This window comes from Hippoglossus stenolepis, chromosome 24 (assembly GCF_022539355.2).
Source record: "Hippoglossus stenolepis isolate QCI-W04-F060 chromosome 24, HSTE1.2, whole genome shotgun sequence".
Lineage (NCBI taxonomy): Eukaryota > Metazoa > Chordata > Actinopteri > Pleuronectiformes > Pleuronectidae > Hippoglossus > Hippoglossus stenolepis.
This window is the reverse complement of record NC_061506.1, coordinates 2,625,417-2,760,981: the sequence shown is the minus strand read 5'-3', so window position 1 is coordinate 2,760,981 and position 135,565 is coordinate 2,625,417. Positions and strand designations below refer to the sequence as shown.

The 135,565-nt window shown below is 43.7% G+C and overlaps 5 protein-coding genes and 2 long non-coding RNA genes across 7 annotated transcripts; 3 read left to right on the top strand and 4 right to left on the bottom strand.

Moving 5' to 3' along the window:
* The first annotated feature begins 16,011 nt into the window (after positions 1 to 16,011).
* On the top strand, positions 16,012 to 65,604 carry LOC118103266 (beta-1,3-galactosyltransferase 1). Its single transcript, XM_035150012.2, has 3 exons — positions 16,012 to 16,070; positions 29,752 to 29,807; positions 62,819 to 65,604. Exon 3 carries the CDS (start codon positions 63,078 to 63,080, stop codon positions 64,062 to 64,064), a length of 987 nt encoding a protein of 328 aa, XP_035005903.1. The 5' UTR covers positions 16,012 to 16,070; positions 29,752 to 29,807; positions 62,819 to 63,077; the 3' UTR covers positions 64,065 to 65,604.
* Positions 65,605 to 75,644: 10,040 nt separating this feature from the next.
* On the bottom strand, positions 75,645 to 88,308 carry LOC118103200 (bile salt export pump). The gene is made up of 29 exons (XM_035149873.2): positions 88,162 to 88,308; positions 87,994 to 88,082; positions 87,824 to 87,842; positions 86,726 to 86,755; positions 86,594 to 86,645; positions 86,225 to 86,508; positions 85,945 to 86,032; positions 84,769 to 84,902; positions 84,513 to 84,684; positions 84,298 to 84,422; positions 84,040 to 84,214; positions 83,820 to 83,933; positions 83,623 to 83,733; positions 83,427 to 83,552; positions 82,854 to 83,057; positions 82,599 to 82,769; positions 82,199 to 82,400; positions 82,045 to 82,114; positions 81,716 to 81,836; positions 81,464 to 81,634; positions 81,275 to 81,379; positions 81,029 to 81,190; positions 80,727 to 80,930; positions 80,003 to 80,244; positions 79,400 to 79,556; positions 78,814 to 79,011; positions 77,840 to 78,046; positions 77,418 to 77,564; positions 75,645 to 76,957 (listed from the first exon to the last, which is right to left on the bottom strand). Exons 2-29 carry the CDS (start codon positions 88,070 to 88,072, stop codon positions 76,757 to 76,759), a joined length of 4,071 nt encoding a protein of 1,356 aa, XP_035005764.1. The 5' UTR covers positions 88,073 to 88,082; positions 88,162 to 88,308; the 3' UTR covers positions 75,645 to 76,756.
* Positions 88,309 to 91,377: 3,069 nt separating this feature from the next.
* Positions 91,378 to 91,862, top strand: LOC118103286. The gene is made up of 2 exons (XR_004694849.2): positions 91,378 to 91,412; positions 91,550 to 91,862. It is a non-coding gene; the product is annotated as an uncharacterized LOC118103286 (long non-coding RNA).
* A 6,197-nt stretch (positions 91,863 to 98,059) lies between these two features.
* On the bottom strand, positions 98,060 to 99,886 carry LOC118103282. The gene is made up of 3 exons (XR_004694845.2): positions 99,825 to 99,886; positions 98,258 to 98,328; positions 98,060 to 98,120 (listed from the first exon to the last, which is right to left on the bottom strand). It is a non-coding gene; the product is annotated as an uncharacterized LOC118103282 (long non-coding RNA).
* Positions 99,887 to 102,897: 3,011 nt separating this feature from the next.
* On the top strand, positions 102,898 to 106,168 carry dhrs9 (dehydrogenase/reductase (SDR family) member 9). Its single transcript, XM_035150014.1, has 5 exons — positions 102,898 to 103,042; positions 104,152 to 104,466; positions 105,078 to 105,336; positions 105,421 to 105,584; positions 105,880 to 106,168. The coding sequence occupies exons 2-5, from the start codon at positions 104,154 to 104,156 to the stop codon at positions 106,098 to 106,100; spliced, it is 957 nt and encodes a 318-aa protein (XP_035005905.1). The 5' UTR covers positions 102,898 to 103,042; positions 104,152 to 104,153; the 3' UTR covers positions 106,101 to 106,168.
* A 1,843-nt stretch (positions 106,169 to 108,011) lies between these two features.
* Positions 108,012 to 127,729, bottom strand: nalf1a (NALCN channel auxiliary factor 1a). The gene is made up of 3 exons (XM_035149993.2): positions 126,578 to 127,729; positions 113,330 to 113,501; positions 108,012 to 111,474 (listed from the first exon to the last, which is right to left on the bottom strand). Exons 1-3 carry the CDS (start codon positions 127,271 to 127,273, stop codon positions 111,176 to 111,178), a joined length of 1,167 nt encoding a protein of 388 aa, XP_035005884.1. The 5' UTR covers positions 127,274 to 127,729; the 3' UTR covers positions 108,012 to 111,175.
* Positions 127,730 to 130,069: 2,340 nt separating this feature from the next.
* On the bottom strand, positions 130,070 to 134,254 carry lig4 (ligase IV, DNA, ATP-dependent). The gene is made up of 3 exons (XM_035149923.2): positions 134,163 to 134,254; positions 131,635 to 133,705; positions 130,070 to 131,441 (listed from the first exon to the last, which is right to left on the bottom strand). The coding sequence occupies exons 2-3, from the start codon at positions 133,695 to 133,697 to the stop codon at positions 130,772 to 130,774; spliced, it is 2,733 nt and encodes a 910-aa protein (XP_035005814.1). The 5' UTR covers positions 133,698 to 133,705; positions 134,163 to 134,254; the 3' UTR covers positions 130,070 to 130,771.
* Between the last annotated feature and the right edge of the window lie 1,311 nt (positions 134,255 to 135,565).

Below are 135,565 nucleotides of genomic sequence, written 5' to 3'. Positions count from 1 at the left end.
AGGGTTCGGGATGAGGATGAGGAGTCAAGCTGTTCATACTTCTTCGGCTCAATGAATTAAATAGAGAAAATGCCACAGACGAGGATATTTCATTTTTTTGGGAGGCTCTATATGTAACATTTTGTTCAGCTTTTGGCAGAACTCTGATGATACTAATATCTCGCCATATGCACGCTTGATTTCAGTCAGCATCTGCTCTGAGTGAGTACACATTCCTCAGTGGACCCAACTAACCCATTTGAATCGTCGTGTGTGTGACTCCTAGGCCTAATTATAGCGTATGCACTATTATCTGAACACAAACACCATACAGAACATCATTAATCTTAACTAACTAGATGCGGCACTAATTATTTCAGGTACTTTTCATACACTTGATGCATTTTTAAGCGTCTTCATCCTCGGAGGCCTGTATGTAAATGTGACATTTTGACAGATAAAATGCAGAGTGATGTTCCCCCCATCTCATCCCAGTTGGTCTTGTTAACGGTCTCCACTCTGTGAAGAGAAATGTATTTATAAGACTTTGACGGAGCAGATGTTCTCTTTCAAGCAGGTGAGGGGGCGATCTCCATCTCTTCCCCCTTGCTCTCCTGGATGAAACGAAGCTGCAGCCGGTTACGACGTGCACCACAGCTGCTTTTATCCCATTTCAGGCCGTAAAGCTCGAATTCCCAAGTTTATATCCCATGTCAGACTCGTAGAGGTGAAGCAGGGCTTTGCCTCGGTGAAACATTTCCTCCATGTTTAAGTGCAGTCAATATCCATTTCTGGCTGCGTCAGGGATTCACGGCCTCGACCCACATTAAGGATTTTATCTCCAGCTCTCAACATTGATGTTTGCAGAAAGGATGAAGTATTCCCTGAAAAGTTGGAAGGGATTGTAAAGTAGATATGGGTCCAACTTTCTTTCTAACCACAGCCAAGAGAGTTCCATGTTCACTAGGTCTGTAATTGCATCAATTAATCTGCCAGTTCTTGTTTGGTCGGGAAGGTCTGTTTGAAAATAGTTTGTTTGATAGTCAGAACTGAAGATATTCAGCGTCCTGTCAAAGAAATGCAACAAATCTTTACATGTGAGCGACGGGAAGATAAAGAAATTAATTAGTGGGTGATGAATGGATTATTATTAACCTTCTGAAAACTGACTGGCTGTGGAAGATGGCGTTGGCGTCTTAAATCAGATCTAAAATAAAAACTATAATATCTAGAACATTCGTTCTTTTTCTACCAGAAAGCTAAGACCTTTAAAAACACGTCAGAAATTTGTATTTTTTTAATTTATGTCACAATTTCAGTCCTTTCATCATTTATTATGGTTTGTTGACTGCAGAACCTTTTAGCTTAGGTTGAACAGAGTTCAGTGCTTCAGAAGCTTCACACCTCAGAAACAACGACTTAAAGAAATGCATTGAACTGTCATGTTGCAGTATAGAGTGTACATAGTGTATTTTTCCATGCACGTTGGTGTAATGACCATCCTTGGTGAAGGTCGGTGCTTTTAGTAGAAGCTTCTGCGTCACACATGTTCACAGTGGTCTTTGCAGTGAGCTGCCAGGTTAAAGCATAAGGGCCATTCTTTCTTATCGAGTGGATCTGAAAGCTTTGCACTGTGTGTTCTCACACTTTTCTCTCACTTTCTTGCCTGAGAACAGCTGTGAGGAAACTGCCAAAGGTCAAATGCCACCAAGTGAAGCTGCTGGAATGAAAACAGGACCAGACTTTTATGCAGAACATATTCTTGCTCTTTGTCTGGGCTCTGTATTATTCAGATTTTATTTTAGGGCTTTAAGAAATGTAGAGTTGCTTGTTCGCTTATATAACCTTTTGTTTGTGTACGTAGGTGTTACATTTCACAACTTCCAGCTTTTTAAAAGTGAATATTTTATTTTTCTTCTGATTGTAAATGTACTATCTTATCAGGGTTTGAATTGGTTTGGATATTTTTCAGTGTTTTTCTAAAATAATAAATAAAATACAGCGTCAATGTCATAAAAATACAGTAAAGTATTTAATTTAAAATAATTGTAAGTTGTAGTCCTTAAATTAATATAATTTGCAATGATAGTTTTTTTAATTGCTTCATGGTCCAAGTTAAATTAAATCCTATTGCTTAATGTAATGTGTTTTTATCTGAATTTTAAATGAATCCCTGTAGAATCACTTTTCTGAGAAATCTGTAATTTGTGTTTAGGAACTTTTGCTGCTCAATATTTTTCTAGTTGTTTCACAGTGTAGCCACAAAGGCCCATGTGGCAGCAGTATTGACAAATGAAAAGCAATATTAGGAGAATATCTGAGTTCCCACTCTCTCTTAGTTTTTCTCTCTTATTTACTGCAGCAGACGTAGTTTATTTAATGTTTGTCTGAGCTCTCATAGCAACTCAGAGGTAAATAAATAGAAAAAACTCCCCTCGAGCTCCCAGGAATTCATGGGGATAGAAGCAAAACACATTTGAGGTGTTTGGTGTAATCACTTCTCGGAGCCCGTGTTTATTCTCAGCCGTGTTTTTATTTCTTTGTTCTCCAGGCGAGCTGCACGCACCCTGTCTTCAGCAAGAGTCTGTAAATATGTTGTGTATTGATTTGAATATCACATTAGCTTTGTACCACGACGAGTCCTTCATCTGTCTGGACCACCTCAGGAACGCCATTCTCATGTCGTTGCCTCAACAGAGAAGCTAACGCAGCCGGACCAGTCTAACATGTGCTCTGGTGCGATGAACACTCTGTCCTCTCTAATATGTGAACTCCATGCATTTTTCACAATGTGGTTGATTACACTCGCTGGGTAATTTTTCATATTTAATCAGCTCCAGGCGTTTCTGGGTTTTACTCACACAAGAGTGGCCATTAATATTCAGTGTATCCACGTTACAGACATTTACTCACGAGTGTGTGTGTGTGTGTGTGTGTGTGTGTGTGTGTGTGTGTGTGTGTGTGTGTGTGTGTGTGTGTGTGTGTGTGTGTGTGTGTGTGTGTGTGTGTGGAGCACTTGTGGTTTGATATGTTTCTCAGTTTTCAGGTCACGGTTCAGTATGTTTTCTGTGCAGCGAAAAGAAAACATACAAAAAACAACATAAAACACTAGTTTACTTAACTTCCTCTTAAATTCGCTAAAACTGCTGCAACTTGCTGCCACCTACGTTTTCTCCCAGGCGCCGCTGCGTTCGGACAGAAACTTGCAGCTGGATTTTATCACCTTGGCCTGATCTGAATTGTTTGGATTTGCACTTGCAGGAAAGACCGAGTTTCAAATTGAGTTCTGCATACAACAAAAGTTCTGCATGTGCAGCTGCTGCATTCGTTCGGTTCCGTCAGACTTTTAAAATCATAGATCTGTTACTTAGCATTTTGTGATATTATCCCCTTCCTCTATTTTTATCATCAACTGTCGGATCTTGGTTTTCTCTGAGTTTAAGTGACGAATGAGTTTGTGATTCATCTTGAAATAACACAGTTTTATATTAAAACTTGTGAAAGCTGAGATGATGATTAGTCCATCAGACAGAAGGAGACCGCGTTCTGTTAATTCTCCTGATTAATGCGGAAACACAAAATACAGTCATTCTTCTTCATGTGGATTTGCAGTGATTGGATATCTGCCTGCTCTCTGGCTCAATAGGTAATCTTGATAATCAGATCATTTTCCATTGATTCATCACTGCCATCATCCATCCTGCTGGAGGGAAACGCAGCGTCGGCTCAATCACGGATACCTGCTGACCTTTCCGCCATGAATCCGCTTTGGGGGGAATTTGCCGCGGAGTCGTTTAATTGAGCCGACTCATGGGCCCTGTGCCGCGTCCCCCTTCCTCTGTCATGTCATCCAGAGCCAAACTCATAACAAAGGATGGCCTCACCTGTTTTCTGCTGCCACAACACTCCCCGTAGCCACACTGACACATAAACAGATCATGTGTAATGAACCGGAGGCTGATGGGCTCGTGCTTTGCAGGATGCAGCTTCGAGTCCCCACAGCCTCTGAGAAGTGTTTGATGTGCTGCGATGCCTGAAGACGCCACAGTCGTCCTGCAGGTTCAAGGCCGAGCACGCAGCCGTCCACGTGCAGGACAAACAGGACTCAGTTTAACGGCTGCACCCTGGACCGGTCGTTTTGTTCAGCAGCACCGTCCAAAAGCTCGGCTGTGAATCTATCATGTTAAATAAAGTTGTGCCGACTACAGCTGCCCTCTAAATGTCAATGATTAAAATCATCAGTCAAGGGGCCGCTGAGCCACACTTCATGCTGCCAGTTGAATCATTTGGCTTTTTCCTGCAGCAGAGCAGGTTGTAAACTGGAGTGTAACTGGACAGAATAGTAATTCTAGGTGAGGTGGATGGTTGAAACTTCATTTTTTTTATCCTCTGTGCGTCTTAATCAATATTTCTATCTTTCTATTATTACCTCAGCAAATATTACAACCCACACACACAGTTGAGACATTGTCAGAATCTCAGAATGGGAGTGACGAGCGGGTGGAACATCCATCATCTGTTGACACCTTCGCACAATTAGAGGATCGGCTTTTCCACATGTTTTCACAAGAATTTCAAGAAATGCATTTACATTTTTCCGCTTTAGGGCCAAATTATGTTTTTACTCAAATGCTGCAGGTCAGATTTGAGCCTCAGTGAAGACACGTCTGACATTAGACTGGAAAGATGATGTGAAGGCGGCGGTTATGCTGATTCCCGATGATGGGCAGGTGTGAAGAGGGAGGGAGAGAGAGCGAGTGAGGGGGAGGGGGGGGATGAGCAGACCCACCAGACACACCTCACCCATACTGAGAAGACTAGCTGTTTTATTTATATCATTGTTATTCCACTCGCTGTCGTGGCCCGTGTTTACCATCCAACCCAGAAAACTGCATCAGCCTCTCAATCGCCACCTGCATGAAATCCCCTCTCTTCCATGTTAGTGGATGGGACATTGACCAAAGGTTAAAAGATGGTCGTTCTTATCACACAGCTGTCAACATCTGGCAGTAACAGAACCTTTGAGGATTGGATTTTGACTTTGAAAACAATATGAATACAAACTAAGCGACAGCCGTGTTTCTGTTTGCACCCCCCCTGTCTCATCAGGTAAATCTGTGAGTTATTCCTTCCTTTAGTGTTTCCATGACAGTGCGCTCAGTGTTTTCTGTCATGGCTGCACGCCGCGGAGGGGGCGTCATGATGTGGAGTTATTGCTCCCTACATCACGGCGTCTGTGGCAACTGGCTCGCCACTTCCTGTGAATTCATCACCATTAAGGGAGCAATCAGCGGGGCTGGAGCTTAGGAGGCACACGGGGGTAGATGGCGGGTTCACATTTACCCCCACCCCCTTCAATCACCCCTCCTCCATCCCTTTATCGAACGCTATGATCTATTGAGGGAGAAAGCTGAGGCGCTCTTCAAATAAAAGCAATACCCCGTGGCTCTGGAAAAGGAAATCAGGACGCAGGCGTGTCCCAGCCAGACAGGCAGACATGTGGACATGGGTTTCTCATCTCACCCAGCACACCTCCACCCTGCTCCTGTTGCAGCCTCCTCGCCCGAGTTTATCATCAGCTGCTCCCCGTAGATGGCTTATTGCCTTTTGCAGCCTTATCTGTCCGCCTGGATGAAAAGGCCTCCCAGGAAGAGATTAGCAATCCAATAACTTGTGGAGCATCCACCCCAGCAGCAGGTGCTCCCTAGAGTGCATGCTGATGAGAGCAGCCAGGACACTGTAATAACAGGCCGAGCGGTATTTGCAAACAGCGAGCAGCCTCCCAGAAGCCTCAGCCTCCCAGAAGCCTCGGACTGCTGCTGTTACGAACTTGCTGTAAAGTCTGTGCCCTTCTTTTTATTTTTCGGAGAGAGTTCCAGACAGAGACAATTTAAAATAGCGTTAAGATTCTGAGCAATATATACTAAAGTATTACATGTATAAGTATCTGTGTGTAGTTAAAGTATAATGCAATAATATTTAACTATATTTACTACATGTTGAAATGGAGGGATTATGAATAAACACAAATACATAAGAGAAGCTTTTTTTCAATGTGCATTTTAAAATATGTGCTTAATCTTAGAGAATTGAATTGTAAATTAAGTTTCCCTTTCTCTTGTTAATTCATTTTCACTCAATCAATTGATAACAATTAGCTTTTCTTGCTTTTCTCTGACTGGAAACATCATGTTCTGCTTAACTTAACCTGAAATAAGATCGTACTCAGAATAACAAATAATCGTAAAGACCAGAAAAGCTGAGCCGGTGAAAATAAAAACGCTCGGAGGGATTAATCTGTTAAAGTCTATTTTTAGTTTATATTTGTCCATGGTCCAATCTTTCAAAAGCACATCATGCTATGAATGTGATTGGGTGATAATTACCAAGCAACTACCACTGCTATAATAATGAACTAGTGCCAGGCTACACTTTAATGAAACTCCCTGAAAAGATTTAGACTGATTTCTAAATTAGAAGTTTTAGAAAAGTGCTGTGACTTCACTAATAATCTTTAAATGAAACCACTGACTGAGCTTTAGATTGAATCGTTTTCTCAGTTGTACTTGCTGGTGTCCCTCAGGGTTTATCTCTGGGCTCAGTCTGTTAGTCACGACCTTATTATTTGCTGTTATGCAAATGTACCCAGCGGTAGATAGATCTCAAACCCAATGAAACCAGTGGCCTCATCCTCACACTGCACCTCTGATTACTATCTGCACTTCCTATCTGTCAGATCACTACTGAGGGACCTTTGTGTTCAAGGACCCTCAGCTATGAAACTCTCTGCCTGAACCCGGATGGGTTTAAATCCTCTTCTTTAATCTTTATATGCAAAATTTAGTTTTATGACCTTTCTCCTTACTTGACTTTTAAAAAAGAAAATTATTAACTCCTGCTTTATTGCTTGTTTTACATAATTTTATGCTGCGTATTTTATAGATTCAGTCCATTGTGTGACTTGTTTATCCTCACTCTGTGGCTCAGTAGTTAACTGTCACCTGTGGTTTTATGGAGCTTTACGACACTTTTAACTGTGTTGTTTCGTGGCTCGTTATTATGGCCCCTGGGTATATGATGGAGGAAAAAAGAAGAAAACTTGGGGACGTGTACTTACTTGTCTTTTAAATATGGATGAGAAGCTTATAGGTGATGTGGACTCAATCATGCATTAGACAGAGAAATATATGGATCGTGTAGAGGTTTTATCTTTTTAAAGCAAGAGTATTTTATTGCAGGTGGTCGACAGTCAGAGATTCAATCCCCTAAACACAAAGAAGCAAAAGTCAAATGGCAGTGATGCTCTTGAACACAACACAAGTTATCTAAGATAAACTATGGGCTTTACTACTCGATGCATAAAGTAAAACAGGATGCAACCACATAATAAACAAGACTTCTCTGCAAAATATTGGCTGTTACTTAATGTGTGGATAATTAATTTAATTTCAGATCAATAGTTTTTTATTTTACTTCTGCTAACTGATATTTATCTAACAAAAAATCCAGATGTAGTGAGTTTAAATGTGGTTTCATAAGGCGACTGTTGGGCCTTGACGGAGGTCTGGACTCTACTAAGTGCCAACAAGTATGTTCCCCCACTTTCCAATGAATTTTTAATAAAAAGTGACGTCACTAACACAAGTGTGGAACATATAAAAAAAGCCAATCAGTGAGTTTTGGTTATCTACCATGTGCTGATGCATTTCAATGAGCAGGCGTCCACATATCCACAGTGCTGTGTCTATCTGCAGCTCCACAGGCTCACCCAGCGTTTGTCCCTCTTTTAATGCGTCTGATATCAAGCTCTCCAACAAAAGAGTGCACAAACACAAACTCAGCACAAAACAAAGCGGGAGGTGTGGGCAGGCGTATTTTCTTTTTTCATGGGGGAACACAAAAGGACTCGAAAACCCTATAGCATCACTGCAAGTCATCTCCCTTGTCCATAAATCCCCTCTGGCTTCCTCGCCGCCGGCTGTGCAGTGAATTTATGCGCTCTGCCCGTGTTATCTGTAGTCTGTGTTTTCTTCAATTTCACGGAGACTTGTGTTTCATGATAAAGAGTCAGTCGGAGTCAGTTCCTCAAGGCCAACTAAACGTGATAAGCCACTGTAGTGTTGTTATAATGCACTCTATGAATCACAGCTGCTTTGTCAGCTCTCGGCAGCCGGTGATGTATCATGTGAAATGCAAAGAGGCTGCTGTTCATGCAGTGATTGGCGAGGGTCAACAGGGATTATTTTTAGGATGGGAATAATTTTTTTTAGAAACGAGATTGGCAAAGAGCCCGAAGAAGACTTTCTTATCTCCGTCACGGCTTCTGGCGGTCGCCTGTCCTGGCGAGCTGAGATCTGGAGCTGCAGGAATCATTCAAAGCATCTATTTTTGTTAGCTATCGCGTTTTGCAGTCTAAATATCTGCGAGGCGGTGATAAAAGGATTGTCTGTGCAATGCTGCTGGATGTTTGCCATCCTCAGCGAGGGCAGGGGCAGGCTGGTGAATGGGAGGCGCAGGTGCAGTGAAGGATTTGCACTAATTGAGTGAAGCACAGGAGCCCAGGAGGGACAGATCAGGTGCAGAGATACTAGCCAGGGTTTGCCCAGGTCTGCAACAAACAAAGAGGATCCTCCCCTTCACTGTTCTCCTGTAATTGCAGTTACCCTAATCTGTCCCCCCGGCTTCCTGTCTGTGAAAAAACAAAACCAGTCGAGTGCTGAGCCTCTGCCGAGATCACTCCGTCGCCTTGGCATTCACCGGGCTGCGAGACGAGGAACAAATGAAAACCGAATCGCTCGGCCGGGAGATTAATGTAGAAAAATGAAAAAGGATGGATTGGGCCGTGCCGAGACGCCGGCGTTACAGGTGTCTGGAGAGCGAAGACGGATTGCCAGCTCTTTTAGACTTGGCTCACTGCTGTTCCAGCAAATGATGGGCCTATGTCATAATAAAACGGGTGGTGGGAAAGTAGCGTGATATTAATTGCGGCGGGCTTCCCCTCCTCCTCCGTTTGCAGCCAGTGACGACACGTCTACCTCACAAGGACAAGGAGACTTTTCAATATACCTTCTAAAGGCTGAAGAGAGAAATAATACATTTCTGTTTCAACCTCCTCAGGACGAGGGTCTCCAGCTCAATATTAATCAGCGATGACTTCCCGGCGTTTTGATTTTCCTCTGCGGGAAGCAACACTTTTATTTTTCATGGGATTAGAATTGAATTTTCATGTCCCAGGGACGACGTGTGGCTCAGTTTTATTGACCACACGCAGGTGGCTCATCTCGTCCAAATCAATAGAGATTGTGAAAGCTGAAATTCAATTCCATTCAATTCCATAACATGTTTTTAAACGTCACTAATACCGACTCTATTCAGGGATAATACATCACTGAGCTGTGTTTAACATATAACTATTTAAAACACTCAAATAAACCAACTTGTTATCGAGCGTCCCAGCTTGTCGTCTTTTGTTTTCCAGATTCCTGACAGCGGATGGATGCTCGCTTCCAGAATCCTCTCTGCAGCGTGGCGCGGCGTCTGTGTGCTTTTGGATTATAGATCGGGCCTTTAATAATCAATGACTGTGTGGTTGTCGGAACAGATTAGTGGCATAATCTCCAGTGTATGTCCTCATAATACGCTTTACACTGTAACTCTCAGCAGCAATACAAAGCCCCAGCTTAGTGCAGCCGCAGCTAATGTTTGTCACCATATTGGTTTCTATCGAACGCCGGTCCTGAGTTCATTTCTCAAGCCCCCCCGTGTCACCATCACTCGCTCTGAGGATTTTGCGTTTGAAGAGACATTTTTTTGAAGGAACTTGACATTTTGATCAAATTGATAAACAGATAATTTGACAGGCGAACATCAGGCTCCAGCCAAGTAGATGCAAACATCCTTTTTCCGCTCGCTCCCTCCATCCCTCCACAAGTTCTCTGAGGCACGAGGTCACCATCTGTTGCAATCACGCCAGAGCGATGCCCTGCCCATTTACATTTCCCCGTGTTTATTGAGGTGTGAGATGCTGGCATGCGAACGCCATTATTCTCCCTCTCGCTGGCTGATTTCCCAGCAGCGTCGGCTGATAGAGGTGAGGCGGCGACGGCCCCCGTCGGAAGACGAGCCGCACTCTGCGGGCAACAAGTGTAACACAGTAATTATGAGAAACGGACAGCAATCGGGCCCGCACATAAATCTCCAGCGTGCGACATCACAGTTTATATTTAGTGAAGTGCTGTGTGTGTGATCGTAGCTGGAGTGGCAGCCAGGATTTAAAGGCTGAGGTTCACGCAAAGAATCTTTTCTGGCAGAGAGATGGAGCCAGTTTGGAAACACTCAGCATTTTAGGGTTCAAGATAAGGCCGAACACTTTTTCCTCTGCCAGTTGTTTGGTCCTTATCGAACACCGGTATTCTGTTATTGCTATTGACACTATGGGTGCTGTTCTTAAATTGGATGTTCAGTGATCTTTATATATGTAGTGTTGCAGAGTGATCGGGGTTTCCTGTTGGATAATTGTTGCTCTCTGGCTGTGTGAGAGCGTGACCTGTTCTCCAGCTCGGCTCCACAGGGAAAACGACCAGCTGGAAGCTCATATGTTGAGATGCACTGACTCAGTATGTACAGCAGTTAATTCATTAGAGGCCTCAGAAACAGACAGTGCATCAGATGTAAGGACGCAAGTGAGAATGTGCAGAAAAACATTGAAGATCCAGATATAAAAACTGATCTGGTGCTTGTGGCCCCGTGTTACATGTTGTTATGTTGTATCATACAACGTGTGCACATCAGAGTTTGGCCTTTTATATATATACTGTGTATATATATATATATATATATACACACACAGTATATATATATATATACACAGTATATACATGTATTTTTTTAACAATAAATGAATGTGTAATACAGCCAGATTTCCTACTACTACTACTACTACTACTACTTCTACTACTTCTACTTCTTATAATAATAATAATAATATTTTTTGTGAATATATGTTTATATATAGCTCTTTTCTTAGCAGTTACAAAATGTAAAAGAGCATAAAAAAACAGTTAAGATGAATGGACTTTATCAAACACAGCAACAATCCAATCAGTGTGAGGCTGAATGGTAAACGTGTGTGTGTGTGTGTGTGTGTGTGTGTGTGTGTGTGTGTGTGTGTGTGTGTGTGTGTGTGTGTGTGTGTGTGTGTGTGTGTGTGTGTGTGTGTGTGTGTGTGTGTGTGTGTGTGTGTGTGAGAGCGCTGCATCAGTGTGCACATGAAGTTTCATTTTAAGCCTGTCTGAACATTGTGTTTTCAGGTTACCTGACCACGCAGGCAGGGACACACACTTTCTCTCTGTTGTGTAAGAGCAGCGGAGCCGAACTCTGAAATCCTGTTGTGTCACCGCCGGCTCTTTGCATAACTCACAGTCGCCCTCTTTACCGCAGTGAAAACAAGCTCGGAAATTATTGATTTGAACTAATCTGCGTCTCCTGAAGATTCACACACACAATCAGAGTTCATTCGTCATCTTTTATTTGGCAATTTAATGGAATTCAAGTGTCTGGTCGTCACGACTCTCTTCCCAATTATAAATGAAAAACCCTGAACACAGGGGGAGGAAATTATTAAAAGATCAGTTGGGCATAAGTGGAAATTACAGCGACCACCCTCCTCGCTCCTCTTTGGAAAGTGAATGTCAGTGGAACTTTGTTAGCAAAGGTTAACACGGTCATTAGAATTCTACCCGCAGACCCTTTAATTTATTCCAAAAGTGGTGTCGCTCATTTATGGATCTCCAAGTTTAGGGTGACGGCGGCGGGGAGATCGCCATCGCAGAATGTCACTCTGAACAACGGCGAACACGAGACGGCGGGCTCGCTGTCTTTAAGTCTTTGGCTCACAGGTCGGGGTTTAACAGTAGCCGGGCGTCACCTGCTGTCACTCCGAGGCTGAGAGTAAATCTTTGTGAGGCCTCTGCTGCACCGCTTCTTCATTTTCTCTCTCTCCCCCTCGGAAAAACAACAGCACTTGACAGCCCGCTGCTCGTCTCAGCTCGGGAAAAAATGCAATGGAATTCTGTGGCGCCCACGTCTCTCCCACTGATTAATGGCTAGAGGTAGAGGACCCGTGTTGTGGCTTTGATGAGGCAATTTGTACAGTTCTGCAGGAAAACAATGGCAGTTCATTTTATTGCGATGCGTCTCCAGGGATACATCAGCACGGCTGCGACTGCGTACAGTGAGGAGCTTAGCACAATAATAAATCAAAAGATGCTGCTCTGCCAGGGAGGGGCGGCATTACAGCTCACTCTTTAATGGCCCATGTGCTGTTTGTGGCTCCATTTGGATGCCGAGTTTGAAGCCAGCGTCTTATTGTATTCAGTTATGAATACAAAGCCGGGGACTGTTAACGCTGTTGCTTTTGATTCATCCCTATGGGTGTGCAGGGAGCCAACAGTTGATCATTTACCTATTGTGTTCTAAACATCGCATTTTCCAGATGAGCAGAGCCGCAGCAGATCTGCCGGCCCCAGAGCCCCGGAGCTCCGGAGCTGCAGCAGGGGACGGCTCGATGCTCGTCACAAAAAGAAACTCATCAAGAGACGGAAATGTTGATTCCAGCGACCGTTGCACCACATGAGACTTTTGTTCCGTTGGCGTCTTTGTCTCATAAATATGAAAAGTATTCATTGCAAAGTGGGTTTTTCAAGATAAAAGGAATTTGCTTTGGTGTTTGGTGCATGACAAACACATGAAGTAGTTTTGGTCGCCTATTAAAATGCATCATATCCTTTATTCCCCGCCTCTGCTGTGACTTACAGAGCGAATGTGTTTGTATTGGTCACTTGTAACGAATCCGGATTTCCATTGCCAATGGTGGGGAAGACAACAACTCCCATGATCCCACGCTGCTTCACGACATCATCATTAAACTAGTCTTTACTTATTGTTTTGATTGAGAGACCCCTGGTGGCCAAAGTTAGATGTTGTATGTTTAAGACGCAGGTACTGTAGCGCAAATCTATAAATATACACAATGAAATTAAGGTAAGAATATGCACAATATATAAGTATTTGCAACACGTTATGATTGTGTCAATTCTCTAAACAACAAACATTGCAAAACCTCAATGTTCCAGCAAATCAAATGTGAACGTATTCTAGTTTTCAACATTTTTGAGTTCAGGTCAAACAAAACATGAACATTTCTAACCCTTTTCTGATTGATGGTTGGACTGCACAGCTCAGCCCCCCCTCGAACCTTTATATAACCAGGAACACGCAGAGAGCTGCGGACACAAGGAGTCGATGTGTCCTTGAGCAAGACGCTTTGTCAGCACTGTGTCAATGTGTGTGTGAATCGGTGAATGAGCCGTACGTGGTAAAGTGCTTTGAGTGGTGGACGGACGAGAAAAAGCATTTACCGAACAAAAGGACAAACACAAAGAGCGGACAGATCCAGATAATCACTGACATTATTAAATCTTCAAAAGTTAGAAAGTGGAATGAGACTTTGCTGTAAATCATTTAATTTATAGGCTGGAAATGAGTTCTTCAAAGTTCACTGTTTACCTGAGGGCTGAATCGAGTTAAACACCTGATCTGCTCTGTTGAGCAGTGGTTTTACATTTAAGACGTGAAGCAGCTTTTGAGGGAGACCATGAAAGTTATAGAATGTGTTTCTCTGTGAATGTGGTGACGAGCAGTGTTGTGAACACGATATCTCTTAGAACACCTTGAGGGAATTTCTTAAAAATTTCGTGCATACGTTCAGTTGGACTCACAGATGAACTAATTACATTTTTGTGGTCGGAGGTCAAAGGTCAAGGTTGCTGTGCCTTGTGAACGTGTTCTCTTAAGAACTCCCTGAGAGTATCTGTTTAAATTTGGCACAAATGTTCACTTAGACTCATGGATTAGATTATTTTGGCCAAAGGTCACAGGTCAAGGTCATGGTGGCCTCACAAAGCCTCTTGAACATGATATCTCTAATCGGCCTTGAGGGGATTTCCTGAAATGTTGACCAGATGTTACTGGGACTCAAAGAACTGATTAGATTTCAGTTCTTCTGTTGAAGCTGGACGGACTGAAACTCACAACGGCAGAGCGGTACTTCTAATTTTATATCGTACAGTGATGAGTATGATGATGAGCATGATATTTATCCCTTTAATAAAACCTAAGCTGTTTTAAGGCACAGTGAGCGTCACATGAATAAAGGATGTGTCCATAGTGAAAGTCAGACATGATGATGGACAGAAACTTGCTTTATTCCCACAGTGAAATCACATTTCTACCTGCAGGTCGATCCACATGCCGACTCAAAGTGAGGCTCCTAATTACCAGGCAGTTATAAGATTGGACAATTACAACTAAAGTACCATTAAGTGCTCGGGCGGCAGGAGCAGGCTCCCGTCATCATTCAGAGACACAAAGACGCACTGTAATCTTGAAATGGCTTCAGTTGAAGAGGAGCCAAACGCTCGGGACAGTGTCATCCACATAAAAATATGTGACGTATGAAATGTAATGTTGACCATCAATCAATATTAGTAGCTTTCTGCTGTTCTTGTAACAGGATCATGTTTTTCTGTGACTCGGAGCAAAAAGCCTCCAGTGCAGCTTCCATGCTCCTTGATGTAAATCCTTTAAGTCTGTAGAACCGTGCTGCGGGGAGCTGGTGCACGGAGGAAACGCCATTACTCCTTCATGTGGCGTTTTGATGATGGTGGTACAGAGCTCTGTCTAACACAGAGAGGGAGGCTGCAACATGACAAGAGTTTCACATTATAATATCTGAAAATAACACGGTTTCACAGTAAAGAGTTTCTTTGGTTGAATGTGTTAGGAGCGATAATGGAGGAAGCATTCTGCACATAAAAGTGAAAGTCCAATATATATATATATATATATATAGTTTGGTCCATGTCCCATCCACGAACATGGAGGAGGCAGGATTTATGGCTCAACCTGCAGCCAGTGATCAGGAAGCTTCACTTTTTGTGGAGCTGTCATGACGTCCGTCTTTATATAGAGTTTACGCTGTGTGCACATTCAGTTCAGTTTCACAGTAACTGTCATTACTGTCATCAGCACTTATTTAGTCAATGAGAACAATGGGAGACTTGGCTTATGTCTCTGAACCAGAGACACTTAACCAAGCTGCTGCTGCTGCTGCTGCCTGAGGCCGGAGAGTGAATTAACTACAGCTGCCACGGAGCAGCCAGGAGTTTACTGTGGATTTGGACGTTTGTCAGTCAGTGTGGAGTCGAACCAACACAAGCTTCCTTTTATTTAAGACCCTTATTGTCAGGATCACTTGGCAGAATCAGCCCCAGATAACTCACACAGACACTCACACTCAATGCAGCTTGAATCGGCTCCATCACCGTAGTTAAAAGTCTGAATTTAACTTGTTGAAACCCTGAGCAGTGATATTTCAACGTGCATTCTCACCTCTGGACACTTGATTCATGTTTGATTTTTAAATGACATGTTGATGGGGCTGTTAATATCTTTGCAATGTATTTGAGTGTGTGGATATTTGGGAGATTGTAAAGCTGCTGTAGCCGCTGCTGCAGTTGTGCTGAGTTTGCATAGCGCTGTGTGTTAATTTCTCAAATGCATATTGGGCAACGGATTCAGCAAATGTTTCCATGTTGAGAAATGTGGCAGTGAGCAAGCATTAGGGTGTTTGCCAAGGCCATGATTACTGTTAGTGCAGGATATATGAGCGGCAGAGCAGCAGCTCTACAGCGGAGCAGGTCCATTGGATCGACTTCACGGGTTTTACACTTGTGAGCTGTGCAAGAGCGACAGCAGCTGAACCTGCACGTCTCCTGTTTCCTATTTGGTTTGAGGTGTCAAAGCTGCAGAAAATGTTCCTAATGATAAACAACAGGTCTAAAGTAAAATTAGAAATCACAAATATATTTTCTGACTTTTTTAACAATGTGTCTCCACTTCCTCCCACTATCCAGACATGAAGCCAAGATATCCGGGATACAAACGCTGCCATCTTGCCCATTTGGAGCCGGAGTCTGTGCAGTAGCGATCGGGGGATGGAGCCACGGTAGTGAGGTCCTGCTCGACCAATCGTGAGTCATTCCCAGCTGTCAGTCACCTTGTTTCTATCAAATCAGCATCAAACCACTTCAACAAACAGCAGTGTGATAAGAAATATCTGATATTTATTTAACGTGACTTTTTAGTCTGGTTCATGTCCCAGAATACCAAACCAGGCTGGCACGGTCATATAAAAAATCATATAACACGACTTTACGTGACACATTAACACATCTCGAGTCAAGTAGGCAAGTATTTTCCTTTTCCAAACAGGCCACAGCAAGGAACAGTATCCTACTTTGAGTCATTTGATTATTATTTCCAGTCCTTAAATCCAGAATCGTACATGAAGCAATGACAAGACCAGAATGTTGTAGTGCGATTCCTTACGATATCGAAGTGGAACAGCAAAGGGAATTGAGATGTAGGGGAGGGGCGAGAGAGCGATGGCGGCCGCGGGGGTGAATGCTGAAAGAGAAACAGAGACCCCATGAAGAAAAATATTCTGTTTTGCACACCACTCATCCTCCACGCTCGCTCCATGCATAAATGAATACAGATCGCTGTGTGGAAATCAGCAGAGCTAAGAAGCTGCCTGGCACAAGATGTTGCCGCTAATCATTCCCCTCAGCCACTGTCCGACCCTGCATACAAAACACACACACACACACACACACACACACACACACACACACACACACACACACACACACACACACACACACACACCACAGTGTCACGCCTAAACAATCGTTTCCCTTCACAATTGCTTTTCTCCATCACCCACACATTTCTGGAGGAAATATGTGCAGCAGCTTATTACAGGACACAGATATTGGATGCCGTTTGCATATTGAGAACTTTGGCGGGGTCGTATTCCGCTCGAGCGTATGTCGCCGTTAAAACACACGTTTCCCCGAAATTAACGCGCTTAATTTCCAAAGAGATTATGGCGGGTTTTACAACCTGCCGGAATCCAAACAGCGTCGCTTGTCTGTCATTTAATGTCGTTTCATCAAAATGAAAATCCTGCCGTGACTCCTGAGGGAATACATTAGGGAGGGATAATAAAGTGTCGGGGAGCACCCAGGGTGATTTTCTGCTCCATAAATTAAAACGCTGCGTGAGTGACGCAGGTTCAGGAACGTGTGTGTGTCCATTAAAAGCCCATCGAAATAAATAACACCTTAAATGCAGGGATAAAAGTTTTTATGTGAGGGTTCGGAGAAACTTCCTATTGAAACTTATATCAGGCTCAAACAACAATATTCAAACCCCACAGGCTCTTCCTGTCTGTTATTGATATTTGTATTTATCACAGACTGGAGACTGTTGAGAAAGTTGTGTGGTGTGAAAGGAAAAGTGATTAAAGTATTTAAGAAATTGTTCCTTAAATACTACACCACTGGATTGGAGTCAGATTTTCTAAATATTAATCTATACATGTTTGATATATATTATTTGAAATGGCAGCGATCTCGTAGTGTTGTATTAAAGGAACAGTTATTTGGTGTGTGATCGTGAATATAAAAACATTTTCTGTAGTTTTGCGAGTTTGTTTAAACGGCTGTTCTCACAATTAAAACATACAAAATCAGTTTCATCTGCTGTTATGTCTGTGGTGAAAGTTCTCCAGTGTGCAGCAGGAATAAGTCGTCTCCATCTTGTCAGCTGTCTTGTCGCGTTTCCTCTTTAATTGGAAATCCAAAGTGCTGACGCATGGCAGATCTGAAACCTGGTCCAGGGGGAAACACCTCATTCTCACTTCTACCCGAATCCGTCTTGTCACTTCCTGCGTCCCGTCAGCGGTCGGCTTGAGCTCGGCAAGCCGTCAAGTGCGATGACCCGTGAAAAAAACCTGCTGCAGAGAGAAGTCGTCTCCAGGTGTCATGAGACATGTCTCCGTCTCTTCCTGGAGAAATAATGTACAGAGAAAACTGCAGAGCTTCGCTGCTGGAAGTAAAAGTCATTTAGATACACAATAAATACAAAAATTTCTTCGGTGTCAAAGGCTAAAATAAATCCTAAATCATCAATCCGTGGAAACCGATCTACTCTTAAAGTTTACAACAATAAACAGAATACTAAATTCAATGCTAATCTGAAGCCAATAGAATATGTGATCACAGGCACAGGGAAGTATGTTAATTTGAAAAGCTTCAAGCTATAAAAAGCCTCACAAAGATAAGATCCTGCTTTTATTTTGGCTCGTTGAGCTCATTAGAGAATTAAACGTCACGGTTGATTGTCGTGTGGCAGAAGCATCACATCCTGCCTCTACCTTCCATGTACTCCATGTTGTATTTGCATTGGATGAACCTCAGCAGTGAGATATTCATACGTTTAGCTTTCTGCATTTTTGGAATGCTGTCTGCAATTTTTATATCTTTTCAAAACACCAGACTGCAGATGTTTATTACCTTGGATTTAAAGGTCGACCAATTAATTGGCGCCGACAGGACATTTCATAAACTCTGAATCTGAGGAATTTAGGCTGATGGCTGCGCTGGTCCCACTGGTCCCAGGGGACCTTTTTTAATGAAGGCTCCATTCACACAGTCAAGGTAATTTCATCCTGTGCCTGAGATAATTCATATTTAAATGTAATTTACGTTATATAAGACAGCTTCGGTGTTTATTGTGGTCGTGATGAGGTTGTTGGTTTTAGCATCAGTGTTTCCTGTTAATTATCGAGGCCTGCCACAGCTTCTGAATGGTCTTTGGTTGGCACCCGGTATGTGGGCCGGATTATAGTGTGGGAGCAGTGTGGGCCAAATCTGGGACAAAACTATTTTTGCCATGTGGGAGGACAATGGCAGCAATGGATGGAGCTAACTCTGTGGGAGTTGAGTATGATATTATATTGGGGGGATAGTTTAAAACTTGAATCAAACATTGAACACCTGGAATATTGTAAAAGTTCCTCGTTATAGAATAAGATCAATGTGACTAAAAACCAAAAAGAAAAGAAAGGATCATTTTGTCCATGTGTTTTGGATCCAACATTCTCGTGCTGTCTTCCTCTCTAGTAACGTTTATATCCGATCCCACCCACCTCCTCTTGCCTCGTGGTGACGAATCAATCTGACAGGTGACCACGATGTGACCGCGCCGCCTGATCCACGTCACGTGAAGCACTGCGAGTCCACACAAACAAACCTGCTGCGTCGGATTAAAATGCATTAGACGTGATTTGTGTTGATGGAAGCGTTCAGAGTGACGGTGTGACGGCGGGGGGGACGCAGGTTGATTCATTCACACCTTTTATGAGCTGCAGTTTACAGACAGTGAGATGTGAGGAGGAAGAACAGGACTCACTCACACTCAGGTGCTGAAATAGTTGATGTTTGATGTGTGTTTGTGTGTTACTAACACCCCCCCCTCCCTGCACAGCAGCCACGCATGGACCACCTGGGGGGGGAAGTGCCTGGGTGGCTTTCTGACATGCTGTTTGCAGCTGACAGCTTCAGGATAATCACTTCACAACTCCCATGAAATTTCCTAATGAGGCTTTTCGCTGCATGTCAGTCTGCCTTTACCTGCGCGTGGTGCAGCTGCATGACTTTGTCGTCTTTTCTTCTTTTCTCTCGTTCCTCGCTCACTTCGCTGGCTGATTTGACAGCTGTTGTTCTTAATTTCATCCCCGGCTATTTGCAGAGGATCCATCTGGTGCCGCGGTGAACGGAGAGATGACGGGGAGCAGCGCTCAGCCGCTCACACACACACACACACACACACATAAATCAAATACATCTGGGCAGGAGTAGTCTTCTGTTTCTGCGTGAGAGCTCTGAAGGCTTACACATACTGTACATGAGGATATATTTATACAAGTAGTTCACATCCAAGGCAGAAGTACACATTTACTTAAGGAAGCATCAAATATTGAAGGGAAATATTCAAGTTTTGGCTGTAGAACGCCGTGCATGCCCACGTACGACATAACAAGTAGCCTGTTAAAGTTAAGTTATCCTGGTTGTCGAGCTTTGTGGACAACTCCAGCAGTAGCACACACACTTAGGGGACAGAAATAGTGTCCACCTGATTAGAGGGTGTTGACTCTACGTAAGCATTGACCCTGCAAGGTCCAAGACAGTTTGAAACACTTTTTAATAATAAATGTGATGTTAAAACCAGCTCAAACAACATTTAATTGTGCTGTATTTCTTAAATAGATGCTATAATAACTGCACATTGACAAAGTACCTCTTTGCTCTACTGTTTCTAATCCACTGAGTTTGTGTGTAAGCAGAGAACAAGATCGCCGCACACTGCACAGTTCTGTGTGTGATGCATCTGCAAGCTGTTTAAACTGCTGCACCTTCAGCGGACGTGATGGGCTGAAAGCAGCACAGAGTGGATTTGATGGGAGGTATCGACTTGAGTGTGCACCCACGAAAAGTAGCCAATTATTGTGCAGGTGGAGAAGACGTCTTCCAGCACGTCTCCCTCTCCAGTGGCAGAGAGAGGAGAAAGGCAGGGCCAATTACACCGAGAGATCTTTCTATTTGGGCTCCTGCGAAGAATAAGAGCTTTCTTTGCGTTTTTTGTTAATTTTGTGCCAGGGGCAGTTTAGTTTTAGTCCAAGTACAGATTATTCCTGCTTGAAATAACTGTTTGTTTTCGGTTTGCAAAGAAGTTGTCCTCCTCTCACCCTGCAACACATTCTTCCATTCGCACATCCCCTTGTTTTCTCCGTAGGTTGCGATGCTTTCATCTCCGAGGGGTTAACGACAGCTATAATCCTATTGATCCAGAAAACTGATCCCTCCTAATCCTGTAACATGAAAGTTGTGCATTGTGCTACAGCAGCGCCCGGCAGCAACAGCTTTATAAATTCTTATCCAGCGCCGCGAGCCCCGGCGTCAGTGTTCATCTCAAAGCTGCTTCGGAGACAGAGACCGTCCGGGACTGTACCTCCACTGAAAACACTCTTTATGAATCTATTATTTTGTTTCTCCTGTGGAGGACGGCGTGGCTCTGTTTCTTTGAACGTGCTGTTATTGTGGACTCGGCAGACGGAGAACAGAGGACGAAAGAGAATTTTCAGATGAGCCTCTGGGAAAGAGTCGGGCTGACTTTGCTGGCTCGCCTCTCTTCCTGCTTCTCGCTGTCTCACCTTCTTGTTCTGTCTCTCTGGAGTTTTGATCCTGGTATGCCCTCACACTTATCCTCCTTTAAAGTCATCCCTCCATCCCCTCCCTTTGTCTCTCCGTCTTTGTTTCTCACCTTCCTGCTTTCGGCTTCTGTTTCTCCACTGAGGCCCGTGCCAGGTACATTTTTTGCCCGTGTGATGGCGACTGCATGTGACAGTACCCCGCCGCGACCAAACACTCACCCGCGCCAGTTAATGACACTTAGAGGGATCCCATGATGCACATTACCACGGTTGCCAGGATGAATGTTGGCTGAGTCAGCGGTAAAACGTCGCACTCTGGCAGCACTCCTGGTGCAGGGTACAGCGGAGGTGACATCAGCGACTCTGGATGACACCACTGGCAGCCCGAGCCTCCCCCGCTCTGTCACTGTCATCGACTTTCACAGCGTTGGGGGAGAGAGAGGGCGGGGGGGAAATTTGGAGATAAGCCGGTTGTTCTTGCTCTTTAGTCAGAAGAATGGGAGGCTGAGAAGAAATATTCTGTCTCCAAGTGTCAATTCATGCTGTTTCAGTCGTCACCCGACCAATCTGTTTGTTTACGGAACGATTTGTTCTAGAACTCTTTTCACTCTGGAAGTGATTCACTCCAGCTCCCACAGTCTGTCACGTCTCTAGAAGGTCGAGCACATTCATTTTTTATCACCGTATGAATTGACCTTTTGTAGAAGTCAAATTAGTAGTTAGTTTTGTTTTCATAATTTGAGTGCACTAAAGACTTGTTGTATGACCCACGTACGTCCTGTGTGAGCTGCATCTATCGATTGCGTTGCAGGATGTATTTTATCGCCACTACCAGCATCAGCAAGTTCATGTTCAGTACTTGACAGTTGTTTGAATGAGTCAAATGAACGTCTCCGCAGCTCAAACACATCCTCGGAGGTGACGACTGCAGCGATCCTGCGATAGGCTTCTTCTTCACCGGGAACAAAAGACATTTTCAAATGTCTGGATGACGGCACTTTGCACGAGTGTTAATTCAGCATCAGCTGAGGACGTTTGCCATCTCATCCTTCTCACTACTTCACTAATGCTGCAACATTTATAGCAGACTCTCAGTTATTACGAGGTCAGAGCTCGATCCGCAGCTCGTCTGGAGAAAAGCAATTTACGCTCGACGGAGTTTGTTCTCACGACTCTAGTTTTTACACATATCCGAGGCCATCTTTTCCTCGAAGCTCGTAATGGCTTCCGCTGGAATAGAAGTGATGACTTTTGAATTGGAGTGAACAAATCTCCGTCGTGCTCTCGCCTCTGAAGGTTCCTAAGGCCCCTGACGGCTTCCTCCAGTTTTTAGAGACCAACAGCCGTGGAAAACACAATAAGGTAAAGAGGGGAGGGCGCTGCCTAACCATGCATAGTGTGCCTGTTACACTGCAGCTCAAAAACGTCTCATTCCGAACACTTCGTCCTTGCTCGCAACATTAACCTCCACCAGTTTGCCCTGCGGCGGCGAGGGAGCCAATCAATTTACACGCTTTGTCAACCTCCAGTGCCTCCTCCCCTCTGAGACGATGGCACAAAGACACCAACACCGAGCATATTCATCTCTACTGTGCAGGAATTTCCTTTCATTTCCTTCTCTCTCTTTCATCAGCTCCGTGTTCTCTGAGTCAGAATGTCTGCTCACAGCACATGAACAATAATTCACCTTCTCTGTTGAGAGGAGATGTGAGGAGGCCGATTGGGTCGATAACAAACTGTCTCCGTGTCTCGTGGGTCGTTTTCAGACGTGAGCTTTCACATATGAAGAACGCAGCAGGAGATTGTGTCAGTTCGTTCACAACAACAGGAGAATGTCTGGAACATTCGAGCGAGGGGTGGAGCCTTGGTAGAGCAGCAGGATGCAGGACGTGACGAACAGATTCTGCTGCGGACATCATGTGGTGTAACCCTAACCTGGAAAATGTCCAGACATCGGTGCTCGTCTGAAAGCAGCTTCTTCTTCGGCCTCTCTTAGCTGTGCAGAGGTAACTGGGATCCATCTTGTGGGTCTATTGTCGTACGTGGGATTTAACACGCCCCAAGTCTTTAATGGGGTCTTAATATCCCTTCAGAATTGGTTTCCATTACACAGAGTTAATGTATATCACTCATCTCTCCTCCTCCTGCAACGAGCATCAATACGCTGCGTCTATTCAGATTTCTGTGTCTCCTGCACCTTCCTCCTGCAGCTCACATGATTTTCCATCAGAACTATCACTGAGGAGACTGTGAATTTAATTGAATATGTAATAGCACAAGGGATTGAAGTGGGGGCTCGGCTCATTGCATTGTTGAAGCCTGGTCCAGTCGCTGCGTCTCTGCAGAAATGACACTTGCAAATCCCCAAGTCCAACTGTTCCAGTGAAATATTGCATTGAGATCCGCGGGGTGATGATAAACAAGCAGCTCTGAGTACATAGTGTAAATAACAAGATTAAATCAAGGGTTGCATTGTGATTGAAGCTGCTCCCTCCGGGCTTGGATTGATTGGCCATTTCAGCGCTGTCAGTCTAATAAATATACAGAGAAGGAGACAAATGATGTGCTGAACTATTTGTTATGCACGTTTAACGTGAGAACCGGATCAATTCTGCGGGAGCAAGCGCTGCACTGTGGAGTAACTGCAGCAACTGGCTGCTCACAGAGAGAAACGGGCCTTCGATGCTAACGGCGAATCATCGGGCGTGAGGACCAGCGAGCCCAGAGACGAGGTCTGGTGGGATGAGGAGGAGAGGCTGAGAGAAGCCTCAGAACTCTGACAGCTCCCCAGCAGAGCGGAGAGAGGGGGGGATGATGGGAGAAAGAAAAGAGGAGGAGCAGAGGCGCCGGAGAGAGATCAAAAGGTGCGCTCATCAAGGGCTCGTCTCTGCTCCACTCTGACGGGGCCAAAGAGATGGCGAGGGCGGAGGCTTCAATGGAAAGTCAGGGATGACGAGGACGGAGCTGCAACAAGGAACCAAAGAGGACGGTGGGATTCTACCTGTAGCGCCGTCTGTGTCGCCATCATATTTATTCTCAGTGCACTCTCCTTGAAAGCAGTTTGCATTTGCAACATGCATATGTACAGTTCACTCTCACACTCGGCTGAAAGCATCGCATGAATTATCTTTTCATGAGGTCGTTGTGGACGATGATGTAACGAGGATGTTTGTCGGACACACGGAGAAACTGCCAGATGTAAAAGAGATCCTACAACTCAGATCTGCACTTGCATTATTAATATAACCTATTAACAATGAATACATGGAGTTAAGAATCTGGATTTTTAAGTGCAATCGGACTTTATATGTAAAAGCCACAGCATGTGATGTGGAGAAGTAAATAAATAATGTTTTTCACATGTGTGATTGTTCCACATCGTTCTAATTACTGGTGTCTGACTCTATCAATCGTTGTGATTCTTCGATATTTGTCATTTTCCCCGTTTTCCCAAGAGAATAATTCATGGATGTTGATGTGTATTCAGGGTGAAAGTGAAATTTGGTGCAGCCTGATTGATGTTAAGGGCCTGTTGGGCCTTGGCGGAGGTTTGTGATTGGCCATTCAAGTTGGCCAACGAGTTTGCAGTTGATGACAAACCTGTTTTGTGCTCAGGCCTGTTTGGGACAGTCACATTTGGTTTTTGGTCCAAAGGGGCTTTTAGTCGCCCCGGGCAACGCCAAACTACCGACACACTTAATTCTTCCACCCCTGGAAAAAACACTAATTGGATCGAACTCTGTTTTCTGTGTCTCCCCACATTATGACAGGGCTGTGTTTCCTGATCAGCCCAGGACTGAAGGGGCTTCACCATTTGTTTGCTCATTCATGTGTCACATGCAATATATCAAACTCCAATTACCTCATTTTGAAGCCATCAAAATTACAATAAGTTGCCTCAGGTAGAACTCGTGTGTTATCTTTCACCGTGTTCTGTTGCATGGTGGGTACGAGGGAGAAGAGAGGAAAGTATTTAGCAGAATGACGATGACACACTCCGATGCTGAAGAAAGCCTGGAGAGCGTATCACTCACCATCATTATGAACCGAAAGGTTACAAAGGCAAACCGGGGAGATATGACCTCATTCTCTGCTCCTCCTGAGTGCAGCTGCTCTCTTGGCACCGACGGCAGGAGAGAAAGGAGCAGCGCTCGCTGTAGCATGACACACAGGAAGCCTCGATTTCTACATTTACTATGCATCAACAGCTCGATAATAGGCAACGACTAAAGAGGGCTTTCTTTACCAGCCAGTGGATGAATGTAAATGCAAAGTGGATATTATGTGAAGACTGTACTTCGAGTACGTTTTCATCTGGGCTGCCTCTTGTGTAAATGTCTGTTCCATAATTGTATTCAGACAGGAATAAAAAGAAGAAGAGGATGTTTCTCCGACCTTTTTACTTCCCTGCCAAGGTCTCCAGTGCAGGACTGAGTGCAGCATCGGAACACGAGTCACTAATTGACACCTCTTGGCGAGACTTTGGGAAAGAATGTACAGTGTCAGTCAAAAGTTTTTAAAACCCTGTAACTTAACATTTGACTTAAACTTCAAGTAATGTAACGTTTGGGTTTTTAAGGCTTTTTTCAGGTTGTCACGAGTTTTGAGTGTTCTCCACATAAATCTTTGTGTTTAAGAACTTAATTGGCAGGATATCAGATCCTAATTTGACTCTTAATGAATCTGTTGCATTGAAAAGGTCGACCATTTAACTCCATAGTGAGTGGAGATGAGTATCCTGGGGGTTGTCTGCTCCAGGTGTTTTATTATAGGAGACAACATTTAATCTGCTGCGTTCCTCAATTCCAGACATTTTCCAGAGTTCATGTCTGGAAACGGTTTTGGTCGTTTAAATGTCGAATGACCTTTGTCTTACTTTGTCACTGTCAGGAAGAAAGCAGGTACTTGTGGTTTGACAGAGACCCGTGGGATTTGGATTTGTTGTCGAATTTTAATTCCGACTGGATCCAGTGAGCAGAGAAGTGAAACCATGACTTTCACATCCCACGGCACGAGGAAAACACTGAACCGCAGTGTGGGTTGATGTTTGAGCTCAGAGCGCCTGTGGAGCGTGAAGCACCTGCAGAGTCATTGAAATAAACCCCCAAAATACCCAGAATCCCTGTACATGCTGCTGGCAGTCAGGATTGTTGGGATGTCGACACGACGTGGAAACACTAGAAACGTGACATTCAGCCACTGGATCGTGGAATCTGATCAATGCACCCCTCGATGAATGAAAGTATTTTTTTCTCTTCTAAGCCGTGTTCACTCTGTTTTATAATTTAATTTCCTGTTGAAGGGCGGCAGTTAGCAGCTCTGAATCATGTCAGCTGTAATCACCACGTCTCCATTAAGACGGAGAGCGATGTGATTGGCAGCTCGTTGTGAAAGGTCAGAGGAACCCTGCAGTACCACGGATTTGTGGATTCAGCTGAAGCCTTTATCTCTCAAGGAAAGTCGACTATAATGAGTTCGACCTCACCGACCTGCAATTATGATACCTGCTAATGTTATTCATGACATAAAATGTGTAAAACATATCATACACATATTTTTCAGCCCTTTTGAAATGAGAGAAATCAACTGAAGCTGAGTCACAGGATTGATTGTCCTTCACTATTTATCTCTGGATCAAAAGCAGTGAGAGTAATTAAATCTGCTCGTTAACAAACTCCAGTCAGTCACTGTTAATTGTTTCTAAGTTTCTCTCTTGTTCAGTTTTAATCCAGAAGCTGAATTCTTTGGTTTATGATCAATACCTTTGAAGTGAATCAAGTGCACATCAGCTCCACTTTGTGTTAATTGTTAATTGTTGGGTTGTGTTCTGACCCAACTCTGTCTGAAGTAGTATCTTCTGTCTTATCTCTCTGAATTGAACGTGTTGAGCAGTCAAGTCAAGGTAAAGAGAGAAGTTCTCACCTCCACACAGCTCGCTGCTCGTGGTGCGAAGTGGGTGTGAATGTTGAATTGTCAGTTTTTCAGAAAAGTTACACAAGTGGTCGCACACGGACACACACACCCATCCATCCCATTTGATCTGGAAAGCTGTGAGGTCAGTTCTGCAGCTGTTTGACCCTCCTCTCTGCAGTTCAGACAGAATATGAAATCACCTCAGAGCCACTAGGACGGTGATCGTCCTCTGTAAGATGCTATTTGATGTTTTCTGTACATTTGAACGCTTTATTGTCAATTCTCCCATTGAAATACCATTTCTGTCTGATCCCTGGTGTAAACATACAGTGTAAGTACTCAACATACAAGTAAAACACTCAATATGTAAGTACAGAACATAGTACACAGTCAAAAGGCATAGGGTTGATAGGATATGAGTATTGCAACCCGGTCTTGACGTAGAAGAACATGTAGATATAGACGTAGAAATATTAAAACAGCGCGGTGGAACAGCGAGGGGCCACTGCGTCCATATGCACCGCCATCTTGGTATTCTGGTATTCTACCTCTGTTGGTCAGACTCAAACTTATGAGCTTTGTAATAAATTCATTATGATTAAATCTCCAAATTAAAGAAAAGGTTTTCAATGATCCGCCCTGAATTATTTTCAAACCTGTGTACAAACCACACATTGAAAAGGACCTTCAGCAAAACTCCCCCCAATACTCACTTTAACGGCAAATAGAAACAATAACAATTACACACCAGGAATTTTACTTTGAAGGACTATTTGCAGAGCACAGTTTTATGGGCTCGCAGACAAACAACAGCAGGAGTACATTCGCAGGGAGAACACAAGCTCATCGCTCATCGCGGCTTTAGAAATGATTTCCACCGGCAAGAGAAACGGAGCCTAATTCCGTTCCCGGAGGAGAGAGAGATACCGGGTCTAATCATTGTTGGCAGCACAAACCAAAGGTGCATTTGCTTTTCCTTTTATAATTCCTCGTTGGTGAATAATTAAGACCTATTGATATTTCTCGGCCACCCACTGTAACGACAGCAATAATTCATAATATGCTGATTAGCGCGGTGATGGGGGGCGTAATGGATTCCAAATGGCAAAATTCTCTCAGCATCAGAGATATTATGTAAATGGTAAACAGGGGCATGGTTGCTCTGTGAGGAAAAGGCAGCTGCTACAGAGTTGTACCACCAGACTGGGTTTGCATCGCACTAATAAGTATTTATCTGCGTCTGTCCACTAAGGTCATTACTCGAGTGTTTGTGTGTGGGCTCACAAACGTGTGCGTTGTCACATGTGTGTTTTCACGTTTGTCTCTATATTCGTCCTCCTCCTCCTCTTCCTCCTCCTCTTCCTCCTGTGAGAGCTAGAGCAGGCTTGTTAATGGAGGCCTGTGATTACTCCGGAGCTGAGCTGACAGCTCGGTGCATCTCGCCGCCGATCAGTGACTGACTTCATGCCGCGGCCGAGACATGCCACTCAAAGTCCGGGGGCAGGACGGCCTTCCCAATTACCCAGCTCGCACTGCTCTCTGCCTGTTAGCGGCAGCGGTGACAGGGCGATACCCTGAATCTGACGTGCCGCTGCCTTTCTCTTCAACTCGATGGCAGAGTGATAGACGCGCCATTGTGGGCTGTTCTTTTATTTTGCCGTTTTCTCTCCATCTGTGTTTTCAAGCCTTCGAGCTGTGGATGGAAAAGTTCAGTTCTGTGGCCAAAATGTAACAACAACTCTCGTGGACCTGAAGAGCTGAATACCCTCATTATTGAACAGACTTCCATTCATGGTCCCCAGAGGTTGAATCCTCATGACTGGCAAACGTACAACAACAACAACAGAATGACAACCATGGTCTTTGTAAACGTTGGTCGATTTTTGGAGTATTACGACTTAATTCTTGTAATATTACGACTTAATTCCTGTGATGATACAACTTACTTCACGTGATCTAAGAACTGTTTACCTCCTTCAATGTGGCCCCAATCCTCCGTCCTGTGATTGCTCCGGGTCCATTTAATTGAAATATTTCCTTATGGGGTGTTTTAATTAAAGCTGTATTATCTGAGCTGTGTTCCCTCCTAAAGGTGAATGGAAACCTGAAACAGTTTTGACATTCGGCATGCGCCACAGAGGCTTATTAATCAAGAGAAAAACTCAATTTGATATGAGAGAATTTCATTTGACCTTTTCGGAGCTTAAGTGGGTCTTGAATGATAAGTTCTCATAAAAGAGCACACATCAATAGATCCCTCTACCTTCCCCGCCTGTTTGCTGCCACGGCGGCGGCTGCAGCATACTGATTAGTTATTGGCTGATTCCAGTTAAAACTTCCCCTAATGGTCCGTGTCAAGACACGTTGGAGTGGAGCTGAGCCTTTATGCACCAAGGAGACGAGATGTAAATACAACAGGATTCATTGTTTGCTTTTCTGACAGAATGGGTTCAAGTGAAGTAAATTACAATTCATTTATTCACGAGATGCTTTTTACCGAAACCCAGTGACGCCTCTGTAAAACATGTTTATTTGAAAAGTTTTATTTCAAGTCTTAAAGCCCCACATTCGTGCTGCGTCTTCTCCTCTAATCTCCTCGGCCCCCTGTTTTCCAATATCTTTTATTTCTCAAATATCAGCTTTCCTGACCTTTCCCCTCCTGTCTTTTCTTTTCTTCACAGAGATGGTGTGAAGAGACGGAGCTCATATTGCATCGGACAAGATCCAGCCGTGTCAGGTACGGTGTGCTACACTGACCGCAGCTTCCTGTCTATTTGTCAAACCGCTGCTCAGTCAGGGATGCAGCCTATTCCTGCTTCTAAAAGGCCTTTGGTAAAAGGTGTAGACGCTGTGGTCGTGTACTTCAAAACCAGAGGAGGTGGAGAACTGAGACAGAGGAGAAGTTATTGTTGCCTCTGAGGTTCACTGCTGTTTAATGAAGCCGGGGCTTCATGCGTTAGCGTCTCCTGCGTTCCCTTTGTCATCAAAGGGGATCACAACATTATTTATTGAGGAGAGAATATGGTGCATCCCAGTTTTTCGTGCCAGTTCTTCTCTGGAGTCTTTGCTGTCGAGCGACACAGTCGTCATGTGCAGGATACACTTGTTTCTACAAAGGACTGATGTGGTGCTGCATCAATCTACGATCAATTATCCATAATTACAGAGGGATTCTTTTCAGAATTCAAATTTATTAAAAAGTAAAACCTCTCTTTTTGTCTGAAGTACTCAGACTCTGTCCTGTGGAGCCTCCTGCTTTGCTTTAATTATCCATGATTTGTGTCTGGAACTCGACAGGAGTCCACCTGTGGACACACACACACACACACACACACACACACACACACACACACACACACACACACACACACACACACACACACACACACACACCTCACAGCACGTCAGGACAAAAAACAACAAACTCCCTGTTGAGGTCCATGATAAAATTGAGCTGCGGCCTCTGAGGAAGATGATTCTCTGGTCTGATGAGATGAAAACTGAACACTAACTCTGACTGGAAAACACCAGCTGTGCAAAGCTTGTAGAGACTCAACCGGGAAAATGTTGTTCTACAAAGTTCTGAATGAATTAAGGATTTTTATACTTTTCCAAATGAGAGTTTTTTATTTAACAACTGCAGTAGAAGTTAGAGTGTGTCTTGGGCTTCATTCCTGTGTTGTGGATGGAAGTGGAGACGCGTCGTCCATCTTTAATTACAGTCTGAATTCTGTCTGCTGTTCTTCATCAGAGGTGAGAACTTTTCTGTGGGCTGCGCTGAGCCTGTTTCCACATTCAAACGCACACACTGGGAACGTCACATCTGAGAGAACACCCACACAGAGTCGGTTAAATTTGGAAATGCACCTTCATCTCTGTGTTTCAGCCCCCCCCCCCACCATCACCACCACCACCAAAACAATATTCTTTCTGGCCTCGGAACAGAGATTTTTCCAAAACAGCCTCCAGAGCGTGTGAATCTTAAAAACGCCTGCATGGTGTTTCTACGTGCTCGGCTTTCATAAGAGGAATGTGAGCACCCAGGGAGGGTTGAGCTGCTGTGTGCCGGCGCCAGTGGAGCTCAGACGGCTGTCAGTCGCCGCCAACTTGTTCTGATTGTTTTAAAAATCATGTTGAAAGACGACAACGAAGAATAATTTTATCTCCACGCCACAGCTGCTTAGGAGCGAAGACCGGTCAATATTTAATGTTCTTGAGCTGCGGTGAAATTCAGTTGGAAAAGCAGAAAAATTAAGAAATAACAAGAACTATATGTTGAATTTGGCATTTTTAAACATGATAAGAAGAACTTTACTCTTGTGTTGTTCTTCAATCAGACTTATCGTTATTTGATTGTTTTGCAGTGTATTGATTAGCGTATAATTACTGGGTCGTGATGTCATATGTTGTGATTCCTGCTCCTCCACAGTTCTGGGCTTTATTCTCCTGTCGTGAGCAGCTCAGGTAAAACTGTTAATTCGTTGCTAATTTAATGGGCTCGTTCCATTTGTTACGTTTTAAACAGGCTCATCTTTGTCACAGTTAATAGCAGCGTAGTCGTTACACTGCATCTAACAAACTGGTCGGATTGAATTAAGTCGAGATGTTTACTACCGACTTGCGCAGTAAACTTAATAAGCAAATGATCAAATGGTGCAGAGGGAGACTGCAGAGCCGCTTGTTGGAGAAGTTTTCTGTGTCGTCTGGTGAACACAAGACAAGGTCAGGAGGAAACATGGAGGCGTGTGGTATTGGGACGCCGACACTGGGGCGGTCTGACCACTTCCTCTGTGTGTGTACATACTCGCCATTGAAATTCCCCGGTCATTTGGTCAGGGGCGTGTGCATCGTGGGGATTGTGGGCATTTCACAGTCCATACATCCCCATAAAAAAAACTGGATGGGAGTAAAGGCTTTATTATGTAATAAATCGTAAATTGTCCAGTCTGATATCGACAGGGCGGTGGGTGGGTAGAATGGGTGGAGGACAGAAGAGAGAAATAACAGTTGTGACTGACACTAGAATATCCTGTCTTACGTCTCTATTAGAGGCCTGAAAACGCTGAATCCTGCATTTCCCACAATGCAACTCAATCGCATCATTTGTCTGCTGCCAAGGAAAATGACCTTGATCCCCAGTTTGTGACACCGGCTTTATTTAAAAAATGTGTGGCCTCCCAGTCGAAGCTGAGATTAAACTCATGGTTTAGATTTAAAGTTTGTTTGTTTCTTGAAACAAAAATCTAGATAATGCATCTTTAAACAAGTGCAGCTTCCTGCCTGCTCTTTCTTCCCCGTGTCTCTGTTTCCTCCTCAGCGAGGCGCCACTGTCTGCAGTAGCCCACAGAGACAGGCGGTTAGCGTACATATGTCAGACGCTCCATGCATGCACACGTGCACTTCCTTAGTGCCACAGGCAGGGAGTCTGTGCAAAGGTCAGCACTCACTACGAGTAAATGAAGGAAATCGCTGCCTTTCGCTGTCCCCTCACTTCGCTGTGTGTGGCCCTCGCCGAGCTTCGGTGGCTGCTGCTAACCCCCCGCTCACCTATCAGCACTTAGCGTGACACATTAATGAATCATGCAACATTTGCATATCATTTACATGTTGTGGCCATGAAGAGTATTTTAGCATGATGTCATTTGTTCAGCTGCAGCAGCTCTTTGTGTTTTCAGCTGTGATGTGCAACAAACAACTATTTTAATAAATAATTAATTTGTTGATTATGATCTAAGATTTATTATATTAAAGCCAGATTCTATCGTTTCCAGCAGTTTATCACAAAAACAACCTACTATTCTTCTGTATGTATGTATTGTATCCGATGACTTGCATACAAATGTGTCTTTGTGGCGTTTGTCTCACAGCGAATCGATGAAGAAAGTTCTTACAAACCGCACACGTTGCACTGGGTATAATCTGAATGCATGGCTGATTCATGCACAACCTCATGGTGAAATATTTAGTGGGAAAGGACTGAATGCGTGGACGGTTTTCGGGGCGTCTTTGAACTCCTTCCCCTCCGTCCCACATCAGAACCCAGCAGATGAATTTGTCCCAACTGTTGAAGGGAAAACCCGTCGCGTGGCTCTTTATCCAGTGCTTTCATTTATAAAATGCACTTTCTGGAGATATTCACTCAACCCTGGAGATAATTTTTCTGACAAGTCGGAGGATTAGATTTTTTCCCCCTCTTATCTGGTTAGTGAAGAAGAAACTACAGAGAGAGACGCTGTGATGAATTAGAACCAGTACACTTGAGTGGTTTTAGTGGAGTTGCTCTGTGACACAGATCCAGATGTAAGAGTCTTGCTTTATGACCGGATGAGGATCTTTGTCTGGCTGTTAATTAGTGTGTTTACAAGGGTCCCTTGTAAAAAGTGTTGATTTTAGATTAGCCTCAGAATTTATTCTTGTCTATATCCAACCTCAGAATATTGCGTTTGATTTCATCATAAAAATGCATATTAGATTAGCCAGCATTTCAGACGGACTCATTGCTCACCCAGTTCAAGTGTTAGCCTAATTGAAAGGTACAAGCTAGAGACCCAGCTGCAGGCGCTATTTGCATAGCTTCATCATAATTTATCAAAGACACCTCAGCAGGAGCTTTATCATGTTTCAAGAGCCATTTCTCCATCTTTTCCCCTTTGAATACATTATGCCAAGTGCCTCATACATCTTACACGCCTGTCCTCGCCAACCTCCCTCAGATGAAGTGCGAGTTTGCAGTTTGTCACGTGTGCGTTCAGCATAAACCTCAGCAAACAACAGACAGGATATCGGCCTTAGCCTCGGCCAATGGCGGTGAGTTATAGGCCTTGTGTTGTGACATACCGGGAGGCACGAAGCTGCGAACCGTCGTGAAGGAGCCGCAAAGACGAAGGCCTCTGTCTCGGTGCATTGGTTGAGGCTCATTAGTCGATTTCGCTGATCAATCCCGGCTGAATTATTGCGGGTCATTAGGAACGTAAACCCTGAATACTGGTCTCAGGGGGAAATCCATTTGGCTGCAGCGAAAGGTGAAGAGCTGGTGTGTGTGTGTGTGTGTGTGTGTGTGTGTGTAGGGTGTGGTAGCCATATTGGCTGTCAATGAAAACAGTATTTCTCCTCGGAGGTAGAGGAGTTGATTGTATTTTCTTTATAAAACAAATCTTATTTGGATCTATAGCCCCTCAGCGATGGCAGCTGCTGCTGTGGTTACATGAAGGCAGACAGCAACACACACACACAGACACACACAAAGACACAGACACACACACAGATGGACTACACAGTTTCGCCTCAATGATAAAACTATTAGACTTTTATTACATGCTTGACTCGCTCACTGACTGGCATTGTTTGATATTATTCTATTGCAGAGGCTCTATTTGTGATTATGGCACGGGAACAACAACAAGGCCTCTTAAAGTGTCTCCGGATCAATGAAGTGAGTCTTTCATACGCTTTCCAAACATCACAGCGGGAAAGGCCAATCTCAGAAGATTATGTTTGTCAGATTAAATGAAACTGCGCTGGGGTTTCAATTGGCGAGCAGCAGCGAGGGGATTCAAACAATAACGTCTCTGGCCAGAGGACAGTGGATGCATCTTTCTTTGGGCCGTGCGCGGGGTGATTTATAATAAGAGCCCTGTGGGATGAAGGGGTGATTTATTCAAGCCTGCGTTATTTATCTTGCTTGACGCGTCCCCGAGGGACCTCACCTGCAGCGCTCCCCCGCTCTCTGCTGATGTACAAGATTTCAAATCATATCTCGCATCGACCCGGCGGCGGATCAGTCCTGGGTCAAGAAGCAGATGTAAATACAGACCTTTCTTTAACTTGTTGATGGGCAGCGGCTGCAGCGTTTGGACAGTTGTGAGTGCGTCAGCTGAACTGTCAGTCAACCTGTGTAGCCTCCCTGTCCGTCCCCTGCATTAATGTATTTCCATCAATAGCACAATGTCACTGAGGATAGAAGGCAAACAGGTCAGGACCCTGTAAAGTTTTATTGCTTAGCCTGATGTTTTGCAGTTATGCCCTCGATGTAAACATGAACACCTGGAAAATTTCCTTAAAATTGAGAGATGTGCTGGAAAAAAGAAAACTAGGCGACTTCCCCTTATCTTGAAATACAGGGACGTATAAGTAATTCTAGGACTCTGATATTCCTTCATGTCTGTTGTACTTCTTCAGATAGACAACACTTATATTCCTCTGCCAGTGTTGTCAGTGGGGAATAAACCTAACAGAATATAGATCAAAATTAAAATCTTCTGTTCAGTAATTACAATTTGGACCAAAGGAAACAAATCAAAGCAAACACAGAGGCTCTAATAGACTTTAATGGATCCGTGAAAATGTCCTTTCCTCTTGATCTGTGAACAAACTGCACATTTGTCCAGCTCACTGTGATCTGTGTAGGGGGAGGACGAGCTTTTATTTTGACTTTCATGTCGGGAACATTTTTGGCTTTTCAAACACGTTGAAGGAAAAGAGAGAACAACGAGTCTCAAAGTCAAATTATGGATTGATTATCAAAACAGCATTAATGAAGTGGTCTCTCGTGTAAAGAGGAAATATCATGATTATAATTTTTCAACCTATAAAGATATATAAATATAGTTCTCTCTCTCTCTCACAGGGACTTGTCTGTCACTCTTTAATCTGTCCATTTATTCATATCGGCACAAGTGGCACTAGTTGTGCCGACATGTCCCGTCTCCGTTTCCTGCAGGTTTGCTTTGTCCTCTGTTAAAGTCGTCGTCTCCCTCCGAGCGGGTTCAACAAATCAACAGCTCACAAACACCATCAATCGGTGAGACTGCTCCTAACCGAGCTGCGTGGAGGTTTTTACAGCGGCAGCGTTTAACCTGGACTGTGAAGTGCGCCGGCTTCCGAGTCTTCTGATTCCCCCGCAGAAATCAAAGCGTGGTCACTTCCTGTTTGCTGGGTTAATCTGCGAGAGGAGCAGCAAAGAGTGTTTCCACCGCCGTTTGAACCGGGCTCAGCTCAGTGCAGTTTACACTCGAGTGCAGTGTTTGTGCTCTGACTTGTTTTTTCTCCTCGTGGTAATTCATATCCACTCCGCCGCTCTTTGCCAGCCGGAGCATCTTTTGACAAATGTAGGTTTCATTCAAAGTGAAGGTCGCAAGCTGCTTTTGTTTTGAGATCGCTGGAGTGAATCTGCCCTTCTCTCCGAGATGCATTTCACTCCGCTAATTTAAAGTTTTCTGGCTGACACATCCTCCATAAGCAGCACAGGCTTCCTGCAGCTTTAACCACCTCTGCTGTGTTGGTGCACGGTAATAATAGTTTGAATAGACATCGAGCAGCGTGTGACACCCCCTCACATCAACGCATCCACGTGCACTCTAAGCCCAGGAAGGTCAAAACAGTCAGGTAGAAGCAGAGCCATGTAAAATGGACCTGTACATTGGGGATAGACTGAGAGTTAGTGTTTGTCTTGAAAAGTCTCTAGTTGTAGCTAGTTTTGTATCTGCACATAGAAAGAAAGAAATAAATCTGCAATGGTCATTGTTCATTTTCCTTAGGTGTCATTGATAAATGTTCTGCTCTGTATCTGGGTCCCTGTGATGCTCATTCTTTTACTGTTGTGACTGAGAAACATCTGCAAACAGCTGTAAGGATCGTAACCCAACGATGTGAGTCCGACCCCTCTCCAGCTACTTGTCAGATTGACCTTAAATTGATTATTGATCGTCTCGGTCCCTATAGGGCCGTTCCTAACGATTCTGTAGATCACATGACTGTTTAATCCAGTGCTGCAGTCCGCTCAGGTTCAACCACAAACCCCAGGAAATCAGCTGTTGTGGTTTTGGGTGAATTTATCTCGACTTTAAATCCTCAGCTTCTCTCACGAGATAAATCCTCTCTTCCCACTTCTGCTTTGACCGTTTACCCTCCGTCTCTGTCTCACACTTTCTGTTTCCTGGAGGTGTGTGTGTGTGTGTGTGTGTACCCCACTGACAGTACACTTCATGAAGGGGCTTTTATCCACTACAATGCCTTAACTCCAATGTGGGAGCCTGGACTTTGGCACAATAGTGTTTTGATGCCATATAAAATTAGAACTAGGTTCAAAAAGCTGAATTTTCCAGGGCCATTCATCATGTACGCCTTTATCAGCGAGGTCATTTTTCATTTCTTTCCCCTGTTTTCTGAAAGCCAGGGGAAGAGAGAGAGTAAACGGAGGCAGGAGAATAGAGGCGCAGTGGAAATGAGGTAACAGATGAAGAGAGTGACAAAGAAAGAGAAAGTGCAGGGTGTGCAGGAGATGTTTGTCCGGACGCTTCCACCACAATGTTCATCTGTGAGTTTCAGTTCCACCGCTGCGTCTCGGCAAACATCTCCAACACGTTGGCTTTTACATTTCGGGAACCTTTCAGTTTCGCCTGGAAAAGCAACTTTGAAAAACAATTTCTCTGGACGTAAGCACTCTGCCGCACATGCCCGCTCTCCTCTCCGATCCGTGGGAGTGCCGGCTTTGTTTCCATCTCTGGTGGCTCCAAGTGGGCTGCAGCGCATACAAAGTACTTTGTGTCGGTGGTATGTTATGTAAAAGTAATTGTTGGGCTAATTTCAGCGTAAAGGGGCCGTGCTGTGGCACAGCTGTGGTGAGCATGTGCACGCACACTTTCCGTCGAAGCTGCAGTAATTCCACTGCAGACTGGAAATAGACTGACGATAAAAAGTTAATGAGACGTGTAGAAAATATCAAGCAGACACTGATCACTTGAAAAATAGATTTTAATCTCAATGAGACTGTCTGATTAAATATAAATTACATAAATACGATATAAAATGAAAAATTATCCAAACCATGGATTCGTATCAGTGTTTATTTCTATCAATGTCACTCATTATTTTCATTATCAGTCGTATAGTTTGTTTTTAATGTCAAAAAATAGGAAAGACAAGTTTTATATATTATTTCAACCAAAATTCCAATAAAATTAAAAACCTGTTTAAATGTTGAAATACTGCACAATCATTTTTAGTCCTGATTTCTAGTAAACAAGAAATGCATGTATCCAGCGTCTGTGGTATTTAGTGTGTTTGATTGGGGCTCATCCTTCACGAGTCCAGGAACCAGGCTGGATCCAGGCGGCTGCTGGGCTGAGTTATCGTGGCTGCCTGAGATAGCATAAGCAGCACTTGATATATGGATGGGTGCTTAATTCAGCTGAGAATGAAATTCACTTGTCACAGAATACTTCACAATAGCTCAACCTGTTACAGCGTGAGAGCACACACCATATAATTTGCCTCTGGAGCAGGAGAGGCGGATATTTATTCAGTTTTTTTGAGAGCAGCCAGAAAAACGAGGAGTTCAAGGACTGACCCAGGTTTCGGATTCTCCCTCATCGCTCCTCACCCCCCCACACACCCGCCTACCTGCCTCCCCGCGTCCTCCATTTTGACACAGAGGTCCTCTATGACCTTGCCGCGACTTGCAAATGGGCGCCCAGCTGTTCGTCGCTCGGTTACAGGAGGGGCGTGCACAAACACACGCTGACACATGCACATCCATTCCAGCTAAAAGACCTGCAGCGAGACACGGTTTCCAGCCCCCCACTGGAGCTCTCTATCATCACAAGGTCCAGCAGGCAACATAACCCCGAGATAGCTCCGCCATTCAGCCCTCTCTCTGCTCCTCCTCTTCCCTCGCCGCCTGTCACACCTTCGGCATAATAAGTGTCTGCGGCAGTCACACCACGGCACAGTGTGACCCCCTCAGTCATCAGTGGCGTGACCCCGCCCCGGCTCCCGGGCGAGACCAATTTACAATCCTCCCGTCGCGACACTGCCTCCCGCCCATCTGTGCCGCCGCGCTGCCGCTCACCCTGGTGTTTATTTACGACCTCTGGCCCTTCAATGAAGGCCATTATGAGAGGGATTACTCAGCCAAACCTCTTGGCTCGGACCTCGCTCTCATTCAGCCTGTCCAGGACGACAGGGGATGGACTCAGACGGCGGAGTGTTTGATAACCGCATGTACGTGCCCTTGCCGAGGAGAAATGCTTTGTCTTTCAAGGGACACCTGAAAATGCGCAGTGCGGAGGGGGCCCCGTCTCGAAGGTGGCTGTAATTGAAGTGGAAATGACAAAAGGGACCGGAGAGCCCCAGCTGCCAGGAAGGACCAGAGGGGAGCGAGGGGAGCGAGGAGAGCCGGTGTGTCGGGGGGAGGAGGGATGGTGACGCTGAGTTTCTCTGGCTTATTGGGTCACCCGGGGGAGAGTCAGTCTCACCTTGTGATGCTCATTCAGCTCAGAATAATATCACAAAAAGCTGGAGGTGCAGCAAAGAGAGAGTGAGTTGGTCTAAGCTTTAAATCAGTAAATACTGTATCTGCAAAACACAGGGACAGAAAGTTGCAGATTTTAGATTCGTTCTTGATCGATGACTATTCTCGTTTGAGGAATGAATCCAACTTTCATCATTTCAAACCCATTTCAGCACCTGCCGGCTGAGTCAAGAGTACACGCTGCTCAAGGCCGGGAACGAGGCTGAAAAGTCCACAATGTAGGAACTCAATGTTTCCACCTGCACAAAAGAGAGAGAGGCCTTGTTCATGCTGGCAAATCTTCCTTCAGGAGGTTTTTCAGCGAAGCAGCTCAATCAAGATGTAAGAAAAATATGCAACGCTCATCAGCAAAGTAATAAATGGTCTCTATCGGGAATTCAGGGGAAGGAAACTAAATGTGGAAATGAATTTTGAGCTCATTATATCCCACAGCGCATCGGGAAAAGTTGTGAGCAACTGATGGTCACGAACTGAGCGATATATACCATCATGCATTGCGCTCGCAGCGTCGTCTGGAACAAAAATGGCGGCGACACGAGAGGAGAGAGGGCAACACGTGGAAAATCTGTGAGTTGTGGCAGTAGAATCTTTAATCAACGAGTTTATTTCTACATTTGAATATGTCCAGTCAACATGTTTTTTACCTAAAAGTATTAATACTTAGTATAAATTAAACATTTATTGTTAATTATGAGATTTTCCACATTGTAATTACCAACGCAAAGAAAATACACCAGGAAAGCAAAACTATTCATTTTAAAATCAGCCTGCAGATATAAACCTGTCTGTCTTCATCCTCACGATGATTCAGATATTTTTGTTTGTGTGTGTGTGTGTGTGTGTGTGTGTGTGTGTGTGTGTGTGTGTGTGTGTGTGTGTGTGTGTGTGTGTGTGTGTGTGTGTGTGTGTGTGTGTGTGTGTGTGTGTGTGTGTGTGGCTGTGATGTGATGTGCGCTGGCAGCATGACGTGTGTGTGCAGTACAGTATCAGTACTTTAAATACATGGCTGCAGCTCGCTCTACTTGCTGAAGTGCAGGGTTGATCTCCTTCCCTGTGGCGGCCACGTGCTCCAGTGATCCAGCCTTCCTGTTTCCGACAGTAGCTCTGTCATGGGACCCTCCGCTGGCGGCACGCTCAAGGACAGAGCTCAGTAACAAAGCATTTCTCATCACTTCTGGCTTCTTTTCACTTTTAACTCACACCTTTGTTCCGTCTCCTCTCGTTCGAGTCAGAGAGACGAGTCGCTCCGTCTCACTTCTTCCTGGGTGTGGTTGATGCACATGTGACCTTCAGCTCCAAGGTCGACAAGCTGATGTATGTGCACAAATTTCACAGTTTCTTTATTTGCAAAATCCGCTTTAAATCCTCTTGACTAAAATGGAAACAGAGACTTTTTTAATTGTACATTTAAATGCGTATAGTGTCTCTTCCTCTTTCCCTGTGTACACATATATATTTCCTCGCTCACCCTGCGTCCATCCTTCCTTTAATTGGACGAAGGGAGTGTAATCACAAAATGTTCCCTGAGAAAATAAATGGGCTCCAAACAAATGGCCGCTTCATTCCAGGCCGACTTAATGCTGCCAAACACGATAACACTTATGAAATGTAAGGGGACAGGGAAGATGAATGGACTCCGAGGGAAACTGTGTGTGTGTGTGTGTGTGTGTGTGTGTGTGTGTGTGTGTGTGTGTGTGTGTGTGTGTGTGTGTGTGTGTGTGTGTGTGTGTGTGTGTGTGTGTGTGTGTGTGTGTGTGTGTGTGTGTGTGATAGAAAGTAATATATTCACTAATATTCACTTTTCACATTTAAATGTTAATGTTTCATCTCTTGAAAGTCCAATTAGTCCAAAATGTATTTGATAAGAGGAGAAATCTGCTTATTTTAGAGCCATTAAACTCTGTGCAAGAAAAGGCATTCAGCATAATTAACACGCTTTTATTTATTATTTCTCCTCCTAAAATCCAACATGTCTTTGAACTACACAAAAGCAAAGTAAACATGTGTTTAAATCTCGATGTTTGCAGGAAGAATAACCCGAGTAAAACCCACTTGTCTTATTAGAACCTTCTGATGTAAGCGGTTAACACGAATCTCTAAATATCAGCCCATTTAAAATGTAATTAAAAATTGAATGTGGAACTTATATAAAATATTCAGTGATAGTTCATGCGTTGTATCTCTGCAGCGATGAGCCCTTCATCTGTGGAGGTTATTGTGCATGAAATGAGAGGTGGGAGTAAAACAAGCCGGGGTGAATAGAAGTGAAAATGATCTGCCACACGGCGTAATGACCTGCCGTCCCACGCCCGCGCAATTTAACGCTGGCTCTGCAGGACACACTTTGTGCTCGTGTAACGTGCACGGCTTTACATCCAGGGTCATGTAAGCCTTTAATGAGTCAGGCTCCGACGAGGATTGGAGGAGTAATTAATTTGTAGTCGGAGGGAAAGTTCGCCATCAAAGCGACGCCCGTCATCTTTGACATGAGCGCACGACTTTTCTTCCACCGCGTTGTGTTCGATGATGAACTCCCACTTGTTGTGGAGTTTTGAAACTGCTTCACTTCCTGTTTTTAAGTCGTCTGCACGGTGTGGACATGTTTAAACTACATGCAGAAACACTGTTTCTGACCTTGAATAAAAACACACCAGCGTGTGGGAGTTACTCGTAACTGTGGTGGATAAAGACGCTCTCTGAATGCACGTGGTTAGCGTGAGAGGGATTAGCGCGTCCTGCCCGAGTTTCGCCCGGCACCAAAGATAATTAAGACTCATTAAGACGTTTTTCGCTGGAGCTTTGTTCATTTTCTGTTTCATTTCACCCAAAAGCACGAGGTCGGAATTGTCATTCAAGTGCTCTGACAAGACACTGCAGGTCGCGCTCGCTCGCTTGAAATATTCAACTCATTTATAACAATGTCGAATCCATCAGGGCAAATTGTTCTCGGCTTAAAGAAGTACGACGCAGTTCAATCTCTATTATGACACCTCACGTTAAATCTTGTTTGTTTGAATTCACACTCTGGTGCAAAAAAACACAAATATAAAGATGCGGTAGATGGAGAAGAGGCACAGAGCAGTGAAGTTCAAGAGTGCAGCCGTCACTCCAACCCCGACGCCACGTCTCAACAGGAAGCTCGCTCGCTTTCTCTCTCGCTCGCTTTTGTTTTCTTTCTTGCCGCACGTGTAAACAGACGAGGTGACATCAACGCGGGGAACACAGGTGTCACCGGGGGACTGTTAGGTTTACAAAATACATTTTTTATTGGCAGACTATTTGTGTTTTCTCTTATAAGGAGAATTCTGCCATTTTTATTCTCATAGTATTCGAAACATGTTATATATTTTATTGACTTGTGTTCTTACATTATCCAATATCCACAATTTCATTCAAGGTAACATTTCATTTTGTCATTTTTTTTATTGCGCGTCAGGTTGATTTTCATTGGCAACGTTATTGAAAACAACAACTCCCATGATGCCGCGCTGCTTAAGTAATAACAGTCAACACTTTCAAGGCAAAGAAACATCTTCAAACACATCATTCTTTTACGAATTCTCTTTCTTTCCTCGAGCACATGCACACTTTGACAGCAGCAGCAGTGTGTGTGTGTGTGTGTGTGTGTCAGTGTCATCCCTACATGGCGCCCCCTTCAGCCTCCTGTATGATCACTTTGATGTGGATGCTGATGTCGACGTTAACGCAGCCACGTGTTCAAAGAGCAGTCAAACATCCTGTGCGACACCTTCAGCAGCTAATGAGACAAACGCTCGGCAAACGTCACTGTGATCTGTTGCATAACGTTTGTGGGAGAAAAGGAACTGAATATTTTTCTTCTTTTACTTTGATTCTGTGAATGAAGATTATTAGAATTATGCCTCATTTTCAGGGCTCAGCATTTATTTTGGATTTGAACTCAGTTCTAATTTTCCAGAGAAACACTTTGGTCATTTCTGCTCCATCGCTCTGTTTCTGCTCTGTTCAGACACACTGCTGCTGCTGCTGTTGTCTGCAGAGACAAAGGGAGCCACATCTGCTGACCTGCACTCAACCTGAAACAATTTCACTCTTATTGGTTTTAGTGGAGTTTCGACACCACGGCCTCTCGCTGCATTTTCTTCCAGCGCCGTAATAAATGTTCTGTGGGGAAACAGAAAAAGCCAGCGAGTAGGAACCAGGGTGAAAGCCAACTTCTCTTTAAAGGGAGTGATGAATATAGCTTTGCACTTTATTAGCTCCTACAAATGTGAGTCCTGCAGTGAAGCCAGGTCTGTTTTGGTTGAAGCCCGTCTCCCTGCGGCTGTGGGAGTCTTCCTCCTGCAGAACACAAACCCAGTCGCACAGTTCACAGGAGAGAGGTCTGCTGGGCTCTCGCAGTTAAAACTCGTTTTACTGCTGCAAAAAACATCCCAAATAATTGGCCATTAGTGGATCAGGGGTAAAGGAGCATAATGAATCACTTTCTTAAAACAACACAGTTGTTTGTCTGCACATGTGTGTACATCTTTCCATATCTGCTTGTGTGCAGCATTAGAGAGCGACGTGCAGCGTCATTACTACCCAGCAGGTGACTGACGGGGCATTAGGCTCTCCTGCAGCGGCGCCTGCCAAATTGGGCTCATTACGGCGCCGCGGTTCAGATCCAGCCCTGATTTGCTCGCCTTTGCATGGAGCCCGGTTCTCATCAAGCGCGACAGATGAAGAGTCGGCCGAACAAATCTCATTTGTGAAATAATACGACCAGGGATCAGACTATAAACAGTAATTATTGATAAAGTCAGGCAAAGTAAAGTATAACTGCAGTTTTCTATGTTTTCATGCATTTTAATGTAGTTCACTGCATCTGTGCTGGTTCAGGAATGTCAGACTGTATAAAGATAACATGTTTAAACACACTGGCTGGAAGTAACTCCATGATGCTGACTGGCACAGGTTTTATTTCCCATGACATCACTGCTGCCGTAGCAACAATAAAGCCGAGCTGACAGCTCTCACTAACTGGCCAGTCAGACCCGAAGTGAGCTCTGACCTCCGGCTGCGTCTCCTGTGGATCAGCTGCTTGTGACCTTCGTGGAAACATGTTCCCCAGAGGGTTGGGACTATTTTCATTCTACTGTCGCCAGAGAAAAGGCGCACAGACGTACAGGGTGTTTTTCTACTCAGCAATAAGTGAAAGAAAATGTGTGCGGGGTTGAGTTTATGTTGCGTTTGTGTTTCTGCAAGCTTTGATTTGTTCTGCCATCGCAAATTTATATAATCACCATAAACGCAGAGGCCGAGAAAACATCAGGTGTGAATCAGCGCCGCCCCAAAAACACAGACATCAATAACAGGCACACTGATGTTTCTGAAGGTCAGTCAGTGCAGTAAAATCCTGATTCTCAAAATCCTGCAGCCTTGATCTATATATAATTTCTGTCAGTGAGAAAAAAACAATAATTATATTTGACTTTTCATCAAAGACGGGAGAACGGCTGTGGTTTTATGAAACGATTTCCTCGTGTGTCGATGCAGTGGAAGGAGAGAAGCTTCAACAACCTCTGTGCAGAAGCCAAATGTGGCTAAATTTAACCTGCACCTTCTTCTGCGTGGGCTGCAACACTTTGCTGATCGATTTGGAGCGTTCAAAAACCCAGAGAACTTATTTGAGACACCCGCAAGTCTTGTTCTCTCTCGTTTTCAGAAATACTATCATCACATCATTACATCTAATTGCACGTTTGTAGCTGTACAGCTTGATGGCTCCTGCTAATTGGTCCCACATTAGAAACCATAATTACCTCTGCGGCTGCAGGATGATGTGTCTGCGTCGTCATTGTCTCTCAGTGTTTAGCAGCAAACGTGTTCAACATCGACACGTGTGCATCCATGTGTGGACTCATGTGCTTACATATGTGTGCGACTCATGCAAATCAGAGCAACACAATATGTGCAGCGTCTCCATCAAAGAGGCATTAACCTAACATTATGGAACGCTGTTGAATGAGATGAGCAGAGAGTAAACATGATATACGACTTTAAAAGGGTTGCACTCTCATCACAGGTGATATCTTTCATTAAGGAATCCTTCACTTCACATGACGACACGTTATCTCGGACGTTTGCTCCTTGCAGACGTAAATAACATCCAGATGATGGCAGAGATGGTGAGAACGAGCAGAGTCAAGACTCCTGCACCTGCAGGTTGTGATAAGGTGAATCCACGTCTGTGCAGCTGGGCTCCTTATCTGCAGCAGGAGGGGATAAAGGGTTTAGACATGTTCTTACATTACAGCACATGTGGACCCACGAGTACGAGAGAAACTCATAGGAAGGAAACACCTGAGATTTTGAGAATGAAGTTGTGATAGTACGAGAAAAACAGCAGTAAATTTACAGGAATAAAGTTTGAATATCACAGGAAAAGAAAGTCTTACATTTATGACAATAAAGTTTAAATTTTACAAGAAAAAAAAGTTGTAAATTTAACAGAATACATTTTTTATATTACGATAAAAATTAAGCAGTAAATTAACAGGAATAAAGTTGTAATATTAGGGGGTGGAGTAAATTGTAAATCCAAGGTCAAAGGTCAAGGTCCCGATGGCCTCACATGTCTTTAGCCTCTTGAACTCGATATCTCAAGTCTGACTTTAGGGAATTTCTTCAAAGGTCAAAGGTCAGGAACATCTGGACTGAACCTGCACTGAACCTGCACAAACCCAGGTGCTAATTCAAGTTTCCACTTCATTATTTTCATTATCTTATCGTGATTAATTAGTTATTGTGACTGAAAGACTTTTTTCCTCGTACTTTACTTCAGTGACATATTTTTATCTCACAGTGTTTATTTGAGTAGGTGTTGTTATAATAAATTAATAACTTGTGCAGATGGAGAAAAAGATCAAATCGTTCTCTGTCGACGAGCCATCAAACTGTGATCCTGACACAAATATCACTGTCACTCAGCAGCGTTTCTGTTTTGTCTCTGGTTTTTCAGTTTTTGCACGTTCTTGCTTTTCCATCTCGTCCAAGGTCAATCACAGAAATTGTCGCTGTTATTCTCCAAACAATATCTCTTCATAACCTGAGTGTGCTCAGTGAGCTGAACGTCCGCCCGACCTTCGGCGCTCTCGTCTGGAGCTCTCCTAAATATCATCGTCACTTTCTCTCAGTGTTGTCGTTCTTCTGTTTATTGCAGCGCAGAGTCCAGGACTAATTTCCCCACTGGGACATTTCTATCTCTTCTATTGTAAACGGCTCCAAAGTGCTTTTCCTCTGGTGTCACTCTGAGTCTTTATGTTCCTGGAGGGACTGATTCCCGACTCTGAGACTCTGAGACACACAATAAACACGGACCTTGACCATCTTTTAAAAGAAGACCTCCTTGGTTTTTCAATTTTCTCACAGCTGCTTCCAAATCAGTTTCTCACACCATCAGGTTGGGTGAATACTTCACTCTGAGCAGGATTATATTTTATAACATGACTGAAAAATATATATATAACTTCGATTACCATGCTGTTGCACAACAATGTGTTACCAGACAATTGTTTTCTTCACTTTAGTATATCAAAGGTTCAAAGTCATTCGTACTTTACTTCTTAAAAGTTCTAGTGCGAGTTCAGACAGAATTTAATGCATATTTTTAATAAATTGAATACTGAGGACCAGATATGAATTCGCCCACATGCTGCAAAGTGTTGGGAGGTCAGTTTAAAAAACATTTGCGAGAGTCCTGGGGCTTTATTCACATTTGAAGCAAGAGGAAAGAGACGGCAAGAAAATATATTTCCTGCTGAGCTCTGACATCGGTGCTGGTCTATTTCCTGTTGTGGCTGTTTTGGTGAATCAACACACAATTGTCAAATTTAGGGATAATGATGCAAAGAAGAAATAAAGATTAAGAAATAAAGACCAACGATCAAATAACTTTTATCAGTTAAATCACACAGTCGACATAGTGTAGGTTCTGCATCCTGGGCCCAAATAGCAGAAGGATTAATAGGTGTCAAAACCATGTTTCCTTTGCATGTTCATATGGATTCATAGACATAGAATAATGCAGTGTTCCCTGACATACACTTTTCCCCCCTCCTAAATCCAATATTAACTTCTTCTTCTCCATATGTTTACAGTTCCTGCTTTTCTCTTGCACTCTCCATCGTCTTTGCTTTGTCTTGAGACTGTTTGCGGCTCCGTCGACCCATTTTCCATGTGGGCATCATTAAAATTTCATCTTATCTTGAATCTGAAAGCCCAGAAGGAGAGAGGGAGAAGAAAGCGAGACAGTGGAAGTGAGAACTGCTGGTTGGATATCACAAGTGTTAATCGCAGCTTACATCTCGTCCTGTTTTCCCTGCGCGCCATCTGACACTCGTCACTTTGAAGAAAGAGACTCTTTGCTTTGTTGTAGAGCTGAATGAGGCCAGAATGACAGAAATACAGACCTGTCAGTGGGAAATGTGAAATCATTTAGATCTGATGACAGCCACTGGCCGGGAGCATTATGTTTTCATGTGTATGTACATTTCTTGTGAACACAATATCATTTGGACTGGAGGAGCTCTGCTTCCCCATCTGTAAAAGTCACCACGCTCCACTGCAGCATCTGTAGCACTGATCCAAAAACAATAAGTCACCGCGGCTGTGCAGAATTATCACCACTTTGATTCGCGGAAGTGTTTTTATCCCATTAATTGTTGATTTCTGTGTCTTTACTCCTGTGTGTGTGTGTGTGTGTGTGTGTGTGTGTGTGTGTGTGTGTGTGTGTGTGTGTGTGTGTGTGTGTGTGTGTGTGTGTGTGTGTGTGTGTGTGTGGCTGCCTCCCTTGTGAGAGCTGATACAAGACGTTATTTGATTACACGTGCAGAAGGATATTGAGCGTCTGCTGTTCCTCTCATCCGATTTAAAGGGACGACTTACGTGATTTCTCTTTTTTATGCTGTAACAAACTGAAATAACACGATTCGCGCATTCACAAAGTTTCTTTAGATGGTTTCGGAATAATTCATGTTATAGTACATTCCTGCATAAGGTTGAGTATTGTAGCTTTTTCAGATTCTTGTGCTTAATTGCTACTTTCTTTTTTGAAAAAGCACAAAATGACTGTTGACTGATGATAAGAGCAGTTAAGAGTACCATTGACTTAAATATATGAATATAAATAAGTGCAAATCACGCCATCACTCAGACCTGCGTTCCCTGTATCCCGTGCGTTTCATTAGGTCTGTTGTGTTCCTCCCTTCCTTCTTCTTCTTCTTCTCTCGGTTTACTGGCAGATCGCCACAAACGAGGTGCACACCACCACCACCACCAGCAGCTCTACAAGCTGTTGCTCTCGGATATTGAAATACAGCCGCACTTTTGACCTTTTAATCATTTTGTTGTTGTGTTGACAACAAAAGGTGGCTCCTGTTGATGTAGCTATAACTGTTACACGCCATGTAGAGTATGCGTTGCCCCCAGAGTTAAGTGTAATGTGAACGAGACATGTGTTTAGTGTCCGGGCGCCGAAACCTGCGGAGGGATCCGGTCCGACAGGTGCCGGCTGTGTAGGAACCAACCCGTTCCTTGTATCAGTTAATAGAGTCTCTGTGTGTGTGTGTCTGTGTGTGTGTGTTCTCTCGTAGTGATACACAGATTTAGGGATAACCTTTCTGCCCGACTCCCAGTGGCTCTGTCAGATGTGTCACCTGATACAGCTGATGAACGGCCCCTAAACTCTCTGCAGCCACTGAAAACAAGTCGGGGGGGGCGTGACACAAATGTGCGTTGTAGCGCTGTCGTCTTTAAACAGACAGCGGGTCCTTAACTCCCAGCTGTAAAACCTGACAGTCAACACTTATGCAGTCCACCGTGAATCATGGGAGTAATACAATAAAGTGCTCAGAGCCGCCTGCAGCCGAGGGAAGATATCACTTCGCCAGCAGTCACATTTACACTTTCATGATTTACACCAGGTATTATGTTCAGTTAAGTCGCGTGTCAAATTTATTGTTCTTCATCTACGACTCGTGTTCAGTCGGAGCGAGAGCGGCGTCGTTTGCATCAATCACAAAACAGAATGAGATCGAACCGAGGTCCCCGAGACCTGACACCCGCCACAAGCACAAGTATAACTCACAGGGGTTAGTGCAACTTTATTCATTCAGCAGGTCCCAGTGAGCATTACACGTTACTTTCTATAAAATATCACAACAGGATGCTTCACACACACACAAATCCACATATTGGGAAATTGTAAAATGAGCTTTTTGAAGAAGTGCGTATCTTGGAAATGAAAAGCTGCATTCTACTTGAAACACGTACTTTAAAAAATAAGTATGATGCCTTTCTGAAAATGTCAGATCTGAAAATGTCACTTTGGTCTTCAGAGTAAATCAGGATTGTACCTTTTCATCTACTCCTTTATTTTTACTCTAACGACTACCTGTGGGGTCAGGGAGGGAATCTGGTGCCAGGTTTTTCTTTGGGAAGTTCATGTTTGTGTTTTTTGTTCGTCTTGTTGAACCAAAGTATTCCAGGAACATTTGATAGAGCTTGTTAATGAGATATAATAATATTATAGGTTTTTCTCAAGCAACAGATCCTCATCGCTTGATAATGATTCCATCTCTCTTGATGCACAACTGCTGTGTAGTTGCGTCGCCATTGATGTGCGAACTCAAGGAAATGGCAAAAAGGTATTTCCCAACAGGTTCAACCATTTCTTCACGCCTCTTATTCCGTCCTTTAATTTCAGTCTGATCAAAGAACGCAGTCTGTGTATAGAAATGAAATAAAGTGACTTTTCTTCTATAATCTGCATACGCCTCCCCGTTCACAACCTTTTTCTCTTGTAATTTTTCCTCTAATGAAATGAAATCACAAAGAGCACTGTAGCAAACAGCAATCAGCCTAATTAAACTAATGGAAATATAATCTGCAACTCTTAACGTTGACGACGTGTGTTTTAATTAGTGATTTAATGAAAGCTACAATTCCGGCCTGGTTATTGAATGCTAACTAATAAAGCACCGCTTAGTGTCAGCCTCTGTTGTCATTACGTTCAAATAGATTCAGATTAAAAGACCAATCAGACAGTAGAAGATTGTTAAACGTGACATTACACTTTCGTATGATCTAATATTCTGTGTCTTCATTATCTGAGTTGCAGCGACTCGTTTATCCACCAGGTCTCATCTCATTTTCAGCATGGGCTCCAAAAAAAATGTATTTTTACAGCATCTGCTTTGATTTCGAGCCGGGAAAGAAAAATAAATCGAACTGTTTTCATTATGGAGTCAGTGAGAGTCCACCTCTGTACTTGTTGATTTCACTTCAGTGTTTGTGAGAGCTGGACCTTTTTTCTTTTTCTTTTTAGCATTATATTTTTTTGTAAGAGATCTCAAACGAAGCCGAGGCTCGTCTCGTGGTCTTTGCCCTTTTTCAGCTGGAAACAAATCCTAACTGAACACGGAGCAGAAATATGAATCAGATCAAGTGGCTTGTTCACACTGGACCCACTGGGCTCAAAGTTTCTAAATCTCTGTGTGAGGGTGTTAGTGTGGCTAATGTTGTGCGACGAGACAGAGCGGATGAATTTGTGTCCGTTTGCAGAGAGAGTTTGTGTTGCAGCCATTTCTGCAGCCGCCCGCACTGCCTCCCCCGGCTCCCACCTCCTGACCCGGGCAGAGGGTTCACTGGTGGAGACGCGTTCGTTTAAAACTTAATTGACACTTTTTACAAGGTGCTCACTAATCTTTTTTCTTACAGTGTGGAGTGAGTGGAGAGTTTGTTGTCAGGGTAACAGTTTTACTGAGACACTCAGGGCGAAGAATGAGGAAGAGGCTTTATCTGAGTAGACGTGTTATTGTCACCGCAGTGAAAAAAGGAAAAGCAGACGCCGTCCTCTTGTCTTCCTCGTCTACGCCGGGTTTATCAGAGCGAGATGCTGCAGAGGAAAGTACACTGACCTGACTATGACACCGATTCAGGACTGGGGGATGCTGGGAAACGAGAGGATTTTAAAGAGAGCACAAAGAAACTGAAGATTTTAGAGGTTCAGCCAGTGCATCATGTTGTAAATATATTTAATTGTGAATGCATTATCTCATCAACGCCTGCAGGGAATCATCTCACATTTGGCACAAACATTCACATGGACTCAAGGATTAACCGATTTGATTGTGGTAACCAAAGGTCAAAGGTCACGGTAGGAATTTCTTCAAACGTGCTACAGACATTCATGTGGACTCAAGATGAACGAAGGTCAAAGGTCAAGGTCACTGAATGAATCTCGCACAGGTTGGCAGAGGCATCCAATCACAGTGCGGTATTTCTAGCATTTGGTGAATCTGATGTGATTTGGCACCGTGATGGAAGCGGCTGCAGGTTTCTCAAAAGAGCCTCAGAGTTCCTGCAGAGAGCCGGCTGGCGAGAGGAAGGAGGAATCGGACTGCGGATTGCGTCATTCTGAGGTTTCTGGTCAAATCACAGCAAGTTATCTTTCCAATAGTGCAGCCCGCGCTCCCGTATTGATCGCAGATGATTGGACATTAACTGTACCGTGCAGCCCACAAAAAGAAAGAGATGGTCTTATTAGAGACGTTGTGAGGAGCAGCTTCATCGTGCCCCTACCTCCTTCTCTCCTTCTCTCTTTTTTTTGAAAATGGGCGAACCCAAGTGACTTCTAAGAAGAGCTGAATGATCCCGCCTGATGGAGGCCATTTTGCTGCTGGTCAAGGACAGACTGGGAGATGAGAGGAAGGTGCCGGAGGAAGAAAGGAGAGAGAAAAACATGCAACCAGGCTGCGTAGGAGCAGCAAATGAAAAGATAGAAGAGGTTGAAGGCTTGTGGGTTATTCTCAGATTCTTTATACACTAAGGGCCCTGTGATCCATTTTATTTGTACTTTACCATGACCAAATTACATCATATTATGTGTAATTAAGTGCAATCAGTTCTTTTTATAGCTGTATTTGTATGCAGCTGCATTGTGGCTTTTATGCCTGTTGATATTAGAAAACAAAATGAACAGAATACACACACACACACACACACACACACACACACACACACACACACACACACACACACACACACACCTCATCTTTGGCATCTCAGCAGCCGGTACAGATCGATCCGTCCCAGAGGAAAGTCAGGCCGTCCAGCAGCTAATCACACAGATGGTTCTCTCATCTGACAGCCGTCATAAGCAGTGAGACTGCTACTGGATCACTTGCTGACACACACACACACACACACACACACACACACACACACACACACACACACACACACACACACACACACACATATATTTCTGTTAGGGACTGTTTTGTATTTCTTACCTATCAGAGACATTTTCCATTTTCTCAAACCTTAACAAACACAACACTACACCAGAGCTAGGGTGGTTATGTCACAAGTCTATGCAGCGCCACTCAAGCCCCCTCAGGCATGTGAGTAGGTTATAATTTTATAATTTTATTCTTAACATATAAATAATAAAGAATACTTGGTCTTGTTGTGCATATGGAATAAATCCACTTCTTTTCATTGAGCTTTTACATGTGTTTGTGTTTGTGGCTGCACGGGAGCTGTCCGGTGCTGAAAGTTGTTTTTATCATTTCCTTGTGGTCACTTTAATTCAATTAAAAACAATATCTATATCAAATGTTTTCTGTGGCATATGTGTTTTTATAGGGAAATCGAGAACTTCCTTTTAAAGTAACTCTGAAAATGACGATATTATATATGTCGCGTCTTTATTAATTATTTTATTAATATTGAATGTATCGCGTGTCCTAATCGCACCATAGCTTTGAAATCCTCTCCACTTCCTGTCTCTTTTATCCTAATGGGAGGAATTCTTTCCAGGCGTGATACTTCATCTAATGGGTGTTTTATTTACAAGGTTTGAAACTTGAGGACTCAGCATTTGGCAGAATAATTGTTGAGTCACTTGTATTGATCAACGGGCCCAACAGCAGATAGATTACTGCCATTTTCTGCTATGAGACAGTCAAAATTGTACTAATATGGTTTAGAATCGTCCCATTAATCTTTCCGCCATCTTTCATTCATCTGTGTAGTTTTTCTTTCTTCCTCTTCTGACTCTCTTTTGCGTTTAGGGATTTCTTCTTGACTCTCCTCCCTCCTTTTATCTCTTTAACTTTTGGGTTCTCTGTCAAAGCTTTGCCTGGAGGTGAAAATGTGTGAGGAGCTCTCATTAAAGTGGCATTCAGAGATGCAGACGCCCAGCTGGAGTTACAGTCGGCCTGTATCCACAGCAGTTATCCTCGTCTTATTCTGCACAGAAGACTTTAAATATTCATCAGGCCGAAAATAAAAAGCTTCTGCTGCTTCGACACAAACAAACGCACAGTTTAAGGTTAATATGACTTCTGTGGCAACTCCTGTCGCCAATAGGGACGTTATTTAAGATTCAGACTGATGTGTGTGTGTGTGTGTGACCTAACAATGAAAACTGGTCAGGGTTGAGGTGGAAGCCAAACTCTGTTAACAAATATCCACTTTTTGCTCTGCCCTCTGAAGCTTCACACACACACACACACACACACACACACACACACACACACACACACACACACACACACAGACACACACACACCTATATATATGTCCTACAAACCGAAAAAGACATGTTTCCTCCCACATCTCACCTCTGGGAAGCCGAAGCTTGGTGCGTCTGACAGGTGGAATCATTTATTTACCGGGGGCATACTGAGCAGCGTGGCCTCTGACCAGAGCTCACGCTGGCCCCCGATAGCAGCCTCACCTCCGAGGGCCCGAGGCAGCAGTGGGCAGTCAGCCTGTGGGTTATCACGCCATCAACACACACACACACACACATCGGTGTAGCTGAAGGGCCTGCTGGGATTTCTGCAGGATCGTGTGTGTGTGTGTCTGTTTGGTGGTGGTGGGGGGGGGGTGCATCCACTGGGCAGCTTTTGTCTGGATTTATATTTATTATTTATTTTTCCATCTCACCATCTCACCTTGCTACAGTGAGATCATTTATTTCCTCGTATCTAAAACCAGAGTGTGAAAAGTACGTCATGGATTTCAAGAAGGAAAATGAAAATGTACAGTTTACACTTGGTGGTATTTAGAGTCATTTAATTAAAGTATTAAAAGTATTAAATTATCTTTGAACACACCATATATGTAACTTCTCCTGAGAATACATGTACACATTAGAAACACGGTTGTATCGTCATAGTCATGTAGGGCAGAAAACATATTTTCTGGCTTCTTTACTTACACGTATTTATATTTTTGTGTTTTTGACCGTTGCAGTTGACCTTAGATCAAGTGTTAGAGAAGAGGAAGAAGAAATTCCCTCAAGGCAGATGGTGCTCAAGAGGTCAAAAGCTTTGACCTTTGACCTTCGACCAGACAAATCAGTTCATTTGTGAACATTTGTACCAAATATGAAGAAATTCCTGCGAGGTGTTTCTGAGATGTTGTGTTCACAAGACAAGCCAACTAACGGACGCAGAGCCCATGAACATAACCCCTCCGGCCATCACCATGGTTACTGTAGCCTGTTGTGCAGAATAATGTGTCAGTACTGGACAGAGTGTGTTTTGTAGGTTTGAGTTTTGACCGGCAATGCAGTGAGCATCATACTTATAATTCTTACCTGTTTGTACACTTTCTATAGTTATTGTGTACCTGCATACTGCACTCCAGCAGTGTGTGTTTGTGTGTGTGTGTGTGTGTGTGTGTGTGTGTGTGTGTGTGTGTGTGTGTGTGTGTGTGTGTGTGTGTGTGTGTGTTTCCAGTGCCCCTCAGTAGGAGTATTATTTACCAGAAGGAGTGCTGAAGCTGCATGTCCTCAGCCTGTGCTGCCATCAGCAACGGCAGTGGTGTGTGTATATGTGTGTGTGTGTGTGTGTGTGTGTGTGTGTATGTGTATGTGTATGTGTGTGTGTGTGCTCCTGCGTTTGCCTAAAAAACGAACCCCACTATGTTGATTTTGCAGATAAAAAACAGTTTGAGTGTGTGTGTGTGTGTGTGCCTCTGCGTCGTGTGGGTTCTCCCCCCCAGCATCACTGCTGCCTGGAGTTGTGTGCGTTATCTCGACAGGTGCAGTTGTCTGCGCGCTGCTATATAATGGGATGTGTTGAGCCTGCTCCGCGCTGTACCTGTCTGCCAGCGCTGAGATGGCGTTTGCGATAACTCCTCGCCCCCCCGATAGCGGCTGCAGCTCCGCAGCACGGTGGAGAGATAGTGCCACTGGGCAGCAGCTCTGCACATATGTTGGACTTGTACTAATCCTCTGTCTCCATCAGCTCCTTCCAGATGTTTTCTCAGCTAAATTAGCGCATGTGAATAATTTGTGTGCTTGTGTGTGTAAAAGTTGAGAAGTTAATGAGCTCGTATCGGAGCTCGACTTGGGAGGTTTTCCACCGAACATCGTCTCGACTTTGCTTTGTGTGCGTCTGTGAGCAGATGTGTGTCGGTGCTAATTGATGCCTGTAGCACAGTGGTTCCTCTGGTGAGCATAAGGCCTTTTAATATCACATGTGTGTGTTGTCTGCTGAGACGCAGAGCAGAGGGGTCGAGGGCCAGAGGAGGTTGTGCTGCATGTATGTGCACACACATGAATGAACTCTCTTTTTTTTAATTTTTGCATCCATCCTTGAATTTCTTCCCTGCAGAAAAATGTCTGCAGCATCTGACTCTGACTTTCCCGTCTCTGTAAATTTCAGAATACCGTCTGGATTTCAGCTTTATGTCTGAAAACAGCTTTACTCACAAGCCGTGTCTTAATTCAGGGGTTGAATCCTTTGGAGGCTGCATTTAAAGACCGAGACCATCCCTGAGAAACAAGGGCTCTGATAGGTGGATTCTTCTCAGGCCAACATATCCCAGAATTCATTGCGCTAATGTGACGAACCGTTTTCGAATGATGTTATGGCGCCCAGCATTTAGTGTGTAATTCTGTGTTTGCACGTGTGTGTGTTAGATTTTGTGCATGCGATGGCGGTCTCTGTCTCCGGAACATTACCCCCCACACACAATGTTGTGAAAGTCTGATTCATTGCTTTTCGGATGGACGTAACCAAAGGCAAATAGAATTACCCAGAAACACCCTGAGAGAGCCTCCAGAGGCCGGATCAATGGCGGAGAATTTACAAGCTCATCACAGACTCTGGGCCGCTGCAGTTTATAGTGTTGAAGGTGTGTGTGCAGACGCTGTCACAGGGTTAAGGTCAGTGCTCGATTGAAAGAGAGAGAGAGAGGAGAATGGAGGAGAGGTGCAGCGAGAGGCTGGTGCTACATTATGTGTAAACACTGTTTGCCCTCTCAGTTTGTTTTTCAGGTTCCTCTGCATCTGTGCAGCCTCCCAGAGACACATGATTTGCAGGTTATCCGATTTGAGCGGATGTAAAATCTTTGCAGTGCACCACAGTGGACGTACGGCCTCACGTCCATGGATTGAGATGCAGAGCAGATGCTGCCGATTGATTTTCCTTGTTCGTACAAATCTAATTCTGCTGGCAGGTATAGAGACATTGAGACCGGACTGGATTGGTGAGCGTGACGGTCGGCTAACATTCAAATTCAATAGGTTTCATAAATAGTTGCACTTCTCCACCACCTGAAGCAGTGAAATGACAAATGTGCGTCTTCAGCTTCAAAGCTTGATCCTTTTAATCCTTTTTCTCTATGTTGGTGATTTGTGTTGGAGTCACGGACGTATACATAAAACATAAAAACAGAAGCAACCTCCAAGTCTGTGCTTTGCTTTGTTGCTTTGTTGTATTTCTGACTTTCTTTAAGTTTGAGGCTTGTGACCAGATGAGCCGTTTAAAGATGAAGACGCTTGGATCCTCGTCCTTTTTACTTCAGCTGTGTTTTGAGGTGATAAGAGGCCGATGTTCATTTGTTCAAAGCACAGGCAAAGTAATACAATAATAATATTAACTGTATTTTAATACCTTACCATTCTAAATGCTTTAGAAAATATGTCCCCTTATGAAACCACATTTAAACTAACCGTGCTCATGAGCCAGGCACTTCCCACTGAACCATCCCACTGCAGATGTGTTGCACTGAGCAAACCACACAGGGGAAGCGTGTGCTGAGCCCTGGATCGTGTAGACGTTTTAAAAAGTGAACAGTGCTGAGCTCCAGGCGCCTGCATGGGCTCTTATCACCGTCTTATTCCACCATATCAATCCTAAACTGCTTTTACCTTCAGCGGCGTCTCTGCAGAAACACGACTTCATCCCGAATTCGTCCGGCTGGTGACACATAATGTCTTGTTTTGGTTGCCTCTATAATTCCACTTTCCCCGATGCAGCACCGAGCTGAAATATTGTATAACAGCAGTGTTACCCAGTCGGACAGTGAAATGTATTACCTGCATGAATCAAGCTGTCATTTCCAATTTATGAGGGATTTAAACATGAGTCTGGCCTGTGTGGGGAGCCGGGGAAACTGTTTACTGGAGGCATTGTGTTCTGTCCGTCCTCAGGAAGTCTTCGAGGAAATTCTTTCAAATGTGGTGCAACTGTTCACTTGGACTCACAGAAGAACTTATTAGAATCTGGTAATGAAAGGTCAAAGGTGAAGGTCACAGTGGCCTCAAACCCGTTCTTGACCCTGATATCTCACGTCTCAAGGGAATTTCTTAATAGCTTCTTCTTAAAAAGTCTCAAATTGAATTGTCTGAATTTTAGGCCTGTGGGAAAGACTATTATCCTCAATTATAGGGAAGTTTAAGTATTTTTAGGATTCTGGTATTACTTCATATCTGTTGTACATGACGTAGATCGTAAATTTCCTTCTGAACAAGTCTTGAATTTGCAGAAACCCTGGCAACTGAAGGATGGTGGGATACATCCTGTGTCTTTATACACCCACACACATCCACCTTTGCACATAATTCACAGTTGGTCACAGCTCACCACAAACCCAGTGTCGTCTTTGACCAAGTTTTAACTCAGCAGTCGTGACATCCTGAGTTTTGGCTGCAGACTGATATGCTCCAGCGCAGTTTGGGCTCAAACCGCCACTGAAGTGGGGAGCGGCGCATCAGGCTTCTGTACGGCAGCCAAATCTGTTGGCTGCTATTGATATCCCATTTCCTCTGTCTCTCCTAAGCTGCTTTGCATTCAGATGTTCTCGCACTAAGCCCAGAGTGTCCAGCCTGTGGCCTGCAAATCTCACGATACGCCCGTGCAGCCACACAACCATCGCCGAGCCGCTTATTATCCAGGAAACAAAAGCGTAGCGAGCGCCACACTGGGAGTCGTCCAACCCTGACATGTCAATTGTGCCTCTTTTTTATTAGGTGGGATGCAAACCAATTTGGCCATTGGCGTTAAATTCCTCATTAATTCCCCTTTTGAACGTCCCGAAGCCGACATAATGGGTTTTAGAGTTGGCAGCAGATTGCAGGAAAAGAGGATCAAACGCGGGAACAGAAGACGATACCGGACAATTCAAAACCTCCTGTTGAGCTTATCGCACATTGGACAGCAGGAGCTCGAGATAAGGTGTTGAGTTATGGACCACGGACGCCGCGTGTCAGCATTTCAGACGCTGAAATGGAAAAGAAGTACAAATGCAACAGCAGTTTTCAGCATTGGAGATTCACAGCACATTCAGATTTGGCTCTCATCGGCCCAGAAGTCCGTTCCTCCAGGGGGAAGCTGCTGTTTGCTCAGTAATCACAAAGCATGCGCAGGCTCTCTAAGACAATATCGCAGAGGCCAGGGTGTATGATAAATATAATGTAGTGCTGGGGAACATAAAAGCAATTATTTCTTGTTTTCATTATCCACTTGAACGATACTCGCAGGTCGTGCCTTCACTTTCAGACGCTATTACCGCGTCCTAATGCTGCGATGTAGAGGATTTCTCACTGACAGATTTGCTTAAACCAGCTGCCACCAAAAAGCCACAAGTGACGGAGGCGGCCTCTTGTTTTCCCCTGTCAATCATTACCTCTGTAATATCAAAGCAGGCAGCGTGAATGTGAGATGTCACAAAAGCCCGAGCTGGGAATATGATTTATTTACCTCCTCTCTCACATACATACTTCCAAAGGAGACAATACACGTGTGTTCCTGCAGCAGCGTGCGGCATCCAGCCTTTAGTTTCTCTTATTCCCTCCCTCGCTGACTCACACACACACACACACACACACACACACACACACACACACACACACACACACACACACACACACACACACTCCCCGAGCAAGGTCACTCCACGCTGCACTAAAGACTGCAATCAATTATCTGGTGCAACATTAAACGAGACTGAAACTCCCACATCCCTGTAGCCTGTGATGTTCCTGCTCCGTCTTCCAGAGGTCGTTCTACTATAAAGACAACAGAGTGAATGATTCACGTCTAAATCTAAACATGATTTCACTGTGATGTGGAATAACAAGCTGCAGCTGTACTTGTTAGAATTAGTGACTCATAGCAGCAAATGTTATTTTCTTTATTATTTTTTGATTAAAAGGACAAACAACTGTTTCTGTGGCCTCACAGAAATAGTTTTTTCCTCCAGGGAATCCTTTCAAATTTGGTACAACGTTCACTTGGACTCCGAAGATGAACTGATTAGATTCTGGTGGTGAAAGAATCAATGTACAAGACACAAATGATTTAGCAAATAGAGCTTTGTCTGCTGCTTCAGGCTTGATCTTTAAATGTGTCTCTCGCCAGTAGGGCGGCATGGTGGTGCAGTGATTAGCACTGGAGCCTCACAGCAGGACAGTTTGAATCCTGGTCTCTCCTCGTGTCTACGTTGGATTTAGATACTCCTCCATTTAGAAGCAGCAGATCCTCACACTTGAAAAGCTACGACCAGTGAATTTTCATTTGCGTTTACTTGACAAGTGACTTAAATGATAAATCACTCATCTATTGTTGTCAGGTGGATTTTCCGTCGATCGATTGATGAGCTGTCGGAGCCCTCGACAGGATCAAAGTGTCTCATCTTGAAAAGCTCAGTGTCTACCTCGCTCTCTGTGGCCTGTCAGCGGCTGGGAAACGTTTGATCACTGTATCCTCAGTATTTTACGAGCCGTCCACACACAGGCGATCACCATGTGGACTCTCGGAATCAGTGCGCGGCGTAATGAGGCAGCAGCCAGCTCAGTATGAGGTCACTAAATTGACTTCCTGGGGAGTTACATCCAAAACACTGGAGCCGTTAATGCCGGCGTACTGCAGACTGCGTTTCTCCCCCCCGCTGCTTCCTGTCCGTCTTTCTCTGTCAATGCGCTGCCATGACAACCGGTTCAGATTAGCATGTCATTAACATTAAGCCCAGTGAACGGGAGTTAATGATAATTTTAATTATTACGCTGTCATGTTTTTTTCCTCCCTTTTCAAGAGTTAATACCTGGTTTTACTGCAGAATTTACAAACGCTGCCGTCTTGTGCATTTGGAGCCACGACTTCACCTCCTTCATGTGGCCGTGCAGTTGAATCTCTCCAGACAGATGAATCTGTGTAGCCACGCCCAACTAACCACCAACCACAAGTTAACAGTGATATTACCAAATCTTTCCTGCTGCAAAAACGTTATCACCTCCATCTAAGAATGTGATCTCACGCCCTGATGTTCCGTCGGAGGTGTAATACATTCAGGAGAGGACCTCTGCACAGCGCTAATGTAATTCAAAGTGACACGGCGGCGTGAAATGACACGGCCGTCTTTCATTTTGCTCTTGGGGGGAAGTTGGTCTCAGGACTTTGTGAGGTGCATCACCCAAAGAGGATATCAGTTAATCTGGGCTCCGAGGGAGACAGGAAGAGGAATTAACCGATAGATCCTCCTCCGGAAACAACGGAGGTGGGAAAAAAGGCTGATGTGCAAACAGGAAGAAGGGAAAGAAAGGGAGTGAGGTCAATGAGAGGGGGTGAATGTGATGATTTAGTGATTTTGTGTTGGAGAGAGGGAGGAAGAGGAGTGGAGGAAGAGGAGATTGAGCGGCTTTAGGAAGACTGATGGTGGTGGAAGCTGTCAGTAAGTTAGAGGTGAGCTCCGAGGAGAGGAGAGGAATACTCCCCCCCGCCGGGAGACAAAATGACAGAGGAGAGAAAAGGTAGAGGTTGTTTAGGATGATGTGAGGAAAGAGCAAGCGCGTGTGGGGGGGACCTGAAATGAGAGAAAAACAACAGAAAGCCAGAGGGATGGAGAGCGAGACAAAGGAAGACGCGCGGGGAGGTAGTGAGACATATAAAGATGGATCAAGCAGCCACTGGAGTGGAGAAGCGGAGAGTGATTGAGGGGATGGAGCGGGAGGGAGGTGTGGAAAAGCAGCCATGATGAGATGGATTCTACTGGACCGTGAGATTGATGACTCTGCTCCACAAAGAGAGGGAAGAGATAGTGGAAAACGAGGGGAGGAAGGAGAGAAAAGTCCTGATGAAAAGAAGCGCAGTGCCCCCGCAAGACAAGAAAAGCAACTGATAAAAGAACGAGGGAGTTTTTATCTCAGCTCTTCCATCTGAAAACACAAGCAGCATCTCTGCACATTTCAGTATCTCTAATAGGATCTGTAGCACTTTTTTGTTCGTCGTCAGTTATGCATGGAGAGTAAAACTTATTTCTGCAGAATAGGAGCCGAGCCGCCGCCGCTGCATCACAAGAGATTATGTGCAAAGAAAAGTCGGTTTAAAAAGAAGGATTAGATGTAGTTTGGCTTTTTTGACGCCGAAAGAACCAGCGTATTAGTTTTCCGTCACTGCCTCTGAATGCAAACCGACATTTAAATACTTTGGATACAATAAACGCCAAGTTTTTTAAATCCTATTCCATATTTAGAGCTTAAATTCAGCCCCTTATGGTCCGTGAGTGTGACCAATTAGAGCCGTAATTCTTAACGTCGCCGGACTTCTGCGGCGGCGCCTGTCCGGCTAACGAAGGAGCAGCTCGTTACAGGGTAAAATATGTAAAATCCACATTCCGGCACCGACTGAGGTAGAGAGAGAGAGGATGGGTGAGGAGGGGAGTAAATGTTGGGGGGGTGAGACCAGGAGAATGAGAGGTTGTGGATATTAATCTTCTCCCATGATAACGTTTTACTTTCACCTCCTCTTCCTCTCAGGCTGTCAGATGGGTTATGATTTGCCAGCCTGTGTCTGGTGGAGGAGGGATAAGACGGAGACGAGCAGTGTTTGCAAACAGAAAGTGGTCAGAGGAGAGGGAGTAGAGATATTCACTTCTTATCAGAGTCGCTGATGGAGTGATCTGGTAACTGTGGTCCACCAGTGGATGGATGTTCCACGCTGTGACGAATGCAGAATAGTAAATATTGTTAAATATGTCACGTGTATTACTGTCTCTCTATGAAAACTAGATAAAAGGGTGTTGGCTGCATCCACCATGTTTATCTCCCTGCTGCAGTCTACATTCACAGTTATGAGTAATGCTGCCTCTCTCTGTGTTTTCTCGTCTTCTTCCAGATGCCGTCGCCGAGCGCTGAGACCTCCGTGCCGGCTGCGATGGGACACAGTAAGGCCGTGGACACGATAACAATCCTCTGCAGTGTTACCTTTCAATCCCAGCGCCATGTCTAGACGGTAGATTGGTCCCTTATCTGACCTTAATGTCAGCCGTGTTGCCGTGGCAGCCTCAAGCTGCACTGCCGGATCAACCCATGGAGGCGTGGCCTGAACACCCCCCACACCGCTGCCCCTGGTAACACCAGCCAAATGAACAGCGATGCCTTCTAAGGTCTCCTGCTTGTACCTGCTGACAGTGGTTTGTTGGGCCAGCGCTCTGTGGTACCTGAGCCTGTCCCGCCCCTCCACCTCCTATGTGGGACAGGTGAATATCCCTGTACGCAACGTGCCCAAGTTGGGCAAGAACGACACCTTCGGCAACATCCGCACGCGCTCGCTCAACCCGCACGACTTTGACTACCTCATAAATGAGGCGAAGAAATGCGAGGCGGAGCCGCCCTTCCTCGTCATCCTCATCAGCACCACTCACAAGGAGTTTGACGCCCGCCAGTCCATCAGAGAGACATGGGGCGACGAGAGCACGTTTCCGGAGGTGCGCGTGGTCACGCTCTTCCTGTTGGGCCGCAGCACCGACGCCGTTCTCAACGAGATGGTGGAGCAGGAGAGTCAGATCTTTCACGACGTGGTAGTGGAGGATTTTATTGACTCGTACCACAATCTGACGCTGAAGACGCTGATGGGCATGCGTTGGGTGGCCACCTTTTGTTCCCAGGCTCAATATGTCCTGAAGACAGACAGTGACATTTTTGTCAACATGGAGAACCTCATCTACAACCTCCTGAAGCCCACCACCAAGCCCAGGCGGCGGTACTTCACCGGCTATGTCATCAACGGTGGGCCAATCAGAGACATGCGCAGCAAGTGGTACATGCCCAGGGATCTTTACCCTGAGAGCAAGTACCCGCCCTTCTGCTCCGGCACCGGGTACATCTTCTCCGCGGACGTGGCCGAGCTCATCTACAAGACTTCGTTACACACCAGGCTGCTGCACCTGGAGGACGTGTACGTTGGCGTGTGCCTCCGTAAGCTCGGCATCCATCCCTTCCAGAACAGCGGCTTCAACCACTGGAAGATGGCCTACAGCCTTTGCCGCTACCGCCGCGTGGTCACCGTCCACCAGATCTCGCCCGAGGAGATGCACCGCATCTGGAACGACATGACCAGCAAGAAACACCTGAAATGTTAGCAGGACTGTTTGCACTCGCACCAGCGGAGGAGTCGGGGAGGATTGAATTTCATTACCCGCTCCTCCGCTGGTCAGCACCGAGCTGAAGGAACGATATTGATGAAGAGTCCGGGGCTTTTGTTTCCGCCGCAGACTGCTTTGTCAGGAGTGTCTGCAGCTGCAAGGCCACAATAAAAACTCTGCATTACTCCGAGTTCCCCTCTTTTCAAGGTGCTGCTCAGCTCAGACTTTCAAATCGGGCACGAGGTTGGATTAATTTTCGAAATGTGTGAAACCATCACTTTTATAGGAAATTACACCACAGCAGCAACATTCGATTAAAAATAAACAGCAGCACTTGAAGTTGTCACGTCTCAGCTCGAACTATGAATGTTCCTGATGTGTTTTCAGTCGTTGTACTTACTGAACGAGGTGTCGATGTTGGATGTACCGTCTGGTAGCGCATCACGAGGACCACGCTGAGTTCCCGGTGTGAAGACTCGGCTGAAACATGGCTGGTTCTTACTCTGTGGATTGGTTTCAAGGAGCCGACCTGTTTGCCTCTGTAATATTTCAGAATTAGACATATTTTCTTACAGCAGAACCACCGCGGAACATTTCTTCAACACTGTGAAGATGTCGGCTGCTCGCATTCCCAAGTGAATGTTACTTCTGTGACCGTGTATAATGTGGTTATTTGTCTCAGGCGCTGCAGTGTGCTGTTCTATTTTCTATTACTTGAACATGAAGAACAGATTCACCAGTGGGAGAGTGTGCCGAAGACAAATATCACACTTTGGAGTGCTTTCTTCTTTTCAATTACTTGAGATTAAATAAACTGCTTTTGTAAGACTTGATATTTTATTTATTACAGAAAACCACATAAAAGTTTTTATTCCAGTCGGTTTAATATGAATTCCCTGTAAGTTAATACGCCCACGTGCATATTGGGAAACTCGATTATACCCTGAATTGTTTCTGCAGAAATCAAAGTGTCTCATCAGAAGCGCAGCTGCTCGGTTTGAAGCGAGTCGCAGCTCCCGACACGTCACAGGCGAAGCTGCTGGAACTTGAAGTCTCAACAAGAGGAAGCACTGAGGGGATTTTAATGTCAAAATAAAGTGCAGACAGTTTTCAGCACCACGTTTTGGTTTTTGCATCAACGGTTCATTTAATTGTTTGATTCATTATAGACAATGTTTTTTTCAAATGGCTTCAGAATGGAAAATGTATGGTAAAAATTATTTACTTTTTTAAAGTATGGAAATAGTGTAAATACGTCAGTGGCAGGTACATCAGTGAGTTTTTATCAGCCATGTGGTCAAGGATTATTATTATTTCACTGTCAGAACAGAGTTACTGACGGACCTCTTGATTTGAAGGCCTGTCCGGAGCAGAGCAAACTCATCTATAAAACACGTCAGTCCTGCTTTATTGTTCCACCACTTCCTTCATCATAGTGATGATGGGCTCAAGGACACGTACCAGTGGACAGTTGTCTGATCCCACACTGTGTCACACACTCTGCTGCACTTAAAGTTTACATTTAAAATTCACTTTTCCTCCCAAATAATTGATTTTATGTAGTAATTTCAAAAGAAAGAAACTATTATCGTATATATAACTTTAACAATTCATGTGTGTGTGTTTGCAAATCAACAAATCATCACCATGCAACATTACTATAATTAGGTTGCTCAGCCTCTGATGCCTACAGGTGTGTGTGTGTTTGTGTGTGTGTGTGTGTGTGTCTGTGAACTCTTTGTTCCAGCATCAGCATCATCCTCTGACGGAGCAGCAGCACGGCTCCTGTGGGACTCGGTGCCAGAGAAATGAAAAGTGTCTTCTGTTCTGTTCTTGCAAAGATAAACATAAAAATGTGGGAAGCACTTGTGGCGCCGCTCCGTCCTCCAACTGTTTCACTCGGAAATCTGGTGGGAGCTTGTCGGCAGGAAACACACCAGCGCCGTTATGATTTCTTCATAATAAAACGACTCCCAGATGGCGTCTTTACTTCAAATGCGTCTTTTTTATGTGTTTTTGCAGCTGAAATATAATTGAAAACGTTTTATGGGAAAGAACTGCCACAGTGTGTCGTCAGTTAATGGATTTATTTAGCACCCTAGCACATATGTGAAGTAATAGTTATTCACAGCCTCTCATCTTCACTGCTGTGTTTTGCATTCCCCTGATCGCGCCCTATGGCACATGCAATTTGAGACGATGTGCTGAGTAATAGAACGTCTACGCTGTAAGTGGCCAAACAACCCAGTGGTGGAGCGTTTAAATGGCCAAAGCTCGGGGAAAATGAAAAGCGAGTGATTATTCCGAGGATTGTGCTAAATGAAGCTCATAACGAGCGAGGCGGCGTGCTCGACAATAAGGAATCCGATTTCTAAACAAACCTTTGCAAGAGTGGAAACACGACACTATTAGGACCTTGAGGTGTATAGACTGGAGGCAAGTTTCCTAATGCTGCATAATCTCCTGCAGAGAAGCATTTCTATCATGTCCTCCATTCACCTGTTCAGTGACCTCCTCCTGACCTGTCCTGTGAGCCGCAGGGTGCATGTGTACAGGAAAATAGCCGTGGAATAAAGTGGTGGTGTGCAATCTGTGCAGGCGTAGTTGAGTCAAGGTGAGAGAAAGGGGCTGAGTGAGAGCAGCTGGAGAGAAATCCTCCAGGAGAAGTGGTGTCAGCGTGATGCTGCGATGCATCAGGATGCTGCAGCTGGAAGTGGCATTTTGATTCTGGATCTGTCGGATGTTCAAAGACGGTCAAAGTGTCATGATTGGCAGCTGAGACTGATTTGTAATCGGTGGAGTGCGTTTATCGGCAGGAATCTGCTTCCGCGGCTCTGTACCCTGATCGCAGCTGCACAGACTCTGGCTCCAAATGATAAAAAAACTCCAAATGATAAAAAAACTATCCCAGGATTCTTTGCAGCTGCAGTTAGTGCTTTGTCTCAAAGTACAAACTGGTGACACAAACAGGAAATCCTCCGTAGACCATCTCGATTCAGCCTTTTTCAACCTCATCAGTACACAGCTATTGAGTCCTTCATTAAATTAAAATAATATTGAATTCTTTAGATACATAGATATATAAGTAGATACCTCTAAACAAATTCATTATTTACCACTTTGTTTTCTGTCGTGTCACCTAGAGCACGACCACCAGCTCAGATCAACACATTGTGTTCAACAATCAAATCCCAATTCTAATAATTAGAATAAAGCAGATAACACTGAGATAATTTACAATTTCTGCTCAGCATTGCAATTTCTCAATCCGTCATTCATCTGAGGCAGAAGATGGCTGCAGATGTGGGTCAGTTGTTGGTGGACGCTGCAGCCAGAGATGCTCATTACTGCTAATAAACCTCCAGACAGCTGAGGAGGCGCGCACGAGGCAGGTGGAGCCACAGGAAGTGGAGTCAGACAACGTTATAGTGATGAATTAGTCATGGACAACGTGAAAGTGATATTTACTTCCTGCTCCCTGAGACTGAAAAGGTCAAAATCACAGAATCACTTAAGACTCAAATTTCAATGTGTTTTTAAGTGACTCCTCTGCAAAACAAATCAATGGCGGCGCGTGGTCACTTGGGGTTTCACAGGCTCACATCGTTCCACGTGTCCTGCAGCGGGACCCCTAACAACTCCGACATGTAAAGCAAAACTTAAATATTGAAATCAGGTTATCCCGTCCTTGCCGGTGACAGCACTTCAGCAGCATGAATTATTTTCTGTCATTGGTAACAGATAGATGGGATTTAAATAGGAAGCATACATCAGGGCGTGAGGCAGGGGCGCCACGAGCACTTGACAGAGATAAGTGTGACAGCCGGGCAGAATTTGAATTGCACGAGCGATAAATTAACTCTTAATGGCGTTGGACAGAAGCCGATCTCTTGGAACCGGTGGAGGCGCAGAGCTGAACCTCACCTTATTCCAAAAGCAGCAGGTACATATTTATGACCTGCTGCACGCTGGGGGAGGAACATTTGCATGTGTGCGTGAGAGCGGAGTCTCATAAATACCTGATGGGCTGGTGAGCGTCAAGATCATTTGATTCAGAGGCAGGTAGAGGTACAAGCTTTTTCATAACAGCCTGGCTCTGTACTTGATGTCAGTCCTTTTTATATTTTAGCATATACCTGGGGAAAGTATGCAGCTCATGTTTATCGGTCCTGAAGGCAGCGTGCAGAGGGTCTGGGAGTGAGTCTGTTTGATGTGATCCTTGTATTCCTTTCATTCCACATCCAGTCAGTCAGCGCAGCTCGAGCAGCCGCTCCAGAGCCACTGAGGCACTGAGGCAGTTTACAGCGTGAGACAGAGTCGAGCGGTGACCCTTCTTTATGTCTCTGAGCCGGAGACAGCCAGCGGCCGGAGGGATGATGTTTCCTGGGCGTCCATCCGGATGTCTGTCCCATTCTTGTCCACACGATATGTCAAGAACGCCATGAAAGTTGGTGCAAACGTTCAATTAGACTCAAAGATGAACTGATTAGAGTTTAGTGGTTGAAAGGTCAAGATTCCTGTGACCTTACTAAACGTGTTTTTGGTCTTGTGAACGCTCAGGAATTCCTCGAGGCCATTTCTCCAAATTTGGTACAAATGTTCAATTGGATGTGAAAATGAACTGATTCGATTTTTGTGGTTGCAGACGTCGCCCTATTGGAGAGATTGATGTCACTCTTGTGTCTTTCTATTAAATAATAGGCTGATAGATATTGAGCGGGAGCAGGAGAGGATTAGAAACAACTTGTCCAAGCAGCCGTAATTTAACTTCTCTTCTTCCAAACTTTCTTTTTTCTCTGTTCGATACAAAAGCTTTTCTCTCTTTATCACCGGGTCATTGACTTTGATTAAGTTCCTTCAGTCCACTGCACAAAGACTTTTACCATTGATTTGTCAGGTTTGCTTACTTTAACATCTCCCGCATCATCTGCAACAGAGACCTGAGCTGCTTTGACTCTAAGATGCTGTCGTAGCTCGTGGACTCAACACGGGGCTTTTTCCAGTCATTAGCTGCGGCCCACACCACTCTGCGAGGGCCCGTGGGGAGTAATTGCCTCATTTGGGAGGTAATTAATCTCTATTAAAACCACATCCATCTTAGGCCGTTACCTCACACACATCTCACACACAATTTTGCGCTTCACAACACAAACCGCCGGAGAACACGCTGGGAGATCCGGGAGGAGGTTGAAAAGACGACTGCTTTCCAGGAGGGGGAAATAAAGAGGTGGAGAAAAGTGTCCGAAAAAGATGTAGAATCTCACTTGTGCAATTCTGTTTTCCCTTCAACTGCATATTTGACAGATTTGTCCCCTTTTTCGTTTGATTTCTGTTTCTCCCACCACCTTTCCTCATCTCTCTCTGCCTGTGATAGTCTAAGCCGGGCTTAAGCTTCCATCTACTCTCTCTGCCTCCTTCCATCTCTCTCCCTCTCTCTCAGTTCCTCCGTCTGCTGCTCTTCTTACCGCCAGGCCCCAGAAATCCTCTGCAGATGCCTGAGAGACCGACTGTTGACAGACAACACGGCTTTAAACGTGAAAACAAGGCTATTTCGAGCAGGGATTGCATGAATTCATAGGCAGATGTTTTTCTTTGCACTTGTTTGACATTTTTCTGCAAACTTGTCAACACAAAACGCTTTGTGAGGGAAGCGCGGAGGAAAATGCAAACATTTTGTGCCTGTCACAGTGACGGCTTTCATCCGAACATGTTGCATAAACTGCACACTGACAAATATAACACAAAACTTCTCATGTTTCCTAATTGCGTGCAGCTCCCAGCGTTTGGAGCGTGGATAAATGCAGCAACACAGACAGAACAATGACGTTAATATTCAGGCCACCGCTCAGTTCGGTTATTCTCCAAATAAAAAGACACTTTTGGGTGAAATTACCTTCAGCTTCAATAAGATAACACAATTTCAGAGATAACTTCATCAGACAGAACAGCACCGTGAATCCCAATCACATTCCAGCTGGACCCTTTCAGAGAAATCAATCTATTCTCCCACTTATCTGACAAAAAGCGAATAATCGTACCTGAGGCCATCGGCTGCATCGCTTGTAATTGTTCTCTTGGAATGCAGCAGCAGTCGGATGACGTAAACAGGTCCCACGGCCATATCATCCATGTTGGGTCATATTGCCAAAGCAGGAAGTAAGATGCTTGTGTTGCCGGGGGGGGGGGGTTTAAGTGTTTACAGACCTGCAATTCAGATTTGCCTCTTTTATTCACCTGAAGTGTATTTTTATCTCGTGTGAACCAGGCGCCTTCAGAAGCCGAACCCTTTTATTTCCTTTCTTCTCTTCCCTTTTCTCCACTGAGACGATGTAAAGCCACATTTCTGTATAATCTGCTCCGTGCTCCGTTCCTGTGCCAGCGCTTGATTTGCTCTAATTAAATGCGACTGACAGTGTTTACGCATTAGAGAAGAACAAAGATGCAGCTGATTGAACAACAAAAGACAAATTATTCCAACCACTTTACTCTCAGTTAGTGTTTTTGACATAATCCTCGTCTCTGGACCACACCGCAGGGGAAATATCATGTTTTGCATCATTTAGGAGAATTAAAACCAGTATCATTCTCCTCAGTGTTTTCAAAACTTTATTTGTAGGAGAAAAATATCAAGACCAGAGAGTTGGGTCACACATTTAATTCAGAGTTGGAGTGAAAGTTCCCTGAATCTCTTTGTACGTGATTCTTTTCCTCAACCGTTCTCAGCCTGATGTTTGTGCCACTCCTTCAATCATTTCATCTCCCTTTCATTCCTAGTCCTTTCCATCAGTCTCACAAACGCAGGGACACCTAAAAAAGAAAAAATACAAAAAGGTGACTGACAATGTGAAATCCTGAAATAAATTCAATCAGGCCTCAAGTGTCCAGCTGACTGATGGCTGCTGTTACTGAGCTCAAGGTGCTCTGGTTGTGACGTTTAGAAGAAACTGACTCTTCTGCCTCGCTGGCTTCTTCATCTCTCCAATCGGTTCCAGTTTACTTAAACAGGACGACTGTTCTGGGTCCCAGTGCTCTGGAAGATGGTCGTCAATGAAATGAAGTGGTGGTGGTCCCGTGTCAGTGGGGGATGCGACAGCTCGGGGCTGATGGGAGATAATCCCAGGACAGGATGACCCCGGCAGAGAGAACTTCTCCAGGCTTCGTGATTATTGTAACCTTGTCTGGCGCCACGTGACAGATCCACGAAAACACAAACACGTGTGAACGATGTCATTGTCTCTTCCCACCACCCCCACCACCCCGAGCAGTATCGACTCCAACAGCCACACCGGGAAGGAGAGAGCAGCTTTCCAAATCATGACAAATCACCCTTTACCAGCGGCTGAAGCTCCTCAGGGGGCTGGAACAACAGTGTCGCCTCAGATGAGGAAGGAGGCAGCTCACCGACAGAGAATCGTTGAACCTGGCGACAGCTTTTACTTTCATGTGATCACGTCTCTTTATTCATGGCGCTCTCTGAGGTTCGTCAGGGAGACGGAGGCCGAACGAAGTTTCCCACTTTAATCGGGCTTGTTTTCATCTTGGGTTTTCGGTTTCATGTTTTGACATTTGTGTTTTCAACCTGTTTTATGTTGCATTTAGCTTTCGAATGTTTTTAATTCAATGGAAAATCAGGAAAACAGACCGCACTCACTTTCATGTATTTCCTCTCACTTGTGCAAAGAGACAGAGCACGTGTGTGACATGTTGTAGACACATCTGTTATTATAACTCATTGTTGTGCAGAAGCAAAGGGTTATTTTCCACAGATAATAACAGTATTTAGTCTTGTACAAATGATTGTGGCTCAGTTGTTTCTCCTGCAGCTGCCTCACTCCCCATCCGGAATTTACAAGTGAAGAAACAAGTTTTTCTTCAACCTTAAGTTAGTTCAATTAATTAAAATTCACAACCACATTAGGCTCATGTGGTTTGATGAAGTTATTTATACGTTCATTAACACAAGTAGAGCGGCCGTCAGCCTGCAGGAAAGTGCTGCAGTTTCTGCACAGAAATGGTATTTCTGCAAATTGCACATTTCATTATCAAAGGTACAGCAACAGGCGCCCTCTTGGTTTGGTCGTACTTTGAAGTCAGTCGTTCGCGGCTCACGCAGCGGGACGTCAAAGCCACGTCGCTCGACGAGCATCAGGCGAACTCACAGGTTTTCTGCCGAGTGTCACTCCCAAGGCCTGGTCATGGCCTGGTTTACTGAGGAGCTATGTGCTAATCCTGCTAATGGGTCTGTTCAGGGACTGTATCTGATGGAGAGTTTGCTCGCAGACAGCACAGTATTTAGGCTGCGACACGTGTTATCGCAGGTTATTTCAAGGGGATTGAACGAGGGGATGTGTGAGGAAGTGGAGCTGAAATGAGAAATATCAGCTGCGCAGGGGGTGCAACAAATCACGCAAGGTTAAAGATGGTCGCCCTGCACTCCCAGGAGCAGGAGCAGCAGCTGCATCGACAGAGAACACGGAGCCACGGTGAAGCTTAGTGCGGCTTTCCACTCGGTTTTTATTCCTCCCTGAGGCTTGTTGTTCCATCACCGGGGTCAGCAAAGACCCGAAGAGCCCATAACATCCTCCGGTTTGCAGACGACACATTACGCCTCAGCATCACCCAGTTAATTAGGAGACGTGCTCTTCCACTGAGCAGCAGCCAAGGTCAAAGAGCTGCATGTGGCTCCGCGTGAGATCAGATCCTGATTGGCCGGCGTGCTCAGAGAATCCCCGGCTTTCATCCTCAAACCCACGTGGAGGAAGGCTGTGCACGCAAACTTTATTCCTAAATGCCAAATGGCACATTAGGGAGGTTTGCTTCAAATCCATTAGAGAAAATAAACACACTGAACTTGTTATTTAGAAACTTAAAGGTGATACAGGTCTAATAAAGAGGAGCTGCTTGATATAAAGTCTCCAACAAGCACAACCTCAAATTACCGCTTCATTGTGATAAACTCAGCCAAGGCCAGTGCAGCCTTTTATAATTCAAATCTTGCTTTTATAATTGTGATTTTTTACCAGGTTAGAAATAAGTTAAAATATATTTTGTTTATATTTGAAATTGAAGTGATTTCAAAAGGTCTTGATGGTGAATGTTGGGAGAACTGCTGTCGGTCTGACTTTCTCTTACCAAATATGATAAATAAGTATATTATTACTACTTTAAACAAGTAATTGCATTGCTAGAATATCTGATTACTTTGTTTAAAGTCAATCAAAGGTCCTTTTAAAATAACATCAAAGCCTCCAAACATCGGTAGTTTGACATTCTGACGTTTATTGGTTGCCCAGCAGAGTTCGGCTACATCCATGCTGCCTTACTCACTTTCTGTGGACCTTATTCTCGGGGGCTGGTTGGAGAAATGCTGCAGAAAGTCCGGAGGCTCTCACTCGGACATTTGCGTTGTCACGTGCCTCCGTAGAATATGAGGAGCTTCTCTGGAGGTCAGTGTCTGGAAGCAGCTTCAGCCGCCTCATGAATAATTCAATTCTAACAGGATCCTCCTCCTCTCCCTGTGGTCACAGTTAATGTTATTGCTGCTGTAATAACGATTATGATAATGAAAAACTTTAATGCTAATGGCCGTCATCAGTAATGATAAAATTAGGCTGGTGTTATATTGTCGCTGCTTCTCACTTCCCCTCGGGTTAATGATACATCTTCCAGTCTGGATTTATTTCAACATGACGACTGTAATTTGGGTTTTATGGGACGTGCGTGTTTGAGCCAGAAGGAAAACGAGACATCAGCAGTTTTTAATATTGGCCCTGAAGATTTAATCAATACAGACGCGTGTTACATCACCTAATTTCCCGTTCATGACAGAATTAAACAGAAAACAAATACGAGACGGAACAATCTATTGGTTTAATGTTCCAACACAATTATAGGGTGAGTGTGTGGACTCTGTTTATGCTCTGTGTCCTGAAGCCACGTTCAAACTCTGACTCGACGCCACCACCAGGCAACAAAAACAAGGGTCTCCTCCGTCGTATTTACTGCTCCTGCGAGCCGACCAATTTGCCGGCGTCCACTCAGTGAGCTGTAATGGCTTCTGGCCTGTCAGCACTTTAAATCCTTCAGAGACCCTCCTGTCCGGTTCACAGTGGGTGAGACCTGGGCGGACAAACAGTGAAACAAACGATCCCTGTGGGAAATTAAGAGGGGATGTAATTATGAGAGGTGGACATCATAACCTGCACTAAATAAAGATGAATGTGTGTAATCTGAGTTTACTGGGATCCCCGTTCTTGTTCAGCTTAATGAAGGATTATCTTTATTTTTTTTAAACAACAAGATTACCAAGCGATAATGGAGATTTAAAAGGCATATTGAGCCTTATATATTGTGAATATTACAATATTATGAGAGTAATTTCTTAATATTACAAGAAGAAAGTCGTAATATTACGATTAGAAAGTACGATCTTTTAACCAGAGAGAAGTTTTACTTTATCGAGAAAAAAATCATAATTAAATTAGATTAAAACGTGTAATTTAATAAGAAAAAAACTTGTGAATCATAATTAAGCGAGAATAAATGTTGTAATTTTGTAATTTGTGGGAAATTTGAACTTTATTCTTGAGATGTTATGGTTTTATTCTTGGAAAATTACGACTTTACTCTCTGAAAATTATGACTACATTCCTTATACTTTATTTTAATACTTTGTTCTTGAAGAATTATGACTTTATTCTTGAACTCTCCCCCCAAGAAATCCCTAAAGTTTCAAATCAGAAGAAAACCTCAGAGTCCACTAACATCCACTAAGATTCGAGACCATAAAAGAAAAACACTCATTATTCATTGTGTTGTGTTTATGTGAATATATACGAAGACTCACCAACACAGACACATCACACAGCCTCCGACGCCTGTTCCCATCAATCAGACCTGCATTGACACGCGGCGGCACAAAGTCAAACACTGTCCTCTCTCTGAATGGATTGGCAGGAGAAGCTGCGAGATTAGATTGCATCTGAGGAATGCTAATTCTCCAGGAGTCTGGGTCTGGAGATGTCGTGATTAAAGACTCAATTTCCCTGAGGTCAGTGTGGCGTGATGGCATATTACTACTAACTGATGGAGTGTCTCTGACATCTGCACCCGTCACAAGCGGCGGCGGCGGCCCTTAGTTAACATGGAATGGAGACGCCAGCTTGTGCATCGGATTAAATATTCCTGTCAGTGTCGAGAATTAATTCAGTGGCGGAGTTCATGAGTAGCTGTGTTGTGTTATCAAACTGGTGAAGAAGAGGAGGCAGAGGCCGGCAGTCGTCATCTCCACGTAACAGGAAGACCCCGATCCTGTTTATTCTAGTTTTATAGTTCTATCTAGTTTGGTGTTGAAAGGCCAAGTAAGATATGGGAAGGATGATGCGGTTTGAATCTGATTTGAAAAGTAAAAGTTTGCAAGATAGGATGGTGCAGGCGTTGCATTTATTTCAATGTCTATCGTCAGTTTTTGGTGTATTGAGAAACGCTGATTCTGCTCTACAGGCTGAATATAGGGGGTGACTATGAAAACGTTAATCATCACTTTCCTGCACCGACGAGGAAAAACCATCACACACATAGACGTTTATCTTTATTTATGGTATGTTGGACAAAATGTGATTTACTTAAACTCTACTGTGCAATTACATTTATTCACAGTTTAAATTAAGGCCAATTATAAAGAAACTAATTGTAACAGTTTGTTTTTCATCAGCAACAACTTCATTACAAGGAAATACAAAGAATCAGTTGGATTAATAAACTGTGTTTCAGTCCCAAAACACACATCTGCACTTTATGACATATTTACAGTCCCATAATACTTTTCATTTCATTTCCAAAAAATAAAGAAATAGGAAAATCCATTCAGAATAACATTTAAAAACGTCTTTATATTTGTTGGTTGCTGTTGTCGAAGTTTTGTAAAAATGTTCCATCACAAGTCATAATTTAAAAGTTTGAATTAATACAGATAAAAGTACTGATTAGTTTGTATATTATATGACTGGATTATTAATATAGAGTACTAGCATTTTACTTATTGAAGTCAATGTCTAATTTATAATAATACATATATACAACAGAGTATTAAAGCCACTAATAGGGAAAAATAATAATGTTGTAATTTTATGTGAATAAAGTTCAAAAGAAGTGGAACTCTAGAGAGAACTGGTTCTCCTTGCTGCTTATATAAAAAATGTCTGTTTTTTCTCGTTAAAATACAACCTTATTCTGGTAATATTATGACTTTCTTCTCAATTACGGCTTAATTCTCAGAACATTACGACATTATTCTCTTCATTATGGCCTTCAAACTTGGTCGAGGCTGTGAGACGAATGTAGTGGAGTAAAAAGTACAATATTTCCAGTGTGAAGTAACATAAAAGGGGGAATACTGAATTAAGTACTTAGGTAACTAGAGTAAATGTACTAAATAACATTTTACTACTCGCTTCAAGGCACAGTCATTCATATGACCTGTGGGATTCAGACCTGTGACACACTTGGCACATGAACGTGCACAAACAAAGATCTGAGTTAGAATACCTCAAAATAAATACTGAGTGACCAGGAGTAACTTCCTCTTGAACACAGTTTCCATACTTAGAGTGAAGCATGGCTCCATGTTGTGTCCTCTCTTGATCAAACGTACATTCGCCTCGGCTGATTGGACACTGGTCCCCGAGCGGTTAGCTGATTGGTGCTCCCGTGGTAACCAGCTTGTAGTACGCTCCCTTCAGGACCATGAGCTGGTTGTGCGTCCCTTTCTCGATCACGTAGCCCCGGGACATGACGGCGATGATGTCAGAGTTCTGGATGGTGGACAGGCGGTGGGCGATGACGATGCACGTCCGGCCCTCTCTGGCTTTGTCCAGCGCTTCCTGCACGATCTGCAACAGACGTGAGAGAGCACACGTGAGGCAGCGTGCACACACTCTGCACACACACACTCTGCACACACACACAGCAGCTACCATCAGTTCCCCCTGACAGCACACAAACACACAGGCCGCACAATTATAGCAATTTCACAATCATGCGTTGATTACTATCATTAGAATGTTCCAGTGCATCAGCGCCGCAGAGGCCTCTTTGCTCCTCAGTGTTTTTGAGCTGGAGCAGCTACTGCACAGCCCACAGACCATATTCATCTTAAAGGGGCTCGACTGGAGGGCTGGCATGAACTGTGAGCTGCTGCTGTTAATAATAGAGATGATGAATGATAATGACGGTAATGATAATAATAATTAACTGGCTGCTCTCTTTGCCCCGAGAATATCAAGCAGCTGCACCGTGCAGCGATGTGAAGCGTGTGGAGCCAAAGATGTGGTTCGGTTTATCCAAGCGCACCTTCTCGCTTTCCGTGTCCAGCGCGGAGGTGGCCTCGTCCAGGAGCAGGATCTTGGGGTCGCGTATAATCGCCCTGGCGATGGCGATGCGTTGCTTCTGACCACGGGACAACTGGGAACCCTGGGCACCCACGTTGGTGTCGTATTTCTGAGGCAGGGAACAAGATATATGATGAAATGTGTATTACGATGAGACACATCCACAATTGTACATAGCATCATTTGTCTTGAGGCTTTTGTCACAAACTCCAAGGAATCGTTCTTATCAATCAAACCTAGTTGGACGATGTCGTGAAGCACTGTGGGATCATGGGAGCTGTTGAATGATGAAAATCTACCTGACTTACGTATGAGGTCATGTGTTTAAGTGTTTGACCTTTGTCTTACTTCGTAAGAAAAGTGTCCAGGAAGTGCTCAAGGTACCTCAGGCAGCGCCATGACGAAGTTGTGCAGCTGGGCCTTCTTGGCGGCGGAGATGACGTCATTGGGGCTGATCTCCCGGGAGTTGTCGCCGTACTTGATGTTCTCGGCGATGCTGCAGTCGAACAGGATGGGCTCCTGGGACACGATGCCGATCTTGGAGCGCAGGAAGGGCACGTTGACGCCAGTGGAGTCGTGGCCATCAATCAACTGCATGTCACCATTAGGAAAAAGCAATATAATAATCAAAGACGGGGAAATACAATCCACTTAATGAGCTTTCATACGACCAACTCCTCTGTCATTTCCCTTCTAACTACGCAGAGGTGATTCTGTCCTTTTTAAATCTCAGACAGAGAATCAGGTCTGTGTTTCCAAACCACTTCCATCTCCATTAACTCTGTTTGAGTTTTGGCAGTGCTCCCCTGCTGGCACGAAGGCAAACCTCCCTCCTGAGCGTCTTCTTTTTTCAAATACAGCCCAAAGTCAGCGTGAACGTCTGACTGATAAATGATTTAAAGTGATTCTTCAGTCACCGGATGTCAGATGTAAGTGATTATTCCTGGACTTTGACAAATGACAGATTTCACTTTGAACTGGTAAGTCCCAGATGAAAGAAGAAATGACTTTCATTTCAAAATGAGACGTCTGACATTTTGAAAAAAGGTCAGCATCTGCAGTGACAATCCAATCCTGGCTGCTTTCAAGGCACAACTCCCACTCACACGTGTCCTTGTTCAAATATGCAAAGTATTCATTAGATTCTTCCAATGCTGAAAAACTAAGTGAAAGTTCAGTCAGGAAGTCGTTATCTCTTTTCATCCAATCACAGCCTGACACACTCGTCTTGAGCCAATCACCTGCAAGATGTCACAGTTTAAAACTTTAAGATTTGACCTCCCTTTCGCTAGAAAAACAGCAAATATAAAGTGTCATGGCAACGCAACACAAGTATGATTTCAACATGTCCTCCTCACCACTCGGCCGTGGTCAGGATCATAGAACCTCTCCAGCAGCTGGATGCTGGTGCTCTTCCCGCAGCCGCTGCTGCCCACAAAGGCCAAGGTCTGGCCGGGCCTCACCGACACGTTCAGCCCGTTCAGGACCTGGATGTCCGGCCTGGTGGGGTAAGTGAACTTGCAGTCGATGAATTCAAGGTTCCCTTGGAAGTTGTCCTGGAAACAAGATGGATGGAGGCAGGAAGGGAGGTTACAGCAGGTTTCTGTGTGTTAGGGCGCCACCTCCTGTCCACAACAGGCAGGATCAGACTCTACAATAACACTGGTATCAAAGGGTTTCATTTCATTTATGCTGATTATTATTATTGTGCAGCAATTTTCAGGAAATAATTATTCTTCTAATGAACCATATATGATAAAAGAATCCTTCTTTTCTTTCTCTGTCCATCAACTCATCTCTTTCATGGCTGATTCAAAATTAATAAGCAAAGCAAAGAAGGAATAATAAATCAGACTTTTCCGTCTGGATTCCCATCTGACTCTATCATGGCAGGAACAGGCAGCACTCAGTGTGTAACATGCAGCAGAGCGTACGCCCTCATACCCATTTATCCCCCTTGTCGCTGTAGACGCTGATCTGAGGCACCCGGTCCAGCAGCTGGAAGAAACGTGCGGCGGAGATCTTGGCCTTGGCGTAGTCGGGGGTGTAGGAGGAGGCTTTACCGAGGGCGGTGCCGCTGGTGACGATGGCAGAGATGACCCTGCCACAAAGACAAGACACAGTGACGTCTCTTCCACCACGACAGGAGAGTTGGTTACTTATCATCTACAGATTTAAAGGTGATTGACTAAACAAACTTTTATTTTTCATGTCAATCTCCAGCCTCATGACCAGACCACTCTTATTCTACAATAAGAATTAATGTACAAATAACCCTGAACCGAGAAAAAGTAAAAAGGGATCATATTATATAACCTGATCAAACTTTTCACAATTTATATATTTATATAACAAGAAAAGTTTAATGTTTTAACAATAACTTATCACGAAGTTATATGTTTTAACCTTTTCCTTTAGTGTAGCAGCAGTAAGCTTCCATACAAATTAATTGAATAGTTAAATCATCTTGCTGCAGCAGCCATATTGGGACCCAATGATATAAACAGCAGCAGTAATGAGACACGGCCTCGTCTTGGCTCCTCTCACCTGAACACCAGGCTGAAGTGAAGCCCCTCCTGTCGCACCAGGTAACCTCCGAACCTGTAGGAGGCCGAGTTGGTCAAGAAGATGACGCACTGGGCGAAACCGTAGCAGGCTCCGTACACGTTCGCCTTCTTCAGGGCCGCTTGGAACGGACCGTCCAGTTGGGCCTCGTACATGTCCACGAAACTCTGCTCCTTTCCCAGACCGGCGATGGTGCGGATGTTGTTTAGGGCCTCACCAGAAATCTGTAAGAAGAAAAAGTGGCGTTAATCCCAGAAACCAGATTAAATGGGTGTGTTTAATGTGTAAAGAAGGATCGGATGCAGATAAATCCTTTGCTGCGCTCTTATCTATTTCCTGTTTTATGCTGCTGCAGTGAGCCAATCTCCCCCGCCCCCCACGGGGATCATTAAACTTTCATCCGATCCACTTAATTTGAATGGGTGGGGTTTACTGCACTGGGGGAATGAAGATAGTGTGGAGGAAGTTCACTGTAAATTAACTTTTAAATACTTTTACTTTGATTTGAACTTCCTGCCTCTCACTGAATTGTCCGGAGGTTTTTATCAGCTTGGCCTCTCGGTACCGTGACTGCATTTTAAAACGTAGGTGACCCCCGCAGGAATCGAGCCTGACGCCGTCACTCCCGATCTGAACATTGCAGTTGAGGGGTTGATAAATATGTCAGGACAAGAGGAGCTGTACGGTATGAACAATGATATCTGACCCGTCCAGCGGCCTCCATGGCCTCCTTGTCCTGCTTGGCGAATCCCGTCAGCATCTTCGCCTGGAAGCCGCCCGACAGAGCGATGAACGGCAGGAAGCAGAGGATGAGCATCGTGAGCTTCCAGCTGAAGTAGAAGGACATGATGACGGCCACGCCGATGTTGGTCAGGGAGTTGACGATCATTCCGATCTGCGACCCCGTGGCCTGAGAGCGAATCGAAAGGGAAACGAGGATCATGCTTACAAAATGTCATCTTATTCTTATTATGTCATCTTCTTCTTTTTACTGAGGCTGTAACACACCCCTTGAACCTGCGAGGCGTCCGTCGCCAGGCGTGTGGTCAGAGCTCCGGGGCTGTTCCTGTGATCGTCGAACCAGCCGATCTCTTGGCCCAGCATGGCGTGAAAGCCGAGCCGCCGCAACCTGCGGGTCAGCAGCTCCCCGGACTTGGAGAAGGCATAGCCCTGGAGACAAGACGTCACATAGGGGTGTCGGAGCGGCACCAGCACCCAAACAGGGTTTTAATTTGAGCCAAACTGCTACACTACCTGCAGCATCTGGGTGAAGAAGGAGACAACGCCGACCATGACGAAGAACATGCAGATACTATCGATCTCCTTCCGCTGAGCCACAGGATCTGTTACTGAGAACGTCTGCACACACAAACAAAAACATGTGAACGTGGACCTCCGTGCTCAAATGAACTTTATTTTTGATGAAGGTGAATTGAACCTTACAGCCAGGATTTGACTGAACAGCAGAGAGTAGACGGGGTTGACTCCTCCGTTTATCGCGGCTCCAAAGGACCCAAAGAGCATGTAGGGCCACTCGGGGGTGTTGTACTTCAGGATCCTAGCGACCGGAGCCGGCTCCACGAGTTCCTCCTCCTCGTCCTCTGGGATGTCATCCTGAGGGTTCAAATACACGTCAGCAGGCACGTATAGGCAAAAACTGCCAACACGTAGAATCAAATGCTCCCTCTCACACACCTTGGATGTGTCGGCCTGTGAGACAGCGTAGGCTCTGGGCCCCAGCTCTCCAACCATGGACGCTGAAGAGTCCGGGATCAGGTTGGACAGCTGGGATCTGGACCGCTGGCGGATGGAGGATCTGTGATGGAAGGAATATCACACTGTCGTTGATCCTCTAGCACTTGCTGCCACTTTTTAAGTCGCTCGGAATAAATGTAAGAAGGCGATTAAGTAAATTAAGATTTCGCTTCATTTCCGACTGTAATGATCCAATTTAAATGCTCAGTCAGGAAGTGGATATTATTCACAAGTGAGCGAGTAATGAAGTGACTGGAACTGTGTGATACCTCAAACTGGCTCGGTAGCTTCCGGCTCTGGACAGATTCTGCTTCACCGGCTCTTCTTCCTTCTCGGCCACTGAAAGAAGCCAACACAGCGTGTTGATCACAATCAGATAGTTTACATATTAAAGATCTGTCATGGCGTCAAAGGTGCACCCACGTTGTCGAGCCTTCTCGTTCAGGGCCTTGTCTCCTTGACTCTGCAGCGTCACCAGCATGAAGTAGACGCCCTTCCTCTCCAGCAGTTCGCTGTGCTTGCCCCTCTCCACCGCCCGGCCGTGCTCGAAGCCGACGATCACGTCAGCGTTCTTGATGGTGGAGAGACGGTGAGCGATGGAGATTGTGGTGCGGCCCAAGCGTACCTGCAGATTTACACCAGTGTGTTACAGATATAAAAAGGATTGAGATCTGAAATCCTTAAAAACACATGAAATTTAAATGTTAAAAGAGCTTTCTTGATATTTTATCCCTTTCGGAGGGTAGAGTTTTCATGTTATGTCTCTTGGTGCTGAAATATATCTGTTCATGGTTATTTCAGCACATAGACAAGTCCCACTTACTTTATCCAGCGCCTCTTGGACTATGGCCTCGCTCTCGTTGTCAAGGGCAGAGGTCGCCATGTCCAGCAGCAGGATACGAGGATTCCTGACCAGCGCTCGAGCGATGGCGATACGCTGCTTCTGCCCTCCGCTCATCTGACCGCCACCCTCCCCGACCAAGGTGTTGAATTTCTGTCAAATTGAAAACAGAATTGGTGCTCGTGCTTTTTCTACACCTGAGAATCTGAAACCTTCTATTTGCTGGATCCAGTCCACCTGTGGCAGGTCCTGGATGAAGTTGTAGGCGTTGGCCTCCTTGGCGGCGGCGACGATGTCCTCCATGGAGACGCCGGGTCGCCCGTAGCGTATGTTCTCAGCGATGGTGGTGGCAAACAGCACTGGCTCCTGCTCCACGATGCCAATCAGCGAGCGCAGCCATTGGATGTTCAGCCCTCTGATGTCATGACCATCCAGGGTGACCTGAGGACACAGAGAGCAGCTGGTTTGGATGAAATTGATGGATGACGCTATTAAAACCACTTTGCTGCAATAATGTGCTTCAAATGATGAGGTTGTTAGAGTCTATTTCCTTCTGGAGAAGAAGGAAGGAATAAGAAAGTATAGACCTGTAATTCCAGCAGGCAGTTAGGACCCATTGGCTGAATAATGAAACGTATTATCATGTTCCTCTGCAGCCCTGAGGGGATGGTTATTTCTGAAACCAGCAGAATCAGGCTTAAAAGGAAGGAGGAGGCAGCTGCAGTGTCTCGTGGGTAATTTGACGAAAGGGACCTGAATCAGTGTATTACATGTGTGAGTGCCACGTGTTCTTTTTGTAGCTGTGCTCACCATGCCCTCCTTGGGGTCGTAGAAGCGCTGGAAGAGCTGGATGGCGGTGCTCTTCCCGGCTCCGCTCGGGCCCACGAAGGCTGTGGTCTCCCCTGATTTCACTGCAACGCTGAGCTGGTCCAGGGTCTGAGTACAAGGGACATAAATTCAGAAACTCTTTTCAGGAATATGGTTTGATGTAGAAGCACTCACGTACCTTCACTTCCGGTCTGGATGGATAGTGGAAGGTCACATTGTGAAACTCGATGTCTCCCTTGACCCTGTCAAGCTTATATCCAGCCTCGGATAAACAGTCGATCTCCGGCTCCTGGTGTTTTAAAAGGAAGACGTGTCAATAAGAGGCTATGGTTTCCCTTTGTAAACACAGTTCCTTGTTATCATCAACTCTCTCACTCTTTCGATGGTCTCAAAGATGATGGTGGCGGCGCCGCGGCCTGAAGCAAACGCCTCCAGACACGGGGAGGCCTGCCCCAAATTCATCGCAGCGATCAAGACACCAAAGAACACCTGGAATGGAACCATTTAAAAAGCAGTGATGTTGGTTCCAGGTGTTGTGCAGACGTTCTGAAAGATGTTGTTTTCCCGTTTATTTGCATCGCTGTAGACGTGATACCTGCAGTAGTGTTCCTGGTGTGTACTCCGCGGTGTCCACCACCAGACTGGAGCCGTACCAGAAGGCCAGAGCGTAGCACAGGAAGATGATCAGCCACATGTATCCAGTGAAGAAGCCCATGATCAGACCCTTCCTGATGCCCCAGCGCTGTGCAGAGATCAAGTTCCTGTCATACCTGTGGAGGAAAAGACGAGCTCTGGCTCAGCTCTGCTAATAGAAGGTTCAAATTGGGTCGTGCATTCATGTTGCATTCTTTACCTTTGCACTTCTTTTATTTCTCCACCAAAAGCAGACACAGTCCTGATGGAGGAGAGGACCTCATCAGCAACGGCTCCGGCTTTAGCGTAGGCCTGCAGCTCCTTCCCGGTCAGTTTAGCCACGAACTGGACTCAGAAGAAAAGGTGATGCAAAGTTACTGGAGGAGAAACGAGGCTCCAGGGGAAGTCAGGGCAGACGAGAAATAAAAGTCTCACCAGAGCCATGAAACCAGCTCCGATACCGATAAGTGGACTCGCCGCGACGATGACAAGCGTCAACTTCCATCCTTTCACGAAGCCGATGCAGAAGCCGCACACAAAGGTGGTGAAGCGCTGCAGAAAAATGGCAACTTGATCCGCGATGGCATCGTTGATCTTGTTGATATCACTGGAACACAGATATGACGACTGTAAGACAAGACAACCCACTCCACCCCACAAAGCACCTGACAGGAGTCACTCCTCCACTCACTCTGACATGCGAGTGTTGAGTTCTCCAACAGAGGTGCAGTCAAACCAGCCGATCTCCATCCTCATCACTTTGCTGAAGTACATTTTCCTGATGAGCTGAACCTGCCGGGCGGCGGCCCTCACCCACAGCGAGATCTGTCCGTGGAAAAGAGACGCGTATACATGGATCAGGCCTTTTATTGAGTTTGCCTCCCACGGAAACATGTGTGGAACATTCAGGCGAGGGGTAGAGGGGGAAGGACGCTATAGATAATACAGGCTGTGATGTACAATAGAATTAAATACATGTAGTTTTGAGAATATTATAGATTCAAGTTGACAGTGACAGAAAAGTAAGTTAAAGAGAGAAAAAGGAGCAGGAGGAGGATTTCTCACGCTGATTGAATCGGTGGATGAGAAGATGACAGACGTGTGAACTGTTAGGATTTTAATAATATAATTAGACACTATAGCCCCGAAAAGGATCAATTTTACGCGCACCATGTTTGTACCTTAACAGAAAGAATTAATGTGTGTGTGTCTGTGAAGATGGCAATGAAACTGAACTCTAAACAAATGCAGTATGTTAGACAGGGGTGGGGGCAGGGGCAGTTTGGGCTGAATATGTGGGAGAATGTGTGGCCTTCACATAGTGACTTTTAGTAGCCGTTGCTGGCTGGTTTTAATCTTGAAGTTGGTTAGTGTGTGTGTGTGCGTCACATCGCAGTTCAGTCTCGCACCTGTCTGATAATGCTTGTTATCTGCAAAAATACTGAAGACCAACAAGGCTTCAGCTGAAGGCCTGTCTGTAAAGCATGAAACCAAACACTGTCAGAATGTGAAGATTTTCCCAGCTACGGTCAGAGGAGGGGCGAAACTGGGAGCGGCTCCTCATCATTGGCGGATTCCAGTGCCTAGAGGCTGGGACCAGCCTGTGCACTCGCCACGGTGACTCCCCCTCGTTATTGACCAATGAAGTTCTACCTATTATTATAAATATTGCACCCGCCGTCCGTTCGGCGCGACTCTTGACTACCCCGTGCTACTAGAAAGCCGAGGCTGTGTATTGGATGCCCATAGCTATGTGCACATGGCTATGCTGTACCTTTTCATTGCTTCTGAATAAATACTTTTTGAACCAGAATAAGACTGACTCTTCTCATACCTAAGGATAAAAGAACACGACAAAATCACTAACCTGAAAGTATCCCAGCAGGAAAACAGCTAATGCAATTCCAACGTAGTACAGGGAAAATTTGGTCATTTCATATTCGATGTCCAGAACCCTGAAAGTCCACACACATACAGTAAATAACGACTGCCTTAGGACTTTAAAATGATTAAACACATCTACTTCACTGGCCGTTTTTAAATCATCTCTCAAAACGAACTTTTCTTTTTGCTATTACTTATAGTTATTTGATGAGAGTGAGTATTATCATGATTATTATTATTATTATTATTATTGCATTCCTCACCCACACGTCAGGCCCTTCAGCGGAACGAGCATCTCCCACGTTGAGTTGAGGCTCCAGGCCGACTGGTTGAGCGCTGCAGTGTAGTTGTTCTTCCACTGGATGGTGTTGTTCACGCACTCCTTCCTGACGTCGCTCAGCTCATTGAGCTCAATGTCGTACTCGATGAAGGTGTCTGTGAGCAGGCCGAACACCAGCAGCATGAGCGGCTGGGCCGAGCCGTGCAGCACCGCACACACACTGCCTATCACCATCATGATCACCTCTCTGCACGAGGAGAAGCGGAACTGGACACACACGGGACACGACATGAGGAGGACGGAACACTCAGTGATGACAAGTGTCAGATTCTGAGGGAAACAAGTGTTTTACCAGCTGGAAGAAGCCGACCCGTATGGCTGGTTGTTCTGTGTTTCCCTGAGCTCTGTGATCGAAAGAGAATATCAAGATTACACATGAGATCAAATAAAGTATCCAGAGACTCAGCTGCTGTAATTTACTTACTTCTCATCCTTCTTGGAGGATGTCATAGTCCTGCATAGAAGAGAAAAGAACACAAATGAGAGCTGCAACACATATTCTCAGTGTAGGAGGCTGCAGAATACATGCTTGATTATTTAATGCATGATGCAAATCAGGGTGTATTGTGAATCCCTGCTGCTCATGATTAATAAACAATTCAATCAAGACAACTTCTTTAGAAAATGCAATTAACTATTTTTAATACATCAACTTTTCACGGTGCAGTGGCTCTGGGACCTGGAGAAGAAGTTCAAAATTGAGAAAACAGAAAACACACAATGTACGTCGCTCTGTTGTGTTCTGGATTTGGTTTGTTTTTACACATTAGGTTGCATTTTCTGAATTTGCAGCTTTCTGGTCCTGGAGGTCAAATTGGTGAAGATGTTTTTTTACCTCTGCGCCACACAACATAATATTTGTTTTTACACAATATTACACAAAATCTACTGGACGTATTACCATGAAACTTGGAAGGTGGAAGGTTGTGTTAGGGAAAAAAAAATTCCGATTCAGGGGAAGATCCAGGAATTTTTTCTCACTTTGTTTATGACCATATTGGATAAATAAACTATTATGAGATTTCTGGATATAGGTCGTAAAATATATAACATTACAAAAATAAAGTTGTGATTTAATGTGGGGGAAAAAGTCATTATTTTTTCGAGGATAAAGTCATAATTTAATTAGAAAAAACTCATTATATTTGGGGAATTCTTTTTAAATAAGGAAATAACTGCTAAACAATAAAAAAACAATAAACAATCACATATATATATATATATATATTTTAAAAGCTGCCTGCACAGGACAGAGATAATGTATAGATTTCCCTTTCTAGTATCTGAAACTTAGATTCCTGGTAAACGGGGTTAATGACCCTTATTGTGTCTGAGGCCTTGCTGGGTCTCTTATTTTCCAGCTCTCTTCATATAGCAGCTACACGTTGAGCAACCTTGACTATGGCTATTCAAACACTCTCCACCAAACTAAACAATAAGTGTTGCATGTGTAGCTCATCATTTATAGACCTTTAAACAATCTCTCTAATAATGACATTAACATATAAATGACTTTACTTACATGTAGGAGTCCGCTGGCTCTGCAATGCAAGAATTTAAATCTTTAAAATGATTATCTATATTCTATCTGAATGCAATTTAAAATAGTTTTATATAATTTTATCATCATCAGATAATCTATTGGAAAATAATGAGGCATTTACTCTGCATAGAACATCAAAAGTGGTTTACCGTCATCTGAGCCCTCATAGCTGTGGTTTTCCTGTCCCAGTCTCTTAATGCTTTGCAGTTTCACTGATCCAGTCGGCATGGTGACTCATCTACGATGTCCAAAAGCAGAATATTTTGTCAAAATTCAAATTCCACGTCAGAGGGTATTACTATGGTACATTTACCCACATGAGAAAACTCTCCTTCCTATCCCTGATTGAAAATGATCATGGGTTGATAGACAAGCCTCCGGTCCGCTGTCTCCCAGTTTGTTGTAGTTGTGGCAGCACAGGACAACACTGTGTGCCTTGGCAGAGATTCAGGTGCTCTTATCAAACAGAGTTGGGCTGGAACTCGGGGTCAGAGTCTTTTGTTTGAGGGTAAGTGTCCTGTCGGTTTATGCTGCCCAACAGGCCACTCACCTCGCAGGAGCAAACATTTTAACCTGCCGAGACCCTCACAGCATCACCAGCTGAACGTGAGCCATGTGTTTACACAGATGAATGGGATGTGATAGGATTCAATACATAGTTTGTATATATAGTATAATATCTAGTAGTTTGATGACATATAGATTGTCAGATAGAATGGCTCATATGCTTCGAATGTTCACTTATTGTTCTTCGTACCCAATGCAAAGAGTTTACAGAGTGGAAACACGCCTGAAGATCAAATATAATGAGTTTACATCATCCTACTTTAGATTTAAGGATTAAAACTAGAGGATAATAGTTTGGTTTTAATTTGGTTTATAGAAACAAGCATCAAACTGTCAATGATTGAGCACTATTCATATAGAACGTCCGTTAAATCAAAGCCATCATCCTCCTGTGGTGTAGAGGAAAGGCTACAGGTCTTGATAGCAGAAGATTCTTGGTTCAAATCATGTCAAAAGACAGTTTTTCATGTTCCATGCAAATTTAACAAAAGAGTTTAGTAAAATAAAATAATTACTTAATTAAGCTTAAACTTAAAAAAGACTTAAATAAAATATACTCATTTTTATTGCACTCCGCACAATACTTATAATACTTATATTACTAAAATATTGCATTCTCCCATGCTTCGCATGCGTAGCAGGTGTGACGACGTAGAATTGAGCCTAATGAGCTATTCATTTATTGTCGATGATTTAAAGTGACCGTCAGTGACATAACATGTTTGTCCTCGCCTCACCCCCGAAGCAAAACACTCACTGTTCTTCCTCCTGAACATATGTTTTTGTCAAAGAAACAACTGATTCTACAGAAGAAAGAAAATAAGACGTTCAGGCTGTTTTAATTTCAATTATAAATTATTTTATCGGGATGTTCCAATTACGATAGCAGTATTGGAATTTTATATAAGTTGTTATTTTTGAAATGCACTGGTGGGATCTGCACTCGGTCCTCGATCAGCCCAGGTATCAGAATCGGTATCTGAAAGGAAAAAATGAAATCTCTATTATTAGTCTTTTTTAAACACACAAATTCTGCTTGTCCTCTAAACTTGTACCAGAATGGTAATTGTCTCAGAATTTAATTAAGAAAACACCCCTAAGCACCAGCGGAGGAATGTCACACCTATTAAAAATCCAAACAAGGATTATGTGTCATTAGGGTGAAACCTAAAACCCACTCAGTAATAAAAGGTAAGAGGATTATATCCAGCAAACAGCTCAGGGGTCACCGCACATTTGATCGTAGGTCGCGACCAAAGGGTTAGGGTTAAGGGTTAACCCTAACATTTAAGGTTTAAAAGTACTTAAAAAGACTGTACTAAAAAGTCTAGTGTGGTTTTAATTTTATTTGTAAAAACATCTTCAAACTGACAAATCACTGATTCAAATCTTAGATATAATTACTAATAACATATACAAACTCCTCCCCCGCGAGTCTACCTGACTTGGTATATTCCAAGTCCCCCCCCCCCTCTCTCCATATATCCCATTGGACTCCTCCACTTCCGGTTTGCCAGTCAGTACTTCCGCATGGAGCCGGAGATGCAGGATCCGGAGCCATAGATCCATCATGAGGTGAATACTGTTTAAAACATCAACACAGTTATTACATCTTCTGTGTGTTGGACGTGTCGCTGCACATTCTTCATTGTTAACTTGTGTTTGAAAGGAAAACTCGTCTCGTTAGTTTCTAATGGGAATGCTAAGCTAAGCTAGCATCACAAGCTAACCTCACCTGGCACCAGTTGTTCAGTCATGGGAAGTAAAAGAGAGAAACTTGTGTCTGGAGCAGAAATAAGCTGTTTCTAAAGTTTTCACCTTTTAAACATGAACCTAGAAAACTGAGCGTGTTTTAAATTCTCATGTCAAAGACTTGATCACTTGTTTTGTCCTAAACGAGCTAAAGTACGTCCAGTTGACTTTGACTTGAAACATCTGGATATTTATCTTCAGGCTGGGAAACAAAACTGTGACAATAATGATCAGCTTTTAGTTTTCATCAATATCAAAGTAATAAGTTCAATACATGTTGATTTAATAGATTTGTATTGTGTGAACTCAGTGAGGAGAAATAACACAGGATCCATTCAATTCATTCAATTGACTAAGTCAACTCATCTGTAGACTGCTCCACTTTCCACCTCCGGTTGTACAACCAAAGTAAAACTCTGAATATATGATTCTATTTCAAGATATTTTTTTATGTTTTTCATCTTGTATGAATTGTTGTTTTCTTTACCCTAGAAAGGGCCTTTATATTAAATACTTTATATTAAATACTTTATATTTAAATACTTTATAAGAGGCCGCCATGTTTTTTTGTACAGTAGCCCAGACTGGACAAACTAAACATCTTTTGAGTTTCTATGACAACTGAAGCTACCACAGGTTCTGTCATGTTTGGAAGTGGAGGCTGCAATATGCAACTTCACCACTAGATGTCACTAACGTCTACACATTGCATTGATAGTGTTTTATCACCCAGCCCTACCAAACCCATAATATATATAATTTACCATCATAAATACCAATATATCTATAGATATAGATAATAATGATCATAATAAACATCACAGTTGACAAACTGAAGCAACAATTGTCTCCCTGACTTTCTGGTTTCTTGTTTCTTCTGTTTCCATCAACAGAGCAAATCATTGAGACAGTTTTATATTAGTTCTTCTTTATGAGCAGAGAACGACAAACACAAATCTGATGCAGATCAATGATGTGATATTCGTCCTCACTGTGTTTGAACAATGCATATACATTATGTTGATTTGTGTTTGCTTGTAAAAGTAAAATTCAACTGTAACATTTGGATTTGAATTATATTCTAATTGTATGATTCTAATTGTATGTGAGATTGTTAGATTATCTGAAGCATGAAAAGTCAGTTAATAATAATCTCAAATCAATGGTTTGTTATTTTAGGCAGCAGTTACAGAGAGGAGACCCCACGGAGCCGCCAGGAGCCGGAGCTGCTGCCGGGGGCCACCATGAGGTGACTATTGCATAAAATAGCTCAACATTTAGTAGATATTCTGTGTGTTCATGTGTTTCTGCAGCTTTTTCATTGTTAACATGTGTTGTTGAGGAAAACTCGTCTCATTAGTTTGTTTTGTTTGCTACTGTCATTAGCCAGAGATGGAGGTAGAGGGAGCCAGAGCCGCTGGAGCCGCCAGGAGCCGGAGCCCATGGACCCATCATTTGGTGACTACTGCTTAAAATATCAACACATTTATTGGATCTTCTGCGTGTTTGACGTGTCGCCGCAGCTTTTTCATTGTTAACATGTTAATAGTGGAAACTGCTGTGACTCATCAAACAATCAGAAGATCTAATCAATGGGTTGCTATTTCAGGTGGTAGTTACCGAGAGGAGACCCCACAAACCTTTTTTCTGTGTATGTGGTTTACAGATAATAATATTAAATAAATGTTTCAGTAAAATTTCAGCCGGTTTCTGTGTTTCCTTCGATAACCACTTGTTCCTGACTCTCTAGAGGGCCGGGAGACACGGCCTCCCCTGGTACTCACCCCCACCACCAGTGCCACCGCTACCAAACACCCACATACATACAGACACACAAACACACCTGGTACCAACACACAAAACACACCCGTTACCAACACCCACATACATACAGACACACAGACACACGCTCCGGATTCGAACCAGCTCCTCACAGGTACATTCTTGCAGATGTGAACCAATCCACCACACCACCGAGTCCCCTTCAGTTCACCGACCTTCTCGTGGCGTCTTTATCTTTTCACTTCAATCTCCCAGAGTATAAGAATCAAACCTCAGTCTTGTTCTGTTTCCATGAACAAGACTTGAACTCACAGCTACAGAATCACCAGACTACTGTCATCTGACTGAGCTACTTGACCCAACACAAACAAAGATCCTCTCATGAAGCTTTCAACTGTTTGACTTCATAAATTCACTGGGTCCCATAAGAATTGAACCCACGACTCCAGGTCTGCAAGTCCTTCCTCTAACAGACTGAGATACTTGACCAGACACACTTCAGCCTCTGTCTCTGGGTTCTTGGCTCTTTAATGTGAGTGGAGGACTTCACCAGCTCTGAGTGTTTGCATTGGGGGCTGGACATAGAAGAAGAAGCTTCTTAAAAAGAAATGACCAAGTTGCTCAGTCTTTTAAAGGATGCACTGCTACACCTGAGGTCGCTGGTTCGATTCTTATTACAATCTGTTCTCTAAGAGGCTGAGCTACTTGACCAGAGACACACAAGCCTCTTTCTTTGAGTTCTCAAGTCCAACTCACTGACACTCAGTGAAATTATGAAGTTATACACATGAAAGACTTGAGAAGCCAAAGAAAGAGACTTGTGTGTCTCTGGTCAAGTAGCTCAGCCTCTTAGAAGATGGACTCATAAGAATCGAACCAGCAACCTCAGAGGTCTAAGTCCTGCTCCAACAGACTGAGCTACTTGGTCAGACACCTCCTGTTTCCTTCTTAGAAGGTTTTCTTTAAAGTCCAGCCCCAATGCAAACACCCAATGATCTGTTTAAGTCCAACGCTCTATACATATAGAACGTCCGTTAAAACTTTGCCATCATCCTGTAGCGTAGAGGAAAGGCTACAGGTCTTGATGGCAGAAGGTTCTTGGTTCAAATCCCACTGAGTTTAGCTTTAAGTTCTCTTGTGTAGATGTACTCTTCATATAGTACGTCCGTTAATTTAAAACCATCATCCTCCTGCAGTGTAGTGGGAAGGCTACAGGTCTTGATAACAGAAGGTTCCTGGTTCAAAACCTGCTACAGTTAGCTTTAAGATCTCTTGTGAAAATTGTACTCTACATATAGAACGTCCGTTAAAGTTATTTCATTATGCTTCTGTAGTGTGGAGGTAATGCTACAGGTCTTTGGACCAGAAGGTTCTTGGTTCAAATCTGACCAAAGACACTTTACCATTCTCCCATGATCCATGCAATTTAAAAGAATTAATTAAAATAAAATATACAAAAGTGACTTAATTAAACTTAAAAATAAAAAAAGACTTAATTATACTCTGTCTTTATTGCACTCTGCACAATACTTATAATACTTATATTACTAAAAGTAGAGTCATGGGAGCCTTGTTCCTTGTTGCCTTGTTCTGGCAGGAGACACATTGTTGGACTCACGCAGACTCCGTGCTTTGCACAGACTGGTGAGGACTGGGTTCATTCATACAGCTATGCATCATCCACCTGCTCCCCTACACTCAACACTCAACACCCTGCTCCAAAGCCAAAGCCAAAGCCAGTTTGGCTCTGGTCAGATTTGAACCAAGAACCTTCAGGAGCCAAGTCCTGCAGCATCTCCTCTAGGCTAGCGGAGGTCTCCTTTAGTCCTTTGAACAGATGTTCTATTTGTCTTGTTCATTTGTATCATGTTAACAATACAAAATTGCCCCCGAATGGATTTGAATGGGAGAATGGAAGACTGTCTGTGGCCAGATTTGAACCAAGAACCTTCTGGTTGTAAGACCTGTAGCATTTCCTCAACACTGCAGAAGGATGATGGAATAAGTTTACCGGACGTTCTATATGTATAGTGCATTTTCACAAGAGAACTTAAAGCTAACAACAGCGGGTTTTGAACCGAGAACATTCTGCTAGCGAGACCTGCAGCCTTTCCTCTACGCTACAGGAGGATGATGGAATGTTTTTAACGGATGTTCTATATGTACAGTGCGTTTTCACTTGAGAGAACGAGTTTAATGAGCGTTGGACCCAGAACATTCTTTATACTGACCAAGTTGCTCAGTCTGATAGAGGATGGACTAAGCAGTCTGAAGTGGTGGGTTCGATTCTTATGAGAGTCCATCTTCTAAGAAGCTGAGTTATTGACCAGAGACAAACAAGTCTCCTTCTTTGGGTTCTAAAGTCTTTCATGTGTATAACTTCATAATTTCACTGAGTGTCAGTGAGTTGGACTTGAGAACTCAAAGAAGGAGGCTTGTGTGTCTCTGGTCAAGTAGCTCTGTTTTTTAAAGGATGGACTTTCATAAGAATTGAACTCTCGACTTTTGGTTTGCAAGTCCATCCTCTATAGGACTGAGCTACATGACCAGACAGACAACCCTTTCTCTTTGGGTCCTCAAGTCTTTAATCTGAGCGTTGGACTTCGACAGATCATTGGGTGTTTGCATTGGGAGCTGGACTTTAGAGAAGAAGCTTCTAAGAAGGAAACAGCAGGTGTCTGGTCAAGTAGCTCAGTCTGTTGGAGCAGGACTTCAAGCTCTGAGGTTGCCGGTTTGATTCTTATGAGTCCAACTTCTAAGAAGCTGAGCTACCTGACCAGAGACACACAAGTCTCTTTCTTTTTGTCAAGAAGAGCTTGTGTCTCTTCAAGCTGTTTAAGATGACTTTAAGAATCGAACTCACTTGTTCAGTCATCCACTAGCAGACAGACACCTTTCTTCGTCTAATCTGAGCGTTGACTACAGATCATTGGTGTTGCATTGGAGCTGGACTTAGAAGCCGAAACAGAGGTGTCTGGTCAATGCCTCTTGAGCAGGACTCGCTCTGAGTTGCGTTTGATAGAGTCAAAGAGACACAGTCTTTCTTTGGCTTCTCAAGTCTTTCATGTGTATAATTTCACTGAGTGTCAGTGAGTTGGACTTGAGAACTCAAAGAAAGAGGCTTGTGTGTCTCTGGTCAAGTAGCTCAGTTTTTTAAAGGATGGACTTTCATAAGAATCAAACTCATGACTTTCAGTTGCAAGTCCATCCTCTATAGGACTGAGCTACATGACCAGACAGACAATACTTTCTCTTTGGGTCCTCAAGTCTTTAATCTGAGCGTTGGACTTCAACAGATCATTGGGTGTTTGCATTGGGAGCTGGACTTCCATCATCCTCCTGTAGCGTAGAGGAAAGGCTGCAAGTCTCGCTAGCAGAATGTTCTTGGTTCAAAACCCGCTTAGGTTAGTTTTAAGTTCTCTTGTGAAAATGCACTATACATATAGAACGTCCGTTAAAAGTATTCCGTTGTCCTTCTGTAGCGTAGAGGAGAGGTTACAGGTCTTAATAGCAGAATGTTCTTGGTTCAAAACCCGCTGTTGTTAGCTTTAAGTTCTCTTGTGAAAATGCACTATACATATAGAACGTCCGGTAAAATTATTCCATTGTCCTTCTGCAGTGTTGAGGAAACGCTACAGGTCTTACAACCAGAAGGTTCTTGGTTCAAATCTGGCCACAGACAGTTTTCCATTCTCCCATTCAAATCCATTCGGGGGCAATTTTGTATTGTTAACATGATACAAATGAACAAGACAAATAGAACATCTGTTCAAAGGACTAAAGGAGACCTCCGCTAGCCTAGAGGAGATGCTGCAGGACTTGGCTCCTGAAGGTTCTTGGTTCAAATCTGACCAGAGCCAAACTGGCTTTGGCTTTGGAGCAGGGTGTCGAGTGTTGAGTGTAGGGGAGCAGGTGGATGATCCAGGGGAGCAGGTGGATGATGCATAGCTGTATGAATGAACCCAGTCCCTCAATGTGTCTCCTGCCAGAACAAGGCAACAACAAGGCAACAAGGAACAAGGCTCCCATGACTAGTTGAATAGTTGCATTCTCCACATGCTTCGCATGCGCAGCATGCGAAGCATGGGAGAATGCAACTATTCAACTAGCTTAAAAGCATTCTCCCATGCGAAGCATGGGAGAATGCAATATATACTTTTAGTAATATAAGTATTATAAGTATTGTGCAGAGTGCAATAAAGACAGAGTATAATTAAGTCTTTTTTTTATTTTTAAGTTTAATTAAGTCACTTTTTGTATATTTTATTTTAATTAATTCTTTTAAATTGCATGGATCATGGGAGAATGGTAAAGTGTCTTTTGTCAGATTTGAACCAAGAACCTTCTGGTCCAAAGACCTGTAGCATTACCTCCACACTACAGAAGGACAATGAAATAACTTTAACGGACGTTCTATATGTAGAGTACAATTTTCACAAGAGATCTTAAAGCTAACTGAGCAGGTTTTGAACCAAGAACCTTCTGTTATCAAGACCTGTAGCCTTCCCACTACGCTGCAGGAGGATGATGGCTTTAAATTAAGGGACGTACTATATGAAGAGTGCATCTACACAAGAGAACGTAAAGCTAAACTCAGCGGGATTTGAACCAAGAACCTTCTGCCATCAAGACCTGTAGCCTTTCCTCTACGCTGCAGGAGGATGATGGCTTTAAATCAACGGACGTACTATATGAATAGTGCATTTTCACAAGAGAACTTAAAGCTACACTCGGCGGGTTTTGAACCAAGAACCTTCTGCTTTTAACGGACGTTCTATATGTATAGAGCGTTGGACTTAAACAGATCATTGGGTGTTTGCATTGGGGGCTGGACTTTAAAGAAAACCTTCTAAGAAGGAATCAGCAGGTGTCTGACCAAGTAGCTCAGTCTGTTGGAGCAGGACTTAGACCTCTGAGGTTGCTGGTTCGATTCTTATGAGTCCATCTTCTAAGAGGCTGAGCTACTTGACCAGAGACACACAAGTCTCTTTCTTTGGCTTCTCAAGTCTTTCATGTGTATAACTTCATAATTTCACTGAGTGTCAGTGAGTTGGACTTGAGAACTCAAAGAAAGAGGCTTGTGTGTCTCTGGTCAAGTAGCTCAGCCTCTTAGAGAACAGATTGTAATAAGAATCGAACCAGCGACCTCAGGTGTAGCAGTGCATCCTTTAAAAGACTGAGCAACTTGGTCATTTCTTTTTAAGAAGCTTCTTCTTCTATGTCCAGCCCCCAATGCAAACACTCAGAGCTGGTGAAGTCCTCCACTCACATTAAAGAGCCAAGAACCCAGAGACAGAGGCTGAAGTGTGTCTGGTCAAGTATCTCAGTCTGTTAGAGGAAGGACTTGCAGACCTGGAGTCGTGGGTTCAATTCTTATGGGACCCAGTGAATTTATGAAGTCAAACAGTCTGATGAGACAGTTGAAAGCTTCATGAGAGGATCTTTGTTTGTGTTGGGTCAAGTAGCTCAGTCAGATGACAGTAGTCTGGTGATTCTGTAGCTGTGAGTTCAAGTCTTGTTCATGGAAACAGAACAAGACTGAGGTTTGATTCTTATACTCTGGGAGATTGAAGTGAAAAGATAAAGACGCCATGAGAAGGTTGGTGAACGCAAAGGGGACTCGGTGGCGTGGTGGATTGGTTCACATCTGCAAGGATGTACCTGTGAGGAGCTGTTTCGAATCCTCACCGTGGCTGATAACCGGAGCGTGGGTGGGTGTGCGTGTTTGTGTGGATGTTTGTATGTGGGTGTTGGTAACGGTGGCACTGGTGGTGGGGGTGAGTACCAGGGGGAGGCCGTGTCTCCCCCAGCCCTCCAGAGAATCAGGAACAAGTGGTTATCGAAGGAAACACAGAAACCAGCTGAATTGTTACTGAAACATTTATTTAATATTATTATCTGTAAACCGTATACACAGAAAAAAGGTTTGTGGGGTCTCCTCTCGGTAACTACCACCTGAAATAGCAACCCATTGATTAGATCTTCTGATTGTTTGATGAGTCACAGCAGTTTCCACTATTAACATGTTAACAATGAAAAAGCTGCGCGACACGTCAAACACGCAGAAGATCCAATAAATGTGTTGATATTTTAAGCAGTAGTCACCAAATGATGGGTCCATGGCCCGGCTCCTGGCGGCTCCAGCAGCTCTGGCTCCCTCTACCTCCATCTCTGGCTAATGACAGTAGCAAACAAAACAAACTAATGAGACGAGTTTTCCTCAACAACACATGTTAACAATGAAAAAGCTGCAGAAACACATGAACACACAGAATATCTAATAAATGTTGAGCTATTTTATGCAATAGTCACCTCATGGTGGCCCCCGGCAGCAGCTCCGGCTCCTGGTGGCTCCGTGGGGGTCTCCTCTCTGTAACTGCTGCCTAAAATAACAAACCATTGATTTGAGATTATTATTAACTGACTTTTCATGCTTCAGATAATCTAACAATCTCACATACAATTAGAATCATACAATTAGAATATAATTCAAATCCAAATGTTACAGTTGAATTTTACTTTTACAAGCAAACACAAATCAATATAATGTTTATGCATTGTTTAAACACAGTGAGGACGAATATCACATCATTGATCTGCATCAGATTTGTGTTTGTCGTTCTCTGCTCATAAAGAAGAACTAATATAAAACTGTCTCAATGATTTGCTCTGTTGATGGAAACAGAAGAAACAAGAAACCAGAAAGTCAGGGAGACAATTGTTGCTTCAGTTTGTCAACTGTGATGTTTATTATGATCATTATTATCTATATCTATAGATATATTGGTATTTATGATGGTAAATTATATATATTATGGGTTTGGTAGGGCTGGGTGATAAAACACTATCAATGCAATGTGTAGACTTTAGTGACATCTAGTGGTGAAGTTGCATGTTGCAGCCTCCCCTTCCAAACATGACAGAACCTGTGGTAGCTTCAGTTGTCATAGAAACTCAAAAGATGAACTCCACCTTTTCCAAACGATGGAAGGATTTGAACTTTTCACACTTTTTAGTTTGTCCAGTCTGGGCTACTGTAAAAAAAAAAACATGGTGGCCTCTTATAACGTATTTAAATATAAAGTGTTTAAATCGAAAGTATTTAAATAGAAAGTATGTAAATAGAAAGTATTTAAATAGAAAGACCCTTTCTAGGGTAAAGACAGTGAAAGCATCACTAGGATTATTTTATATAAAATTTCTAATAGATCGATTTTACGCGCACCATGTTTGTACCTTAACAGAAAGAATTAATGTTTTGTTATGTGTTAGGACTGTAATCTGTGGCATACAACACTGTACTTAAACTTGTTCTCATACCTAAACCTTTATATATATTACAGTATTCCCTTAGCTTTATTCAACATCACACATACATGAATGCACTGTGCTCATTAAGACACTGTGACCTATGCCTTAGAAAGAAATCAAGCAGCTGCCCCAGCTTCTGAAGGGCAGATCGGAAAGGCGCTGTGTTGTCTGAAAAACACACATGCTTACGCACACAGAACACACAGCCGATAAAGCAGGAACACAATATTTCTCACTCCAATGAACAACAACACCGTATCTGCAACACTACTGAAGACCCACAAGGCTTCAGCCGGGTCAATGCTTGTTTTTAATACAAAGCTACTGTCAAAGGAGGGGCGAACCTGGGAGCGGCTCCAGACACAAGTTTCTCTCTTTTACTTCCCATGGCTGAACAACTGGTGCCAGGTGAGGTTAGCTTGTGATGCTAGCTTAGCTTAGCATTCCCATTAGAAACTAACGAGACGAGTTTTCCTTTCAAACACAAGTTAACAATGAAGAATGTGCAGCGACACGTCCAACACACAGAAGATGTAATAACTGTGTTGATGTTTTAAACAGTATTCACCTCATGATGGATCTATGGCTCCGGATCCTGCAGTTCCGGCTCCAAGCGGAAGTACCGACTGGCAAACCGGAAGTGGAGGATCCCAATGGTGTATATGGAGAAGGAGTACTTGGAATATACCAAGTCAGGAAAAGTCCACAGGGGTGAAGCTCGGAGAAGTAACTCAATGAAGATATGCAACTGTTCAAACTATTTGAAAAAATTCCTCAGCATTACTGATTTTTTTAAATAAACACAAAATTATCTGATATTATAATTAAATAATAACGTAATCTGTTTTCCTGCAGATATGAATCCATCATGAGCTCAATCATTGACAGTTTGATGCTTGTTTCTATGAATCAAATTAAAATCTATCTATGTCATCAAACTACTAGATATTATACTATATATACAAACTATGTATTGAATCCTATCATGTACTAGAATGTGTATCCTGCATCTTAACAGACGTTCTATAATTATTTTCACAAGAGAACTTAAGCTAAACCACACTAGACTTTTTAGTACAGTCCTCTACTTTTAAACCTCAAATCTTGGACGTGGAGATTTTAAGAATAAAGTCAAAACACTACGAGGATAAACTTGTAATTTAATGAGAACAGAAGTTATAATATTGCAAGAATAAAGTTGTGATTTAATGAGAGACATTTTTTATTACGAGAATACAAGAGTCTTAATATTTAGAGAATGAGAACAACTTTAACCCCAATATGGTCTTTAAATATAGGTCGATATCTCCATAAAATCACACATCACTGACTCAGTTTGCTAAGATTATATATACACACATATATGTACATCTATACCAAATGCAATAGACTGTATAATGTTGTGCAGCTGTCAGCGTGAGAGGATGAGACGTGGTGTCGACGCTGGGACGTTTACTCCTGCACCAGAGGTCATCGCCCTCTTCCTGCTGAACTTCCTGTCAGATTCAGGTTGTACACACACTTGTCATCTTTGTGCATGTGTCTTGTTTTTGTCAAATCACTGCACATGTGAAATACAGGCCGTAAAAAACATTGGTTGTATGAAGTATAATTGAATATTACATGAAGGTACAGATGTGTACAGCCAACAGGTCATTTTGTTAAATTCATCATGAATATTAAAGTCCAGATTAAAGAAGAACCTAAATAATGATATTTGAGTCCCACAGGATGCAAAGTTACAATCACTGTAATTAATTTATTCTGTCATAGGAACGTGACCCCATGGTTGATTGGTGAACCCGTGGTTTTCCTGCCGGCAGATGAAAACACTGGAGGTAACGGCCTGTCGGTCACTGACTCCTGCCTTCAGCTGCTGTCGTGAAACAACAGAGAAGAGGATCATGACCTCTGTGGAACAGCTAAACATCTCTTTTGAATTTTAAATGTGCTGCTTCTGATCTTACCATGTGTTTCAGTCGTTTAATAATGTTTCTATTTTATCGTGTTTTCACTCATCTTCTCATCTTTTACTTCTGTATCTGGATCTATTGCTGTGTGATCTTCAATTTTCCCTTATTTTTCCCTTTTAACTGTAGAATATTAAATTTTTAACTCGTAAATGTGTTTTGAATGCTGCTATGTTAATAAAGTTTTTTATTACTGTTATTATTATGTATCCAAGATGATTTTTTGGGGGGGGAAACGACAAATTATGACTTAATAAATAAATGTAATGTTTACTATGGTTAATGATGTGAGAATCTGACATTAATAAGTATTTTCTGGGACATTTGTGGAGGTTCGTTATCAGCTCAGTGTGAATTGTGAATTTTCCACTCAAGCGTGATTTAAAGACCAGAATCATCTTCTGCAGGAAACTGACTTTAGAAATAAATCAGCAAAGAGAACTACTACCACCTTGTGGTACAAATGTAAAATTACACTGATGACCTTTGGCATATATTGTATTGTATACACAATTATATATATATATGTACACTAATATTGATATCTATATCTATATATATTGTATTGAATATATTATATATGAGCAAAAGTAATATAATAATGCACTTAAATGCTTTTTTTTCTAAAATGCCTGAATTAAATACAAATTTATTCAATTATGAATTAAAATGTAATATTAGAAAAAAATAAACAAATAAATACATGTGCATTAATAATCTAATAATAATTATATTACCTAATTACTTCATATGCAGCATAAAGTTGTGAGAATATAATGATAAACTAACGTGTTTAATTGTGAAAGAATAATCTTTGGTTTGTCATGTATTCATATTGCTGTTCACACGGCCCCTCAGAGCTGAAGCTGTGGTTGATGGACCACGTGTGTTGGAACGTGAGTAACTGAGGAGAAAACACGAAACAGATGTTCTTCTCTTTCAACATCGAGGATCCTGTGAGGCAACATCACTGCACATGTTCCTGTCTCATTTCTGGGAAACATATACAAAATGACATTTAGTTTTTCTTTGTATTCTGTGTTTATAAGTAGAATTTGTTCACTTAATGTTGATAAGATGCAATAATGATGATGAAAAACTTTATTCTCATATAAAGGCAATTCTGTCAGCAACATTCTGTCCACTAGGTGGCGCCTCTGTCCATGCTTTTAACTATATATTATTTTTTAAGTTACTCATGTAAACCCCTTTTTGATTTGAACAATTTATTGATGGATTGATATTTAATTTTAGAGTTTTTTAATAATTGCTCTTGTTTTACTCATTAAAATATCGGATGAGGAATTACTTTGTAATTTACTATATTTTATTCATACCTCAATAAATCAGGATTTAAGAGCTATACTGAAAACCGCCACCAGGTGGCGATGAACAATGAATTAAATGCCTGTTTTATGTTATATCTGTAAACATTATTTTGAACTACTTATTGATGATTTATTTTAATTCATATACATTTTTTAAAAATAATGTATGATACAATAATTTATACAATAATTACTTAATACGGTAGGATTTATGAGCTATACTGAAAACCGCCACCAGGTGGCGATTGAGACATTGTGGCTTTGATTTAAATCTTTTATTTTGAAGATTTTTGACACTTCAGCTCTTTTAAATGATCGCTCTTTTTAACATATGAAATCTAAACGCTATATTATTTATTGTATAGTGATATATTGATGGAATGCTTTGTGAGCTTTGCGTCTCTTGGCACTTCTGACACTCCGTAGTTCCTGTGGTTATAAAAGAGCCTGAGGGACGTCAGGGGCAGTTTCACGTTCCAGAGCAGCAGGTAGGAGCCTGAGCTTCGTTCTAGAGCAATCACCAATAATCCAGAATGATCAATAACCATCTTCAGTGTGTTTCTGCTTCGTTCTTCACTCTGAACTCTGAACTCTGACAAATCACTTTCTTCTTCTCTCACTTCGGGAACATGGCGACGTCTTTTCCTCCTGAACACTTCACGCGCTTCTCTCGATCTCACGTCACACAACACGTTGACTCTTTTCAACGCAACGCGAACGTTTTAATGTGCAGACAAGTTGGCGCGTGAAAAGTGGTGACGATGTTTTTAATGTTAAAAATCACAGTGTGGCGTGAGCTCTTATTTAGAAAAGGCCATATGGAAATGAACGTAAAGCGTCAACTACAAAATGGAAAATACTTGTTTCTACATATTTATACTTTAACTAGTTTTTTACTTTATACTTGATCATAATGTATGAAACATAAACCACTTGTTTTTGATAATTATCCTTTGTTTAGTTTTTTACTTGATACTTTAGCACAGGAAGTAAATTGAGTAAAAAATCTTTCCTTTTGACATGTGCAGGATGCTCTTATTTTGAAAAGGCCCAATAAAAACTAAATACAAAATACTAGTTTTTAATCATTTTACTTTATTATAATATTCTGATTCTGATTCGTGATATAATGATCCTGTTTGGGCTTTAAAGCTGAAATTACTTTTATAAACAAAGGAAGCAAATGCAGTAAACAAGATGTGTCCTTCTGAGCTATTGTTTTGAAAAGGCTACATAGCAGTAAAGTGCTCATATAATGCTCAAGTTTTAAGCTTTAATGCTGAAAATCTTTTTATAAGTACAGGAAGTAAATGGAGTAAATAAAAAGGACATTATTTCAAACAAGTACTAGTTTTTAATAATTCTACTTTATTCCAATTTTTTACTATACTATTATTTGTTTGTTCTTAAGGACAATATTTCCTTTTTAAAAGCAGCCGGGGGAAGAAGCACAAAGTGGAACTCAAACCCCCGACCTGTTTCCAGTGCAGCTCACTGTGTTGAAATCAACTCTTTATCATCCTGTTGCACAATTTATTACCTCAGCCTGGTTTATATAAGTCAGTGACAAACAGTTGGCTCCTCTGTGCCCCTGCAGTCATGTACCTGTACCTCCTGGGCCTGGTGGTTCTCTTCTACCTGTACCGCTGGGTCAGGGAGATGCCCAGGGTCCCCGACAAAGGCAGCAAGCACGTGTACGTCACCGGCTGCGACTCAGGCTTCGGGAACCTCCTGGCTCGCCATCTGGACAAGCAAGGGTTCCGAGTGATCGCGGCGTGCTTCACGGAGAAGGGAGAAGACGATCTGAAGAAGTCCTGCTCCAGCAGCCTGACCACCATGCACCTCGACGTCAGGTCCAAGGACAGCGTGGAGAAAGTGGGGGCGATGATCAAGGAGAAAGTGGGCGAGCGAGGTGAGCGTGGCGGCCATCATGTCCCAGTTTAAGTTTGGTTTATCTCAGTATTAAAGTCCATCATTAACCATTATACGTTCGCTCTGGCTCAACTTTCAGATTAAGATGTTGGACCTCGGTGTTCTTCATCGGCATCTGCTCTGTCAAACATTGATTCGTTCCAAGAAGTCAAATTTTTTTATATCGCACAAATCAGACATGAGGCCTTCATTTAATTTACGAGCAAACACCGTAGCCTGTAAATAAACATGGCCGACACGTCTGCTCCTCAAAAGTGAAGCCAAAGCTCCTGCATGTTAGTGGATGGGACAGTATTTATTTAGTGCTTCATAAACATATATGATGTGATTCTATTGAACTTGACCACAACACGATCCTTTGACACACTTTCTGTGTGCTGGTGGACTTTGGATCCGCTGCCGCAGTCTGGTTGATTTTTTACCAGGACCTTTGACCTCCTGTCTCTGTAGTTTAACAAAAAGATACACACAGTTCGTCTCAGTTGGAGTTTTTAAAGTGGTCGTGACACAAAGATTTCTGTCTTGATTTGTTGATTTTAAAGTCTTGGATTGTTGGATTTCCTCAAAATGTGTCCTCTGTCCTCCTCCCAGGTTTATGGGCTGTAGTGAACAACGCGGGCGTGTCCGTTCCCTCGGCGCCGAACGATTGGCTGACCATTGATGATTTCAAGTCGATGCTGGACGTGAACCTGATCGGGGTGATCGCCACGACCCTGAGCGTCCTCCCGCTGATTAAGAAGGCCAGAGGCAGGGTGGTGAACGTGGCCAGCGTGTTTGGGAGGATCAGTGCGACCGGAGGCCCGTACACCATCTCGAAGTACGGCGTGGAGGCCTTCAACGACAGCCTCAGGTAAAACATCCATCCACTGAGCTAATTACTGGTCAGGATCCACGTTAATACACAAGTACTGATGAAGTGAAATGTCTCCCTCAGGCTGAATATGAAGCATTTCGGGGTCAAAGTCCTCTGCATCGAACCCGGCTTCTTCAAAACCAACGTGACCGACAGCACCCTCCTGAAGAGAAACGTGGAGACGCTGTGGGCCAAGCTGCCTCAGGAGGTCAAAGACGACTACGGAGCCGAGTTCCTGCCCATGTGTGAGTCTGGGTCCTCAGCACGGAGAATCAGGCCTTAATGAAGGGGGACGATTCTAGAAGAGTCGAGTTGTAATTAAATATTTTTTTAAAAGTCAAGATATTATGAGAATATTACAATAATCATAATATTACAAGAATATCTGGTAATATTACAACTTTATATCATAATATGACAACTTTATTCTCAACAGATCTTTTTCCCTTGTGGCCTTGATGCTCCGTCATATCTCCTTTCTTCATTTCTTTACTTTAAATGAATGAATGAATTAATTTCTTGCACGTTTTTCCCTCCTAGCGTTAGATTTAATAGATGAGAAAGTCTCCAAGATCAGCGACGGGGATCTGATGAAGGTGGTCAGCTGCATGGAGCACGCCGTGTCCGCGGTCCGGCCCCGCACCCGCTACTCCCCGGGCTGGGACGCCAAGCTCTTCTGGCTGCCGCTGTCGTACATGCCCTCCTGCTTCACCGATTACTTCTTCCACATTCAATCCAGTCCCATCGCCAAGAAGATATAATACGCTGCTCTTCTTCATGTATTCATGTTTGTATTCATTACTTCTGTGATATAAACAATACGACCAAGTGATGTGTGTGTTCTTTCACATTATCTACAGGCACATTGAGGTTTGTTCAGCTGCTCGGCCTTGACGATGTGTGAGAGCCATAAATAAAAACAGCCCGATTCAGACTTGATTACAAAGTACATGTCGCACAACTTTGTTACCTGAGCACGTTTCTCCAGATCATTAACTTCTTGGGTGAATTATTGAAAATGAAAATCTGAAATACACATATTTATATCCTGTCTTTGTATTTGAGTCCAGGGGAGATGTTTGAAGTTGTAAATCTCCACATAAACTCCCACTTGTCAATATGGCCTCATATCTTATCAAGTAAACCAACCTATAGACAGGGTGCTGCAGGAGCCAGAGTTTCTTCACTCCGGAAAACTACTGGACGGATTGTCCCGAAACTCTAGACGTGCCTGACTTGTTTTTCAAGATACGTGAACTATTCTCTGAGAAACGCCTTAACTCGCAATCTTACAGAACGGGAAACGTTTCCTGAATCCGCCCCCTGATCCAGAACTGCACCAAAGTGGAAATCTGTCCAGTATTTGTTTAATCCTGCGAATTCATTCATTATTATTTATGTATTTGTGCCTGATTGGAGGCTGTCAGGAAACTAAAGTAAATATTAGCTCTGCTGCTGGGCTGGAAGGGGGTTCATTGATTTGAGCAAACATTTTAATGAATTAAAAGTTTCATCTGCAAGTTTTAACTGGTTTAAGAAAAGAGTTTAGAGAAAACTAGATTGATTCCACTCTGGAGAAATTAATTTGTTACAGCAGCAGATGGTGAAAAAGGCAATAGAATAAAATGGAGAAAAAAAACCGCAAGAGGATTAGACTTGAGTAAAGGGCAGGGGCACAGGGAGAACGAGGAGAACAGGTTAACAGACTTTCCTTCAAATACCTTTGTCTCTTGTCAAACTGTGACCTCGGGGCTGGAATTTAGTTGTGGAACATGAAGGAACTTGTCGCTGGTCGTCCTGACAGAACCTGATCTCTCACCTATTATCAGCAACTTGTTAAAAAGTCATTTATTTCTGCTTTTCTGAGTCTGATGATGAAAACATTAAGTGATGCAAATGAAAATAAAAGTTGAGCAACGTCAGACTCAAAGATCATTTATAAACATATTGTTTGATAATTACACAACTAAACTACACAAACAAACAACTTCCATTAAATTGTGTGGAGGGACACGACTCGAAGAAGGACCCATCAAAGTTTGGTGCAGATTCAGGATTTTCTTTCTCACTTTGTTTAACATTGCAAGGTTTACGTTTTTTAACATATTTGTTGATTTTTTATAAAAATGTTAAACAGGCTAGAAATTGGGCGAATTTACAAAACTATACATATAATTTATACTGTTGTCAGAAATATGATGCTATACTGCCCTCTGCTGGCCAATATGCGAAACTGGGATGTGTTTGCCTCCAGATGCTTCACAGGCCCCAATCTGTTCAAAATGGAATTCTTCAAATAAGAAAACACAAAAACAGAAGAAAAAACACAACGATAAATACAAAAACACAACGGAAAGTAAGAAAACAAACAAGGAAACAAAAAGTATGACAAATAAGAAAACGACAACAGATGGTAAAACACATTAACGTCTACCTGATGTCGACAGGGATCGTCGCTGATTGGACCACAGCACTAAGGCACATGGAAGCAGCACTTCCTTCCTGTTAGAACGACAGACAGTGCCTTTGTCCAATCAGCGAACAGCAGGTACCGCCCTTTCCCATGTGGTGTTTTTGGATTTGCCGTGTGTTTGGCACTTCAGCGCCACCATAGGGACCAGTTCGATCAAAGACATCAAAGACACCGAGCGTAAAGGAAATACAAACACCAGTAATGTTTAACATAATTTATATTTATTTTTCTTTTGAACAAAATGTTAATAAATGTATTTGTTTAACGTCCAAAAAAGATCATGACTTGTGGGACGCATTTTATAAATAATTTCATCCAAGTCTTTTGTAGAAAAAAAAGAAAGTAAATTAGCAAACTAAAGCATCTCTAGTATGACAATATGACGTATTTTTTTCTCTATATTTGAACCCTTTTCTCAATTCAAGCTTTTTTTTTTTTGTATATTTTTCGTAAGACCTCTTTTTCTCTTCTTTTTAACATCCAACTTAGTCCTACTCATCAACTCACACCACTGCTTTAGACAACAGAAAAATGCGGCAAAAATATCCAAAGAAATCAGACAAAAACCGAGGAGGGAAAAGAAAACACTGAGATTCCAACTGTGGTGGGTGGGGCGTGGGAGAGGGGGCGTGGGGGGCGGATCCCACATCCTCAGGACATATTTACAACAGAAAGGACGAGGGGGTGGGTGGTTTGTGGGGGAGTGAGCAGGTGAGTGTGGGGTGGGGTTCGTCTGCATAGATCCACAGGACTCAGATCGTGAACAGCTAGAGGTGGAAGGGCTGGAGCAGAGTGTGGGTCTGTTACATCCGCTGCTGTCTGCATGGGGGTGGAGCTCTCACCAGTTTGTCGAGGAAAACAAACAAAACAACACAAACTCGTAAGATAAAAAAAAGGGGATGAACTGAAAATCCAGAAAATCCGGCACTGATGCTGTGTGTGTGTGTGACGAGTAAATCAATGGTCATTACTGGAAGTGAGGCGAGGTAAAGTCAAGCTGTTAATGGGGAAGGGAGGAGGCACTAATACCACGTCAATAACCAGGTGAAGTTAAAACTCCAGTCTGTCTGTAACGGAACACGAGAGGCAACCAGGACTAAAAGCCTCTTCATCGCTAAAGCTGCTTTCAGACGAGCACTGAACTCCAGAGATTCTCCAGAGATTCTCCGGAGATTCTCCGGAGTGTGACAACGCAAAAGTCTGATTGTAAAAAGTCCGCAGATAAACCAAGGAGCCACAGCAGGAGATCCTCGTGTTGACGACGTTTCTAACGCAAAAACAAATATCTCAGGATGAAAAAGCGAAGAAGACGCAGAAGACGTGACGAAGATGTCAAGAGAGTTTTTGGTGATAAGACCCGATGCTGGTGTCGTAATTAATACGTTACGTCCGGCCTCCGCTTGCTGCTCCACCCGTCACCTGAATGCGTCTGAGCGGAGAATCTCCCGCTGCGTTGTTCTCGTGTGAAAGACAAACTCCGGAGAAAGTCCTGACCCGATTCTGCGGACGCCCTCCGGAGGTCACGTCTGAAAGCAGCTTAAGTTTGGGATAAATCTTGTTTTCTGTCCCATCTCTCGCTTCCTCATCCTCTCGTGACCTGTCCTCATTGTCAACGTGCACTTTAGCAGCAGCAGCAGCAGCCATGCAGGAAAAAAACACAACAGAACGGGATAGATCAGCCCTTTAAAACTCCTCCCACTCCTCGTGCGCTGACACAGCCCTTTGCCAGTGAGGGACATCGAGAGTCGACAGGTTGATTGATTGACTGATTGGTTCTTGGTCACTTGCACAACTACGACAGTGAAAAGTCGAGACGGCCGCAGCGAAGCGGCCACGAAGCGAACGCTCACACCGACTGTTTCCTGCTCGATATTGCTCCACGGCCACAATCTGCTTCACGGGCCTCATTTATCAAACCAGGCACAGGACGAGTTCTCAATGTGAATATGGAGGATTTAACAAATCTCATCTGTTCACATGTGCACATGAAGGCACTTTGAATACAGACGCCACCAGAAGAACTACTGTGGGCACAGAAATCCCTATGAACGTCCAAGTCGTCTTAATATGTGGAATAGAAGGAAAAAACCATGTGGTTTAAAGTCATATTTAAACAATTAAGAGATAAATGGTTGAAAGTGATAGAAATAAAAACCTGAATGAACTATTTCATGTTGGATCCTGGCAGATAAATGAGGCCCCTGGTATTTTGACTTCATGCATGTCCTCGCAGTCACATGTATGACAACTGTAAATACCCGACCCCGCTGTCTGAGGTAAACCGCTTAACCACCGCTCCACCGCCTGACGACACCACCCTGTAACCACGAGCTGAACCGTCATCTCCCAAACTCGCTCCACGGCCCGACGAGTCAGAGGAGACAGAGTGGACCAGTCTCAGAGCACTTAAGGTCCTAAAACATGGAGGCATGTCACGTCATTGGTTGAAAAAAGGATCTCGTGGGACAAAACCCAAGCTGGACATCGGAGTGAAGAGGAATCACAAAGATCTATTTGTTTTCAGAGCCCCCACGTGAGGAGAGATGAGCTGGTCCTGGCAGAAGCTCCAGCAACATCCCACACAAGGTAGTTCAGGAGATGGAGAAGGAAGTGAAACACAGTTGATATGTAAAAACATTCTGGCACCAAAAAGCAGTAAAAGTGTAAAGGGGGATGATTAGAGCCCGACCGATACCAATATGAGGCAGTAAAAGATTTCAAATACCGATATATCGGCAAAGGAAATGTAACTGAGGCTTGATATTTTACCAATTAACTATAAACTTTGTAATAAATAACTATAAAGAAAAAGAAAACACGACCAAATATGTAGAAGTTGACTTAAGAAAATAAACATATTCTGCTTTGTTTATTCTGTAAAATAAAAGTTTCAATAGTTGCAGAAACATAAAAGCTGATGTAGATATGTCAGATATCTGCAGCTGATGAATCGGTCGGGTTCTAGAAAAGATCTGAGATGCCACACACACACACACACACACAGACCGAAAACAGAGGGAAGGAAGGAAGGGAAGGAAGCGAGGGAAGGAGAGGAGGGACAATATGCTAGAAAACATTTGGATGGAATAGAAACAATGAGCAGGTTTCAAGTGGCAAGAGGTCAGTTCTTTAGGGTGGTTCTCAAACGTCTTGGTTTGTCTATGTCCAGTCCCAGCACCCTTAGCTCCAGTTAAAACCCTCCCACTTCCTGTGGTTGATGGTTCATCTGCGGCAGATCGTAGAGGCATTTCCCACCGCGTCTCGCCAGACGTGTCCCCGGCAGCCATGACACTGTAAAAGCCGTAAAATCCTCTCGAGCGACATCACTCTTTACAAGCTTCGACCTTGATACGACCCCAAGGTTCACTCCTCGTTAGAAGCACTCTCCTCTGGCGAGAAAAAGGCAGCCATGCCCACCAATGTGGAATTATGGGAGGCTGAAATGACGATAACAGTGTGTAGGAGGACGAGGGCCAGCAGGCAGATCTTCAGTCGCCCGCTGCACAGTCTCGGGGAGGCGGCGGAGGTGACCGAGGCCCCCTCGGGCTGACAGGAAGAAGCAGTCCTTTTTAAAGTCCCGCCAGAAGGGCTGTCCATTTTGGAGTCCCATCGGACGTCGCAACACTCTGCGTCGCTGTCTGATGGATGATCTCCCAAGAGTCCTGAGGGACAGAAGACACAGGTTGAATAGAGGATACAGGGTTTAAGACAAGGGTCAAGGTCACGAGGTTCTCTGACGGCTGATACCACAAATCAATGAAGGAGCCAGAAATCTATAAATAAATATATAGTATATTTTCACTTCTTTTCTGTTTGTGTTCAGCTTCTAGATCAGACTAAACTCTAAAAAAACTGCTTCTTTTAATACCAACAATCTAATTTGCAGTTTAATTCCAGCGGACTGACCCTTCTGGACGGATTTAGAGAGAAACCCAGCAGACCTTGGCTCTGCAGGAGCAGACACAGTGACCCACCACTGAACTCAAATTAAAGTCCACGACCACATGGGGGGGAACACATCACTGCAGCGGTTGATGACTCGAGAAGCCTCGACTGGACGTCTTGACACAGTGAACTGAGAGCAGCGGGCGGATGAGAGCAGATCTAGGTCACGCTGATCTGACGTCGATTAAGTTCTACACCGAAAACACATCAGGGTTTTTAAGAATAAGAAGCAAAACTCTTTTTCAAGAACATTAGAGGTCGATCGAAGTGAAGAGGAAACTCTTCTCACGACCGTGTGGTCACGTACACACAACACGACTCCGGTTTCCATTCATCTGAAGTTTATTTCATTCATCGACCAAAGAAAAGGATTTAAATGCAGGATTTAAACACAAGATGTCAAATCTTGAATGAAAAGGAGCAGAAAGAAGAATAATCTTATATAATCTGTTCTCTTCTCTTTCACAAGACGTAAATTAACAAAGCAAATAATTCAATACAATTTTAAATTCCCTCACATCCCTTTATTAGTTCTTGAGTTACAATTTATTTTTAAAGAAGCTCACAAAATGATTTCTCTGCCAGAACAAAACTTAATCAACATATTTCTTTGTATTTCCTATTTGGCTTTAATAGTTTGTTTAAATATAATGTTTGTTTTAGATCCTTTAGTTTCTTTGTTGAGATTCTTCCATCAACTGCTTCCTCTCACTGTGAAGCAACGTTCCATCAATTTGGTTCTGAATCTTTTCAAGATCTCTGTTTCTTTTAAGTTATAATAACTTTTTTCAAGTCTTTTCTGGATGTTGGTGGGCAAAGTTTTCTTAAGAGCTTTATACATCATTTGCAGAATATTGTAATCTACTAGTTCCTGAAATAAAAAAGGATTCTTCCTGTATTTTCTTTCTTCTCTTTCACTAAAAAGTGTTATATGCGAGTACAGTAAAGTTCAGTTACCCAGCATGCCCTTGTTTCGTTCTTCTGCATGTTGAATACAACTTGTTTGTGAGTAACATGCAGCACTATGTGTGGTGTGAGAGAGGATCATCCCACAGGTGGAGCCGGGCGGAGGGAGCATCAGGTTTTTACTTTGCCGGACGGGGGAAACGATTAAAGCAGAAAACCAGGTCGTTCCAAAGAGTTGACACACTTTCTGTTGCCTCAGAATAAATCAGGGGTGAGAAGTAAACACAACCGACATCACCCAGCGCCTGAGAGACGCTTCAAACTGACGCTGCTACGTCGCCTCTTCCTGGGAACGTCGGCACGCAGCCAGCGTCCGGTCCTCTGAGGAGGAGTCCTCGGTGATTACTACAGTATGAACCGCAGTAAATATTGAGAGGCAGGCCAAGTTCAATTCATCAATGCATTGTTAAACTGTCCTGTGGGCCCTGCAGAGCTCACACACACCACTAGATGTCATCAGAAAGCCTTTCCAAACCCCTCCAGGAAGATCCAGACAGTGAGGAAGCACACTGAGGACGAGTTAACACGGAGCCTCCCTTTATAAAACGCTATCCACCAGCAGTAATCACATTAAGAGGGTTTCCTCTGAGGTGTGTGAGTATTAACCTGTGCAGATGAAGCTGGGGCTGCCGCCGTGGATCAGGTCGTCGTTATCCGGCAGAATGAACGGACAGCTCTGCTGGACCTCCAGGCAGTACTGCCGGCACGGCACCTTCTTCTTACACGACTGCTGGGTGGTGGGGAAGTACTGAGCACAGAGCCAGGGCTTATAGGCCGTCTGGGGGAGAGGAGAGTTAGAGAGTAAACCACGACAAATACAATGAGAACATAGACCGGATGGATGTAGAAGATGTAGAATAACTTTGAATACACTTTAACATCAGACTCGGACTGCAAAGAACAAATATTGTTATTGTTGAGTAACCTTCTAATAACTTTCTGTGACCCAGACATGATCATATCTCTTGTTTTCATAATTAATTCAACTTTAAATGTGATTTCATCCTTCATTTACTGTACTGCTCCTCTTTCTGTACCATTAACAACCACTTTCCTGCCACAAGATTAACCTCACAACATATCGTCGTCATTTCTGTGCTGAAACTTCTGTGAAAAATAGAAACCAAGCTGATAATATTCGCCATAAGCTCAAGTATCCTTGACACCATCAGTCACGTGTTGAGTCTGATGTCAACAAGGCTGATGTTGAGGAGTTTTCAGGGTTTTCACTCAAATAAGGAGTTGAAGACTTCATTGTGTGAGCGCTGCCTTGTACAACCCACACAAGGTTACGTTATTGTCGCTGTCAGTCGATGTGTCTCCAGAAACCAGTGCAGCGTGACATCTATTGTCTTGTATTGTCCGTTAATAGCAGGAGCCGCTATGAAGTGATGCTGTGTGTGAAGGGAGTGATGTGACACACTCAGGTAACAGTCATTTACAAATCCATAACTAACTGTTAGCAGCAATTAATAACCAGGTCGCAGAATAATAAATGTTCTTTACACGTGAAGACGTCAACTTGGAAACACGACTATAGATTCAAGAGCTTTTGGTGTATTTGAATGTTTTTTATTTGTTTGTGTCTGGAAGCTGCTTCAGAGTTTGAAAATGAAAAAATAATATCTGGTGCTGCAGGAGTGAGGTTCACAGTCGTCTGTAGCCTGGTTCTCATTTCTGCTCAAGGCTACGTTGCTTGTAAAACACGTTTAAAATCTCTGACCTGTGCATTGTGGGTAACACAGGGACTAAAGTCTGTGCACTGATCAAAACACACATTTCCTCTGAAAGTTTGCTGCACTTTAGTCACAGAAGTTGTGCTTCTCCTGTGCTTTAAACTGTAGAATGAAGCAATTACAGTCTCCAGAGATGTCGTCACAAACACAAAAACCCCACAACAGAGAACACGCTGCACACACAGTTAATTACGCTGTCGTTTTTAACCACAGGGGGACGGGATAGTTAACTGTCATTGTGGTCGGTGAGACGTCGACATGTTTGTTTAAATTACACCCAGAACCTCCACCAGGCTAAAAAGGTGAATCTCCTCCCCCCCTCCTCCCAACAGGCATCTGGTAAACGCAGAGAAATCCCACAGGCGACTGATTTGTTTCCTCTTTAGACCGAGAAAGACAAAGATAACAATCAGGGGCAATTATGATCATTATAAAAATAATCTGATTACAGTGATGGTGATGAGATTCATAGTGATGAAAACAACATGGAGCAGAGTGCTCCTGTATGGGTGTGGTGTATTGTATTACTGTACTGTACGGATTTCCAGGAAATACACTCATCCTTCAGAAACGAAAAAAAAAAGGATCCGTCTCCGTTTGAATTCTTGTTTTCTGTGGATGATCTGTCGTAACAAACATGTTCTTTCAAACCGTGACGACACATCTTTGTATGTTCGAGGGTAATTTGGATAAATCGCACAGAGCTGAGGAGTAAAGTGTCTCCATGCCAAGATGAAAATCACCTTAGATCACAACTGATTACATCTGTTTCAGGTTTTTTGTGTGCGTCCTGTTGTGTTGAATCTACGACGGCTTCCTATCTGCACGTTTTGACTTTAATCTGCCTTTAATTCGCGGTGATTTAGCATAAATTCTTGAGGTAATCCGCCCAGGGGCTGCCACGGCGATCAACAGAGAACCAAAACAATACCATCCGCAGTCAGACAGGAAATCTGGGTCCTCCTGAAGATGTGTGCTGGCAGTTGCCAAGGTAACAGCTTTCTCTGCTTTTCATTAAAGCTCAATGGGTACTGCCCCGCTCTCTGTTGGTTTTCTGTCTGTGTGCACGCTTCCGAGCACGCGTGTGTGAAAGGGGAAGCGTATGAGAACAAATCGAGTTAGTCAGGAAGCAGGCCTGCAGTCTGATCAGTCTAATGTGTGATCAGTGTGAATGGGAACCTGGCACTGAAAGAGCCTCATGCAGCTTAGTCTGAAGCCCAGAGACACAGACAGGAAAGACTACAAGCTGGCGACTGTTTCCAGCAGAGCTTCATGCCTGCAACTCATCGCAGCCCCGGCTCGGCCATTTGGGTTTCAGCCCTTTTCGGTGTCACATCTGTCAACACTTCTTCTGTTTCAAGGATCAAATCGAGGAGAAACTCGGTCCTGATGTTGTGGAAATTTACACTGATGCAAAGGACGTGTTCTGCCAGTCACGTACACATTCATACAGCGCGTCTATGTTCTCAACTTTCCCCATAAACTGCATAAACTGGCAGAAATCGTTACCACTGAACCAGGCAATGAGCAATGCCACTGCCACAGCCATCACGGCTACGAAAAACGTTATTGAAGCGAAGGAATCAGTCTCAGAGAACTTGTATTTTGCATTTGGATCTTAATAGAAACAAACAACTATTTGATAACTACATGAAATGAAGCGATACAAAGATGTTCTCCCTGCGCAGCTTCAGACGGATCCACAGCTCGGCACAGATGGACTCACACCCCCGTGACTTCTGTGTGGATCCCTTTGGTCGCTGCGCTGGTTCACAGGAAGCAGCCGCCTTAGACTGACGGCTCTGTGTGAACGACCAGGGCGCAGGGCTTCCCCTCACCATTCACATGTGACACAGAGAGGACGGTGGGATAATCTCTCAGCTGCCAGACATGGAGGTGTTCACAGAATATTAATCCACAGCCATGAGGAAATGTCAAACATCTAATAACTACAATGACATGAGACAAATTCTCCTTTTACTTTGAGCCGCAACTGGACAAGGAACAAAACAAGAGTTTTAGAATCAGGCCGATCAGCTACAAGATGAATCTCGACCATTCTCAACATTCGGTGGTGAGTCTACCTTGGATGGTAAAAATATGATGGCTGATAATCAAAATCTCTGTTGACAAAATGAAATTAAGCTAAAAGTACAGTGTGAAGTATTTATTACTCATTATGTCAAGTGTGTTTGATTTATTAGCAAAACAACTGTGATAAAATCGCCCTACTTCACAAATGAAGTGCCAAGTTAACAGTAGGCCGACTTATCAAGGGTTTAAGCCCCCGGGTGTGTAACAACTTTAACTCAACACAGCCTGAAGTATCAACACACACTCTAACACACACACACACACACACACACACACACACACACACACAGAGTGGCTATAAAGTGGAATGACAAAGACGGCTATAAAAAGCGTATGAGTCAAGCTGCCGCGAGATCCCAGTTAGAAGCTGAATGACACAGATCATTACCACTCACACAAATCATGGTGTCAGTACAACAGGAAGCAGCGCTCACACTACCTGAGCTATTTTCAGACCTGTTTCTTCCTTTTCATTACAGCCCGGGGAGTTTTTTTTTAGCCCTGTAATGTACTGAGTGTGCAGAAAATATTAGATCCATGATACTGACGACTCTCAAGTTTAGTATTTGGGAAAGACGGTCCAAATATTGAAGGAGCGTTCGTAGGCTGCACAACATAAAAGAAAAGAAACGGCATCAATCTCCACAAAATTTTTACTTTGATGCACTCACAAGTCAAATCTCCGCCACGGGTCACTGACGCAACCCTGGGATAATCTGGCAGGACAGGGGGGGTAAACAGGCGGCTGTATTCCTGCATTGATGTCCGCACTTATTACATGCCATTCCCCGGTGGTGTATTCAGGCGCCCTGCGTGTGCGTCTGGAAAATGACACTCGGAGGCAGAGTGGTCTCATCAAATTAGATGGTTTGCAATTTCAGGGCAACTCTCAGTTCATTCATCTTCCACCAACTGGAAAACTGCAGGTTCAAAACGGGCTGCAGTGGACGACTGTTTATAAAGTCAATTCAAGTTATTGATAAATCCAGATTGAAGGGTTAGGGTTAGTACATTAGTGAATTGTAGATTTTTCAGGTATCTTTACTTGTACTTTTCAAAATAGGTTTTAATCAATTTAACACCGAGACAGAGCTTTACTGGACGATTCCTTGTTGTATTTCTATCAGTGTGTATTACTCACAACAGAAGTAACAGGATCAAGACGAAACAGACAAGCGAGGAAGAGGAAGAGGAAGAGGCACATATGTCAGTAACGACATGGAAGGAAGTCAAGAATCAGCCAATATTATCAACAACAACAAAAGATTCCCCGTCTGCTGACTTATGTAAATTAAGAAAACTTCATTCAACACATCTTACGAGTCTCAGCCGCTAGAAATGACCTTCAGAGGGAAACTTTTTACCTTGAGTACATTTCAGGTTCTGTACTTCTATACTTGTACTTGATTTCCTCTTAACACGAGTATGTGTACTTCTACTTGAATAAAGAATGCGTACTTGTGCCACCTCTGCTCACCACTCTTACATATTAAGCTATAAAGAGTGAAAACGTGTGGATTAAAAGAATAAAATAGTCTTAATCAAAATAGTCTCATGCTAAACTTGCTCTTCTGGCTGCAGCTTCATATTGAAAGTACTTAAATAGCACTGACGTTAAATTAAGGGTTTTCTTTTTCAATAACTTTTCATTACATAACAATAATGTTTAATAAAATGGTTTTAACAGAATACAAAGCACTTATAGAAGGTGATGTTAAACAGGCTATTGTCTGTGGACGACTTCATTATTTGAGCAAAGTGTTTACATTATATATAAAAACACAAAGAGCTGTGACACTTTCTGTGAAACACACACCTGAAGAAGAAGGAAAACAGTAAACAGAGGCCTTGATTAGGGATCCATCAATCGTATTGACAGGCTTCCAGAGGTTTCCAGAAACCATCAACCCTTTAACTGGAAATGCAGCAAGGAGCAGATGGCATTATGGGATGTGGGAGCGCGCGGCCGGACTGACACGATCCAGGAGGTTTTTTTATGACCCGTCTCCTGCGTCAGCCCCTGATACATGCATGGACATGGAGGACTGGTTCAACCTATCAGCACATAAAGATGTAGGCTGCATCCTTTCCCCGAATCGATGTGTTGCAGATTAGTTCTGAGAAAACATGATCATGAATGTGTATGGCAGGATTTGTTTCCAGGCTGGTTCTACGCACAGATTTACTAAACAGGAAGATGTCACAGCTGCCGAGGGAAACAAACCCGCATTAAACCCGATGTGTGGATACGTTTGGTTTCACGCTGAGTCGATTAAAGTCACAGGATCTCTGTTGACTTGTTGATCTGCAGCCTCTCCTCTCATCGGAGCTCAGAGAGGCCGATGAACAGGTCAGCGTAACTTTTAACATGAGGCCGTCACCTCCAGCCACAGCGGCAGCGCTTCAATAAGAGTTTCATGGACCTGCAGAAGCACCTTTTAAAAAAACAGATTGAAAACTAACATCTTACCATCATTGTGTTTTATTTATATTTTCTACTTGACTTGCATTATTTAGTCCCTCAACTTATTTTGCTCTTTTTAATCTCTTGTATTTCCTCTTTTATTTGGTCTCTGTTTTGTTTTTAAACCTTGAATTTACCTTTGTGTATGAAACAAACTTTATAAATAAAACTGCCTTATCTGTTTTTATATAACAGTGCTGAACTAAATGAAGTTAGCTGCCACAGAAACCTGGAACTGAAACATTTCCACTCACAGCAGCTTTGCACCGACCTGTGGAAGACGACGTCTCTCTACTCTACAATTTGCACAGAAACAACGTACAGGATGAATGACGACAACCGTTCTGGCTAAATGCTCAAAATCATTATCGACCAAGTGTTGGCAGGATTGACAGTGAGGGAAAGAGGAGGAGTGATCGGCCTGAGGGGGCAGCGCAATCGGTGTAAAGATTTATTAGTGAACAAGGGAGTGAAAAGGTCAAAGGTCACGGTGTGAATGTTCGTGTGCTACAAACAGGTGAGGAACAATATCAGAGAACATTCACCTCAGTCACTGCATAGAACGCTCGAAACAGGAAGGCAGAACATTTCATTTGTTTATGACACAATACTAAATACAAAATGTGACCAGAACAAGTCTACGTTCATGTCAGCAGCTCTTTAGACTGAGACACAGGCTGCATCCATACTACTATGTTTTAGTTTGAAAACGTGTTGCTGATCTGGAATCTGAGGTAAAGGGGCGACGGACACATGCATTCAACGTTACGTTAAACAACATGGTCTAGATTCATGTGTGCCAGCAGCCAATCACAGAGCCAGGGAAGGACAGTAACACTTGTGGTCATGGAAACCGGGAACCAAGAGCCGCCCGATTGGAATTAATGAGACTAATTCTTTAATTAAACCAATTCTTCCTCCGAAGCATCTTTCCGAAGCCAAGACAACTATCTGCTGACTGAAACATCCCCGACCTTTGACAACCTAATATTCTCTCTTTTCCTTTTTTACTCATCCACAGCTCGTACTTCCCTGGGTCTCCGTCGGTTCACATCGAGTAGAAAGCGTTTGAAGATGATGTAAATCAGCATCTGGAACTTCTGAATGAAAAGCTGTTCATCAATTATGATGATACACATCCAAGTATCCAAGAGGGATGATTTTTAAAAAACTAAAAACATCGTACAATCCTGCAAACCATCAGTTGGAAGCGCAGCCGACTCACACTGTCATACTTATTGCATAGGACAGCAGCATACATCACCACACCATCAATGTAATGGAAGAAAGTGTCGATGTAGCATGTTTTTTATCGGAGGAAACACACGGGCTCGCTCTTATACATAAAACAACTCATGCCCAGTGACAATTCATTTAACGTTGGCCTCAATCATCCTAATGGGCCGAACAGAGCTTAACAGAGACTCAAACACAACCTCTTACCCAGACCACTGTGCTCGTGCAGGCCGGGTTTGAAAAGGCTTTTAAAAGGGGCACCAGAGGCACCTTACAGGGGAATAAGAGGAAGGGGGGATAATCCCATTAGCACCAAGTGGTGGGGAATTTAGATGTGAGCACCTGAAAACAGCACACGGGATATTTGGGCGTCATCACTCTGATATCGGACATCACCAGCTGCGGCTGCCGAGAGAAACCAAACCTCCAGCCGGCTCCAAACAGACATCGTCCACATCAGTCTAACGCACAGTGACAGGGGTTTACATTCACCCTATAGAAAATAATCCATTCAAAAACCTATGCAGACAATAGGACTGTTAGACTAATTGATGTCATGCCCATAAATGAACGGTGGTATTAGTTTGACCCTTTCACAGCGGAGGAGAAGAAAAAACATCCTGCGTTCCAACATCTTCATTTTCTGACATTTATGAGGCTGACGTGATGAATGTTTTCATAATTAAATTTCACTTGTTCCATCATTGCCTTAAAAAGGAGAACACATCGGCAGCTAAATGGAATTCATCTCCGGGGAGGATTTTTTAAAGAAGTCATTATAACACATCTGTGCAGGTCCTTCAGGACTTTAGTGGCTGCATGTGTTCAAACAAAGAGCAGGTTTGAATCTAAAGCCCTGAAAATAAGTTACGTAGCATTAAATACGTTAAAAAAGGTCTTATTCTTCTATATAAATGAATATGAAGTCACGCTCCCTCTGTCCCTCCATCCACTTCCTCCCTGTGAAACTGTTGGCGATGCTACATCCTGGACAGGTCGCCAGACAACCATTCACACCTACTGACTATTTAGAGTCAGAGAAGCCAGAGCACCAAACCCATGCAGACATGGGGAGACATGCAAACACAAAGACCCCACACAAACCAGGATTTGAACCAGGAACCTTGATTTAAATAGGTAGAAATGTATGTGCAAGGATACAGAGACAGATGAAGCGGTCACCTTGATTGGACATGATTTGGTGCCAACATATGTGGACGCTGCAAAACTGATGGGATATATTATATCTTGTCATGTATTTGTGTGCGTTGCTGTTTCATGGTTGAAGGTTGTTACGTTTTTTTCATCTATGCACCTAAATTAAAAATCATGCGTCCTAAATGGAATCGCTCCCGTAAGCTGAGATGATGCTGCTCCGATTCACTTCACCGCTGATTGACAACCCAGCGATATGTCAGAGAAATTACTCCGCATGTCATCTATAATGGAAACGCCACAGAGGTTAAATTAGGCCTATTAATTGGGCAACCCACGTTAACCCCTTCTGCCTGGCGCGGTTTCCCTCCCTCCTGCCGCCTCCTGCACTTATCTCATCTGCTCTCCATGCAGCGCTTCCCTGTTAAAGCAAACATGGAAGCGCCTGCCGTGCTCTTTCCTTCCCTCTCTCCCCGCCTCCTGCCTCATCAGCATGCCGCTCAGGGACCTGCCCATTCATAAAAGAGCTGTCGTGGGGTGGGCCGGGCAAAACCCTCTCCAAGGTCAGCGTTCACAACTGCTGCTGCAGGAAGACACAATGGCGGAAAGCACATGTGAGCGGTTTTCCGTGTGCAACCTGCAATGCACTGCAACAACCTTGGTTCACTCGTGCGCGGCTGCAGTGGCGTCTTTGTGTGAGACGCTTGAGCCCCATGATGCTTTGATGTATACACACAAAACACAGCAACACAAAGAACACAACTGTTAATTTAACATGAGAAAATTATGGATTTCCATGAAAATGTTGTGCCTTCACTGACGAGAGGAAATCCTCACATTGTCCCCTGACGTGATTCATATGATACTGACTGAATATTCAATGATACACATTCAAATCAGAGATAAAATCGAGCAGTACGGCAAAATCTACATAAATAGAATTATATTACGTCACAGTTTATCTTGTGATATCTTTTTACATATAATATACCAAAAAAATATGCTATTAGTGTTTCACATGCAGTTAATGACAGTTAGTAAAGAACAGCTTCTGCATGATAACAGACATTATGGAGGAGATACAGCTGCAGACTCGCTCTTCACTTAACTGAAGTACAAGACTCGTTGTGGGACTGTTACTCACTTAAATTCATTAGTTGATCAACAGAAAGAAAAATACCAAACGTCCACCTTCTCCAAAAGTAATGATTTATAGATTTTTCTTGTTTGTAGCATTTTAAACTGAGTATCCGTGGGTTCAGGGCTGATGATTAGACTAAATATTAGATTTTGAGATGTAACCAATTACGAGTCGGTCTCAGCTGTCAATCATGATGTTAAGCCCTGTTTTAATAGCATCAAACAACCAATTAAAACCAATGTGATTTGATTTGTACTCTGACTTTTTAGTTTGGTCCCGGTGGATTTATAAGTGTTTCAACTTGTTACACGTTTAGATGAGATTTTGTTAAAAAACGACAAACACAGGAATATAACTAAGATGAAGAGTAACCCTGGATTCTTTCTAAACCCTATATCCCCCCTGTAAACACACACAGATTCAAACAGTAACATGATACTTTCTCAGGCTATTTGCCCTATTTTGGTTGGAGGAGCTGCCCACTATCACATGAAGGACGAGCGAGCGCAGCGGGGCTCAGTGCAAATCAATAAGGATCAACCTCTTAGTAATGCGACCACCCGTCCCTCCAGCTGCGCACCACGCAAATGTGTGCGGCCGACAAGGATCTAAGGAGGAAGGACGCTGTGGACACTGTGGACACTGTCCTCCTTTCCACTTGTACACAACCCCGGCTAAGATTAGACATTGAGTTTGACCTGTAGGACGGGGAGACGGATGAGTGTTCACATCATAGTAGTGATGTGGTAGTGAAAGCAGGAGAGAGAGCAGCAGGACGTGTAGTAGAAGTTGGAGCAGACGAGCGAAGACAAGAGACTCAGTGATAACTTGGTCTGAGATGAGACTGAGAGCGACCAGCAGGTTCCCACCAGAGCAACTTAGGAATTTAAGTGAGGGAAAGAAAAATCTGAACTTTCTTAAACTTTCTTCACAAATTGAGTAATTCACACAGAGGTTTACCAATATAAAAATGTTCTCTTCTCTATCACAGCAGAAATAAGCCTGGGATCTTTAGCATATCTGTATCTGTGTTAATGTCAAATTTATACTCTGATTTTACAGAATAAACAATGCAGGAAACATGTGCATAAAATCTGTATCAGTCAGGGTTTACTCTGGCATCGCAGGTACGAAACCCTCCGTGAAATAACGTGATTTCAGTGCTGAGACCACAGGTCTTTGTTGGAAGCAGTTTCACTGCCAATGAGCCTTTGAGAAGCCAAATTTGTTTTGGCTTCATTATTTCCTGTGCAACTATAAGAGCGTCTGACATTTTTGGTGAACACTAAATGCTGGAAAACGCTGGAGCTTTTCAAGCAAGCGAGCGCGTCGGGCCTGGACCTGCTGTCAGGATGAATGGAGGGTTTTCACCATCGGAGGATCCCATTGAGAGGAGCGAGCACCAGCTATGTCCACAGTGTGAAGCTTCACCTGAGGCTACGGGAATCAAAGCACCACCTGTGGACCAAAGAACCCACTCGTGCAACAACAAACACCGCTCTCCATGTCAAATATCCTCACTCGAAATATCCGCTGGCAGACGCCGACTCTAACGGCCTCCCCTGCTGCCACGCATGTTGAAACGAGACGTGTGAGGCAGGGATCTATTTGTTTAATGCGTCCACACTTGCCAGCTCAGTGTACACTGTAATCTTGCCATATTTACAGAGATTACGTATAAATCTGTCTGAGCGGACACACAAGTTGCAGCGCTCGGCTTCTCCGAGGCAGGTAGCCATTAACTCAACAAGAGCTTGACATTATCGCTTGAGTCACGCTGCTCTCTGCTGCAGACCACATAGACGGGACTCGGGAAACCTATAATCAAGTAGGTGCAGGAACAAGGCCGTTGTTAGAGAAATTAGCAGCTTGGCGAAATGACTGTTTTCCCTGGAAATGTCAAACGACAAGGGCCGAGACTGACAACGGACAAAACATGAAATCATGAGCTGGGCTTGAGTTCAGCCGAGGGAAAGAAAGAATGTCACACACGCAGACTTGAGGGATCTTGTCAATGGAGGAGCTTCTGAGAGGAGCTTCTGATCGGCGCTGGCCTCTGTCATTTGCTGCATATTCCAAAGCTGCAATCAATCTTGACTGTGATATAGCTCAGGTCAGGCTTAACCGAATCATTAGTGCAAATACTGCTGATGGGATATAAAGCCTCAAGAGAACTCTCGCTGCAACTAATGATTATTGTCGTTATTGATAAATCTGCACTTATGGATATTCAGTTTGCAGCACGGTCAGACTTTGACAGGCAGGTAATTGATTATCCAAACATGTTTTTGATTGATCAGTTAATCAGATAATCACTTAGATGCTCAGATGTCAAAAATCTTCAGCTATAAAACAGCGACAGTTTCTTTTGTGTTTAAAACACAAGATCCCTTAATGTGCAGCAGTCTCCAGCTCCTCGTCAGTGTTTGTATACAACCATACGAAGGCTGACTAAAAAGATCTGTTGTCTTAGAAGGATTAACACACAATACAGAGAATTAAAGAGAATATTAAGGGAAGTAAATAAATGTTTGATGAATAAACACACACACACACATCTACAAGTTAATGCAGTTATGCTTGTTACAGGGTTTCTGCAGGTTTCAACAAGTGACCTACACTTCCCCATGATGGAAACTTGATCAGTTCTGTGTTGGTCTTGTGTGTAGTTTTATTACATTGTCTAAGTATCTGTACCACTGAGAAAAAACAACAACACAAAGACATTACAAACTATGTATATGCTGCTTCTCTAAAGAAAAGACCTAGAAGTATTAAAGACCTAGTACAATATAATTTAACATACTTTTTAAGAGCTAAAAATCAGATTATTGAATTAAGACTTGTTGCAGAAACCCTGTGTTAAGACTTTGCATTAACTTCCATTCATTGTGCGCAGCCTCAACCAAACTTAACCATGACCAATTCATACCGAACCCTAACCCATGTGACCAGGATGTCAGACCTGACCTTTAGCCTTAGGACCTGGATTTAGTTCACATGAGGTGTCCTGAGAAGGTCAGTGTTTGTACTGGAAAGCTCCTACAAACAACAAACACACACACTAACCTAAACCTAATCTAACTTTAACCTAAACCTAACCTTAACCTAAGCAAAGGCTTAGCCTGATCTTAATACAAGTCTTCACCTTAAAATTAGAATTCAGGGGCCCACAACAACAGGAATAACCTTTACCTAAACGTAACCTGACCATAACAAAAGGTTAACCAGTAATACCTGGACCACACACACACACACACACACAGATTTATGAAGCAGTACTTCCATGTGTTTCTATTTAAACACACTGGGCTCATATCAGTATCAGTCTGATTGGAGTTTTGACGTGAATGTGAACGGAGCCAGGCGGAGTTCAGCACCGCGGACAGCTCCGGAGCTCTCCGCGGTGCTGAACAGCAGCGGGGCTCTCAGGCTCTCTTGCCCCGCTGACGGTGACACGCGAGGCGGGTGAAGACGAGGAGCGAGCCCGGGCCTGGAGCAGAGCAAACACACACAAGCCTTCCGCGACATTAAGCAGGGGAAACCACCTCTTGACTTGAATGAAACGCTCTCGATGTGGAGTGGAGCGGCCATGATGAACACCTGGCGGACTGCGACAACACACACACACACACACACTCACACACACACACACACACAGGCCCCAGAGTTGTGTGCATATGGCAGCCCTCTCCTTCCGGCTCATTAAGACCTCACAGGCTGTAAAAGCTAATTCGGAACGTGTGTAAATGTCTGTGGGTGCCGCACATTGAGGCCTAAACGCGGCGAGGAGATGAATGAACATGAGGCCCGGAGTCTCCTTGAATCTGTCACCCGTCTCCATGGCGACAGAGGATGAGGAGGAGGAGGAGGAGGAGGAGGAGGACCAAAACTGGCATCCACACCCGGGCCCAAATCAACAGATGGCCACCCCCACCCCTCCATCACCAGCACCGGGCAGCAGCGGCAGCAGCAGCAGCAGCAGGCGGCAGCAGCACCCCTCCCCTCTCCCCTCGACTGCAGCCTACCTTGCACTGCTCCATGCACGTCCTCACCGAATATGCCTCCGGCTCGTATTTCTGACTCAGGAGCTCAAAGTCCTCGTATTTCTCCTGGGCGTGCTGGTCGTAGCGCTGGTACGCCTGCACGCACAGGCTGCACCGGGTCGTGTCGCCGTCGCCGAGCACGTCGAGGCTGCAGTTCAGGTTGTCCGGACTCGTCGAGCCGTAGAACAGGTCCAGCAGCGAGTAGGAGTTACAAAAGGAAAGGTACAAATCGCTCATATTTACAGCCGCCCGCGTCCCCTCTTGGTCGGAAAGGCCCCTGCACAGATGGTCGGCGTCCGCGAAAGCGAAGCAGTTCTTAGATAAACTATCCCGGTGGCAAGTTTCGAGGCGCCACAAATGTTTGGTGGAGTTTCCTATAAAAATAGCATCTGGGTTTCCTCTGAGGCTGGGGTGTGCTGAGTGGGTCTGGGGGGAGAGGCGCACGGAGGAGGAGGAGGAGAACTTGTCCCGGGTGCGGGCCAGTTTGGCCTCGGCGCAGAACCACAGGTGATCAGAGAGCAGGATGGTGAGGAACAACAGGGATGCCAAGGACAGTCGCCATCGCTGCGCCCTCTCTGAGTCGGTGAATGGCTTTTGGTTGTCTCGGGGGGGCTCTAGCCAGATTTGGAAGCCGTCGTCATCTTCTTGCTGCCAACACGTCCCAGCACCCCTGGTCATATTTTGGGAACCGGCCACCGTGGGGGCTCCTCTGCCGCAACAGTCATTGACGTGGGGTCCGCTCCGCGTTCGCCTCCCCTCGGGTGTCGGGCGGTGGGTTGTCCCGGCTGGCCTTCGCGATCACCGGTAATTCCCATGAAAAGCAGCGGGGCTCGGATGGGGAATCAGGCGCTGGCGACCACGGGCCGCATCCTCCATGGCTGACCGGTGAAGCCGCTGTCCTCCTCTGCGCGTCGTTTTCACAAACACTCCCCGACGCCTTTACGTTTCCCCCGGCCTCTGTCGTGCGCTGCCCTCCTCCAACATGGCGAAGCGGTTCTCCTGTGGTGTCGGCGGGTGGGCCCGCAGCCTGTGACGGACCTCCTCTCGTCTTCAAGCCCTCACCGTCCTCATATCGACGCCGTTGTCAAGTTGCCACCATGTTCGCCCAGGAACCGTGTGTTCGCAGGAAGCTGTGTCAGGTCGGCGGCAAATAACCCGCTGCGCTTCCGGGGTACGCCTTCACAATAAAGTCCACGGGGAGCCTTTTGCTGCCTCGTGTCAAAACCAGGTTCTGTCTTTATGATCACAAACTATGAGCCTGTTCTCATTATTCATATCTATTCTATCTATATATATATGTAATTATAAATGGGTGTAAATTCACCATAGTATACTTAATAGCTGTACATTATATGTAGTTTAATTATATAAAGATGTAAGTATAAAACTATATATTGGCATAGTAGCACAATATTATAAATATAATGTGAATAAAAGATATATAGAAGTAAGTATATAAATGGGTGACTTTTAAGAGGTAAACATGTGGCATACTAAATAAGCATATACATGCCTATAAGACTGTTATATAGGCAGTTTTGATATATAGTTTGAATATGAGTCTAAATTCACCATAATATACAAATGAATTATATAAAGTACAAATGTACATATATGAATAGGTATAAATTCACAATTGTATACAATATGATGCGGTAATATAAGCATGTCTGAAAGTAAATATAAAGATGGGTGATTTTTCACAATAAGAGATGCTATATGTGATAAAGATAATGTGCAGGAGGACACTAATGTGCACAATTACATTTTCAGTTTAAAAAAGGGGGAATCATTCAAGTTTTGTCTTATGTCTCATGTTGGAAAGTTACATAGTGTGTTTAATTTTGAAGATCACAGCCTCTGACTTCCGTTTTTTTGCTGCTTCCTTCTTCCTCTTGACCAAACCTCTCCGTCTTTGACGTTGTGCGCGCGCACCACAGTCGAAGCATCCCACGGTACGAAGGCATGTCAGTGTAAAAATATTCTAATCTAATTTAATTCAAAGCAAATACACATTTAAACTATTTATGTGTAAAGAGCAAGAAATAAATAAGAAACGACACTGAAACCAAACAGGTGGATAATATATACTGAGGAATAAAAGAGGTTTGAGAGAGTCTTATTTTGAAAATACACAATAGCAGACTTGTTTTAGTTGTGGCTGACTTGACTTTGAACCAATCAGACAGGTCACTCACCTGATTCCAGCCTCAGGGCAGAAGCTCTGAACAAGAGAAAAGGAGCCACTTTGTGCTTCTACGTGTTTGACTCCATTTGAAATCAGTCACAACACAGACGTCTGCATGTGTCCAGGAGCTTTCCTTTGTTTGTGTTGTGTTGCTTTTGCAGAGAAGATGATTTAACGAGAAAGAAATGTGACCTTTGACCACTGAAATCCAATCAGTTCATTTTTGAGTCTACGTTAAAGTTTGCACTAAAATTTTAAGAAAGTCCCTCGAGCTGATCTGAAGAAATCACATTCAAGAAAAACATAAAGATAATTGTGAGGTCATGGACCCTGACCTTTGACCTTTGGCTACCAAAATCAAATCACTTAATCCTTGAATAGAGGTGAATGTTTGTGGCAAATGTTAAGGGATTCCCTCGAGGCGTTCTGTGTATTTCACATTCACAAGTCAAAACATGTGGTTTGAGAGGTGACCTTGACCTTTGACCTTCAAATTATTATCAGTTAATCTGTGCCACTTACTAACCGCTTGTTCACTTCCTGATCGATGATGTGGAACAGCGACAACCAGCCGAGTGAGAGCTCCTTCCCCATCAGGACGTGGTGTTTCTGCGCTGCGAGGATCTATAATCGCTCAGAGAACCGGTGGTTGAAGTGTTTGTTGAAGCTTGGCAGGAATAAGCACTGGCTGAGCACCTCAAATTAAAGCCTGTCAGTCAAACGCTCCCTCTGCATCACCTGGAAATAGTCCAGAGTGGGCGACAGGTTACACACAGCTCATGAGTCCGGAGGATTTTTCTCTCAAAGTGGCACAAGTTTTATGAGCTGAAACTGCCTCAAATGTCATTTAAAGGAATTGAATGTTTAACATCGTTAGAAAAACACGGGAACGCACACAAACCCTTTAGAGATTATTCACACGACATGATTAGGAACAGGTACTTCATCACTTTTACTTTGACAATGTATTCATGCGGCATTTGCAATGCCCAGGACACCACAGGCGGCACCCTGCACCCCCGAGGCGACGGCGATGAAGGTTATAACATATCAATGAGTCCCAGGGCACATTGGTGACATTTCTGGAGACGGGAAAGAAATGGCGACATCTTGGTTGAAGGGCCTTGAGCTGAAGTGGTTTTGACGTACACCTGTGGTGCCCCTCGGTCTCTCTCTGCCAGCGGAGCGCCAGCTACAGAGCGGAGGCAAAGGCCATCCCTTCACACACACACGTTTAAAGTTAATTACTAATTTTAAAAAACAAAAACTATTATTATTAGAGTTGTATTTATTGTGTGAATAAAAAGACACAGAAGCATAAAGGCACCGATCACAGACAGAGAAATAAATTATTCTGCAGTTTTACATTTTCTGCTTTGAGCTGATTTCAGACCTGCACTGAAGTCTGGACGTTTTCCTGAAATTTTCTGGAGGAGCTGGTTATGAGAACGCAAATGCTCGAGTCAATTGCTCCAGAGATTTTCCAGAACTTTCCCTGCAAGCCTCCTCATGAAAGGTCCGGAAAATATCAGAGTGAATCCATGTGAGGATACGGCAGGAAAATGAAGACGAAAAATGTATACGTCAATGTCCGGCCTCCTGCTGCTCTACAGGCTCCGCCCCTCACCTGAATGTTCCCCACATGTTCCTGTTGTTGTGAACGAGTCAGACTGTTTTTCTCCAGAGTCTGAAAACTGCTCAGCTTATAGTTTTTGGCTTTAGGGGAAAAAACTGAATTGGCTTCTAGATTTGAAAACCTCATAATAAAATGATTCTGAATGCTAAAAAGACAAACCGACACCGAGGAGCCTTAATGACTCATTTAGAAAACATTACATTTCCATGAAAGCCCTGTTAAACGCTTTTTAAAATCAAATCTCTTATTTTTCTTTTAATGGTTTGTTTGATTTGATTAAAATCCCTTTATTTGAATGAATTAAAATGCTAAAAACGAGGATTCTCCTCCAGCGTCATCACCTGAAGACTCGTCAAACTAAGTAATTATTGTCATTCATCACATATCCTGCTTTGATTGAGTCACTCACCCAAGAGTCTCTCACAATCTTAAACTTCTTCATGAAGCTTCGCCTCAAAGTCCTTAAAACCAGAAGCCTTGTTTCCTCTGTGATGATGACATGAGAGACTCCTTCCTCCAACTTCTGCTCCACTCTGCCTCCATGGTAACGGAACTCCAGCGCCCTGATGTCCAAACAGGACCCAGCTATGGCGGTTTTGGTTTCTCCTACGTCAGCACAGCTGTCCATGTAAACCCTGAAGGGTCTGAACATGCTGGTGGGAAGGTCGTCCCAGCTGTAATGCTGCTCCACCTGCCCGACGTTCGCGGCTGCCTGCTGGTTGCCGCTGCCGATGCGGTTGAACACCTCACGCAGCTGCTGCTCGTCCGTGTCCACGTGGTAGCTGTCGCCGTAGCTGTCGTACTCCTTGGCGAAGTGCTCCCTGGTGGAGGGCGACATGTGGATCATGTGGTGCGGTTGCCATGGGACCACTTCCTTCTGTTGCAGGCACTCCAGCAGCCAGGACGCCCAAACCATGTCGTGCTTGTTGGCCGAAATCAGGTTCTTGACGCGCATGTTCTCCACGCCGGCGACCACACAGTAGGTGTCACGTCCGGGGTTTTGAACCACGATTCCTCCGCACCTAACATGGACAGGACACCAGATATTTACAATATGATATTTTGTAAAAACTTAAAGCTATTTTCATATTTTTTTAATAAATAAACTGAGGTCTAACGTTTTTTCAGCCGCCAACATTGAAGTGCAGCATTTAAAAAACAGATAATTACGTCTATGGTTTCAACAAATTACTGATTCACAGCTTTTCATCGTACCTGACGACGCCCTTTTCCAGCTCGGCCTTGGGATGATCCTCGGTGCCGTTCAGGATGCAGAACTCCACATCCTCAAACATATCCGTCTCCTTGGTAACCCCGGAGAGGTCCTGAGGCTTAAAGTGGTCGATGAGGCCGACCACCTTCTTGGGTTTGGGCGCCACCTTGCGCTTCTTCTTCTGTGGTTCCTCGTTGTTGATGCTGAGGTGGCGCGAGGCGAGTTTCCCCAGCGCCTTGCTGCGGAACTGGTCCAGCTCCGCCAGCGTCATGCACTGGTGCCACTCTTTGTCATCGCGGATCTTCTCGATCCTTGGGAAGCGCAGGGTGCAGCTGGTTCTGTACATGTCGCTGCCGACTATCTCCGCCGCCTTCACTTGGATGATGACAGAATTGCAGGGCTCGATGTAGACTTCTGGCTTCTCTGTTGCACACAGGATGGAAGCTGGGGGGTCATTTTTCCGGTAAACCTTCCAGTGCTTGGCGAGCTTCAAACCAAGGTCGTACAGCTCCTTCATGGTGTAGCCGGAGCCGATGCGACAGAACGAGTGAAACACTGAGGGTTTCTCTCCAGGCTTCGGAGCCTCAGCAACGCCACATAAGAAGTGGGACATCATGCCGCCTCGTCTCCCCTTCCCCCAGTAGCCGCCAACGATCAGCAGGTCGAGTTCATCCATCAAGCCATCGACATATTCTGGCTTTATCTTCAGCCATCCTTCCCCTCGTTTGTCGGGTTTGTAGATGGATAAAGGATCCTTCACCATGATCCCCTCTTCTCGGCTGTCTATGGCATCGTTGAGGGCATTCACCACCTCTTGCATGGTTCTGGCATCGCTCTTCTGCACCAGTTGAATCCTTCCTTTAACTGGCGTGAACACTGTGTTAATGACCTCGTAGCGCTTCTTCAGCGTTTCATTGCCAAACTTCTGGTTATTGATTAGCAACACGTCAAACACACAGAAGCAAGTCTGCAACCCAGAGTCGTCCATCAGCTTCTTGATGTCGAACTTGCTCCCTTTCTGCATGAAGGTCTCTGTGGTCGAGTTGTACGCCATCATCTCCCCATCGAGGATACAGTTCACGACATGACTTTTAAACACATTATGGATGTGAGGTGTCAGCGAGCCCTCCAGTGGCGATCCTCCAAACTGCTGCGTGTATTCAAAAGCATTCCGAGTGAAGTATTTGTACACGTCTCCGTCTTTGTGCAGCTGGATTCGCTCCCCGTCCAGCTTGGTCTGGATGTAAAAGGGGCTGTTGCCCATCTGTTTCTCCACATTGCGGATGTTAGCCATAGCTGCTAACATGGGCTTGAAGGCAGAGAAAAGCCCGATGGAGGCTTCACTCAGAGACAAGGACGGGTCGTGGAGCTGCTGGCAAACCTTGTTCAAGTCTGTGTTGACGTTGTAGAATTCAGCAGCATCTGGGTGGAAGACTTGGAGAACAGTTTCTTTGCTGACCCCGAGCTTCATGTCCTTCAGAATCATCCTGATGAGCCACTTCTGCTCGAGGGCGGAGCTCTGGGTGATGATGTGCAGCAGACTCTTCTTCACAAGATCCTTCTGCTTGCTCCCATTGTTGATCGCCACCGAGTCCAGAAAGTCGTTGACTTCTTTGATGCTGAGGCTTCCTTGGCTGGTGCATCGCTTCTTCAGCACAAAGTACGCCATGCCCGCAAAGTCTCCAGCTTCCCCCTGGGACGTGGTCGGAGCTCTGTAGTTCAACAGCTTATTGGCCTCTGGGCCGTTCTGTGGGAGGCCTAACACGTTGATGTAGAGTTTCGCCAACATGTTCTCCTTGATGCCATAAGCCATCCGCTCTCGTTCGAACGAGGGAACGACGAGGCGCATGGCTGGGTAGAACGAGTCAGTGGTCTTGGGATTGTCTTTGTGGAGGGCCGAGTGAAACTTCCTCCACGACTCCATGAAATCTCTGAGGATCTTGGATTTATCAGGACGGAGTTTAGACTTCTGGATTTTCTCTAGAGTGGTGCACAGGTGAAGGAAAGGAACCTGAGCTCCGACAGACGGTTCTGCAGCAGCGTCACTCGTGGAAGGTCCCTCCATGGTGAGATCTGTAACACAGAGGAAACGAGCTGAATAATCAATTCTGACAGATTCACATTGAGGGGAGCTGGTGATGGAGGATTTAATACTGAACAGAGACATAAATATACGTTTAAATATATTTACATCAACACGAGGAGAGAAAACTACAACTCCAGTGATATTTTCAAAATAAAAGTCACAGTTGTCGAATTATGCCCGGACATGTTTGGTCAATAGACTGAATAAAAACGGTTTGTCCAGATAAATGAGTAACTTTTTATATTTGTATATTATATATATGGTTTTTGAAATCACCTTAATGTGATTTTATCTTCACACAAAACAAAACGTGGATAAACGAAGCGTTTTAATTCGTTTTATTTTAAAAACAAATCGCTCTTTAACTCAGTTTGAAGCCCAGCGACGACACATGTTGTAAAATTAACATTACAATTAACTATTAACCATAAAATTCGCCATTACCTTCTTTATTTCCTCCAAACAAACAAAAACACAGAGAGAGAGAAAGTCCACTTCCTTGTTGTCAAAGCAGGTACCTGAGTTTAAAGCGTCCCCCTGGAAACACGAGCCGAACATTAGTTCCGATACCGCGTCGATTCTTTTTGTTGTTTTGAAAAAGTCGTCACATTTTAAACACGTCACATCTTTTAATGTTTCATCTGAAATGATTAATTATGTCTGTGATGTAAGTTTATCTGAGTGCTGCGCGCTGTTGTACACGTTTTTATATTAAACTGCATTTCCCCTGCTTGTGCGTTTACTGTAATCATCCTCAACAACAACAATAATAATACAAATAATAATATTAATTATTAACTGTATTTTCTTGACAGTAATACAAGTAAATACACATTTAAAGGATTAATGAATTAATTACATCTCATAGCCACTTTTCTGTCAATCCAGTTTATGATAGTATAATATTAGTGTCCCTAATATTTTATCCATATTTTTTTATGAAGCTTTAGATTCAGTTTTATATTTAAAATTAGAAAAACATGTCAGTCCTGCGTTTCCTCCTTTTCACCACCAGAGGGTGCATGAACAGAATATCACAATTCATCATATTTCTAGTTTTATCTTATCTTACATCTCGTAGATACTTTTCTGTGATTCCAGTTTATGAAAAAGTGTCCCTAATATTTTATCCATATGTTTTTATGAAGCTTTAGATTCAGTTTTATATTTAAAATTAGAAAAACATGTCAGTCCTGCGTTTCCTCCTTTTCACCACCAGAGGGTGCATGAACAGAATATCACAATTCATCATATTTCTAGTTTTATCTTATCTTACATCTCGTAGACACTTTTCTGTGATTCCAGTTTATGAAAAAGTGTCCCTAATATTTTATCCATATGTTTTTATGAAGCTTTAGATTCAGTTTTATATTTAAAATTAGAAAAACATGTCAGTCCTGCGTTTCCTCCTTTTCACCACCAGAGGGTGCATGAACAGAATATCACAATTCATCATATTTCTAGTTTTATCTTATCTTACATCTCGTAGATACTTTTCTGTAATTCCAGTTTATGAAAAAGTGTCCCTAATATTTTATCCATATGTTTTTATGAAGCTTTAGATTCAGTTTTATATTTAAAATTAGAAAAACATGTCAGTCCTGCGTTTCCTCCTTTTCACCACCAGAGGGTGCATGAACAGAATATCACAATTCATCATATTTCTAGTTTTATCTTATCTTACATCTCGTAGCCACTTTTCTGTCAATCCAGTTTATGACAAAGTGTCCCTAATATTTTATCCATATTTTTTTATGAAGCTTTAGATTCAGTTTTATATTTAAAATTAGAAAACATGTCAGTCCTGCGTTTCCTCCTTTTCACCACCAGAGGGTGCATGAACAGAA

Excerpts from the sequence above, each read along its gene's own strand:
- LOC118103266 (XM_035150012.2), top strand. The coding sequence starts at position 63,078 with ATGCCTTCTAAGGTCTCCTGCTTGTACCTGCTGACAGTGGTTTGTTGG.
- LOC118103200 (XM_035149873.2), bottom strand. The coding sequence starts at position 88,072 with ATGCCGACTGGATCAGTGAAACTGCAAAGCATTAAGAGACTGGGACAG. Across the intron at positions 83,058-83,426 it reads ACGACCCCAAGGAGGGCATG|GTCACCCTGGATGGTCATGA; the intron begins GTGAGCACAGCT and ends CTGTGTCCTCAG. Across the intron at positions 81,635-81,715 it reads CACAGGCCGACACATCCAAG|GATGACATCCCAGAGGACGA; the intron begins GTGTGTGAGAGG and ends TTGAACCCTCAG.
- dhrs9 (XM_035150014.1), top strand. The coding sequence starts at position 104,154 with ATGTACCTGTACCTCCTGGGCCTGGTGGTTCTCTTCTACCTGTACCGC. Across the intron at positions 104,467-105,077 it reads GGAGAAAGTGGGCGAGCGAG|GTTTATGGGCTGTAGTGAAC; the intron begins GTGAGCGTGGCG and ends TCCTCCTCCCAG. Across the intron at positions 105,337-105,420 it reads GCCTTCAACGACAGCCTCAG|GCTGAATATGAAGCATTTCG; the intron begins GTAAAACATCCA and ends TGTCTCCCTCAG.
- nalf1a (XM_035149993.2), bottom strand. The coding sequence starts at position 127,273 with ATGACCAGGGGTGCTGGGACGTGTTGGCAGCAAGAAGATGACGACGGC. Across the intron at positions 113,502-126,577 it reads CGTGCATGGAGCAGTGCAAG|ACGGCCTATAAGCCCTGGCT; the intron begins GTAGGCTGCAGT and ends CCTCTCCCCCAG. Across the intron at positions 111,475-113,329 it reads CCCCAGCTTCATCTGCACAG|GACTCTTGGGAGATCATCCA; the intron begins GTTAATACTCAC and ends TCTGTCCCTCAG.
- lig4 (XM_035149923.2), bottom strand. The coding sequence starts at position 133,697 with ATGGAGGGACCTTCCACGAGTGACGCTGCTGCAGAACCGTCTGTCGGA. Across the intron at positions 131,442-131,634 it reads CTGGAAAAGGGCGTCGTCAG|GTGCGGAGGAATCGTGGTTC; the intron begins GTACGATGAAAA and ends TGTCCATGTTAG.